At 45.9% G+C, this 144,179-nt stretch overlaps 2 protein-coding genes across 2 annotated transcripts; one reads left to right on the top strand and one right to left on the bottom strand.

Moving 5' to 3' along the window:
- The first annotated feature begins 25,492 nt into the window (after nucleotides 1-25,492).
- Nucleotides 25,493-93,089, top strand: LOC119404881 (cyclin-G-associated kinase). Its single transcript, XM_037671571.2, has 26 exons — nucleotides 25,493-25,912; nucleotides 32,385-32,446; nucleotides 32,665-32,724; nucleotides 34,686-34,800; nucleotides 37,907-38,046; nucleotides 39,264-39,389; nucleotides 42,637-42,726; nucleotides 45,811-45,946; nucleotides 56,564-56,758; nucleotides 59,103-59,301; nucleotides 59,943-59,995; nucleotides 63,401-63,672; nucleotides 65,794-65,927; nucleotides 66,764-66,880; nucleotides 67,594-67,674; nucleotides 70,879-70,981; nucleotides 74,581-74,660; nucleotides 75,376-75,560; nucleotides 76,079-76,200; nucleotides 78,250-78,504; nucleotides 80,540-80,788; nucleotides 84,000-84,267; nucleotides 84,815-85,135; nucleotides 86,052-86,203; nucleotides 86,486-86,659; nucleotides 87,865-93,089. Exons 1-26 carry the CDS (start codon nucleotides 25,762-25,764, stop codon nucleotides 87,958-87,960), a joined length of 3,936 nt encoding a protein of 1,311 aa, XP_037527499.1. The 5' UTR covers nucleotides 25,493-25,761; the 3' UTR covers nucleotides 87,961-93,089.
- Nucleotides 93,090-109,304: 16,215 nt separating this feature from the next.
- On the bottom strand, nucleotides 109,305-137,888 carry LOC119404883 (uncharacterized). Its single transcript, XM_037671573.2, has 3 exons — nucleotides 137,501-137,888; nucleotides 110,688-114,060; nucleotides 109,305-109,544 (listed from the first exon to the last, which is right to left on the bottom strand). Exons 2-3 carry the CDS (start codon nucleotides 111,050-111,052, stop codon nucleotides 109,403-109,405), a joined length of 507 nt encoding a protein of 168 aa, XP_037527501.1. The 5' UTR covers nucleotides 111,053-114,060; nucleotides 137,501-137,888; the 3' UTR covers nucleotides 109,305-109,402.
- Nucleotides 137,889-144,179: the final 6,291 nt, after the last annotated feature.

The raw sequence follows: 144,179 nt of genomic DNA, 5'->3' as shown, positions 1-144,179 counted from the left end.
ATTCTATCACTGAAGAAACTGAAGATGAGAAATACCGGCAATGCCTTTTTGGGCTACATCACAAGGCTTGCGAGTATACGGAAGAACAAGACGGAGCACGTACAATTCATCATCTGTCATCTCACATTATTCTCCCGGGACATGTTATTATAACCACGCAGCACAAGCTAGATAGAAGTTCGGTCCTTACCTTCAGGTAATCCTTTCGCGTTATGCTGCGTGATGAATCGCTAATCAATAATTACTAATAATCCTTGGGGTTTTACGTCCCAAAACCACGATTATTATGAGGGAGGACGTAGTGGAGGGCTCCGGAAATTCTGACCATCTGGTATTCTTTAACGTGCTCCTAAAATGCAAATACACGCAGGCCTCAAGCATTTCGCCTCCATCGAAATAGGGCCGCCACGGCCGGTATTCGATCCCGCGACCTTCCAGTGACCAGTCGAGTACCATAACCACCAGACTACCGTGCCGGGTGTCTGACGAATCGCGTTTTGGGGAACACTTTAACCAGAATACCAGCGTATATACAAGTAGCGCAGTAAATACTTCCAGAGCAGATGCTAAACTCGACATCTTCTGTTACATCGCAGGCTTAAACGCCACAACTGCAACGAATGAAGGAAAGGAGATGACTCTTAAGCGCTCGTTTTTTTTTTTGTTGTTGTTGTTGTTGTTGTTGTTAGACACAGTATTAATGAGAACTAACAGACAATAATGCCAAGGAAAGTACAGGGGGTGTTATCTGTAGTATTTAGAACATAAATGTGAAGAAAGTAAAGTGGATGAAAAGATAACTTGCCGCCGGCAGGGACCGAACCTGCGACCTTCGAATAACGCGTCCGATGCTCTACCACTGAGCTACGGCGGCGATCATCCTCCCGTCCACTGTTATGGGGTATATATGTGATTTAAACCTAGGAGTGTTAGTCAGCGCAAATCGCAGCCATGGCGGCGAGTGTGGAACACTCTTTTTTCTGCCTGTTGGCGTCACTACAGTCCCTAGAATATATTCTAGGGACCGTAGAGTCACGTAGCACGTGATCTTTTTGCGAGCTGGACGCTCGGTCGACGCTCGCGCGATAACCTTCATTTCGCGCCCGACTGTACCGGATGGTTTTAGAGGCGGCGATGGTGGTTGCTTTCGCTATTTCTTGGTTTATGCAATACATTACATTGGTAATCTCCTCGCAACTTTCTTGCTCGGCCTGCTCGCAGCATCACCCCGTTCGTTCACCGCGTCGCCGCATATCGGTAGACTGTCGTAGTTTTACGTGGCCATCTACGTGGCCTTCATTGCCCGGATATGGGCCCTTATGTCCGGGCCGCCCTCGGACAGCCCCCGCAGACTTTTCCAACGCGCAAGCGTGGCTTACCGGCAAAAACAATGCCATGGCATACTTTCGGGTATTTTAGATTTCGAAGGACCGAAAGATCTTTCTCGATATTACGAAATTCCCGATTCAACGAAATTATTCGAGCGCCTTCATCCCTTCGTTAAATCGTTTCAGGTGTGTGTGTGTGTGCGTGTGTGTGTGTGTGTGTGTGTGTGTGTGTGTGTGTGTGTGTGTGTGTGTGTGTGTGTGTGTGTGTGTGTGTGTGTGTGTGTGTGTGTGTGTGTGTGTGTGTGTGTGTGTGTGTGTGTGTGTGTGTGTGTGTGTGTGTGTGTGTGTGTGTGTGAACAAGATCAGGAAAGTAGATGCAAACTGACATGCAGTGATCGTCACTGGCGTAGCCAGGGAGGAGTTGGGGGGTTCAACCCCTTCCCTCCCCTCCGCCAAATTTTTCAAGTTTGCACGTATATATATTTTCATACACGCACACATAAACCCCACAAATACGCATGAACATACATAGAGTGTGGATGAACCCAGCCCCCCGAAAAAGTTTCTGGCTACGCCCCTGATTAACGAATCGCAATTGTAAACACCTGCCAGATATTGCTTGTTGGTCGTTACACGAATTCGGCTGCGCTCCAGGGACAAAGTTTAGGACGCGACAGCCGATACTACCTCAGTTACATTTAATGCTTTCACGCCATATCAGGCACGGAAGAGCCAAATGAGAAAGCAAAAAAAAAAACAAAGCAAGGGCCCCAGTCAGAACGTTGCGTTTCTCCATGACAGATGACCTGTTTTTTTAGCGGAGCGCATGATTCGAGCGAATTGCTTTCTCCTGTCGCTTCGCTATGCGTGCGCACGGCTAACAAGGCAAACGCTCGGCCATCGAGGCCGATAAACAACCGGCACGCAGAAACCAACGCAGACCTTGCTTCCGCGTTCGAGAGCGAGTGAGATAGATACCCGTTAAGTGTGGGATTGCAAAAGAAATAAAACAGCAGGTTGCGTTGCGCCAATGCCGACGAAAGCGAACACAGGCTTACAGCGAATGGCTACTCGCCCCTGGCTATACGACGCGTAAACTGAAGAACAAGCAGACGAATTGCAGAAGACAAAAAGAAGCAGACGACAGGTTGCAGAAGAGACAGAAACAAAAAGTTGCGAACGAGGCTTACCGCGCGCGTGCACTGCGATAGAGGAGGAGCGAGAGAGAATTACAGAAACGACAAAAAATAAAAGCGCATAAGCCATAAGGGCGCCCAAACGCAGGCCTACGATTCATCCTTGCCAATGACCCCAAAACCCAGAAGCAAGCGGCGGCGGCGGGAGTATCGCGGTAACCTCGACACACTCATCGCGTGAAACCTATGCGTAGGACTAGTTACGTGCAGTGTCTGCTGCGCTGGCTTCGGTTTACACCAATAATGTACAAATACGTGTCTACTGCAAATCGTATAAGCCGTAAGAATCACTGAAACCCGAGGACTTCGTTTAACACATCATGGAGCCTAACAACACAACAAGAGTAATTCCCGAGAATGTCGTTCAACACATTATGAAAGTGAAACGCACGATTACGACGCAAGGTTCGATTTTCAATTAACTTCGTAATTTCAAGACACACACTCCGATGGTAGCCGAACCCAGTAACTCCATGACTAGCAGATATATTAGACACGCACATAGGCGTGCGCAGGGTTCCCCATTAGGCGAAGGGGGGGGGGGGGGGCGAAGTCGACCCCCTCCCTTCCCCGTCGACGCGAAACAAGAACTATAGGAGTTCACAGAAGTACGCGCTAGCGAAGGTTGTAGGTTCGGCTCCCGCAAGTAGAATGCGTCTCCTTCAACATTCTTGCGCTTGCCCTTTAACTGTACGAAGGTGATCTGGAAATTCAGCCGCAATTGCTACATATTTCAGTTTTATAAACGTGCGTATTACTTATCCTTGGCTTCATGTTTTAGCCGATTCGTTGACTTCAGTTAAAACTGTCTAACTTTCGTTTAAAATTGTAAAATATAAATGTAAACTTTAAGCTTAAAAGATAAGCAGGAGGAAAACATTAATTGGTTTATTTACAGGATATATTATGGTACTAGAGGGACGTAGCCAGGGGGATTCAACCCCCACCCCCCCGAAAAAAATTTCTGGCCACGCCCCTGGTACTCCATCAGGGTCTCCTCGGACACTGTTTACAGTAGAGTAGAGGCCCTTTGTCCAACACGACATAAAACCGGCGCGCCAGAGTCGAGGCAGCTAAATTGTTGCACGCGGTCGATCGCGAGACCTTCGCGCGCCCGCGCACTCTACAACGCTGCACGCAACTACGGCAATCACGTGTAAACGCGGAAAGAAATTGAGAGTCGAGCCACCGGGCGCGCAACACTGCAAGCAGCGGCAGCAACACGGCCACCGCGCAAAACGTGCCGCGCCACTTTGTGCGCGGCCTCATCCGTGCAATCTCGCTTCCTCCTCGCCACAAGTTCACTTTCACGAGCGAAAACAATTCGCCCGTGTTCCCACTCACTTTCTCCGCAACGGCGACGTGTGCGAGATGGAAAGAAGCAGACGGCGTGCGCAGAGGCGTAGCAGACGATTCTTGCATCGTCTGCCTCGAATCTGACGACCAAAATTGACCGCGGCTTTTTTGGTAGCGCCTCGATTACGTTCGCGTTTCGTGGCAGGTATGTTTCCCACTTGCGCAGGAGGTGTAATAAGTGCTGTAGTTTTAGGTGCCAAAACTACGAACTCTCGCCGCAGCCATGGCGGCAAGTGTGGAACACTCGCAGCCATGGCTACGATCGGCGCTGACTAACGCTCCTAGGTTTAAATGTAGCGTAGCTCAGTGGTAGAGCATCGGACGCATTATTCGAAGGTCGCAGGTTCGGTCCCTGCCGGCGGCAGGTTATCTTTTCGTCCACTTTACTTTCTTTACATTTATATTAAAATTATTACAAATAATATCTCCTATACTTCCCTTGGCATTATTGTATGTTATTTCTCATTATTATTGCATCCAACAAACAAAAACGAGCCCTTAAAAGCCATCTTCTTTCCTTCAAAACCATGATGTGTGATATTGTGAGGCATGCCGCCGAAGGTCAAACACCCCGAATTTTTCAATTTTGCATGGCGTACACATACAAACTCACGCACGGAGACACATAAAGTATGGTTAACCCCCTCCCCCTCCCAAAAAAAAAAAAAATTCTGGCTATGCTACTGCGCTGTAGCAGAGGGCTCCGCAAATTTCGACCACCTGGGGTTATTAAAAACTGTGCACACTGCCCTCTAGCATTTCGCCTCCATAGAAATGCAACCGCCGCAACCATAACCACAAGACCACTGCGTTGGGTTGGGGGAAAGGGGGGTACACCTTATGCCGCTGCACTGGAGGCAATGCTATCCACAGTCGGTAACAGAAATGCATTACATTGGGTAGAATGTCCTACATTTGAAGAATGCAGACCACTGGCCAGTCAAAAATGTCCCTATAGTAACAAAATAAACTAAACATATATAAGCATAACACCGTATTTAACACTGCACCCAGAAAGAATTCTCATGGGAATAAATGAATATGCACACAAAGCATGTCAACAACATGCCAATGTACATGCATTTCCTTTTGTTCAAAAACTAAACAATGGAATTCATTGCCATTATCACCGCATGCTTTGATGTACCTCACTAGAAAATTTTGAAAACGGGCTTAAGGAATCTTTTTTTCTCACGCTGGTCTACATGGTTGGTTTTTATTTTTCTACACACATTATATCTAAAGAATGATGCAATTGATGCCCTTTTGTACCTCTTTAACTACTGTGATGCACTTGTAACAAAAGAAGGCCAAACTGTGTTCCTTATAGACTGCTGTACAAGCAATATCAGTGACGCAAATCCAGAAAAACCACAATGGGACACACACGTTGCAATGGCAGCCATTTTGTTTGTTTTTATATATGTGGGTTTTATTTTTAATTATATAATTAAAATCATGCTTTGCAAAATTAAAGAGACAAAATGGGCATTGGCTCCAGGCCAGGGAAAACAGCATTGAGCAGCCAATGGTATAAGTGTACATAGCATGGCAAAGTTAGCTTTTAAGTGACACTCATACGCAGGCTCTAGCATTACTTCTAGCTAATATGTCATTTGGTTTAAACCATCAAATGAAAATGCTATCAGTATTTTGTCCTATATCGGGTAAAGGTGCAGCTTTTCTTACACTTCAGCTCCATTCCCCATAATGTATACCTGGTAGAAGTAGCAAGCTCCCGCATTTTACTCCTGGAAAGTTCCTTTTAAAGCATTTTTATGTTCACCGGTGATTTTTTTAAAATAACTCAATAATAGTCAAACAATTGCATTCATGCTTCATTGTCAATGGCTTCGAACGAAGTGTCAACATAAATAACGGTAGATGATCAGGAATTCTTTATTTACTTTGCATTTCAAAGCCCGGCATAACAAACATTTAGGGCACGCCAGAAGTAACCTGTAGTATTCCAGAAAGCTCGTGCTCTACGGTGCCTTTTGAAATGAAAAGCAGCTTTCAAAGTTGGAGTTGCAGAGAGTACACTATAACTAACCGTCAAGCAATTCAAATATAGTGTTTGAAAGATGAATCTCAAGGTGGGACACTTGTAAGGGGCGTCCAACCCAGTTTGACCACAAGGGATGATCTGGACCCCCTTGACCCCCCACCTCGTGATTTATGCCACTGAGCAGTATTAATATTCGCAACTCCTACTATAACCCAAACTTGCAACAGCATGACGACCAACGGTATGTGGAAATAAATGCTTAAATGCCGAAGATTTATGCATCGAAGCACACCATAGTGGAAGACTCCAAATAGATTTTGACCACCCGAGATTTCTAAGCCTACACCTAAGCCACAGTCTTCACATTTTCTCACCGTGACCGGGAATCAAACCCGCTAATTCTAGCCAGAGTTGCCAGATGCTGCCGAGCTAACAAGCAAACAATAATTCCAAAAGAAGCAGAAGTTCTTCTCGATCTTGAAAATATTCCTTTATTTTAATTAAAAATGTCGCTCGAATACAAATGGAAGGTAAAAAAAAATCTTTATTATTTTGTACAGCGAAACTACATTGGAAGATGTGTAAAACTAAAACAAAAGTACACATCTACTTTTTAACATGGTCTCCACGGTAGTGTACGTAGTCTGTTCAATGCATGTTTGCCAGTGCATGAATAACATTACTTGTTGACTGCCTCAACGTACATTTGATTTCATTACTTAATTGCTCGGTCATCTATAAACCTGCTATTAGTGAATGTAACTAACACTAAAATAATTGCACGAAAAATGTGAATAAGCCAAAAGATGTGACAAGTGACTGCAAAATTCTGCGTTTTGATGAAAAAAAGAAGCCCAAATACGCTTATAACTGGAACTTGGAACTCTGCATGCTTCTAGCTTAGCCGAGCAACATCTTAGCCACTAAGTTGCCACGGTGAGTTCATCATATCTTGTAGTCGTAACCACCCCAACGACACAAGTATTCGTGCCACAGGCAAATATTTCTGCGAAATTTTCAGTGTGTGCCCGAAGAGAAAAGTATGAAAATGTAGGCCAAAGAATTATTGGAATTAATTAGCGTCAAAATGCACCGACAAATTACAGAACCAAATTTTGTGAAAATATACAGGACGTGCACTCATGCTTAATGCAGTGATGCAACAGTCAAACTGCAAAAAAAGTCCATGTGTAACAGATATTCTTGATTTTGTAGCCGAAAATTTTGGATGATTATAAAAAGAAAAAGAAAGGAAGACAATCTTATCCAAGCTCTGCACATCTTCAGTCAGTTTACAAATTTATTCAAACATAAAAACAGGAGACACGTGCATTAACAAATACCTTTAAAATAATGGTCAAACAATGTTATGTAGCTACGAATCCAATAGGTCTTAAAGAGGGTAACACTAGCAAAAAAAGAGAATGCACAGACGATTGAACTTTGTCCTATATCTAGGCCTCAGTTTTTGGAGTTAATTTTTTTTTTAATTTGGAGGGTGTTTTTTGGAGTTAATTTTTTGGTCTGAAATTCAGCGTTTATCAGCGTTTACTTTTAGTAAATCCCTAATTCTCTAAAAATGCGGAGTTTAATTTTGCACTATTCTCAATACTCCAATGTCTTAGAAACAGTGATATCTGAACACGAAAACATCAGAACCTATATGCGAACACACTTGGTGTGGCCATAATAGCTCTTCTGTTTTGCATCACTTGTGTCTGATAACAGCGTAATTCCTGGGGTCAGTGACCATGACTGTATTGTGGCCCATGTTCAGATCGTTCCCTTCATATATGTGCACATGATTGGCCAAGGAAGATATGATATTTTGATAAAGGAAATTATGCTTCGTTATCTAATGAGCTTGCTGTATTCCTGCAGGAATTCAGTCATTTAGCTCAATCCGCAGGTTGCAACACCCTATGGGATACATTTTGCTTCGCACTAAAGCCATTGGTTGACAAACATGTCCCAAGTAAACACTTATCTGCCAAAAAACCCTGGGTTACTCTGGAAGTCAAGCGAATGATTAACAAGAGACATCGTCTCCTGAATGCTTATTGAAAGCAGCACAACCCTGCCGTAATTGTGGTGCTAAAGTTGCTTGGGAAATATATAAAAATAAAAAGCAAGATTGCCAAGGAAAAATACTTCCTAGCATTATTCCCAAAGTTACAAAATAACCCGAAAGAAATGTGGAAGTGTTTAAAATCAATTAGCAAAGAATCAGTGGGCATCCCGAGCTTAAACAACGGCAGTGTACTTCTAACTGATGACATCAATAAAGCTTCTTCCTTCACTCGCTATTTCCAGTCTTCTGTAACTCACACCCCTGTCACAGTGAATTACCGCGTGTTTCCGACAATGTGTTTGGACCTATGCCGGAGCTGTTCGTAACACATGGTGGTATACTTACATTACTTGACAATATAAATGCTTCTTCTGCAAGTGGCCCTGATGGTATACCCTCTTATGTGTTGAAGGCTTATTCTGCCATAATTGCCCACTACCGTGTTGTAACCTTTCAGAAATTATTGCGTACTTCTTGTTTACCCATGGAATGGAAAGTTGCAAACATGGTTCCGGTCCATAAAAGTGGCCCAAAAAATATCGTCTCCAACCATAGGCCAATTTCTCTAACGAGCATATGTAGTAAAACAATGGAGCACATAGCTTACAGCGCCGTAATGAAACATCTAGAAAATAACTTTTTTTACTGAATTTCAGCACGGCTTTAGGTCTGGCCTTTCTTGTTCCACACAGCTCCTAGAATTCATTCGTGACCGTTTTCATTCATTTGACCTTGGTGTACACGCTGATATTCCTAGACTTTAAAAAAGCATTTGATTCCATCCCCCATGTTATGCTTTTACATAAACTTTCATCGCTCAGTATTACTCCTGCATTGGTTGATTGGATTAAGTGTATATATCTACAGGATCGCATGCCACGTGTAGTAATTAATGGCTCCCAATCTGAATATGTTACTGTTACCTCGGGAGTCCCTCAGGGATCTGTTTTGGGGCCTCTGTTGTTTCTAGCGTACATCAATGATATTGCTCGAGATGTTTCATGCAAAGTGCACCTGTATGCAGATGATTGTGTGATTTACCATTGCATTAGATCTGTCTCTGACCATGAGTACTTGCAACGCAATTTAGATAGTATCATGCACTGGTGTGTTAGGTGGCTGAACCCTAGTAAGTGTCAATGCGTCTCCTTCACTCGTAAACACGATCCATACCTGTTTGATTACACATTAGACATTGTCCAGCTAACGCGAGTAACTGATTATAAATACCTTGGTGTTCATTTTTCATCAAATCTTACTTGGACTAAGCACGCTGAGTATGTTACAGCGAGATCCTGTAGAATGCTAAATATTGATAAACGAAACTCCTGCTTAGCTCCTCCCAAAATCAGAGAATTACTTTATTTTTCGAACGTCAGACCTATATTACAGTATGCCTGTGTGGCTTGGGACCCGCAAAGTAAAACCCTATCTAATATGCTCAAGCTGGTACAAAACCGTGCAGCCCGTTTTGTCAGGTCTAACTATGACTTCACGTTTAGTGTTAGTGCACTAAAGGATAGGTTGGAGTGGGAATTACTAAGTACACGTAGAAAAAACATTACATTAGAAATGCTTTTCAAAATCTTTCACGGCATGGTTAAAATAGATAAAGAATCTTACATTTAACCTCCCCATTTCTTATCTCACAGAAGTGACCACTCTCTAAAATTAAGAAAGTTTTTGCAGAACAAAGGTATACCTACACTCGTCTTTTCCACACACAATCTCTCGGAGGAATCAGCTTGCACAGGAGATTGTTGACTGTCGCACTAAAACATCGCTCAGAGACATACTGTTACACTCATAGCTGCATCTTTTTTTCTGTTTTTGAGTTAATCTTGTTTTCATAGTTATCCTTTTACGTAAGCTTATTTTACCCTGTGTATTCCCCCCTGCAATAATGCCATCAGGCGCTGCAAAGTACTTTAAATAAATAAATAAATAAATAAATAAATAAATAAATAAATAAACACATGAAGCGTATTTCAGTTGTCTGGAAGGTTTGAACGTGCAAACACCTATACACACCTGCACAAATACTTTAATACAAAAGACCTACGTTTGTGCGTATCAGACCTTAAAGCTTGTTGCAATAGATACAAGCATACATTTTACGAGGTCTGTATTTTCGATGTCGTCTGCCGCACCCCAGTGCCACCAGGGGACTGTATATCATGATTTCGTCTCGCGCTCTTGGGGGCACTAAAGCCTCTTTAAATCTGCGATGGGTGCGGTCTACGAGACACTGGTGACGTGTGGTAAAGTTTATATCAGCCAAACTGGCCAATGTATCAATGACCGCTTGAAACATGCCCTTTCGATAAAGTACTGAACAGGGTCACAATGGCCATTGAAATTGGAGTTTATCGGATAAATCCGAATTCTCGAAAATTTTGCCGGCGAGTGTTTATCGGATTTATCTGAAAACACTGAGCCCCACCTATATCCAATGTCTGAGGCACAGGTTTCCCATTTCAGTGATGCTACCGAGGACTTCTGATTTGGAGCAATTTTTGGAGCAGCAAAATTTCCATTTTGGAGCACTTTGGAGCAGCAAAATTTTCATCTTGGAGCACTTTGGAGCAGATAATTTTGCATCTGGGAGCACTTTGGAGCAGCGAATTTTATATCCTGGAGTGCAATACAGAAGCATATTGCATTAACATTCAAGCACCTGAGTATTATTATGGGGCTCTTATGAAGGCTAGAAATATTTCGATTCATTGCAAATCTCATGGAAAAAATCATCTCAGGAGAATAGGCGTGCGCACAGGGGGGGCCGGGGGGCGGCGCCCCCCCTAATCACCTAAGGGGGGGAGGGGGGCGCGAAATCTGCCCCGTACATTGACCCTTGCGATAGCAATTATATGGACACTCTCGGCTGATTTTTGCCGTCACCGTTGCCGTAATTTTCCGTATAAAGTCCAAATTATTAACATCACCACGCTTATTCTAGCCGCGGGTAAAAGCTCGCGAGCGCTGGCGACGAACGCGGCTGCAGCGGAGATTAAACTAGCCGGCCGTCTGTCTCCGGCGCACGGACAGCGCATGAGATAACATCTTCCTGCGTGCGGGCCTGCCGTCGATTGCTCATCAAACAGAGAGGAAACGCCCCGCCCGTCTTTCGTAAGGAGCATGAAGGGAGGCCAGGGGAGCGGAAGGGGGGGGGGCGCATCTTTCGAAGGGCGCAGTCGCTTGCGCGCGCGCTATCTCGAGGCATCAGGAGACGGCTCGTAAACTTGCTGTGCTCTCAACGCTTACTTCGCGTTTAGAGAACTCAGAGCAAGAAAACGCTTCGGTTCCTGGAGGGGCCATATTCCCTTAAACCAGCGTTTTGTTGAGTTACGCGAGATCGGATGCAAAAGAGTTAGCTGCTAGTCTTACTTCGTTTCACAATACAATTTTTGGTATCGCATTCATTGCTTCGCTCTTAAGCGAAACTGAGTTTTTTAACCGTTAGCTATTGGCCCCCGAAAGCGAGGGGCGGACGTGTAACATGGCGTAGCCGCTTCACTGTGGGCCGTCAGCGACGGGCCCGCTACTGACAGCTGCACATTTGCGGCTGCTCCGACCAGGAGATATGATTTTACTAATGAGATGACATTTTTAAAAAAGCAAGCAAAAAATTCGAATTGGAACCCTAGCACGTGAGCTCGAAAGGGCAGGGCCTTTTAGCGGGGTATTTACCGCAGAGTGATTACAAACTCAGACGTGCTGGCTGAAGGAATTACGAAAAAGCTCTTCCGAATGAAGATCCATGGATTAAGTATATCTGAGGAAAAGTGTGAACGCGTTTCCACCGTTCGCGTGCTCTTCCATAGACGCGAAGCAAGGAAAATTCGATATTGTCCCATATATCTACTGCTAGCGATCCCAGATTTCATTCCGCGATGTCCGGAAACAAAAGTGACAGACATTTTAGCAGTACACATGTAGTTATTACTGAACATTGCTTTCCTTACGTGCCGTGCGACGCTTGAAACGAGCTATCAGCAGCGTTTCTAGAACAGACGACGTCCGCCGATGAATCGCCGTCGCACTTCCTCGCTACCGATAGGCCTAGACGCCACGAGCCTCTGCGGAGAGCGCGTTTTGCTATCGAGCCGACTTGCAGAACAGAAGCTGCGTCGGCACCGTGCATGGCATCGTGGCTTACTCGAGACGCACGCGCGAGCGCTATTTATCGGTTGCGACTTTATTGGCAGCCCCAAGATCGAGCTGCACATGTTCTGACGCGCCGGCGGTGCGATTGCCGGTGATAGACGCCCCCAAACCCGAGACTTTGGCGCAGTTTGGCGCAAATTTCGTCGATATTATCAGGATGGCGCAGTAAATACAATTTGGCGCACTTTGGCGCAGTTGGCGCAGGAGTGGAATCACTGCATTTGCTCGAGGGGTGGGAGTTTGGGGTTGGAAATTTAATAAGTTGCACATTCTGAGACAGCAAATAACTGCATAATGGTAGCCAAAATTTGCAAGTCTCTCTACACACAGTACATTCCAGAAATGTAATTACATGTCTCGAACAAAATACAGCACTCATAGTCGGGTCTGCTAAGGTATGTGGCCAAGGGAGGGGTGTTAAGGGGGAACACCTTCGTTCCCCCTTAACTAGGGCTCTGTGTTTTCGGATAAATCCGAAAACCGAAAATCCGCTCACCGGTCAAATTTTTGACAATTCAGATTTATCCGATAAACTCAGATTTTAATGGCTAGTATGACTCTGTTCCATTCTCGAAAGGGAATGTTTAAGCGGTCATCAATACATCAGTCGATTCGGTCGATACAAACTTTACCCCACACACCAATATTTCCACGCACTGTCATGCTGAGATTTCACTGCACCAGGTTGATGGACCTCTTGGCAGCTTCCTTCAAAGGAAATGTCCGACGGCACGCACAATTCCAGGAAGTGATCAACTATATCGGAAATACCTACATGAGGTCAGTGCGAGACATTGCACCAATAAACCCTTCCATGAAAGACCGTCCCATTTCCATCACCATCTACGAGTTGCCGGAACTCTAATGACGTCCGGCAGTGGCGGTGCTTGCAACTTGCTACGACAACAAGCTTGCTAGACATAAGATTCTCATGATAGACTTGCAAGTGGTTCAGCAGTGTAACACAGTAATTGGCATGTTGATACAAACCGCTCTCCAGAAGGTTAGAAAGGCCTTACAGCCGACGTAGCTGTGTCGTGCTCCGATTCAAAGCTGAGAATCATCAATCGAAAGGAGCGAGCTTCCATCAGTAACAGCTATACCAAGTAAAATATCTTAACAGAAGTTGTTGCTTGGCTAGTTGGTACATAACTTCGAGAAAAGCCCGGGCGACTAAGCAGCACGCTCCTTTCATGTGCTTCTTTTTTCTGCTGGTGGCCCATAGGCGTCTAGGTTTTTCTCTAAGCTAGTAAGGTATGCTTGCGTCCATTACAACAAGCTCAAGGTTGTAATACTCACAAACGTAAGTGTTTTATATTCAAGTGTTTGTGCTTGTGTGCATGTATGTTTGTGCGTTTAGACGTCCATACAACTAAAATACGCATCGTCTGTTCTAATGTTTTTGTGTTCAGATATCATTTCATTTTGGAGAATTGAAAATATTGCAAAATTAATGTCCGAATTTCGGATTATCAGGGATTTCCGAGAAATAAACTCCGATAAACGCTGAATTTCTGCCAAAAAAATAAACTCCGAAAAACATCCTCCGAATTTCAAGAAAAATAAACTCCGAAAACACGGAGCCCTACCCTTAACCAATGCCTCCGTACATTAGCGTACACTCCAAGCTCGCAAATGCATTTTTCAAACGAGTCCTTTCTTGTCACCTTCATGGCTTAATAAATTAAAATGTAACTACAGAATCTTTTATAGATTTTTGTATCCTAAGAGATCCCCTTCCTTTACCGTCTTGTAAAGGAGGGGGATCAGAATAACTAGTTTGGGTACTGTTGTGTGCCGACAGCCAGTGCCTCGGCTATTGTTACCACCAAGTGGCCCCAGATGATCCGAGCAACAAACCCACCGAACGAAATTGCCATAATCGGGGTTCATGTGCGTTTCAAAAAACAAAATTTGAGGGTATTGAAGTAATTTCAAGGGCCCATGAAATGTTTTCTTTGAGAACACAGAATTCCAAGTAGGACTGTTTATACTGTAGCATTTGCAAAACACTATGGATAATTTTAATGTACGTACAATGTTTTTTTTTTTTCATTTTTATTCCCTATAGACCCCACTAAAGGGGTATTACACAAGGGACGAGTACATATACTGCTTTTTGCCGTTGGCTATCTTCCACTCGAACAGTTTGTCTAATGACATTGTATTTTGCAATAACATTGACTCTTTTGTAGACCAAATATAGTCTACTGAATTTTCACTGCGAAATTTATGTACCTTCGGCTAGTAATGCATTTATGTACCCACTCCTGCGTGGTCCTGCAGTATAGTAAAATCTAAATAATTACAAGGCACGTTGTAAGGAAGAACCAACTAGCTGGGGTTCTTTAGCATGCACTTAAATCCAAGTGCAAGAGTGTTTTTGCGTTTCCCTGCTATCAAAATGTGGCTGCCGTAGCCGGGAATCAGACCCGCATCCCAGAGCTGAGAAATCCAATAACTTAGCCGCTAACCTATCATGGCGGGTGTCCAAGCCCTCTTAAAGGTCAAAAGAAATCAAGGAATTCCTCTCTGTAACAAATATGTAGCAGCAGTCCAAGCACTGTTAAATGTCAAAACAGCCACAAACAATTAAGCTTTGAGAGCTCGAACTGGGCAGCCTACATTTTATGAACTCGTGAACTCCACATTTTCTTACAATGGTCATGTAATAAGAATTTATTGACCATTTTTGCACATGCATTTCAACATTGACACTTGTACATACACAACCTTGTGATTTAGTGCAGTTGCGATTTGTTTATTCAACGTACCCCTTGAGGCCATGAACATAATGCCATTACATAGGGGAGGAAAGGTCACACAGCACTTTCATAAAACATACACATATACATGTTTGTATAAGATACAGATTCATGCGACAACACATCAGCAGCATTGGACCTTAAAGCCACAATAACCAAGAATTAATAAACACATGGGCATTTACAGTAAAACAGTGCACACATTAGAACATACAGCAGACTCTCGTTAAATGGAACCTGAATGGTCCAGGAAAATGTGTTCCATTTAACAGGAGTTCCATTTACGGCGAGAAGAACAAGGGTGCAGAATCCAAGTACGAAACCAATTATACTAGAGGCACATGTTCCATTTAAGCAGTAGTTCTGTTTGAGACATATTCCTTTGCTGAGAGTTTATTGCAATTGCATTAAACAATAGCCACATTAAATGAAAAGTCAGGTGTGAAGGCACATAAATTCTTGAAGTTTACATAAGCTTCAATGGCGGTGCATGATGGAAGGTCGTCCCAATATTTTATTGTATGGTAAAATTGATTTCATGCACAATGATGCACGACATAAGGCAAGCTTTATTTCATCCGGACGGTCTCGGCACTCTTAACAAAGCTGCGGTTATGAGTAAACAAATCACCACAAAGCAATGAGTCACGATAGAGCTTGTGAAGGAAAACTTATTAAGCCACAACATAAGTTTTTTTTTTTTCGAGGATTCTGTAATTCCCAAAGCATGCGCATTTAACCAGACTCAAAGATCCTCCGTGGCCTTCTGAAAATATAGTGCCATGGACTGACGCTTTCCACGTCATCAAACATACAATGTTCAAACATATTTACCCGGCTTTTCTTTCGTAATGGCGGATGCTCTCTTTCAAAGAGGGCTGCCTCGGGGAGGAACCCGCTGAGCTATTGCCGCAGTGTTTCGGAAACTTTCCTGCACAATTCACGGAGCATCCATGATCATCTAAAAACTTAACATTCATTGTCACTAACTGAACTTCAAAAAAAAAAATCAAAGGCGAACGTGAAGTTCGGCTTTATTACTGCGAAGGTGCATAAAACTTGAATACCGAGATTTCGTCTTATGACTGAAAATACGGGCTGAAGGCAGTCGATCCCAACAGCAGCACAGTACACCATATTTACTTGCGTGCTACTAACACTTGTTAGCATTGACTAGTGTTAGCTAATATTGGTTATCAGTTGTATAACACTATACGTTGTCCTCTTTCAATTTTGATCCAGTTATGAAAACAGCGCAGAACAATTGACAAAATCCCATTATGGGATGATAAAGCTCATTCAAACAATGCCGCGAAGCAGTAAGCATACAGTACGAATCGGGGAGTGACGTCGCTACATTTCATACATAGGGAAGAACCCTCCTGACAAGAAACATGCAAGGCATAAGCAAAAGCAGTTATCAGTATCATTACAAAGAAATAAAATTCTAGTACGGTGCATTTAATTGACTTGCTGCCAATCATTTCATGTAGAGTGTTGCTCACTTGTTCAAGGCTACGTCACATTGGTTCACCAAATCAGGTGATACGAAAGCTTCGCTGGCCAACAACCTTCACAGCGTGGAAGTGCATTTCTTTAGAAAAGTATATATGAAAGCAATATGACTGCTCTTACTGTTAGAGGTGGCCCAGCCAACTAGCAAACACACAGACAAAAAAAAAAGTGGCTCTGCCAGTAAACATTACCACACCAGCTTCGATTGATTGATTGATCTTCGCAGCACCTACACAGCTCTACTGAGGTACAGTTACGCTGCAGAGTGGTTGACAAGAGGACATACTACACAATTATATTCCCAAAAATCAAACAAAGATGGATGATCCATTCTTCATGGCGGGCACAGAGTAAAAGGAATGGGCCAAGCATCCGACAGCCATAGGTCTGTGACCGTAATGTTGTAAGATATTTTAGAGTCACGCCTGCAAGTGTGCTACGTAAAGAGAATGAACATGAGATGCATGCATGACAATTAAACAATCCAAATTTATATTTGGAATGAATAACCGATGCACAGGCAAGGAATATGACAAAAAGAAAACAACAGATCACAGAAAAAAAAAAACATCTAATGTGACACAATGGGACACAACCAATGGAACCAACAGACAATCAGGCCAAGAAAATCATGTGGGACATTTGTTATTTTTAACTGTAGTGTAATGATTATGGCCTATACCGAAAGGAATTTCAAATTGATTGGCTCCATTTGCTGCGTTTAACAAAGAATTGAGCCTCTTGAACATCTCCTCTTCTTTCGTAACAACAGGACATAGTTCATACACGAACAAAGATTTCAGCAGAGGGTTCACAGGTTACACATACAACAGGTTACATGTTCAAAAACTTTTAGTTACCCATCAATAATTTGCCTAAGGTTACTCATCCAATGTGTTACATGTTGAAAGTCTTTTAAAGTTATCCATCAATAATTTGTCTAGTAACTTTATAAAACAAAAGTTCCTACACCTCACAGCTGCCATGTCAGCCATAGCTGGTAAACAGGAATTTAATGGTTCCCCCAGAGATTATGTGGCTAACAAGACCACCATTTCAATCAGATATAAAGTGAGGTTGCCTGGAACCCACAGCAAACTATTTTTGTGAACTCCTCACAGGGCCGTAACTAAGGGAGGGTTGAGGGGCTTCTGACACCTCCCGAATTTTTTTCATGCTTTACCTTTTCGGGTGACACTAAAATACTTGCACGCCTTCACAGCAACCATCAGTTGCCAAAGTTAGCCGTTCTACACACAAACACCCCCCGAAAAAAAATTCTTGGGTATGGCCCTGACGTCTCATATTCTCTCCATGGCACACAACTGCTTTTTGGTTATCACTAGGACTGCTCTGTAGCAATATATATCAGGAGAATAACACCTTAAAACAGAATAAAACAAGAGAGTCAACGTAGCAAGTTTTCAGAAATAACATTTCCTCTGCCAAAAGAAAGCTAAAGTATGTGAGATAGTCAAATCCACATCACACTGACACACTGGGATAGAGTCGGAATTTCACACCAACAGCGTTCATCCAAGAAAAACTTACCACCTGCATCACATTTCACTTGTTACCTGAAAGGGACACCAAAGGAAAACTCTCCGTAAGTGAAAAAAAAGGTTACACATCCAACAAAAGAAAAGACAAGAAAATACCGATATTACTTAGGCAAGTGTTGGCACGCCGGGCAGTCCTGGCTACACTCCTGAACTCTCAGAGAAAATAAAATTTTGATTCAAGGCACTACATCTTGTGTTTCCACATGGACCACCACACTATAGAGCTTGCAGGTGCACTATGCCTCCCCCCCTTTTTTTCTAACTTGCGCAATTTTTGGGAACTTCTCCTCCTAAGTCGGAGATGCCTGCAAAAAATGGATCTGTTAAATGCAAAACTTTTTAATCAAGAACAATTTTTAAAAGTAAGCTCTCTCAAAAATGTCACTATACATGTAAACCAACACACAAACAAATTAACATGAGCCACAATTTCAGCAAATGACACTTTAGCTGTCACTCAAAAAAGCGACAGCAATGCAAGAAAAAAAAAAATTGGGCGAAGCTTGCACTAGCCGCGCAAGGCTTGAAACTGCAAAACTGGACGATTCTGAACACTAATTTGTTGAGTAAGTAGGACCATAGGCCGGCAAAAAAGTGTGAAGCTCACTCAAGAAATATATGTTGTCTTTAGGGCTCACTCGGACTCGCCAGAAATCTTCTAAATCTGACTCACTCGGACTAAAACTCACCCAGACTCGGACTCACGGCTCGATCGGAGTCTGAGTGAGCCTGATTGAGTCTACTCATGAGCAATTTGCCAACTATGATAGTGGAATTTACCTAATTTCTGTGGCACATACCCGTTTTGATGACGATAGTTTTCTTCTTCACTTTTAGTGGACCAGTGGTGAGTTGTGGGATTTACCCAATTTCTGTGGCACATGCGCCTTTATGACGATGATAGTTTTTTGGTACGAGATGAGCAAAAATTTCTTTTCGCGAAAAACAATTTTCGTTCAGTGAAGACAAAATGGCGGCCAGTAACCAAACATTTGTTTCAAGGCAACAGCCCTTTGCAGAGCTGTGGTGTTAAGGGGGAAGGCTAATATGCCCCCAGTAAATTTCAACCCCCCCCCCACCCCCACCCCAGCTCCACCTATTGCCCCCTTGAGTGGCTGGTTCCCTAAGGAACGACCCTGACGCCCATTGCCTCCCCCCCCCCCATTCCCTTTTAATGTTGACTGCTGCTATGGCCGCCATCCCCCTCCCCCCAATCGCCGCCTAAACCAGGAGCAAAATCCTGGCGACGCCCGGCTTTGCGATATACTACTCATTCGTAAGCACCGCAAGCAATTCTAACATCTTTTAACCTGTAATTCTCGTCATGCCATTTCATCTGGCTTCAAGTTCAGCCTTGGACGTGGCTCCTTTATTACGTAGGCCTAACAGGTTTTTCCGCCATTTTTGCCAGCACGCGAAAACGCCAGCGCGTTCACGCGCACGCACACACACACATACACACAGAAAACACCGTGCCCCGACCTACCAGTTACACAGTGTACGAATGATGCCATGAATGCAAATGAATACCTGCCACAACGAGGCTTTTTTACAGTTTTAAACTGAAAAAGGAAAGCGCCACTCTCACTTCGCGACAGTCATTTCGCACGAAAATATTTACGCTGACGGCCCGTGGAGAGCAATTCACTGCCATTTCTGGTAATATCGTTCGCTGCCGCGTTATCCTGCAGCGTTTTCATAATGCCTGACGCCGAAATAACGATAAATACGACTTACCCACTCGGACGCACAACAGCTTTGCTTGAATTCGGCGCGGCTTCTGAATGAAAAAGGCGGGCTTTTACAGCGGCACAACTTCTGCCATCTCACGGCACAGTAACAAACTCTAATATAAAGTAGAGCATGAAATAACCGGCACCCTTGTAAAAAAATACACTTTTGCTCACACGCACGAAATATTTCATTTGTTGTGCGTGCTCGTAAACTGTAAAGTAGGAGTAGGTTTGTCAGCAAAGAGGGCGCTGACGTTGATAGCGATACGCTTGGGGTTTGCATCGCCGTCATCTGTTCAGTGCGACGTACAGTGTACTAGAATGGGGCAGTGGGCTCACTGCCGTATCCCTGCGCCGCGCCGCCGTGGCCCTCTCCGCGTCGACAGCCTGGGCGCCCGCCAGGGGCGCTGCCGCCAGTATCTCCTGAAAACTTCTCTTGCGGGGTGCGAAGCGCGTCCCCTGGTCGGGGTTACGCTGGTTACGATGTAGTTCCAGGGGGATCAGCAAACGCGGAGTTGAAGGCGGTAAGAGGGCCACCACAATGACACTTAAAAGAGACCACAAAAAAAAAAAAATGGAGGGAGGAGGGGGTCGAGCATTTTATTCTTCTTTTAAGCTGATTCCCCTGCAGCGCATGTTCACGCCATTCATTCGTTTGAAAGACCTTTGTCGATCGGCACCACTGCGTGCTTTTTTTCTGCTGCTTGCTGCTTGTTTTTCTGAAGGATCGGCATTTGTGTCTGTCCGCAAACTGCAACTGTCTCAAAGACGGTCCGCCGCGGCATCTGGACGGGAGGGACGCGCTGAAATTGCTGGGGCAGCGTTTGACAACAAAAACAGCTGGACCCAACGAAGCTAGGAGTGACCGATTAGTCAAGTGCGGTAACAATAAAAGCAAAAAAAAAAAAAACAGGAGGGTATGTCACAGCAAAACCATACTCGTGTACAGAAAAAGGAGATGTAGAGGGAAGACTGAAGTAGCTGTCAATAGGAAGCGGCGACCGTAGGGATCGGGCTTCTTTTGGGACGCCCCAGTGCCTGTTAGATCAACGTCGTCGTCGGCTGTTTATTGGTCGTGACCATTTCTGCATTGTTAATCATATGGCAAGCATTTGCGCATACATAGGCAGCGGTTTGTGTAAATAAAATCAGATCAGACGTCTATCAGGTCAGGAGGAGGAGCCAACCTGCTCATTCAGTGCCGGGTGTGCGGCTGTCCTCCTGATCTGAAAGATACGCAAAGTATTGGTAAGGGAACCATGCAATTAATACGAACGTGAACTGATTGAAGCGCAAATCTGGATACATATGGTTCTAACAAATGCATTAGTGTATCTGTCACTATCAAAGAAAGAGATTGCTTATTTTAAAAAATGTGGTTACTGATGTCATTCTCTCTTATTGTGAATCACACGTGTTTTATGTACGACGCATGCGCGCTTGGCTTTTCAGGGAACGTTATGTGGTTTCAATAAACCTGTTGCTATAGTTCCAGCGAGTGTCTTCTCTTCTTGTGTAAGCGTCCGTAAGCTGGTTTTTTCGTTTCTTCAAGTATGTATACCAACAGGCCCAGCAACAGATTCTCCTATTACGCAGACCAGCTCATATATGCGAATAAAAAAAAAAGAAAATAAAAGTGAGGCGTTGTTGTGGGGCTCGAAAGGGGAGAGTGAAGTCGCTATGATCGTTGCAGTGGCTAAAGGGCATTGAAAATCGTATCGATCAGCAGGACAAAAAAAAAAAAAAAAACTTCAACCCCCCAATTACACGCCCTATCTAGCTGTTACTGCAGCGGCTATATGTGGAGGAGCATTCATCTATGCAATAGCCGCTTAAAACATCGCCCACCCTTCGTAAATCAGTCACAACGACAGTAATTTATTTCACAACTCACAGAAATGTTGCATCAAAAGAAGCTCCGTGTGTTGCGCACCGTAGCTTTGACTTTTCTTGCGCGCAAAACAGCAACGCGCGCTAGCCGCGCCCAGCAATCCGCCGGAAAGTTTCAGGTGACGCTGCGAGCCGCGCCGCCTGTCGGCGGCGACATGAAGTGCGTCACGCTCCGCCGCTCAGTGAGCGCACTACAAACTTCTAGAACACTGTAGTGCGACGGGTGCGACGATCGCTTCTTATTTAGCGAATTTTACTTACTATGCGGAGTATATGTAACAAGTGACCGTTAGTGACTAAAACGTGCGGCATATCAGAAGAATCGTCAAGACTCTTCCGCCTAGCTGTGGCGGAATAATTTGTAGCTACGTACGGTATCGGTTATTCTCATCGAAATGTCGATTAAACAATCAGCTCGGTGCTGTCTTTCAACAGCGGCGTCTCACCGCGCATGCACGACCACAGGCACACATGTTTTCCTTACGATGTTATTAAGGCGATCGAAAGCCTTATATGCCTCACCAAACGCGAAAATTGACCGGCGTCCCGCGTCGGCGTCTCCCGTCGACGAAAAAATAAATATCACATGATGACATGGCCATATAGGCCGTATATGACGTACGTCCTCACACTCTAAGAAAGAATCGAGTATTTGGGGAGTATTTCTGCCACACAACGATAATCGTCATCTAACACGCGTACTTTTTTCCTCGCGTTATCACCGTGGTCCCGGCACTTCCCGGTCACGAACTGCGCGCGTTATCAGCGTGACATAGCATTGTTGATAGGAAAGTGACGAGAGCCGGGTTTTCAAGAAAGGAAACGCGAGCAAGCCGGACGACGATTATTGTTGTGTGGCAGAAATACTCCCCAAATACTCGATTTTTTCTTAGAGTGCATGACGTCACAGATCGCCAAAATTTGTGACGTCACATGATGAAGTCATCACATGCATCTTAACTTGGTCAACGGTGGGTCCATCACGTCTATAACGCCTTGTGGGCTTGCGTGTCATATAATTCGCAGGCGTATATATAAATTGAAAAACATACACATGGACATACATATATATTGGTTCAAATGAAATTCATTTCGCGATCGATGGGCAGTTTCTGTGTTTGTCAGTGCCATGCTCAGCGAGTAATAAAATACCGGAAACATGAAGAAGTACCATATTACGTCCCAGTCCGATAGTTTCATCTGTCTCAAAGCGGGTCACTGAAACAGCCGTGTGTTGGAGCACAAACATATGGGGGACGCGACGTTTGCGATGTCACGTTATTGTTATAAAAATATCACATGCAGATTTTTTTCATTATTCACGCACGAAGGCGTTCCTGCCACGTCGTTATCCCATTAAAGCCGGCCGCAACTTTTCATGAAAGCCGCCATTGTTGAGGGCCAGTGCGTTCAGAATTAGCTGCGTCCATAACTTCACTTGCAAGGTATCTATAGGTCTATGAAGCGTGGAAACTTGGGCAAGTTGGTAGCGCTGTGTGTTGTTACCTTCCGCTGTCCTTGTTTGTTGCGCTGTTCGTATATTCAATTATCTATAGGTCGTGTTGCAAGTTCGACGGTTCGATTCCGCGGCAACGGCGGCCGCAGCTTTTCGATGGTGGTGCAACGGAAGGACAACACTCGTGTATTTAGATTTAGGCGCACATCAAGGAGCCTCCAGACGGTCACAATTACTCCGCAGTTCCCCCGCGTGCCTCATAATCATGTGGTTTTGGAACGCAAAACCGCCAAAACTAATATTTTTCCCTGGTGCGATCCTGATCACGCGGTGGTCGCATGCCGACGTAGGCGAAATGCAAGGACGTATACTGCGCGATTTCAGCCAGCTGCATGCACATCAAAGAACCCCATGGGTGGTCGAAGTTATCCGGGGACTAGCTGTCTCTCGAGTTACTAGTTGGTTGGTTGTTCATGAGGTTTAATGGCCCAAGGCTGAACAACCAACCAACTGAACTCGAAACCCTAAGTGTGTATTTTGGCCTTTCCCCTTGCTGTGACCGTGACAGAGCCTGCGAAAAACCCGAGGTCGCAAAAGATGCCCAGCGCAGTCGGTTCCTCGGGGCTCCGTCTCATGGAAAGAGGGGCCCACCTGCCTGTTTTTTTTAAAGGGCCCGGCCCTAAACCACCAAGAGGTGTAAATTCAGCTGTGGTGTCGCGTCTGTGCATGAGTCTACAACGAACACGTGACCGCGAGAATTTTTTCTTTTTTGAAACGGCGCTATGCGGCCTTCGCACGTTTCGCTCTTTCCTTCGCACGTCAACGCTGGGGATACCGAAAAGCCCGGTGAGGAGCAAGTGATCGTTTTTATTTATTTTGTGGCGCTCTTCCGCGTTTGACACTGTTGATCGTGACGGCACTCGGTCTCAATGCGCCCGTTTACTTGAAATGTAAAAAAAAAAAGATATTCGTAGGTGGGCCATCCGGCAAGCCGAAGATGCCGCCCGGGTCCAAGGACTTCGATCCGTCACCTGAGGCACCGCCATATCATCCTCTACGGAGGGTGGGACGGAACAGGCGTTAATCCCCCCCCCCCCCCCACCCTCCGCCTGAAGGAAACTGCCGGACTAACTTTAAATAAAGTTTATTCATTCATTCGGAGGTGGTTTAGGGACCCTTATTTAAAATTTGAATGAAGCTTCTTTCTGACCTGGGGGACGATATAAGAAACCTTTCTGTGCAGATCTTGCGCAAAAAAGCGGACGCACGCGCTCTGCGCACTGCTTGTACAAAGTCTAACCCCCGGGCCTTCTTGCGTTGTGTTACAAAAGTGTAACACATATCTTATGGTTTATGTAGGAAATTTCGCATGGTTCGCGCTTTGTGCTACGGATATCTGGCGCCATGTCGCACATCTATACATTAGTTATATATCTAATCTCGTTATAACGAACACTGAACTAAATACAAATTTTAGTTAGTCATGCTTGATTTCAGTGGCATAAAGTAGTATTTTTTGCGCGAGCCAGACTTCCGAATCGTTAAGCTGATTTTTATATATATATATGTGTGTCGGCCGTTACAACGAATATCCGATATAAGGAACTATTAATGGTCCCTATGCTGCTTCTTTATAAAGCGATTCGACTGTATTATTATTATTATTATTATTATTATTATTATTATTATTATTATTAGTATTATTATTATTATTATTATTATTATTATTATATTGCTACCTTTGTGAAAAGGGCTTCATTCACGCCCTTCACCGCCGCTGATAATCAGCCCGGAATTGCACTATCTCCGTGATTGGCCTGCTTTTTTTCAGTGAGGATGCCGAACGACGCTTAAAAATCCCGACCAAGTAGAGGCTACCTATCTTTACAGTGTTCTAGCATTCTAGTACACTGTACTATCTTGAACATGATCTTGAACTTCTAGAACACTGTACTTGAACTTTGAAACGCTCGTCAACCGGCAGTTAGTATATACATGGCTTGAAATATTCGATGATTTGCCCTGCACGATTCTATGATGTGTAAAAGGAATTTCCTCGCAAAATCTGGAATTTATAACAGCGCTATGTAACTAGAAATTAAACCGCAAAACTTATCGATCCAAAGTGCCACGGAAAAGCTCAGCGCCCCGTTCGGACATCGCTTCTGATGACAGCGCCGCCACACTAAAGTGCGTCTGAAACGTAGCCTCTGCGATTGCCGATTAGTAAAACGTCTCGGAGGCCAAGCCTAAACTTCGCCACACTTTTGTCAATTTTTGCATTTAGACATTTAACGTTCAGGGCGAACTAGTTGCCACAAAAACGTTACTATCCTTAGGACTAAAAGGCGTGGTTTGTAAATACGTTTCATTTGGATGAAATAAGCTCCCGATGCAACGCAGCGGCGGACTGCAGCCACTGCGGTGTCTTTCCCATGACGTCATTGGGCAAACATGGCGCCCAACGGTGAATGGAGCGTCCTCCCTGTTGAGGCACGGGCCGCGGTCGATAGGCGATTTTCCGTCGTCTAAACGCCGTTTTATTTTCAACCGAACCCTCCTCGAGCGGAAAGCACGGACGCGAAGACGTCATGCTTTGAGGGTTCGCACTTGCGGTGTGTGCTTCGTCGCCGCCAAAGAGTCGAGTGAGAGGTCGCATCGTGCGACGCCCCCGTCTCTGCTGCCGCAGCTTGCTGCCCGAGTCGTGAAACAGCATGACAGACCTGTTCAAGTCGGCGTTGGGTTACCTCGCCGGCGGTTCGTCTTCTTCGGCGAACGGTCGAGGCGCTGAAGACCACGAATTCGTAGGCCAAGTGGTCGAGCTCGGGAACCAGAGGTTGCGCGTCAAACGGGTTCTAGCCGAAGGTCAGTTTTTTTGTCTCTTTTCTCCCTTGTCTACAACATCACCGCATGTTCGAAACGCTCCCAAACAGCCCTCGATCTGATTTCGTACTATATCGCCGACCCCACCGCGTTTTGTTGTCACTACAGACTCGCCAACGCTGCGCATTGGGCTCCTTTCAATTGATAGACGGCAGGCTTTGTTTTTGTTTCTTAGTCGCAGAGCTGGCTGCGTTTTTGCTCGCTGCTACTGCGAAAGCCGCGGAGCCTTTGCGCCAAGGCGCGGCTAGCGTTTGACGGTGTGTCCCTTGGAGGTTCTTTAATGCACGTCACATCTCCGCCCCGCTGTATAGTATCATACTACAGCCGCGACTTGGGAGCGAGCGACGTTGGGGGGCTGGCAGCTGTTTTTTCGGGGCCACTGGTGGGGGGAGTAGTTAGTTGTCAAGCGCTGCTCCGCCGTGATTTTTATGATTTCTAGCCGTGATCGTGTCCCGTATGGCCGGCCGAGCCCGCAACACACTCCACTTTATCGTTAATCCGGTTTATCCCTCCCCCATTCGTTTATTTAAGCTCGTATATATCGACTTCCCTGATTACTCGTCCTCGTCTAATACAGACGAGCGCGCGGCCTGCTTTCGGCTTACTCCATTCATTTAGTGCTCCTTGGAGGGCTGCTCCATGCGATCCACGAACGGAGCGTTCAAAAAAACCAAACAAGAAACGCACGCCCGACGGTCTGGGCTCGCAAGAAACAGGAGCTCTAAAGGGGTAGTGGTGGGCACGGAGCAGTTTCGATTTACGCTCCGAGAAAAAAATAATAAAATAAAAGCGAGCTACTGTAGAGGCGTGAGCGGCGGCCCTTTGCGTCCGCGTACCTTTTGTTTTATTTGTTAACGCGTTCGCGCGTTTCGTGCCAGGCGCGTCGGACGCTTTCAAAACGAAGGGGGGAGGGTTTTCCTTTCGTGTTGCTCTTTGCTTGAAAATCCCGCCCCATGGAAATGCACGCCGTATTGAAAAAGAGACCGCTTTCGCTCCGTATGTTTTCGAAACGTCTTGCTTTGGAACGAGCACATCTGCGCACGCTGCTCACTGACCCGCCAAGTTGAGGGATTCGCGTAATTCCGCGTTCCATTCGCTTCCAGAAATAATTGTGCGTTGCGATTACAGCAGTTCTCAGGAAGCACCCCCTGTCTGTCACCCTGTCCGTGTCTGACCTTGCATGTGCTTCTTTTTTTTTCACCTGTGCTTGGAAGCGCCTGTTGTTCTCTCGTTCTATTCACCTTTATTTATTTATTTATTTATTTATTTATTTATTTATTTATTTATTTATTTATTTTAACACTTGAAAGGATCCTTTTGCACGTTTTCCACCGTGTAACAACACTAGCACCAACATGACACCTTTGAAAATGTCTGTGGGTGTACTGGTACCTCCGAAGCCATTCTGTTCTGTCTGTGCTTCGACAGTTGTGTGACATTCAAACGGCGCCTTAGTATGTGCTATTCTGTGCATTATTGTTTGTGGGTTTTCATTTGAAACTCGCTGTGAAGTCGATAAGGGTAGAGATGTGTGCTTGTTGGTATGTCATTTTCACTTCATGATAGCACCACAAAAACAGGAACGTTCAGGGAAACGAGACACAGTGGTGTGTCGTCAGTTTGTCGCTTCTTTCTAAAACATTACGTTTGACAGAGAGAGAGATAAGAAGGATCAAAGAATGCTGAAAACCACACGGCGTCAGTTTTACTGCAACGTCTTACCCTCCATGCTTACTAATAACCTTAGTAAATTTTGGAGCGTAATTAACTCCCATTCATGTCCTGAATCATCCTTAACAAATTCTAGTGGTGGTCAACTCGATGATGACCATTCTGCTGAACTTTTTAACTATGCCTTCTCGTCTGTTTTTACACTAGAAGTCTTTCCCACTTCTCTGGTTCTCAGTCCAGCTAATAATTATTGTTTGCCTCCACTTGTCATTTGTGAAGATGGTATTCCATCGTGATTAACTGACCTAAAGGACTCTATATCTATGGATTTCCTTGGCTTTAATAACAAAATTCTCAAAAATTTATCTTGTAGTATTTGTCCAATCATTTGTGCACTTTTTTCGCAGTCATTATCATGTGGTTCCATCCCTCACGACTGGCGCATAGCCAAAGTTATACCAATCTTCAAATCGCGCATTCGCTTCGATTGTCTTAACTGTAGACCCATTCCATTGACATGCACCTTCTCAAAGCTCCTGGAACATGTTATTCACTCAGAGATAATTATCTCGAAGATCACAACATCGTTTTTAAACAGCAGCACGGTTTTCGCAAGGGATTCTCTTGTGACTGTCAGCTTGCAGGATTTACTAATGACGTATTTGCCTTCATGGACGTCGGGTTTCAGGTTGACGCCTTGTTTCTCGACTTCTCGAAGGCATTTGATCGTGTCGCTCACCACAGACTACTACTTAAGGTAACGCATCTCAACATTGACTCCCAGGTTGTAGCATGGATCAAAGACTTCCTCTCCTCTCGCATTCAGTTCACCTCCGTTAACGGCTAACTTCAGTGGTGCAGGCCTCATCCGGTGTAGCACAAGGGGGCGTGCTAGGCCCTCTGCTCTTTCTAATATTTATTAATGATTTACCTAATGGCATTTCTCCCCAAATGAGCTTGTTCTCTGGCGCCTGCATTGTGTGTCGTGCCATCAAGTGACCAGGACCACCGATCCCTGCAATTTCACCTCGAATCCATCAATTCATGATGTTCATGATGGCTAATGAAGCTAAATCACTCCAAGACTAAACTCGTCTCCTTTACACAAAATTCTAGCCGCCTCCCGACCACATAGATACTTAAATCACATGCCCGTCGAGTCAGCCACGTCATACAAATATCTAGGACTTCACCTCCAATCCGACCTATCCTGGAACTGTCATCGATCACATTCTTGCAGCTGCTAACTGCTCCCTTGGTATGTTAAAACATAATCTGCGCCATGCTCCTGCTCATGTCCGAAAACCTGCGTATATTACCCTAATCCGTCCTAAAATTGAGTACGCTTCAGCCATATGGGACCCAGAACAAGCATATATCATTGATAACATAGCTCTTTCAGCCCTGAATTTTTTTTAACGGGTAGATAATTTTTTTTCTTGTTGATATTGCTTTTTTATCACCTCAAGAGAACAAAAATAATTTTTTCTGAGCATCCCATCAGTCTATGCGAAAAATAGCGCCATGTCCTATATATAGGACACCAGGGCTTAGTGGTTGTGAAGGGAAATATGGTGAATTTCGATATTGCTATTTATTTCACCATGTTTACATGTGAAATTGTTGTGAAGCTAGCATGGGAGCAACCATATATTAGTTACTGCGTCTCAAAGGTCCAAAAGCAAGTTTTTGCACTCGGGACACAGTGCTCTTCAATGCACTTGAATGGCCATTATCAAATTTTGGACGCCTTGTAAGCTTTAACATCATAATAAGTTGCCGAATCCTCCTTTGGTGCGCCGCAATTATTGTCGCCCGTGCCTGCATGGGTAAGCTGCTGGAACTGCACTTCATCCTCATTACCTTCAAGCCCTCTCATGCACCATTCATAAGCGGAGTAAACGTATTCAGATCAACTATGTACAATCTCGCTGTTTGGACCCCCTTGCAAATAAGCAAGAAATGCAGTCTGATTTCCGACGAGAATAACAAGAAATTGGAAACAGACACAAACGCTACGGCTCCGGGTCGTCATGCAATGCATTCAAAGATCTCACAACCACTAAGCCCCGGTGTCCTATATTTAGGACATGAAGATTTTTCATTGCAGCGGCATAAGCTGAAATGTTAGGGAAGGCCCCCTTTGTAAATAAGCCGTCAAGCACTTTAGAAACAACAGAGAAAATTACGATAGCTACAGAGAAAATAGTTATTGAGTAAAATGTCATCAAATATTTGATTGCGGCGTTTGTAGTCTTTTTCACCTTCCGCCATCTTGTTTTCAACATTGCAGACTTCCGAGGAAGATGATGATGGAAAAACTACTACCTATGTTTGCACAGGTGTATTGAGGATACCACAGACACATTCTATAATTTTTAGTAATTTATGTCACAATTTATAGCAATCTTCCTTCGTGTCCTATTTATAGGACGCCAGGGCCGAAAGGGATAGAATCCCTGCAGAACCGTGCTGCTCGCTTAATTTTGTCTGACTACCTCATTTCACTAGCGTCACTGCCTTAAAAGCTCGTGCTGGCCTTGATAACCTTTCCCATCGTCGTAAACTGGCCCGTTTATCTCTTTTTTATAGAATTTATCGTCTGTTGCTTTATGACAATCTTTTCAGTCACCCTTAGCCATCTTTCTACGCCGTGATCACCCTCTCAAGATCAAACGTATCACACGCCATACTTCATCTTTTTCTAATTCGTTCGTTCCAAAAACCATCATTGAATGGAACCAGCTTCCTCGAAATATTGCAATAGAAAGCAACATTTCGAAATTTAATGAACTTTTAAAATACGATAACCAAGTTTAGTGTTCTGCTTTGTTCTCAATAACCCTTTTTTCGTGTTCTATTATGCTGTTCTGTTATTTTGCATTGCATTTTTAAATATCTCTTTCAATATTTTCAGTATGTGTTGTGTTATTGCGTTGCCTTTTTCATTATACTTAAACAAGTCTTTTTTTTTGTTTGCAATTTTTCATGCTTGCTATGTTTCTATTGCAGTATATCTTTTTTTCCCTATGCAATACCCTCCAAGTGAGGGCCTGTAGGGGGTTGCTTGAAATAAATAAATAAATAAATAATAAACAGACCGAATACTGACCCCAGAATCTGACAAAACTTGCCGGAACAGTCAAGTTTTTGGCCCAAAACCAACAACACAAATGTACATGTGTATGTCAGAATCAGCCACCTTAAGCATGCAAAACATTCTCAATGTCATGAAAAAGAGCGAACTTTATTGGATGCATCATGTATGCAAATTTCTCTGGTTGGGAGGAGTGATGGTTGTGGGTGCAGCTTGTACTTATTTGGTTGTGAACCAACCATAGATAGTGCGGTACACCGAAGTCCAGCATTTTCTTCGCGATTCCAGAGTTTAGGGAACAAGCTACGAAACAACAAATTGTCACTATAACAAACTACGCATCCATTCCTTAAAGGTGAAAGAATGCACCTATGGAAAGGCTGTTTGTTCTCAATCGCGCAGATTATCATATACCTCTGTGGATGCAGGTTCAATTTTTGTTCAGTTATTATCATTTTGCTCAATTACAGTCGCGATGCTTCATCACAACTCTGACATTTTCACCCAGAAACAGAGAAATGCAGTTGATGGTGGTCAGTATTGCTTTTGCTCCGCTGTAAGACGTGCTGTGCTGTCAGTTTCAGGAGACCCCATAGATCTGCTGTTGAGTGACATTTACTGTAGTGTTTGGTCAGAGTGTCATGTCTGTAGTTATATGTTTGCCGGCAAAAAGCAGTACTCTTCTGTCAAGAGCTGCTCCCTCCCTTTTTTTTTTTTTTGCTGCATTTGATCAGTCCTAATCTGTTAAATGTTGCAGCATCAAAAGGTTGTCTTCAATCATTTTTTTCTAATGGAAGCCATTTAGACAGGGAACACTGCTTTCGAATGTTCTTTCTCCGGTCGCATTTTACTTGGAATACCTGTGCCTTTTGAGATGCGCACTCCCTGTTGTATGTTTGCATCGTTGTCATTCAATTCCTGTAGGCTGTTCACTGTTTTAGCAGAAAGATTGCCTTCATTTAGTCTCATTCCAGTGGTGCGCTTTGATATATACAAACAATGTGGGTTGCTTCTACGCCAAATATTTTGTTTTTGGGCTTTCCAAGTCTACTGTTATAAGGTTTTTTTTTACTTCTTTAGCTTACTGGGGGCGTGCGAACACGGAACAGACGAAGGAAGAACCACAGAACACGAGCGCTCACTAACAACTGGTTTATTCACACATTAGAAGAACACATTTATACACAAAGGTGCGCGTGTCAAAAAAAGAAAAAGAGTACAGCACGGGCAGCGCGCGAGGCACTTTATCAAGGCACTTGTCTAAGAACTATCAATGTAGTTAAATTCAGTCATGTAGTGATAATGAAGGATGGCTTATACACTGGTCTGCATTCCTGGAAATGTGATACGCTTCAGAGATTTCGCGTGTAGTTTGGAGGGGATGCCAGAACAGAATAATTATTTTTTGTTCTGTGGTTCTGTGGTTCTTCCTTCGTCTGTTGTGTGTTCCCGCACTCCCAGTAAGCTGAAGAAGTATGAATTACCAACTAGCCCACCTTTCGATACTTTTGCAAGGTATCTTTTGACATTTTTTTAACATTTTTTTTTACTAACACAGTGCAACTTTTCTTCCAGTGCTCCTTTAAGGAGCATTTCTCAGTGCTATACAAGAAAGGAGTAACTTCAGTTGTTCGATTGCAGGAATATGGCTCTGATGTTCGGTTTTGCGTTGTTGTGTCTTTGCAGGGGGTTTCGGCTTTGTATTTGCGGCGCAAGATTTGTCTTCAAACAGGGAATACGCACTCAAGGTAACGACCCAGCTTTCTTGAGTTCTCGTGGGGCTTGCCAATTTGGCACATCCTGTAGACTATCCCTGCCTGTTTTTCTTTTCTTTCTGGCGGCGTCAATATATGGCGTTGAAATCGAAAGGAAGTGCTTGATTACGCATGCTGTGCAGCTGTTTCCTGTTGATCATGACCCTGAATTTTTTTTTTTCTGTTCATTTGCTTCTCTCGGACCTGCACAGCGAATGTTTGCTGGAGATGAGGAGGCGAGCAGATCCATTCTCCAGGAAGTCAACGTCCTTGTATCCTTGGCTTGATGTCGACTTGTCGGCTTGGATGGCTTTGTTTCTGGCGCTCTGTAACCAGTAATAATTTTACCACATGTATGAATAGCACGCATGATTGGGGTCGGTACTAGACTGGTATTAAGACAGAGTCTTGGAGTGGCAAGAAACTGTCGAACAAGGATCGCTGCTGAAGCATGCACCTTAGTGGGGGGCACTTATCACTGGTGCAGCAACTGCCGGGACGTATACAAGTCCCCTGTCAAAGCATCAGGTACAGAAACGTTACTCGTTTGACAATTTCTCAACGTATCAGCGGTGCTTAGCATAATTGAGTTAAATATACTTTTGAAGACAGCGGAAACATAACAGAGGGGGCACGATGCAATTTCAAAGAACATAAAATTTTCTACATACTTTCATCGGTTTTTGACTGCCTACTTCTCATTATTCCAGCAGTCTGCTTATTGACAGGCCAGAAGATCACTGGTAGCAGCCACATTCATGGCTAGATGGTTTGCTACATTTTGCAGTGTGTTTCAGGCTTCCTTCCGAGTGCATGGTGCATCTGTTTAATGAAACAAATTTAAAATGGGTATAGGCCTTAGATAAAACGTTTTATTTATAGTGACTATGGGCAAACATAAATTTGGATGTCGGTGGCATTTCCTCCTCAGAGGCGGATCCACACCAGCCTGCACCAATGAGTGACATCTATATCTCATTTATACATCAGATGCTACACTATGGAAGCTACCGAGACTCCTTGTAGTAGATGCCTTCGCACGAAGAAACAGTTCAATGATTTTGCCACCAATAATGTGTGCGTGTGTGTGTTTTTTTTTTCATTTGTAGACTGAGTAATGAATGAAGCTGCTTTGTGCCTTAGAAATAAATTAACCCTGTTTTTTATATGGTTGTCTATATGTTGTTTTAGATCGCTTAGTGTCTCTTTGTTTTCGTATTGTAACTTCCGCAGTTAGTTCTGGTTTCGCGCAGCTGGAGCCAGCTGCAGAGGCCACGTTTACGACGACGAAATCCAAGCACGAGAGGCGCGGACTTTCACATTTTTGCTGACCAAACTTCTTGCATAGCTCCCACAGCATTGCACCTGATGCATGAAGCTGAGTATAGCCCCTTCAGGCACAAATTATGATGCACTGTCTGCAAATGCGTCCAATTTGGGTCACATAGTTGCAAGGCACTTACTATTACATTCCAAGAAAGAAAGTTAAGGAATGTGTTGTTTTGTGTGTGTTAGTAATTAATGTTAATTAGCATATAATTGAGTATCTAATTATTCTGCAATCAGTCAGCTCCAGTTCTTGCTAAAAAGAATCAAATATTGGGCCCAAAATACATGTCCAGTTTGATTTTTGGTTTTATTCGTTTCGAGCAAAGAAAAAGAATATACTCTTGACTTTGGTCCTGGAACGGGGCACATCGAATGATTGCCAAACATGGTAGTGTCTCCAGTAAAGTGATTGTCTGCAGCAATACGCAGCACAATGAAGTTAAATGACCGCTAGTTGTCCACTCGGGAAACCTGTGCAAATGTGCACACTGCGTTTCAAGCCATTTGAAGAAACGCTTTGTGTGACACGCCTCCACAGTTGATGTGTACAATTGTGCACACCGCCGTTGAAGGGGATAGATTGATCTCATAAGCTGGGTGGTTGATGACCCCGCCATCAAAACATCGCCGAGTACATAAGCGGAACTATTTCTTCACTCACCGAGACGGTCAGCTGTTGTGCTTTGGCCATCTTGGTGAGGCCTCTCCTGCCTTCTTGAGTTGTATCCGACTAGACCCTGCCGCATTTGCTGCTAAACAGTTCTGTCCACTTTGCAAGGGGCTAGAGACGTACAGCATACGTGGTGCTTTGCTAAGTCACGCGCAATCTTCTGTATAGTGCTTTCTTTGGTCACTGCTGTCTCCTTGCTAGTCGTTTGTTGGCAGACCTTGACGGTTGTCGCAGAAAAAGCTTTCGGGCCACCCAAACGTGATAGACTTCATCGCAGCTGCGGCCATTGAGAAAGGCCAGTCGGGTCATGGCAAGTCGGAATACCTTCTCCTCACAGAACTCTGCCCAGGTGAGAAGATTGTCATGCATTGCATGTTTTGTTTGCTCTGGCTTTCAGAGTACTGCAGCTTTGGAAGAAACATAGAACCTATAATTTGAGGACCGTTTTAAAATGAGCACTGAGTGATGTTAAGCTGGCCATGGCTATCAAACTATTTCGTACAGTAGACTCAATTACAATATAGTTGAACCCGCATACATCGAACCCACATACTATAGCGAATTACAGTAGAACCCCGCTGTTACGTTCCTCACTGCTGCGTTTTCCCGGCTGTTACGTCGTTTTCCGCCGGTCCCGGCATAGCTCCCATAGGATACAATGTATTGGGAACCCCGCTGTTACGTCGTAACTGTTGGACCGTTCCCGTATGATACGTCGCGAAGTGTGCTCGGAGCCGACCGAGTGACTATCAAAGAGAGCCGCCATGGTGCATTTCACGCAGCCTGGCCTCGTTTGACCGTAATATTAGCCGCATGAGAGGCGCAAGCAACAGAATCTTTCAATTGATGCAAACAAAAGCATGGCCTTCGAGATTCAAATTGCAAAGATGGCGTCTATGACGTAACTGCTCGCGAAAGCAAGGCCTTCGAGATTGGCATTTACTATTGACAAAAGCATAGCCTTTGAGATTTGTATTGCACAAACATGGCGTGTATGACGTAATTGCTTGCGAAAGCAAGGCCTTCGAGATTGGCGCTCACTTCTGCCATCGCGTTGGCGTAGACTCATCATCATCGTTATTTGTCGGAGAGCGGGAGGAGTTTGAGCTGGTTGGAGCTCGCATGGTCGTGCGTGCGGTTCGTGGTCGGACTCGCCGCGCCGGTCGTGATTGCGTGTGCTTAGTTCTTTCATGCCTACAGCTGTTGGTTTAAAAAAAAACCACATACGTTGATTACATTTCTGTGGATGAGGCCGTCGTAAGCTCCGCGTTTCTATCCATCGACTAGATCGCGGCTGAGCGCGTCAATTTTCGTGCTGCTCGTAAGAATTGAAATAAAATTCTGTACCACTAAATATTTTGCCGTTTTTCCTGTTTTTCGGCTCTTACGTTTCCCGTCTCTTACGTTTATTTCTTACGGTCCCTTCAAAAACGTATCAGCGGGGTTCTACTGTATTATGATTATCGAACACTTGTAATATCCCCTTGAATGTATTTTCTATATGTAAAATATCTTATATATCAAATTACCTATATATAAAATTATCTTGTGATCTCTTTCAGATTCGGTATAGTATCAGGGTTTGTCTGTAGAATGTTGCTGGAAGCATTGTTGGCTCCAGCGGCAATCTTTGTTTGACTTTGCATAGCATTAAGCTAGTTCAAAACATCTGGAATGGCAAGCTAACAACTTGTTGATGGACAGCTCTATCAGAAATGAGGTTTTAGACAGTAATCTTAGAAGGGCAACAGCTGCATTAAAGCTTGTATTTTGTTTCATCTACAGGGCAATGAGAAATTTTCAGGCTATGAGACAGAGCTTCATTGATTGCATTGATAACTTTTTAATAATGGATTGCTTTGAAAATAGCTAATAGTGTTGGGGAAGACAAAATATGGTTCTTCTATATTCATCTAAGTATAGAGAGTTTTACATGAGACAAGTGGGCACCGCGCTGTCACCTTGGGCTGTTAAAGGGACCGACAACTGATTTTTCTCGACACAGTTTTTTATGGCGCGACAGGAAGCTCACCCTTCGTAGCGTTTGTAGCTGCAGTGGTTTATCCGAAAAGCACGTAGTTATTTTATAAGCAGTATTTTTCGATCTGAAAGGCTCCAAACACGCATGGAGGCTTGCTTCAGCAACGCTGAGAATTGATAGCGATGCCGCTAGCCCTTGTGAAAGCTGTCGTTGTTCTGCTTTCGCAGGAGTTACTGTAACTATGCTTAACCAACTTTATTTTTAGCTTTCCAACCATTTTTGCAAATAGCAAGCTGTTACAGTGAGATGTGTGGCTTTATACACCTTCCCGGTATTTGTACAGCGTTGTGTGCGCCTGCGCCCAAGGTTGCCTGCGCCTGTGTCATGGATGGCTTGTCCCGGCGTCGTTACTCTCTCGATGCACGAGCCAAGCCAAGTCATCGAAAACGTCACTATGCATATGCGCGGCCGCGCCGAGTAGCAGCGCGCTTCATTTTTGAGATGAAGTGTAGGTAGCAAAACTATGTCGGGGCTCTAAAATCTTAGCGACCTGGAAACTGCGTGCACGGTTGCATGAGCACGCTGAAAAGTTGCTCAAGACGCGCTGACGAGCATGGGATCATTACGTCACGCGAAGGCAGCGCCACTTTAATGCATACTACTAACGCAGGCCTATATGTACATTATTATGGAGTAATACCTTTTAATATAAAGAAACGAACAATATTTCATTACTAACAAAAACATCGTCGACCGCGTACAGCAATCAACGGTCACGTGGCCGTCTTCATCGGATCATTCATGTTTTTGCCGCCAGAGGCGCCACAGGTCATTTTTCGCGACTTTCAATTAAGAAATAAAAATATAAATCCATCTCTCACGAAAAAAAACGGTTGGTTTGAGTCAGTGCGACGGTCAATCTTTACATCAGTGGAGTCAACTCATTTCATATTCTGGGTAGTTGTCGGTCCCTTTAAACGGATGTTTTCTTATTTTTATATACTATGGTGTGAATTAATGAGGTCATGAAACGTTGAATGCACCAACCCAACAGTCTTGATGCATATTCGTCTACTGCGGCACTGTTTGTTTAGTTGTTAAAGGTACAAAAATGGCAAGGCTACAGCACAATATGGAGGTGCCGAAACCCATCTGTAAAATAGTCTATACGATTGCTGCGTGCTTTTATTCGTGCATCTACTTTCTTGCGTGTGGAATGGATGGTCATTTTCGTGTTCGTGCAGCACTGCGGGGTCATCTTGTGTGCTTTGCAGCTTTGAAAAGTCGTCCAAAGAGACCTCTGTACCTTGTAAAACATAAAACTACGCCTACATACAGGACACACAAAAAAAGAAGTGGACGGGACCACTTCTTTCTTCTTGTGTCCTCTATGTAGGCGTAGTTTTATGTTTTCCATGTCTTACCAACTAGCCCCCCACTGTACGCTTCTCTGTACCTTGCATTGATGGTGCAGGTGGTCCCCTGGTGGATGTCCTTCAACAGCGGACGACAAACCTCAGCCTCGCTCAGGTGCTGCAGATCTTCTACCAGACGTGCAGCGCTGTCCGTCATATGCACTCGCAGAGCCCGCCTATCATACACCGCGACCTCAAGGTCAGTTGCTGGGCAATAAGCGGCGTCTCAAATGTGTTTCATCATCATCAGCCTGACTGCGCAAATGCCTCTCCCATGTTTTGCCAATCAACCCGGTCCTGTCATTGCTGCGGTCACATTATTCCCACTAACTTCTTAATCTCATCTGCCCACATAACTTTCTGCCCCCCTTTTGTGCTTGCCTTCTCTTGGAATTCAGTCTGTTATTCTTAATGACCAGCGGTCATCTTGCTTACGCGCAAATGCGTTTACGAGAACTGAAAGCCAGGCCAGTTGCTTGCAGTTCACATTAACCATTTCAAACACGACCTAGGAAGAACTGTCTGTAAATGCATCACATATACACAGCATTATTTCAAGGCTCTCAATAAGTTGGCTAGAAATCATTCCTTCTCTTGACAAATGATGCCATAAACCCAAATGACTGTGCCATAAACCCAAAGTCCATGGCCATTGGCTCAATTGAGCATTAAGACCTGCTTAGTTACAGCGGCCGCCGCTAGATGCCGCCACGTGCCCATGCGTGCGGTCACGATCACACTGAAAGTAAGCCGCGCGCTCGAGGAAAAAAAGAAAGAAAGTGCTCAAGGCCATGACGCACGTTGACAAACAGACACATCTTCTTGCCTCCGTGTCATACCCCTCTGTGCAGCTTTCAGCGTGCTCGCTGGTACGAAAGGAGAGGAAAGCGCTTAATGCGTGAGACAAATCTCGTACTTCTACTTGACGAATTCTAGAAATCTTTTAGGCAGTCAATTCGTGAGGCAATGAGCTCGTTTAATGAAGCCATTTGATGATTGCTTGGGAAAGTGTTGCAGGGCCCCTTTAAGTTGTAGAAACCTGTTGAACAGTCATTTGGTGGTATTCTGCTTGTGATCTTATGACCATTGCGAGACTTTATATAGTTGTAATATGTATTCATTTTGTGGTAAAAGCAGCACTAAACAACCTCAACACAAGAAGAATGACACAGGTCAGGCGCTGTTCAGCACCCGTCCTGTGTCCCCCTTCTTCTTCTTCTTCTTCTTCTTCTTCTTCTTCTGCTTCTTCTTATGTGTTGGTGTCTTTTTTCTCATGTGTTTTTGCACTGCTTTTGCCATGAAGATCGACCAACTAGCCCAGTTTTGCATGCTATTGCAGTTTGTATTTGTTTGAAAAGCCAAATGTGACTGAGGTTTTCACTTCTGTTGTTGCCACTGTGCCTGCTGTTGTTGCAGATTGAGAACCTCCTGCTGAGTTCCAAAGGCACCATCAAGCTGTGTGACTTTGGCAGCTCGACGACTAAGTCCTACAAGCCCGACAGCTACTGGACGGCCATCCAGCGGAGCCTAGTCGAAGATGAGGTGAGTGCACTACACTCTGTTATGCTCGAAGACTGTTTTTTTGCAGCAACAGTTTTAGAGATTCTTCCAACTGCACTTACAGCGTCTCTGTCAGGGATGTGCGGATAGTATTAAAAAATTTTTAGTAACTGATCCTGAGCTTTATGAAATTGTCCATTGTTTTTTTAGTGTTTATTGTACACATCTTTCTAGTTTGCTTTTGTGTGCACAAAATGAAATTCTTGTCATTACTTAGTTGTTCACTTAATAAATTCGCCCATAGAAATATGGATGGGTTACATTTTTTTTTTTCAGCAGCTGTTTAAGGTAGGTCACCACCTCTGAGAAAAAATTCTACAGTTTTAGTGCAAAAGTTGTAATTATTGTTTTGGCTTGTAGGGCTTAGATAGCTTGAAACTTTAAAATGACAAAATTGCTAAAAATAAAAAAAAAAATAAAATTTATAAAAATCAAAATGTGCCAAAATATGGATGTTGCGGCAATAGTCATAACTAAAAACGGTAGGTGCGATTCAAATGCAACTTGGCAGGTACGTAATGGGAACAATAACCTGTGCATCTGACCACCACGATCGTCACATCTCTAAGCTAAGATGTGCTATCCTAAAAAGACTGGTAAAGTTGATGTCTGGCAGGTTTGTTTTTCGCACACTTGGCCATAGCATAAAAAGTTGCTGCTCATTTTCAGTCATTCTGCTTGAATGCACAGTTCCATATATAAAGAAATCACTCTCGAAGTTTTATGCGAAAATATTTATTACAAGGAAAGTTATCACTGTTTGCATAACTGTAAGATGCAAAAAATTATGTTTTTGAGAAAAATGGCTTTAAAGATTTGAAGCGAATGTCCATCTGATAAAGAAGCATTCACTATGTCTGAAATTTAGCAGGCTCATAGCTTGGACCCTCTTTTGAAGCAAGCTGAAATACGCACTTTTTCCTTTCTCGTTCTGCGTCTCCAGCTGACTCACAGCCACGTGCTCCACAGCGTGTTCATGCTTGGTATATTGATTCCCTAACTTGCATTGACTCTTCCTTTTCGTCTTATACTTTGCCACATTTCATGGAGTACTATAACTTTCTCATTGAAAGGCCAGAACTAAATCAGAGAGCTTGAAATGGGTACTAAAAGCACAGACAAACAAATGCAAATGTGTGTAGTGTAAACAACAGAGTGGGGCAGTGCCCCCGCAGCCCTGTAGTGGAAAGGTGGCAGGTGCTTTGAAATCGGAAACCTTCAGTTTCAGTTTTGGATCCATCTTGGAGGGGTTGGAAAAATAGTCATAACTCTTGAACGGCTTAGGGTAACGACATAATTCTTTTTGCTAAATACTCTTGAATAGACAGGGTGCATGAAAATGCTAAATCCAAAAAAATAATTTTTTCCGAAAAATGCAAAAAATGTGTCGCCTAAACCACTCAGACTTCAAAGACGAGATAGTGATTTCTTTTTCACCTTCGCTACCCTTCATACAGACGCTGTCTCCTCTTCACTTCTTTGCTCTTCATAAAACATATGGACAATGTCAGCACTGAGCTTTGAGCCTATCAGGATTTCATGCCTTCCGATTATACATGCTGTTATCCCTGCTTGCGCAACCAAAACGCACAAAACGAAGTGAACTCGGTTAATCGCGCACGATAGCCTCATGAGACGAGGCAAAATGGGCCTGCGATTTCATGGCAAAGCATGACGGGAGACAATTCACAACTGGTATCCCTCGTATATGGACCAGTTGAGAGCTTACTTCCTCATGTCGTCACGCGAACAGACTGCTGGCGTCGCAAATTGTGTCGAAAAGACTGGAAACGCCAGGAGAGAATAACGTGCTTGTTCTATGTATTTTCAGAGGTTTTTTTAGGGGCCCTTTAAAGGTTGTTTCTGTGCACCTCATTGTTCAGACATGGCATGTCCTGCTTGCCACGTAACAGTGCGCACGGACCTTGTCAAGCCTTCATTGAAATTTTTCTGCGTTTGCCCAAGTGTATCCAATACCGAAATAGCAAAGAAGTTCTGCGGAAACCCGCAAGACGGAGGAACGTTTGTGAAAGGGAAAACCTGTCACCCGTCCTGGATGTCACCAAACATGGACCGCGACAAATTTTCCCTCGGCTCGATGCTTTTTTTCTGACAAACCTGCACGGGTTTCCTGGTAGCTTTCTGCTACAAATGGTTGAACCACAACTGTACATGATACTGAAATAAACTTGAAATTTGAACATGTCCTATTCAAGTCTTCCAATTTCGTAGCCTGCATCCTTCAGTACAAATATTTTTTTGGGTAGTTGATATCTTGTAGTTTGGGCCATCAAACATTAACCCTTTCGCAACCGATGACGACTATACTCGTCATTAACAAAAATTGGTCCCACACGAAACCATGGAAGACTACTATACCGTCATACTTGTGTTTCTTGACGGCGAGATGGCCACACTTGTCCATGTTAGGGAATTTGTGTCTTGGCTTTCATTTTATTGCCATTTTTCATTGTATGTCCGTGCGGTGAAGCCACCTTCGAGTTGTCTTCTTCTACGCGATTAGTGAAATAATGGAACCCCACTGAATTGAAAGAATGGTACCGTTTTATTCAAAAAAAGAAAGCTCTACAAATTGAGCAAGAAAAAGTTTTTCGGTAATTTTGGCACGTTTTTCTTCTTTTCTTCCGGTCACGAAAGGGTTAAAGTGAGATAAATTTCATCCTTCAGCCTTATTAGATGACCTTTAACATATAATGGCAGAACTTGCGTGGAGAATTCTGTATGTCGCTTGTGGAGGCAGTCTTTCCCTCTCTTTTTTCATTTCTTTGCAATTATTTGCAATCCTTGAAGTATGCTAACGTGAATGAACTGCCCACTTGATTAAAAAAAATCTTTTTGTGCTTTTAACGAACGCTTCATGATGCTCAAGATTACAGTAGACTCTCAGTAAATGGAAATGTCTTAAACGGAACTGCTGCTTAAATGGGACGTCTGCCTCTGATATGATTGGTTTCATACTTGTATTCTGCACCTCTGTTATCTCTTAGTAAATGGAACTCCTGTTAGGTGAAACACATTTTCCTGGTCCCTTCAGGTTCTGTTTAACGAGAGCCTACTGTGGATCAGAAAATTGCCAGAAGTGTGTACGTGTAGCATACTAAACATGGGTCTCTTATTGTACTTTTAACTTTATGCATTTCATGTTCGACGAAGGCTGCTTCATATTAGATATCATTTTTTTTCTTTTACTCGATTCTGCTTGTGACAGATGTGTAAAAACACGACTCCGATGTACCGGCCGCCGGAAGTGTTGGACACGTATAACAATTACCCCATCAACGAAGCCATGGACATTTGGGTGAGGGTCTTCTTATCTTCACCTTTGACCTTTGCTCCCTTTTTCCTGTCTCTGTAGTTCTGTAAAAGCAAAAATCCACTATTAAATTACCTTCATTCAGTCCTGTGTACAGCATATGTGTCGGACCAGGATTAATGTGAAGCAGCTGTTACTGTGTAATAGTATTGTCACACGAGCATCTGTAATCACGATCAAGACTGCTCCAGATTAAATTGATCTGGATCAGCTGCACTTATGCGGTCACATTTAATCGTGATCAGGCCCTATTGGGAACATGATGACCGCGATTTGTGCATCGCGATCTGGCTCCCAGATTGTGACTTAGCTGACGTCTGCATCAAATTCGATACCGATTAGTTGGACAGTGTAGCAGTGGCCATTGTTGATTGCGATCGAGAAATCTGGTCTGAATCTACCCTGGTCGCGATCAGAAGTTCCCGTGTGACGCTGGTATTACATTTCCTTGCCACTGTGCCATCAAGAATTGTCATGTTCTGTTCCTAAAACTATGCTATGCAAGAATGCTCATATGCACAATATGTCGTTTTGCTTGCATGTTCATTCTTCTGCATCCTGTTGTAGCACTGTTTGTGCACCTAATAATCAAGATCCCTGCTATAGCATGTGTCGTAGCTCATGCCACCACTGCAACGTAACCATATTGTCGTTAATAAAGTGCACACTTATCCCACAAAAAGTGTGCTTAAGACAAGCTTTTTAAAAAGTGCATGGCTTTATAAATTGGCATGTTGGCAGGTGGGGTGTAGGTATTATAGACATTGTGATCCATTCTTCAAGGAACACCTAGTCATTAGCGAGATTTAATGCTGTGCTTTGCGTACTGAGCCTGAGCAGAAGTTCCATGCACGTGCTGTATGCAAAACATGGAGCTCTTATGTATGCAACACAACACTGTTACGAATGCTACGTACTCAGTACTAAGAATTGCTGTTAAAGGCCAACTTCGGCGATTTTTTTACCATGTCAAAGTGATGGTGCTTATGCGTTCCCGAGACGCTCCTGTCACGGGCAGTAGAAATACTCTGCAAATTGGACAATAATTTTAAATAAGCAAAAAACACAACACCAAAACCGAAACCCAACTGAGCAGTAATTTCTTCGCATGACGTAAAAGCTGGTAAAAGCCAGATATCGTGCAAGGGATGCTGGTCTCGCCAACATGGAGCATGAAAGCTGCAAAAGCGGCAAAGAGCAGACGCTCAGCAGAAAGGTAACCACGCTGCAGCAGCCGTACCTTGTCTGTGATAGACCGTGACACGGGCACAAGCTCCTCGGAACTGTTGGACAATAACTGCTGCGATTCGGACACATTTGGAGGCCAACTGGAATTGCCATTCCTCTTCGATGAAGTAGAACACGCCTATTTAGTTATATGTGCTCTCCTGGTTTCGCATTCTGCTGCTAGATGGCACCACCTTTCCAGGTGGCTGAAGTTTGTGGCTGCTGCGATTGGGTAAAATGCAAAGTAAGTTTATGGACAAACTGATGCTGTTCAATATTGCTATGGGAAGAATGCACAAGTTTGTGAATAGCGGCATTGGTAGGGTCGATGAAATTTAATATAAGCCAAGTACAAGCCACTTTTCGCACGGCACGCAGCTTACCGTATACGGATAGGCCTGGTCACGGTGGAAGGAAAGTGTTTCCATGCGGCGATGTTCAAGCATGTGCACTCTTCAGCCGGTACGGTATTACCGTACTTCACGTGCGGTAAACCGGCACTGCTAGCTAAAACACTCCGTTATGGAGACGAAGACTAATTGTGAGCTGCGAGTATTTCGTGACTGTTACGGGTAATCATGTGCATCCCACAGCACAACACCGCTTACCACCCATCACATGCATGCCCACAAGGAACTGAAATTCGCACACCCAACCAACAAAGCGCTGGCCGAACACACACAATCTTTGCCTAGTGGACAGCAGACGCTTTAGTGGTACTTTGGTTCCGTTGCTTTGCTCTGAATGGCATCACACGCACAATGTTGCCCATAATTATGGGAAGCTAGGTCGGAGAGTCAGGGCAATCAATAAAATTAATTTGTAAAGAATCTGCGCATCTCTCCAGCCTGTAATTTGGCACAAATGACAGAAACGTGCAACGGAACATACCCAGTGAAATTTGTTAGACAGTTAAAGTTTAGCGGGTTTAGCGGAATAGCGGGCTTAGTGGAATAGCGGGATCGAAGTGTGCATGCACAGTACGCTAAACGACCTGTAGCATTTACTGTACGCATGCTATTTTTCAGATTTAGTGTTAGCGTGTTTGCGTGGTTAACGTAGTGTATGTAAAACATGGCGGCGGTTTTGGACGCCCACTTCTTTCGTAGCAAACGACTGTGCGAAATGGCTTCGCTTGCCTTCAGGTAACTTCAACGACAGAGTGTTACGGATAACTTAGCGGTGTAAATAAGTCTGCAACATGAAAATTTTTGCTTTTGATGCGTAGTTCACATTTATTTACTTTTATTGTCACTAAAAAAAGCAGTAATATTGCAGCGTGCGGGGATACAAGCGAGCATTCTCGGTTTTGTTCTTTTCACTTTTTTTAACGCATTCACCCTTCGCTAGGTGGCGCCACCGTCCCACCTTGGGCACGTAAACGCTATCCCGCTAAACTAAAACACGCTTTCCGCAACCAACGTTTGCGGCAAGGTAACACTGTTCCCTTAACTCCCGCTATCACACTAACACTAAGCTATAACTGTCTATATTGAGATCCATTGACCTAAAAAAATTGCCGGAGTTTGCCTTTAATGAAAGTCACGGTAATTTAAATATTTACTTACCTTTATTGAAAAGAACTGGCTGATATTGATTAACTGCATGTAAAGTCGTCCAAAACAAAGATTAGTTTTGCTGCATTAGTGTGATGTCTTAATGATAATTGGTGGGACAGTACAGCGCGTTTCCTCTAACCATAGACAATACTGTATAGTGCCAAGGAGCTGTTGTCAAACAGTCCAGTCCTGTTTTTCTTGAGTAATACTGCACCTGTTGCCGAAGAAAGGTGCCTGCTCTCGTTGACGCGCTCTCGTTGCACGCATGCCCTCGTCGATACAGGCCCTGGGCTGCGTCCTGTTCCTCCTGTGCTTCCGCGAGCACCCGTTCCCGGACTCGTCCAAGCTCCGCATCCTCAACGCCAACTACAGCATTCCCCCTGGGAACACCAACTTTGACATCCTCCACGATCTCATACGTGAGTGCACGCAGATCCCCTGCTCTGTCTTCTTCAACTCTTTTTCTTTTTTATGCGTCACTAACGCGGCATTGACGTCATTGTGACGCACTTCCAACCTTGAATTCAGACACCTTTTGGTGGTGGCAGCTAGGCAGCGACATCTAGCTGTCATCCGCTGTGTGCCATCAGCTGTAAGTGTGAACTTCCATAGCTGTCGCCGTTGTCTTTCTTCCTTTCAAAATTCTCTTGCAGTCATGTGACATGTCACGGGATCTCGTGGATGGGGTCTTTGTTTTGCTGCTGTTGCTGTGTTTTTTTCCCGTTCTCTTGCTCGTCAGCTGCAGTTTGTAGCACTGTCGCTAACTGCGGGCCAGCTCAGAAGGCGTGGTTTTGCTTCTGTGTAGTTTTTTTTTTTACCCCTTGTCACCACTTAGTGTCCCCGTGTTCTTTCTTTTTTCTTTTTAAGCGTCATTAGCCTGTCTGTCACGTGCCGAGTGCCATCCGGGCTGCTCTTAAGCAGTTCTGTGCAGCATTGCCAAGGCTGAAGCTGCTTCTTGTTGAAGGGTGCGGGATGGCACTGCAACGTTTCGTGACCTCTTATATAAACTTTTCTGAATCGTTTTCATCCCAGTTTCTGTCCTTCGAAGGCTGGCCACTTTCTGAACTTTGCGTACCGGTTCACACAAGCATGCATGTGCATGTCACGAAATACCTGTATGGGACTGAATACCTGAAATATTGCGCTAGTTTATTTCCATGGCCGCTGCTTGCAGTAGTGCACGGAAAAAGTGGAAACGAAGCGTTAGGGCCGCCGTGTAGGGCGCCTCTGTCGCATTTCCGGCCCTTCTCGGCTTTTACCGTTGCCATCTTTTGGCAGCAAGTGGTCTTTGCTGTTCTCTACTGGCAAGCAGTTGTGCGGGAGACGTGTGCTGTGCCGTGTGGTGTGTCCTTGGCTTCCCTTCTTCTGCGGTGCTCGGGCTTCTAAAAATCTTGCCTACGCCTCGTCATGATCGATAGGATTCTTGAAGAAATTGCGAGCATGCTGTCGTGGTGCTCATGCTGTGCCGGTTGGAGCCTCGCCGAAGGCTTTCCTGTAATGGCCTGTAAGGTTATTTCAGGTGGGACGTTGCATTTCTTTCTTTAAGATGGTGACATGTGGCTAATAGTCATCAGGAACTGTGCTTCTTTCCTGCGGTTGTTAGTACCCTTAAGTTACTGACGACTTCTGGTTTCATTCGAGGTGTACGAACGTCAGTGAATTTTCAGAATCCATCAAGTACGAGTGTAGTTACAGGGATTTGTCGCACGGTTTAAGCGCCTTCTCTCTCCTTATGTACCAGCGAGCTGAAAGCTATGCATGGGAGGATGACAATGGGGGCAAGAAGCTACGTCTGTATGTCTGTGCGCATATGACCTTGAGCGTCTTCTCTTTCTTTTTTTCTTTGAATGCACGCCTCACTTTCAGTATGATTGCGAACATGCTAGTGTAATTCTATACTGTGTGTAATTCTAGCACTAATGAGTGCAGTGCGGGCACGTCGGGGCATCCCTCGGCGGCTGCGGTAACTGCAGCTCACGATGCTCGAATCGGCCAATGGCCAGGATCTTTGTGTTTATGGAACGGTCATTTTGGTTTATGGCATCTTTTTGTCGAGAGAAGTGAGCGATTTCTAGCTGAATTTGAAATTGAATTGTCAAGTCTGTGCTACGTGTTGTGCTATGTTTGGCTCGCATGTTTGCAGAAGCCTCGACAACCGATCGGCAGCATTTTCTGACCATGTGTTGCAGGGCTCGTTTAAGCTCTTCTAGCAATTTCGCTTTCACCTGAAGCGTACAACTTGTGCGCAGACAGTCTTATTTTGTCTTTACAAAAAAAAAGGTAATCTGAGTATCATTAATTTTTGCTCCATTGAACCGGTAGCTTGCACGACATAGCCAAAGTAAAAATGTTTTAGTTTCATTACTAAAGACCGGATTTTAGGCAAATGCCTACTTTGTTCCTTGCACTTCTATCACGCCACTTTGATATGTGAGCATGAATTAGAGGCTAAGAAGGGCTTTTATAGTGTCCTTATAGGGCCTATAAATGCCTATTTTTGGCACTTGTGCCTAAATGCCTATAAGTGCCTATAAATGCCTATTTTCAAAATCGGCACCTGTATGAACACTATTTAGCCTCAAATTTCGCTTTTGAGTTCAGTTTGAGACTGTTATTCATGTTACCGGGCAACATTGACTGTTCGGAACTGTGCGAGGTTCAACCTGGTCCTCTAGTTTAGCGAACTTCCGAAAAACAATCGCTTGCAGCAGTGAAATGGGACGTGCCGGCGAGCATACGCTGCTGCGCTGACATGGCGCGAGCGGTTGGCGAATGCGAAACCGCAGGGAACCGTGAGGGTAGACTGAAGAGCAAAAGAGAAGGAAATGTGTTGTGCACGCGAATTTTGTTTAGGTTGTAACTTACTTTTTAAGGGGAGATATTGGCTCTACGCGTGTCGACCCCGCCACTAGGACGAATCGCTCCCTTCTGGTCTATTAGCTCCTGCTCTGCCCTTCTCAGTCATGCCGAAAAGAAAGACAGAGAAATGTGTTGATTCTACAGTGGACACTTGACTCACCATGCCCCAGAATAAGCGGAAAGACCGTATTCTGCAAGCCGCGCGGAACGAAGGACAATTGCACGGCAACGTTCAACCGTTGGTACCTGTGTACCACCTTAAACAAGAACATTTTTACAGCAGAGCCGTTATGTTCAAGGTTTGCCGTGTGTCGTAGATAGAAAATTATCAACATCGTGAACTGGAAAGCTCTCAATTGCGTCGCCATGATCCGAAGGCGAGCATCATAACCCACTCAGCACTTCAGGCACGCTAGGAGAGCATAGCATAGCCTTGTATAGTGTAGTAGAGCAAGGGAGTGGGAAGTGGAAGTGAGGGTGAGGAGGAGGGAAAGGAGAAGGCATGAACGACTACAGAGAGAGAGAAAGAAAAAAGAAAAATAGAAACGAAGAGAAGAGATAAAGAGATAGAAGGCGAGAGAACGACTACAGAGAGAGAGGGGGGAGAGAAAAAAAGACATAGAAAGAGAAGAGTAGAGAGAAAAAAGGATGGAAAGAGAGAAAAAGATAGACAGAGAAAGAATAGACAGAGAGAAAGTGGTAAAACGAAGCAGACACAAAACAAGATACAAAAAAAAAGAGTAAGCGTAGCCATGTATAGTGTAGTGTAGCAAGTGGTGGGAAAGAGACAGGTGAGAGGGTAAAAGCTTAGCCAAGCCAGGACCAGCGTGGTGCCCACCAGCTCTGTTTTGACCTAGCCTTGCGTGATTTAGTGGAAGCTGCGCAAATTTTTATTTCCTGTCGTAGATAGAGGTCACGCACGTCTTCCTTTGAAATTATTTGCATTTATGTAAAAAACTTATTGCACCTATATTTACAATATTGGAGGCCTAAAACGTTGTTTCGCGTGCCTATCTTTGGCACCTAAAACACGATTTTTTAATGCCTAAAAATCCGGCCTCTATTTATTACGTCTACTTCGGAAGAACATTCCGGATTGATATCTCTTATGATCAGTTTTTTTTCTTTGTTCGGCAGTGCATTTGAGAACTTCAGCATGATGCCTATACAGAGAAGCATTGGAAACGGCAGTCTTGCAGCACCTAAGTTACTGTAGAGTGACCTTACTGTTGGATGCTTGCTATGAAATCATAAATTCCCTGCTGCATGTAGAACAATAATATTTGACTCGCGTGTTCAGGGAAGCCTTGTCTGCAGATCGGCAATATTTTCTGTGTTCAGAAAGTGTTAAAGAGGCCATTTAACTCTTTCCATACCGCAGCTATAATGCATTGATAGTTTCAATTGATGCTTTTGACACATTCCGCACCGTTCACGGATATGCCGCGCCATCTGTCGTGAAGGAGAACTACAGTCTTTTTTTTTTTTATGTAGTTTGCTTTTTTCCCTGTGTGGCCTCCTGTAGTCGCCATAGCAACTGCCACAGTTTCTTACACCGTGGCTGTGATGCAGGTTCTTCTTATTGTTGGTAATAGCTCTCTGTGGCTGAGCCTCCGAGAGTTTTAATAAGGACAAGGCCGTTTGTTTGACAGAAACCACACAATACATTTAATAAACAAATAAAGCGAAACAACTATCTATCTACATAAAATTAAACATTTTACAAAAAGAGTCAATGCACACAATAAAACACTCCTAACGACAAGTTAAATGAAAGTTCAGAGACTCAAACTAAGCTTTACAGTTCATCGCGGACAAGCGGCGGAGCGGCGGAATAACTGGTGGTCAGTCTCACCATGTCGTTTATGCTGGCTGACGTTTGAGGAACCGGAACGCTGTGGCTCCCGCTTGTGGAGTAGACGCGGGCTGGCTGGCTGCGACGTGGAAAAGGTGGCTACTGGGCGACCCCTTGAGATGCCCGGAGGAGCAGGGCTAGGCGCCTGAACGAACAGCTCGGGCCCGTAGCCCAACTGCTGCTGCTTGCCTGTCGGAACCGAAATCCGCAGGCCTTGAGGTAGTGTTCGATTGAGGCCTCCTCGCACAGGAGCAAGGCGGCAGGAGGCTCCGGCTGGTTGAAGCCCTGGAGGCTCGGGTCCGCAACCCGACTGCCTGTCTTCAGCGCCCGGTCCGGAGACAACCTTCTGCTCGCCACGTATCCTCGAACTCCCCCCGGAACCCTCTCAGGCCAGGCTTCTTCTGCCCTCGGGTACACTTGTCCACTCCTCATTGGAGACTACTGGATCTCGGTGTTGGCAAGTGATTGGCCCCTGAGATTATCCGTGTTGTTTTCTTATTGGGCCACTTGTCCGCTGAACCCTTGTGCCTCGCGCCCTCGTGAAGGTATTCGTCGTCGTTGTCTTCCATTCAGCACTGTTGTCTCCACGCGCGCACTCCTTGTCGTTTTTCTTTTTATGACGCGCACTTTTCAAAGGTGCACAATTCGAACGCGCACTTTACTCATCACAAAGGCCCCTTTTTCGAAAAGTTTTTCTCTTCGAAAAACTGCCGCTCAGTGCGCGGAACATATAAGTGATAGGGAGCACAGACCATGCCTGTAGTGTACTAACCCGTCTTCAATACAGTCAATGAGCACACAATAATAGCATTCACAACACAAAAACTGTGCAGTCATAGTTAGTAACAGATTAATGATCTGGTACTGTAACGATCTAACCTTATACTGGTAATGCCAACAGAGACTAAACAATAAAACTCTTCAAACACTCACACAATATCAGTCCGTTCAGTACAGCAGATCGGTCATTACACAGTTCCGCTATTCAGGCCAAACAAACACCCCTAATGCACTATGACCATTCCCAACAATACGCCCGTTTAATCCAAGCCAGCTTTGCCTATACACTCAAAGAGCTGCCACATAACCTATTGACCTTACCTCACATCCGACATCACTATCTGTACATCACCTTCCATTCAAATTCAAGAGAAAGTTCACAACAAACTCGGATATTTACAAAACATAGAAATCCGTTATCCAAAGTCAGGAACCCAAAACAGCGACCGGTCATTGAACTCGACGCTCAAGTTATAGCGTCCCACACCAGACGTGTGGCATTATTCAAACGCTTAAGGAACAACCGTGGCAAAGATGCTTTGAAGCGCGTTTGTTGAAACGCGTGTCTGTAGCCCCGCATGAGGACACACGGACGCTCAGCGGAGTTACTAGCCTCAGAGTAATCAGGAATCAATCGAAACTGAAGGCGTTGCTTCCAGGCACAACGAGACACGAGCGTCCGATTGATTCCTTCCCGCACGCGAACGCCTTTCTTTGCCTCGCACTCTTTTAACGAACCTGAAGCCTTAGAGTAAATGCTCTCCGCATTCCAATACGCCACGGGAAACACACCCGGCTCCTTGCTGCTGAAGCAAGGATGCCCTTGCCATCTGCCATCTCCTCCGAGTTCACCTTCAACCCTCTCATCGCTGTGTTCAACACCATTCACCTTACCATATTGGTAATCTGGCTCGGCCACATCGATAGATACTGGGGAAAGCACCTCCGACGCTAAACTGTCCGCTTGGACAAGTGCTTCTGCACTCTCCCCATGCTCTCTCGTAGAGACTGCATCTGCAGAAACCCGATAAGGCAGACTCTCTCTCTTTAGGACCGAGTTATTCACATGGTCTTCAACCATGTACGTGACGCCTGTTACCATCGCCTGTGGTACACAAGGATCGGCTGCCACCACCTCAAACCTTACTTCACGGCACTCGCCGTCATCACCCAGGTTATCTTTTTGTGCTCCCTCAGTGGAGCTGTTGAGAGGCAATCCTACCTCCTCCTGATACCTGCTTGGCCTCTCAGAGGTACCAAAGCACGACTGACTCTCAATGGAACTGCCTTGTTCCATGCTCTCGAAGCTGTCCTTCGCTTCATCAAACTCTGCAAGATTTCCGCTTTCTTGGCTGCCCACCTCTCTGCCATCCTCTATCTGAGCTCCTGGCTCTAACGAAAGGCTATGGCGAGGTTCAAGGCTAACCTTACAGAAATTCAATTCACTCCCGCAAAAACTGCTATCGGAGCAAACATCGACTGCTTGTTTCCGTCTCTGTATTTCTAGTTGCGTCCCTTTAGCCATCGCGAGTTCGAGTCGCCGCTCAAGTTCTCGCCTCTCCACTTCGAGCTGTTCCTTTCTAGCTCTTCGTTCCGCAGCCCGTTGCTCTCGCTCTCGCGCCATCCGCTCTTCATACCACGCTCTGAACTCCGCTCCCTCGAGACCCATACGTTCCGCCAGTTCCAATATTTCCCACGTGCTCGTCATGGCTTTAACTATTGAAAAATCAAGTTGAAAAACAAACGGCTTTGTCCTGTCGCTGCGGACGCCAATTTGTGATGCAGGTTCTTCTTATTGTTGGTAATGGCTATCTGTGGCTGAGCCTCCGAGAGTTTTAATAAGGACAAGGCCGTTTGTTTGACAGAAACCACACTATACATTTAATAAACAAATAAAGCGAAACAACTATCTATCTACATAAAATTAAACATTTTACAAAAAAGAGTCAATGCACACAATAAAACACTCCTAACGACAAGTTAAATGAAAGTTCAGAGACTCAAACTAAGCTTTACAGTTCATCGCGGACGAGCGGCGGAGCGGCGGAATAACTGGTGGTCAGTCTCACCATGTCGTTTATGCTGGCTGACGTTTGAGGAACCGGAACGCTGTGGCTCCCGCTTGTGGAGTAGACGCGGGCTGGCTGGCTGCGACGTGGAAAAGGTGGCTACTGGGCGACCCCTTGAGATGCCCGGAGGAGCAGGGCTAGGCGCCTGAACGAACAGCTCGGGCCCGTAGCCCAACTGCTGCTGCTTGCCTGTCGGAACTGAAATCCGCAGGCCTTGAGGTAGTGTTCGATTGAGGCCTCCTCGCACAGGAGCAAGGCGGCAGGAGGCTCCGGCTGGTTGAAGCCCTGGAGGCTCGGGTCCGCAACCCGACTGCCTGTCTTCAGCGCCCGGTCCGGAGACAACCTTCTGCTCGCCACGTATCCTCGAACTCCCCCCGGAACCCTCTCAGGCCAGGCTTCTTCTGCCCTCGGGTACACTTGTCCACTCCTCATTGGAGACTACTGGATCTCGGTGTTGGCAAGTGATTGGCCCCTGAGATTATCCGTGTTGTTTTCTTATTGGGCCACTTGTCCGCTGAACCCTTGCGCCTCGCGCCCTCGTGAAGGTATTCGTCGTCGTTGTCTTCCATTCAGCACTGTTGTCTCCGCGCGCGCACTCCTTGTCGTTTTTCTTTTTATGACGCGCACTTTTCAAAGGTGCACAATTCGAACGCGCACTTCACTCATCACAGTGGCTCAGGGACAGCAATTCCAACACATTCAGGGTGGCAAGATTTGCGTGCATTCCAGATCCGCCCGTTGCCGTCTCTTGGCTGCTGCTTCTTCGGCCAAGCACGCTGGATCCAATTGCTGTCGGCGTTGTGATTCCCGTGCTGCAGCACGACGAGCTGAGGATCAACCAGCCTCGCTGTGCCAAGCTTTGCGCAACCTAGTGCAAACGTCCCGCATTGTTTTTAATTGAGAACCTGGGTGTAGGAACTCTTGGATGTTGAGAGAACAGCTTTCTTATTTGCGAGAACATGTCTCAGTGAACCCCCCCATTTTACGAACAGCAAATTGCTGGCTGTAGTTTCACGGCCTGTCCGCCACGGTGCTGCAGTGGTTACGGTGCTTGGTTGCTGACCCGAAGGTTGCGGATTTGATCCCGGCCGCGGCGTTTGGATTTCGATAAAGGTGAAATGCTATACTCGCGGACAACTTTTCTTGGCAATGAAGGATAAGCTACAGTGGTGGAGCTTCTTCACATGCACTCCTGCGTGAAGTGGTTCGGTTTGATGCACGTCTCATACCGCTGTGGAAAGTGATGGCTGCACGCAATCAGCAGTGCATACCGACGCAGACGCCACTGAGTGTTCAAGGTACACGTAAAAGGTGGGGCTTTCTTACGGGTGCAAAAACGCAAAGTGACAAAGTATAAAGTGAAATAAATACAAATATCTCAATGGTGTGTGTGTTGCATCCTGTCTTAAAGAGCTAAATGTCGAAAATAAAGGAGTAGTTTTTGTATCTCGTAGAAAATACAGACGCATTTGTGGGACTACATTCATTGGCAGTAGGATACGCTTGATTTGGCTCTGTAGCCTTCGCTTCATTTCCGAGAAAAGTTGTCCGTTAGTATAGATGCTCGTGTAGTCTGTGATGTCGGGGCACGTTAAAGACCGCCGTATGGTCTAAATTTTTGGAGTTCCACTATGGCGTGCCTCGTAATTATATTGTGGTTTTAGGGCTTAAGGGGAGATACGGGTCGAAAAACGCAAGTTTTTAGAAAAGTTACAGATTTTTTGTTTTCACCTGTTTTGTTAAGATTAGTATCTCTACTGTTCCGAAAATAAAAGTCGAAGTCGAGACTCAACTGGAAATGCGTTAAAATTGCGTCTAAAGAGCACAAGGTGGCTGTTAATCTGGACTGAAAGTGTGGCGTCTTCTAGCGCCTTGCAGCCGATAACGCGCGGCCGCTCGCCATTGGGGATCGCATGAGGAGATCTTCAAATAACCACGGTTTCCCATGCTGCAGAAGCGCAAGAAATAATAAAGAAAGCATGCTTTTGCCGCGCTTTTCGAGGGCTGCGACTGGATTTTAAATCACAAGGTACCGATCGGGGACCGCCATTGGCCGCTGCACTCCTTGCGTGTTGTGAAGCCTGCTTGCAGGGTCTGTGTTTCATCGAGCTGCACAGCTGAACGTTTCTCTCGCGTATTTATTTTCATCATAGACGAAGAGAACCATAGCAAGTGCAGTCACCGGCCAGTGAAGTATCGCTTGGTGAACAAATTTCGACGACGCCGGCACAAATCGAAGCCAAACACTCGCCGAAAGGCAAGTGCGTCTGCTGCCATGAGGCCTAGCGACGGCGACGGTGATGCTTCCAACGAGTTTGCCACGGCGTTCGAGTATGTCAGGGCGTCTCAAAGAGAACATCGGACTCTTCGACGACGAAGAGAGATCACGGTAGAAAGAGTCTTCCTTGATCGCTGACATAACGGCATTGAACATCCTCGTGATCGGTGCAGTGTGTCCAACGTGTCATCGTTCGGGAATACGCGTCCGGGAACCAGCTTACAAACGCAAAGGCGTCGTTTCTGGAACTGTAGTGCGAGAACAGTGAGTGCCCCAAAAGTATTCTTTCGGTGACGTATACGTTGTGGCAAGTTGCTTCGAGCGAGGAGGCCAGCATAGGGGCGGCGAGTGACGGACCGATCGCAAGCAGAACCTACGGCAACGGGAGCTCGCGCAATAGCTACTCTGCTCGAAAGAGCTGTGAAGGAGAAACTTACGGCACTGGCTCATTTTAGTGGCAGTGACTACTAGAAGAACAATTTACCTCTCTTGTGTGCAATTTTGATCGGATTTCGTTACCTGTTTCATAAATAACATCCAATTTTAACTTTAAACTTCATTTTTCTCAAAACACACTTTTAGGCAACTGTTTCAACGTGCCCCTCTTGTTTTTAGTGCTTGTGGTGCTCAGATCTGCATCAAATTTTGCCCAAATTTTCTCTAATGTGTGGGGAGTGCAGTTATCTCCTCGAAATCTCAATATTATGTTATGCATATTAGAAAATTTGCAAGTAAACATTTACTGGGGTCTGGGTAATATGGACCTCCCATGTTTGAATTTTTCACGTGTAGTAAATATTTTATATGCACTTTCTGGATAGTGGTCGGCACTCTACAGTTCAATTGGAGCAATATGAGCCATCAATTGTCAAAATTTATAGAAGTTTAAGGATCGAAATAGGGGGGGCTGCAAGGCCTATGTTTTACACATTTCTCATGGTGCAGAACAAAAAGTATGCAACTTACAAGAAAACTAATTATATATTTGAAATTAGCATAAAAATCTCTACAAACACCACATATTTCATTGCTCTAGGATAAATATAAAAAAAAGTGTCTTCGAGCCGACTCTCCCCTTAAAACCTTGGAAATCAATCAGGTAAATAATTAATCAGTTAATTAGCTCTGTGACTTATCATATCTACGCACATACAACTCTGTTGTGTGAACCTTGTTTGTTTTGCTGGGCTCGCAGGAGGCATGCTCCAGGTGAACCCCACATCGCGGCCCACGATCATCGACGTGGCTGAGCGACTGCAGGAGATGGGCGAGGCCAAGAACGTGCAGCTGGAGAGCTCGCCGGGGCTGCGCGGATCGAGCCCAGTGACGAGCGGCGCATCCCAGGGCGACACCAGTGCAGCCCCGCACAGCGTGGCCAACTCCACTTCCAGTGAGTGACACGCCTTTTTGCCTAGCGCTGGCTAAGTATGGCTAAATGGCTGCTAATGTTGGCGAGGGCTGGCCCATGTAGGGCTATCCATTGTTGTAACAGTAGTATTGCCTTCATTATGTCCCAGTCCAACGACGCTCTTATATGTACACAGCCCCATCAGGTGCGAATTTTGATCCACTGTCTACAAATGTGTCAAATTACACAACATAGTTCTTAGGCACTCAATATTACATTCCAAGAAAATAAAGTAATATAGTATGTTGCTTTGTGCGAATTTTAGTAATTCATCCTAATTAGCATGCAATGAAATATTTTATTATTCTGCAGTCGGTCATGTTTCATTTTTACATAAGACAAATTGCATCAGAGGCTCAAAGTGCATGCACGACTTATTTTTGGTTGTACTCATTTAGAGAAAAGAAAAATAATACTTTTGACATTGGTCTTGGAACGCGGCACATCGACCGAGCCGTCCAGCATTGTAGTGCCGTTGCCAAGGTGGTCAGCTGCAGTCATACGCAGCACATTAGGTCAAGTAAAGACACAGTGATTGTGCAGAAGGTTCAGTTCATCCTGTGTGCATGCATCTTGCTCTTTCCTTTCCACTAGTCCAAAGAACTGACAAAAACAAGTTACGTCCACATATGTGGAGCCTCAAGCGGATAGACAACAACCTGAATTTGTTTGGTGTGATCTTCGTTTTGCCATGTGTCAATTTGGGTGCTGGAGCCTTACTGCGCCATCTTTCTCTGCCTTTGTTACTTTTACCGAGTCTACCCTGTGCCGCCGCTGTCGTCGTCGTCGTAGCAGCAGCAGCAGCAGCAGCAGCAGTAGTAGTAGGCGTCACGCAGGTCTGTGGCCAGAGGGGGGAGTGAATAAATAAAGCAAAACGACAAAGCCTAAAATGATGATGATGATGTTCGAAATGTGCAAGCGCGCATATTTCAAATCTAGCGGCAGATTTATGCATAGGTCGGCGAACTCACTCATGAGTCGACTCACTCAGACTCACTCAGACTCATAACGAGACGTGAGTCTGAGTCTGAGTGAGTTCGGGTGAGTAAAGTTTTTGTGAGTCTGAGTCCGAGTGAGTTTGGTTGGGAAACATTTTGCTGAGTCTGAGTCCGAGTGAGTCCAGTTGAGGAAAAGTTTGGTGAGTGTGAGTCCGAGTGAGCCCTAAGGGCAAAATATATTGCATGAGTGAGTCTGAGTGAGCTCCACATTTTTTGCCGACCTATGGTCTTATCTACTCAAGTTCAGCATCACTATCAGCCTTATGTCGGCTCACGTTTATACTCACGTATACTCCCACATAATTCAACGCGCTACCGTTCATACGTCAGCTCAATATTTATTGATCAGACGCATGAGGTGAGGAGGGAGAAGGGGAGGAGGTGCCTTGACCTACCCCCGCAAACTTCTTCACGGCAAGTTACTGATCAAAATATCACGTGTGGGTCATCTCTTTCAACGAAAATATCCTTATTGAACTGCAAACTCAGATAACTCGTCTTTGAAGGTACGAGATCAAAATGCGCTAAGTAGCGCACCGATTATGCGAGATATTGGCGTTAAAGAGCATTGACATTATAGTCGAAAAAGGCTAATTATAGGCTAGCGGACTCATGAGTCGACTCAGTCAGACTCACTCAGGCTCAGATCGAGCCGTGAGTTTGAGTCTGAGTGAGTCCGGGTGAAATATATTTTGGTGAGTCTGAGTTTGAGTGAGTCCGGTTGAGAAAAATTGTAGTGAGTCTGAGTCCGAGTGAGTCCGGATGAGGAAAAGTTTGGCGAGCTTGAGTGCGAGTGAGCCCTAAGGGTAAGATATGTTTCGTGAGTGAGTCTGAGTGAGCTCCACATTTTTTGCCGACCTATGGATTTATGACACAACGTGATCTTGCTAGCCAATCGCATACACTCGTGCGCTTGCCAGCTTCGCTTTCCGATGGGTTTCACAGTGTGGAAATGGCTGAAATTTTTGTCACTGTCTCCCACAGTTCTACGCAGTTGAAAAATTCGTGAATGCGGGGTGTCGCTGGAGCCGATGTTTCGACAAGCGGACTTGTCTTCTTCAGGGCTGCAACTGCTTTCCTTCCCACGCACTAAGGAAAGCCGTTGCAGCCGTGAAGAAGACAAGTCCACTTGTCGAAACGCCGGCTTCAGCGAAACCCCGTGTTCACAAATTTTTCATCTTTTCAAGCTTCCATGTTCCCCTGAACTTCTACCTTTTTGACAGTTCTACACAGCAACACTTGGAACTGCCATGGCCACTTGCCTGCCCTCACCGTTTATCTAGGGTTGGTGACTTGCCACATCCCACCTTTCGTTTTGTCATTCGCAGCACCGCCCAGCCGGCCACCTCCGCCGAGCCTCAACGTCCATGGGGGCACAGCGCCTTCCGCGGCTGCTCCTCCTCCTCCATTGGCAGCGGAAGGAGGCTGGGGCAGCGCAGGCCTCTTGACGTCGCTGCGTGGCGGCGCTGGTAGCCTGCTCAAGCGTCTAGGTGACACCTCCACCAAGGTCATGCACATGGCCCAACAGTGAGTGACACACACTGCCTTGGTTCCAATTTCTTGCTTGCCCCCTCCCCCTTTGACGCTCATTGGCCACCTCTGGAAAGACAAGCCAAAGGAGCAACTTAAGCTTGTTATTTTTGAGCGGCAGGGATCACACTGAAAGCGAGCTGTGCATTCAAAGAAAGAAAGAGAAGGAAGTGCTCGAGGTCATGATGTGTGCTGATGTATGGATGCAGCTCCTTGCCCTCTTGTCATTCCTTCCTCTGTGTAGCTTTCAGTGCGGTCGCTGGGACGAAAGGAGAGAGAAAGCACTTAAAGCGTGAGACAAATCTTTGCAACTCCCCTCATACTTGACAGATTCTAAAAATTATTGTGGCAGTCGATTCGCGAGGCAGGGGCGGCTGCTCCCCAGGTCACCTAAGAGGTGGGGGGGGGGGGGCAAAATCTGCCCCATACATTGACTTAGTAGGGGGGGGTGGACGCTGTGATGAACCTTCCCCCCCCCCTGATGGGGAACCCTGTGCATGCCTATGCCAATAGTGAGGTCATTCGATGATTACTTGGAAAAGTGTTTCAGGGCCCCTTTAAGACTTGACATAGTCGTTCCCTTCTTATTCTTTCACCCCATTTCGTTCTTTTCTAATATTTGTTTCACTCTCTTTCAGGACGATGGGCAAGGCTGACTTGGACTTCAACTACATCACAAGCAGAATTGCGGGTGAGCACTTGATTGCTTGTGGGGCCTTTTACTGTATGATGTTCACGTTATCATTGGCGTTTCCCCTTCCCTGGCAAACGCTTTTCTCGCATCTTATCTGTCGATTGCATGACCTGTCTCACTGCAACTTTATTCAATAGATAAACGAGTCTTTAAGCATTTAATTTTTCTGCTATTCCTTCACTTAGTTGAGAAATCAATCGAGCTGTCATTCAGCCAGTTGATTTTTATGTTCTCTCGGCTTTATTCGCCATTATGATTTGGATTCTCCTTCCTTGACAACCATTTTCCTATTGATTACCTTATTAATGAACTGCATGACCTGCCTTTAATTCTTTCCTTTCAGTTTATGGACCCTTGGGTGGAAATGTCGTTTGCGTGTGGTTTCTTCACTGAATTGAGAAGTCACTTGAGCTGTCTGTCAGTCAACAGTTTTTAAGCGAAGCTTCTAAGACATATACAGTCGAGCCCGCTTATAACGAACCTGAGCGTGACGCGGCGTCCGTTCGTTGTATCCTGAAGTTCGTAATAAATGAAAAAACAGCTTTTAAAAAGTTACAAGTGAAAACCCAAAATTTATTTTTTCGCAAAAAAGTCCGTGATGCACGTCTGCTTCGAGAGTGCCGATGCGATAAGGGTGGTCTCCAGTTTATTTAAAGCAGCAGCATGCTCCTCGCCGAGGCCCTTGGCATAGAGAAGTTGCCTGAGGCTATCTATGTAGCCAATTGCTACAGGCACGCTTGTGGGCGCTGGCTCCAACGTTTCATCGTCGTCGTCATCTGATTCCTCCGAGTCGCTCTTGCCGCGCACTTCATTGACAATGCCCTCATCCGTGCACGGTTCCGCGGTGTTGGCATCATCATTGGCCATAACGAAATCATCCCAGCAGATGTCCCGCCCTCCCATGTCGGAGTCGACAACACGCTGCCACAAATCGCCGCCGGAGTGGTCCTCTTCGGAAGCTTCAGGGTCGACATCGGCTCCGACGTCGGCGAAGCCGGCCTTGCGGAAACAGTTTTGCACACATGTAGCCGTTACCTCCGCCCACGAAGCCTTTACCATCTCCAGTGCTGAGTACAGCGACACCCGAAGCGGCAGGCTGGCTGCCGGCCGGTCAACAGCTATGAGCATGCGCTCCACAACGTGGCGCCCATAATAAGCCTTAAACGTGCGGATTATGCCCAAGTCAAGCGGTTGCACTTTCGACGTTGCGTTGGGCGGCAGGAAAAGCAGGGTCACTGCCGTGAGAGAGGCTTGTACGTGGTGCGCGGAGCAATTGTCGACCACAAGCAGCACACACCTGCCTTGCTTGTGCATGTCGCGGTCTAACTCGCTCAGCCACTCTGCGAATAAATCGCGCATCATCCACGCTTTAGCACTATGCCTGTAACGCACAGGCACATAGCCCCGAAAGCAGCGCAGCTTCTTTGACTTGCCGATTACAAAGGGCACGCGCCGGTCGCTGCCATCCATGTTGGTGTACAAAAGCGCTGTGACGCGCACTTTACTGTGCTTGCCGCCAGCACATGTGTCGCCTTTCATGGCGTGTGTTTTTTCTGGAAGCATCTGGTAGAATAACGCAGTTTCGTCTGCATTATAGACGTCTCGCTCCGCATAGCTTAAAATAGTGTCTCGATTTGCTTCAAGCCACGAGGCAACGTCTTGGTCGCTGGCCGAGGCCGCCTCACCGACAATCGATTTAAAAACAATGCCATGACGCACCTTGAACCGATGTAGCCAGCCATTTCCTGGGCAGAAGTCGGGAAGTCTTTCGCTTTGGCCAGCATCATAGGACCACTTATCGTAATGTTCCGAGCCTGCGCGTCGATGAACCATTTCAGAAGCGCTTCCTCCACGTCCGCGTAGGTGGCCCTCCGCAGGCGCTTTATGTCCGTCGAGTTGGCATCGGCACTGATTATCTTGTCCTTGTTCTTTAGAATCGTTGATATCGTTGACTTGGACACGCGGTACTTCTTAACCAGCTCGCAGTTTTTAGCGCCTTGAGCTAGCTCGTTTAGAATGGCTCGCTTGGTAGAAATGTCCAGCGCTTTTCGCTTCGTGCCATCTGTTTGCGCGGAGGGCTTCCCGTCCACCATCCTGACACACACGCACACCAACAACGAGCAAGACGTGCACGTGCGACACACAAGCAAGTAAGCGTAGAACGGCTCTGCGCCCTGTCTGAGCTCGTTTCTACCCAGAAAAAGAAACTTCGGAATTCGAGCCGGCGTGGACAGGCGGAGGAGTTGCGATAAAGGGGGAAGAGAGGAGAACGGCCTTGGGATAGAGTCACTGTACTTGGGAGAGTGGCCTATGCACGCAGCGGTCAGAGAATCTCATTGGGGCGCCGGTTCGCGGAAGGGTGAAAACGGCTGTCACACGGGACGGATCGTGAAAAGTTGAACTTGCGCGGCCCCACCGACTTCGATAATTCGCACTTCGTTCCGCGTAAGCCATTTTTACCCTTCCGCACGCGTGCAGGGCATGCTGAACGGAGTGCAAAATGAGCGTGAACACGGAACGAATCGCGAAATATCGAAGTCGGTGAGCACCCCGCACCCACTGGCGATGCGCGGTGCTCGGAGCAGCAGGGGGACAAAGGACGGAGGGGTGCGTAACAAAAATCTGTCGGGGAGAACGACAATGAGAAGCCTGCGGAGGCAGGATCGGCGTTTGGCTCGCCGATGGCTTATAGGTGGTCGAAAGGGGTGTCTCCGCAGTCGCCGGCCGACTCCGTTCGCTGTAACCGATCGGCAGGGTTCCAAGGCGTTCGTTGTAAGTGTGATTTTGTGCCATTGAAATAATGTATATTTCCACGGTCACGTGGGTACCGTTCGTTTTAAGATGAAGTTCGTTTTAAGTGGGGCGGTTATATGTGGGCTCGACTGTATTTCTGTAGTAACGGTGGCACAGTTCGCGAAAAATCAGGCGCCAGCGAGTCTACAGAAATGCGGGTGTACACAAATAGGCCCGCGGAGGTGTGCTGATCAGATGCGTATTTGTACGCACTGTTTTCCATTCACTAATGCTCTCTGGATTGTGGGCTCGTCGGCGATCAGCAGTTTATGATATGGAAAACTGATCTTTTATCTAGGTCTCTTGTCATTACACGTTGCCACATTTCGTTGTTACCTTTCATTGTTGCACTTTGTTGTTTCTTGCATGACATGTCGTAGTTGCCTGTAGCAACTGAAATGTTGCACTGCGAAGCCGTGGGTGAAGGTCCAATTTCTGGCATGGAGGTAGGAAAAATTTAAGAGGGATCATTATGCAATGCGATAAAAAGAAAGAAAAGTAGAATGCCAGGCTCATGCACATGCCAAGCTTTGCTTGCCTCGATTTTCCTGGTAGGGGAAGGGCTCCTCATTTTTTTGTTGTCCTACTCTTTCTCGTGATGGCCGGCAGTTATGTCATACCCCGCGGAAGGGCTGGAGTCCGCGTACCGCAACCACGTGGAGGATGTGCGGACGTTGCTGGATGCCCGACACCGCGGCCACTACGCTATCTACAACGTGTCGGGCCGTGCCTACTCATCGGCCAAGTTTGACTGCAAGGTCACCGAGCGGGGCTGGCTGGCACGCAAGGCCCCGCCCCTGCACACCCTATTCAACTTGTGCCGCTCCATGCTGGCCTACCTGAACCAGGATGCCCGTAACGTGTGCGTCGTCCACTGCCTGGTGAGTCGCACTTATTTTTTCTAGTGAAGCTTGTTATGAATTGCAGATTTCGGAGGGGGTGGCGGCGGATTTGTACACGAAAAACTCAGTGCCGGGTCAAATTCTGTGACACCGCGATGCCACAGACTTTGACTGTATTCGCTAGGGCCTGCATAATTCTTCATAGGTAAGAATGAATTACATTGTGTTCTAAGGGACCCAGACACATAATGGGGGGAACAAAGGTCTTGGGAGTCCATCAGGTAAAGAAAATAGATTCTGGGGCAACATTTCGGCATCTGCAATGCCCAATCTACAATGTATCAAAATGATTTTGCAATGCACTGTAAGTGACCAAAAAAAGAAATCATCAGCACAGACAAGGAGAAAGAAGCTCAAAACTTTACAATAATGACGGGAGTTGTGAAGCCATTGCTCATCTTTCCCGCCACTGACTGCCACCATCTTGGTGCGGTTCGAGAGGTCCGAGTGCTGCTTTTCCTTTCGTGCCGTCCTCTCCGACAATGGCCCTACAGGAAAAGCAGAAATGTAAGAAAAGTCAGTTTCACCGCAAGGGTGAAGCAATAAATGCATTAGCAACAAATTGGAATGTTATACGAAGTAAGACTAACAGCTAACTCTTTTGGATCCGATCTCGTTTAACTCTACATAACGCTACTTTAAAGCGAATGCGGCCGCTCTAGGGAGCACAGCACATATACGAGCAGTCTACTAATGTCTGTAGAGATAGCGCCAGTGCTCGCGACTTTGCCCTTATGATAAAAGTTCACAGTTACTGCTCAAGCAACGCAGCCTCCCCCTCCCCTACCCTGCCTACTGGCGCGCCTTCATGCTCCTTCACCCGACGAAAGATGGGCGGGCCGTTTCCTCTCTGTTTGAGGAGCCATCAACGTGGGGGTGATGTTATGGCATGTGCCCTTTGTGCGATGGAGATGGCCAGCTCGTTTCATCTATGCTTCAGCCACGTTCGTCCCTAGCGCTCGCGTGCTTTTCTAGCACGTAGAACATATGATGCCCGGGTTGATGTTAGTGATTTGGACTTTATACGGAACATGACTGCTACGGCGATGGCAAAAACCTGCCAAGAGTGTCCATATTGTTGCTGCCGTAATAAAAGTAGGAGCCGGTCTGACAAATGGTGTGAAGAGCACAGTCCTCCTATTGGCTCTGCACATCAGCACACTGAGTGACGCCTTTCTGTTGGCTATTGCTACGCTACCTGAAAGGGGCCCTGCAACATTTTTTCAGCATGGTCAGAAAACGCTGCCGATCGGTATAGTCGAGGCTCCTGAGAATACTCGAGCCGAACATTATAGCGCAGCATGCGGCCTGGAATTTACAATTAATTCTCAGTCGGCTAGAAATCGTTCCCTCTTCTCTCGACAAATGAAGCCATAAACCCAAATGACCGCTCCTTAAACCCAAAACCCAAAGTCCATGGGCATTGGCTGATTTAAGCATTGTAAACTGCATAGTTACCGTGGCCACCGCAAAACGCCACATGTGCCCGCGTGCGTGCGATCACGCTGAAAGTAAGTTGCACGTTCGAAGAAAAAAAAGAAAAGAAAGTGCTCAAGGTCATGACACGTGCTGACGAAGGGACGTATCTTCTTGCCCCCTTGTCACCCCTCTCCCTGCGTAGCTTTCAGCACGCTTGCTAGTACGAGAGGAAAGAGAAAGCGCTTGAAGCGTGCGACAAATCCCTGTAATTCTGCTCGTACTTGACGGATTCTAAAAATTTCTGCGGCAGTTGATTCGTGAGGCAATAAACTGTTTTAATAAAGCCATTGAATGATTAGTTGGAAAAGTGTTCCAGGGCCCCTTTAACTGTTGCACCGCTGTTGCCGGTAGAGTGCCACTCTACTGAACCTTTTTTGTTAGAACCACTTTTCAGGTGCTTCTCAGCCAACTTGTAGTGAAGTGCACAAACAGTTGGCTTATTTTCCTGCGAAACCTTCCTCGCGTGTTACGGGACAGGTCTGTGGAAGGTACGAATGTTCTTGTGAAAGAACTTCGGGTGGCCTGAAGTAATCCAGAACTCCCGAGTGCATCTGGTGTTCTTTCGTAAACCGCGTTCTTTCGTAAACCGCGAGCCCTGTCAATGTGGACCATTTACTGCAGGACGGCAAGTGTTCGTCGGCAGTGTTGGTGTCGGCCTTTCTGGTGTTCTGCCACCTGTTCGACAGCCCCGAAGAGGCCCTGCAGATGTTTGCCGTTCGCCGGTGTCCCGTCACCCTCTGCCCTTCCCAGACAAGGTCGGGCACCATTCTGTGCATTGAAGTTAACAAAAGCTGCATGGTTACCGATGAATTTCTCGTTTGCCCTACATCTGTAGTATACAGCAATTAGCACATGACTAATTGCACCTCATTTACACCACACACATGAAATTTGCAAACGTGTAACGAAAAGTGCTCCGTCGCCATTTGTGATGGTGATGACACCGTACCTGACCCCTCTTATGGGAGGATGCCGCCAATGCGGTTTCGGTTTTGTACTCAATTATAGTGCGCAGGCTATTTTCGGATTAGTTCTATCGGAAAGGATGTGTGCCTTAGGTTAGATTTTTTGAAACTTGAGAATAAAGATATCATCACACTTCCTCCAATTAAATGCTTGGCTGTCACTTTGGAGCAGTGCAGGCTCATGGCGTGGGATTATTGAGGTGGTCTGTGCCCATTTGCTGGTCAAGACCGAATTGGATTATACGACTGTTTTGCATGGTCCCCTCAAAGTAATGGAATCGAGGTTCCACTGTAGTTAGAAAACTAAGGCAGTGGTGTAGTGACGTGCTTATGAGGGGCAGTGTGATTTGCACGTTGCTGCAGAATTGCACTGGGCCAATCACATTGAATTTGAGGGCCCAGTGCACTACTCCTCATATGGATTGTGACAATACCTGGCAAGCTGCAGTTCTGCAAGTACTCGTGCAGTTTTGATGACAAATGCAAACTTGGGAAGCCGTACGTGCTTTGTTTAACAGTACATGGCCTGCGATTCACTCGACATTTGCTGATGGGACTCCCACCTTTCATAGACCTCAATTCATGCCCCAATTGAGCTTAGTTTGACATGTTCGCCCTTCTTGCAGGTATATCCAGTACATGTCGCAGATGGTCTCCCAGAACCACCAAGTGTTGCCGCACCGGTTCCCGCTGCAGATTGTGGCGCTCACACTGAAGCCCGTGCCTCTGTTCACAAAGCTCAGGTGAGCTTGGTCTTCTTTTATGAACCGTTATGCCAGATACGGAGTTGGTGATCATTCTGGGGCCTGCATTCAAAAAAGAGAGGGCATATTTGGGGCATCTGCTACATCAATCATAACCTATCTTATGTTGTGTGCCACTCATTGCATCATTGCTGTGCGCATGGTACTTCGAGGTCAAGAATGTAACACACGCTATCTGTGTGACATAGCATTCGTGGTAGGGAAGTGGTGAATGCCGAGTTTTTTGAGAAAGGCATTGAAAGCAAGCCAGATGATTATTGTTGTTGTAGAACAAAGACTCCACAATGGGTGTAGTCTGTATTTAGAGCTAGGCTACCCTAGAGTGTAGGGTATGCCTTCAAAACTTTGGTCTTGCTGATGAAGTTTCAGAGCACAAATGCCTTACCTTTGCCGTATTTCTCACCGTGGTGGATCATGGCTACGGTGTTCCGCAGCTGAGGTCACAGGTTTGCTTTACAACCCACAGTGGCTGCATTTCGACGAAAACAAAAATTTAACTCTGCTTGTGTTCCTTGGTGCATGATAAAGAAATTGGTGTTCAGAATTGAATTGAAGTGCCTCTTCATTTAAGGTGTAATCAATCAATCAATCAATCAATCAATCAATCAATCAATCAATCAATCAATCAATCAACCAATCAATCAATCAATCACTGAAACAATCTGTAATCTTTGTTGTTTGCTTTCTCCTAGGGATGGATGCCGGCCTTTTGTTGAGGTCTACGTTGGCGAGGAGAGGATACACAGCACATGTCAGGAGTACGAACGGATTGCGTGAGTGAAATTCGTGCTAATCGGTAATTTTGGTGCTGCGCTTGTGAAACTTGCTGTCAATGGTCGCAACCTTCAGGAAACATTGTGTCACACATTGTGGCAGTGTTAATTTCCCTTTTCCTCTCAAAGGGACATTAAAGTGATGCGCTGAACTAGTTTATGCTGATAAGTTATTCTGCGAGAACTTTGCCATTGTTAATTTCACCATCATAGGTTTCTTATTGGAAGAAAACACGGTTTACAGTTTCATTTTCAAATTTTACTCCGAACCGTCAGCACTTCAATGTAGAGCTGTGTGAATAGCAAAATTTTCGGTGCGAAGCGAATTCGAATATTGAAGTGTGAGTGCGAATTGAATCGAATATTTTTCGAATATTTGTCGAATATTTCTAGAATACTTTTCGAATAGGGGTGTGCGAATATTCGAAATTTTGAATATTTTTCGAATAGTGTTTGCTATTCGATTCGCACTGAAATTTTACTATTCGAACTGTTCGAACTTCCCAAAGACAAATGCAGTCAACGTACAGTTGAAAGTGACCCCTTCAGATTTTCAATATGCTTCACCTCATCACACCCCGTATTGCGGCAAAGCTGCCTTTCAAGCTCCATTACGGTCGAACTTAGGCAAGAGACGTCAACGTCCGATTGGAAGTGGTCCCTAGATTTTCAATATGCTTCACCTCATCACAACCCCGTATTGCGGCAAAGCTGCTTTTCAAGCTCCGCTACGGTCACAAATGTATTAACTCAAGAAAACGCTGGTTCCAACATGGAGATGAAAGATGTGGCAGAGTTGGGGGCTCAATTAATGCTGTTTTGGACCTGAAATTTGGGCAGGAAGTCCGAAAAATCGGACGCCGAAGCTTTTTAGTATCCAAAATTTCAGATGTTCTTATATATCGATGTCTACGAGGCAGATTTGGAACTCTGGACTTGAAGGGAGCACACCGTTGTCTGCCGCATCAGTTGGCCTTCCACAGAAGTTGAAAGAGGAGGAGAGGCTGAGGAAATGGCATCTTTGCCTATCACGTGTAAAGTGTTGTCGGTGGTTGTACCAAGTTATGTACATAAATACCATTCGGCCAACTGATGTGGCGGACAAGGGTGTGCTCCCTTCAAATCCGAAGTTCCAAATCTGCCTCGTAGACATCGATATATAATAACATCTGAAATTTTGGACGCTAAAAAGCTTCGGCTTTTGATTTTTCGGACTTCCTGCCCAAATTTAAGGTCAAAAACAGCATTAATTGAGCCCCCACCTCTGCCACATCTTTCATCTCCATGTTGGAACCAGCGTTTTCTTGAGTTAATACACTTGCGGACGTAGTGGAGCTTGAAAGGCAGCTTTGCCGCAATGCGAGAGCGTAATGAGGTGACGCATACTAAAAATCTGAAGGGGTCACTTTCAATCGGACGTTGACTGTATTTGTCTTAGGGAAGTTCGAATAGTAAAATTCCAGTGCGAATCAAATTGAATAGCAAACACTATTCGAAAAATATTCGAAATTTCGAATATTCGCACACCCCTACAATGTGATGTAGATTTCAAGATCTTTTTTTTTTTTTTTCATTTTGGCAATATTGGCTCGATAGAGTTTACTGAAGCTGGCTTTGTTATGTGTCTGGCTCTATTAGAAAACTGTGCAAGTCTTTTTTACCACCAAAGAATTAGGTAAGCCTAAGCAGACGCCATCGAGATCTGTGATGTTGCAGCGAGTTGATGCAGGAAACTTGAGGTAGCATTACTAGCGGTATTCTTTTTTTTTTTTTTTTTGCATATCTTCTGGCTTGCCAAGCGTCTTGTGGCCGGAGTGATGCTTTTGCTATTTTGAAAAAAAGTAATTTACTAATACGAGAGAAAACGTTTATTCTAGGGGCATGTGAATACTCGAAACTTCGAATATTCAATTTGAATAGTGTGGTATTTGATTAGATTCACAACGTTTACTGTTCGAATTGAACAGTAAACTCAAAACTTCATGGCAAGAATTGAAATCTGCACAAGAATTACATACCTGCACTAAATTTTGCAAAATTTTATGCACAAGTAGACAAATTAGCTTCAATTACCAGATCCCCCCCCTGTTGCGCTTTTGTAAATGTTGTGCCAGTATTCAGGTGTAGTGGCCAGAGCATGGTATTGTGTATGATGCTGAGCACGTTGTTACAATAGAGTGCCAAAATTCTACTGAACAAACCCACCGAAATAGCAGGGGAGCCATTGCAAAATTACAAAGAAATGTCTAAAAGTTAGGAAACTCAGCATTATATTTTGGGTTATCCGACGATTAAGAACCTGCAATGAACATTGTGCCGATCAACCATCATTACACCTCCCACTTGAGAAAGCATGCTGAGAGAATTAAACTATGAAGATAAGATTAACATGTCAGCACTAGTGTGTCTAATAAGTGGCTGAAAAAAAAAATAGTGACATGCACAATGGTGTTGCTTGCCGAACACAACTAGCAGCTATCCATCCTTCACGACAACATTAAATGCTAACAGCGTATGTGGTAGCAGCATATGTGGTAATGTTTACAATGCATAAATTTTTGTATATTATTTCGTGTACAACAAACTTACCTTTTCACGTTCGATTGGTGAAAAAAAGTTGGTAGTTGTACTATTCATATTAGAAAATATTCTGAAAATATTTGATTCAATTTGCACTTGGTTTTCATTATTTGAATTTGCTTCGAAGTTGAAAACTTGATATTCGGAGCCCCCTATTTTTTTTTTCTCTCTTTAGTGTCCCTTTAGTGGGCTTTATCCTCTTCTAGCTGCATCTGGGCTTTTCCTGCAGCCTTAGTTTGATTTGTTTACTTTTTGTTTTTTTACGCATCTTCCTTTCCTTTGCTCATGATGTCTCTGCCTATATTCATAAACTATTATCACTACCGCTGCTATTGCTGCTACTTTTTAGCGAGCCATGCTTATTGTAACTGCGCAAAAAAACGGACGGAAGCTCGGAGAGCGAGAAAAGGACAAACAAGCGCAGACTATCAACTGAAGTTTTATTGCGCAGTTACAATAAGCATGGATCATTACCAACTAGCCCAACTTACCACTCTTCTGAACTTCATTTTTAGCGAGGCTGCTTGATAAGCAGTGTTGAAAATCGTACATGGTGAGTATATTCGTTTCAATGACTGACTGCATTCTGTGTCTTTCCTCCTGCTTCACTGGAACGCCGTGCAGTCATCACAACTATGCAGAGAAGCAGCTGACGATTCCGCTGAACGTTGCAGCTGCAGGAGACGTGACTGTTGCAGTCTACCATGCTCGGTCATCGTTTGGAAAGGTCAGTGCAGTAAAAATCGCAACCTGGGTCTGAGTCCTTTGAAAATCGGCCCATCCGTTTCGTGAAGATGGTCGGACAGTGAAGTTGTCTTAGTTATACGGAGTGTTACACAGTGTGTTGCACCTGCAAGTCTAACTTCACAAGCAGTCTATTAAATCGCCGATATTCGTCAGGCAGCTTGCTCCTCAGCGGTGCAGATGACACGAGGTCTACCCGTCTTGAGTCAGGCGAAGTCTATAAGATTGGCTAGTGGAGACCACGTGTGGTTAGGAAAAGCGCGCACGTCTATGCGATCAGCTAGTGAGATCGTGTGATGTCGTGAATCCGCCATTAGATCTGAAATGTGCATGCTTACACCTTATTCGTCAAAGCGAGATCATGTGAACTGCCAGCTCAGCCAATGGCATTTCAGCGGACTCTTACTACTACTACTGTGGCACATGTTAGGTAAAGACAGTTTTGCTGTAAAATATGGCGAGCGAGACCTACAACCATGCACGGCATACACTCAGACCTCATTATAACAAAGTAGCATCTGCCATGAAAACAACTTCGTTATATCCGAAAATTCGTTATAAACGTTTATTTGTAACACTGTAGCTATGATAAGACTATTCTTCATTTACTTCGTTATAACCGATGATTCGTTATATCCGTGTTCGTTATAACGAGGTTTGAGTGTACAGTCGAGCCCGACTATATCGAACCCGTTTATATCAAATTATCCCGTATATCGAACAATTTCTAAACACGGTAAATTTACATTGAGAAAAGTATACTATAGCAAAAGTTACTGTTACATCGAATGAAAATAGCAACGACAACCGATATATCGAACTCCATGTGCCTCAAAAGTGCCCCAGCAAGTTGGCTTTCCCTCGCGGTGGTGGGGAAAACTGCCGGTGCCACCCTAGAAAAAGTGGTTTAGACCCGGTTGTGCACGGGCGAACACCCCCCTGCAAGAAATGATCCTAGCCCGCTCGCAGCGCTTACAGCCAATCAGAGGCCGTCGTGCTTTCTCCGAGGCGCGGAGGCGGTAGAAGTGAGCGCCATTTTTTCTTTCTTTATGCTTGTGTGCCTGCTGCTGCCTGTTTTCCTCGAGTCCTCATTCAGCGTGGTCCGTGCTGGTGGTGTTGCCTGTTGGTGCTCTGTGAACTTTATTGGCGCGCTGTCATCATAGCTTGTGCAAAGAGGCAGAATTTGCCGTTCGCCGCGAAACTGGAAATCATAAATCGGATCGAGCGCGGTGAAAAGAAGTCCGACGTCGCCGCCGCATACAAAATTCCAAGGAGCACCTTGAGTACTATCCTGAAGAACAAGGCAGACATCAGGGCCAAGTCGGACAAAAGGCCAGGCGCCCGACGTGTGCGCACTGCTGTGTACGAAGATGTTGAAGCAGCTGTTTACAAATGGTTTGTGGACGTTCGGTCGTGAAACATCCCGGTGTCCGGCCCTATGATCGAGCAGAAAGCCAAGGACCTTGCTTTCGTGCTTGGCAGGAACGATTTCCAAGGTGGTTCAGGCTGGCTCCAACGGTTCAAAGAACGGCACGGCATCGTTGGCAAAGCTGTTACAGGTGAAAGCAGAGCGGCGGACCTGGACAGCGTAGACAAATGGCTCGAGGAAAACTGGCGAGATATCGCAGCAAGATATCAAGCCCAAGATATCTTCAATGCGGATGAAACCGCTCTATTTTGGCAAATGTTGCCAAACAAGACACTTGCGTGTCGTGGCGACAAGTCTTGCGGCGGCAAGGCAAACAAAGCTCGTGTGTCCGTGCTGTTGGCAGCTAATTTAGACGGATCGAAAAAGCTTCGACCTCTGGTTATCGGGAAAAGCACGGCACCGCGGTGTTTTCGAAATGCGCTGTCGCTTCCAGTTACCTACCGAGCAAACTCAGAAGCGTGGATGACCGGGGAGCTTTTCGGCAGGTGGCTATCGTCGTGGAATGATGATTTGGTAGGCGAAAATCGCAAGGTGTGCCTGCTCGTGGACAATTGTTCATCGCACCACTGCAGTACGACCTTCAGCAACATCGAGCTGCGTTTTTTGCCCCCAAACACTACGTCTGTACTGCAACCACTGGATCAAGGCGTTATACGCGCACTGAAAGCCAGCTATCGAAAGCGCCTGGTGGAGAGGCTGCTGCAGAACCTTCGTGTCGGCAGGGAGCTTAAGATCGACTTGCTCGGAGCTCTTTCTATGTTGTGTAGATCGTGGGCAGATGTCACGAAGGAGACGATCCAGAACTGCTTTAGGCATGCCGGCTTCCGCATGCCTGGTGATGACACCCCAAATTCCGATGACAGCATTGAAGACACCGCAGGTGTTTCCGCCGAAGTTTGGAGCGAGCTGGCAGAGTTCCCGGGAGCTATCGACGGATCGACATTCGACGAGTTCGTCAGTGCGGACGATGATGTCGCCATCATGGGTGAGCTACAAGATGAGGACTACGTTGCAGACGTCGTGCCGACCACGAGCCAAAGCGACAGCAATAAGGAAATTGACGATGGCCCATTGCCTACATCCTCCGAAGTGATTAGTGCACTTGCATTGGTCCGGCGCTATTGCGTGAATGTGGAAGGTTGCGGCCTCAGCTGCTCCGACTCGTTGGACAACGTGGAGGCATGCGTGCTGTCGCAGGCAGCGAAGTCGTTGACACAGAAGAAAATCCAGGACTATTTTGTTCCAAAGTAGGGCACGCAAGTAAGCCACCATATTAATAAAGTACTTTTCTTATTGTTATGTGCCTTTGTGTCAAAATCCTATAGCGGGCCTATATCGAATTATGCCATATATCGAACTAATAAACGTTTTTTGGCGAGTTCGATATACCCGGGTTCGACTGTAGTATCATTCTTTCTCGGCCATCTGCTGAGCATAGCCTAACTTCAGCTCGCACTATTCAGGTACTTGTGGCTAAGGCGTTGTGCTGGCAAGTGTTAGAGAGTAGGCTCAATGCTCGGCCATGGGAGCCGCATTTCAGTGGGGACAAAATGCAACATAACCCATGTGCTTAGACTTGAGTGCAGATAAAAAGCGCTCCAATTGGTCAAGATTAAATGTCCACTATGACATGCCTCATAATCCCTTCTTGATTTTGGCAAGTAAAACTCCGGAATTGAATTTTCAGTTTTCTGATATTGTCAAGCACGAAAGTGCTTGTCATAAGCGGACCGTCAGAGCGATTAGAATGAAATCTTTTGAACTCGAATTGAAAATTTTGGGAGGACGTTTGGGCACGTTGCTACTCCATTAGCACGTTTAAAAAATGCGAACCAGACACAGACAAAAAGGCACATAACACATGCACATACAGGACTTGGGGTTTTGGTTTTTGATGATGTCGTTGTCGTCACCATTGCTGCTGCTAAAAATTCTGATCTGAAAACCCTTAAGTTTCCTTTTTTTTTTGCAATACTCTGCCTGGCTTTAAAGGGCCCACGTGTGCCACTTGATGTTGTTGTCGTGTTGTCACATCATGTTGTTTCTAACCTTGAAGCTCGCAAAATGCTTTTGTAGCTGACGTCAATTACAACCCAAGGAGGGAAATGATGGCTTTCGTGCTTGCCTGAAGACCAGCACCTTTCGTCTTACAGGTGTCACCCATAAAGATCTGCCAGGTTCAACTGTACTCTGGATTCGTGGCGCCCGGCACGTCACAGTTATCGTTTTGCAGGTACGCAGAGATATGGTTTTTTGGCTCACCTAAAATGCTTTTCAGTGGCAGCTGCCCTAACTTTAAAAGAAATGAGCTTTTCGCATTACTTGTATGAAAAAAAGAAAGTTCATATCATCGACCTCTGCCTGCTTCTTGTCTGCATTCCGGAACGCGTGTGCCTTGCATTAGGTTTAAGCTTTCTGTAGTGAAGCAGTGACTGAAATTTCGCTTGATCAAACAGCTTGGAAGCAAGCGCATGCGATACACAAGAGCTTTCAGGCAAAAGGTTTCATTTCAGTTCATTTCAATTTACGTCACTATTACACTCAAACCTCATTATAACAAAGTCACATCTGCCACGAAAATAACTTCGTTATATCCAAAAATTCGTTATAAACGATTATTTGTAACACTGTGTCTATGACAACACTATTCTTCATTTACTTCGTTATAACTGATAATTCGTTATATCAGTGTTCGTTATATCGAGGTTTGAGTGTAGTACAATACAGTTCAACACAACAACTAACATCCTTTATGCTTTCCCTGGCCTAATTTTCTGCTTGATTCATTTGATTATTGCTTTCATTAGCAATTAGGACAAAAGGAAGAGCAAGATGAAGTGCAGCATTTGTTGCCTGCTTCGTTCCCCCGAGTTCGTCTTCCATATTTCAACTTCGAAAGTTGGCCGAGTAGTACACAGATGTTATCCATGTGAATGAATGTGGTGCAGGCATGAGCTTGACGGCATTGAGGAGTTGGACCGGTACCCGGAGGGCTTCCAGCTAACGCTCGAAGTCCAAGTCGGTGGCAGTCCCAGTCCACGGCTAACCAACGGTCTGTGGGCCGACCTCGAGCACCTGGAGACGAGCGCCGCCATCCTGTTCAGCACCGACGAAGAGCTCGAGGCCTGCATTGGTGAGCATGGTTGTTTGACACCTTGCAGGAAATATCCTGTAGCCACTGTCCACCCAAGAATACAGTGCCAAGTACGCTCTGTCATAAAGAGAATTCATATAGCTGTGCTGAGCTCGTTTGCCGAGCTTTGTTTGACTAAATTTTTACGTACATTCAACGTGGCCGTACCAATTGGGATATACTCCCTTTCGTTGCATTTGCCCCTTCTCAATGCACAACTGGGTACAGCCTTCTTTTTTTTTTCTTGTCCATGGTCAGAATCCTACATCCGCTTTTGGCGTTACTCTCTTTTTGGCTGCTGCGTGGAATGTTATTGCTTGGATCCATCTCCCCACTTTTGGGTTGCCACAGGAGGTGCAGACCTTACACTAGTCTACATGGCACCATATAGATCAAACATATCTGTGTCGGTACTTTTTAAGTTTTGAGACTGAGTCTTCCGTATTTCATAGGGAATCTTGTGTGCTATTCGGTAGTCTAGAAACGCAGTGAGCTAATTCAGCCAATCATCGTTGCAGGCCACTTCTCTAGGAACGCTCCTGCTAGGCCACCTCCGCCTGCGACGCCCAGCTTACCAAGCAGGGACACTTCGCCGCAGCACTCTGAAAGCGACATTCCAAGTGCCACCACATCTGCAGAGGCAAGTATTCGTCCATGCTTCGAGGAGTTTTTTTTTTTTCTCACTTTACACTCTTTATAGTCGGTGACTGATTGTTTGGCCGCCAATATTTCGGACGTCTTCGCAGCAGCTCTGCTTACCTTATAGACTAAAAGGGGCACATAAGGGAATTTTGACATCACTCGTATTAATGAGGTACCCTTCCATGATGTCAGAGTCATCAGTTGACGCGAGAAGATGCAAGGTAAGCCAGAAGATGCATAAACAGAAAGTTTAGATGACGTCACCTTGAGTCCGCCGTGGTGGTGTAGCGGTTACAGTGCTCGGCCACTGACCCGATCCCGTCCACGGCAGTCGCATTTCGATGGAGGCGAAATGCTAGAGGCCCGTGTACTGTGCGATGTCAGTGCAAGTTGAAGAACACGAGATGGTCAAAATTTCTGGAGCCCTCCACTATGGTATCCCTCATAATCATATCATGGTTTGGGGTGTAAAAAACCCAGAAATTATTATTATTAACGTCACCTTGAAGTTACCATGCCAACTCCCCGCAACATCATCGAGTTTGATGGCGAAAGTGTTTGTGATTGGGCACAGTTGATGCTTTTGCCCCAAATCCTCATTTGAATTAGTAGCTTCAGTTGAACCTTCTTGCTGAAAGACTTGTTTTTAAGCAGGTAGCAGTCTTGATAACCCTTCCCTTGTGTTAGTAGAAGGATTCTACTGACATTGAAGAACATTGTGGACCAAGAAATACCGTATTTACGTCGTTGTAAGTCAACTCAAGTATAGGTCAACCTAACAAAAAAACAACGAAATAAAGTAAGGAACAAATGCGCGAGCACATTTCATAATGGAAATTGATTTAACGTAGTCACTAGACTGACTACACATGCTCACCTGTCATCGTCAAGCCAGCCCTCTTCCTGAACATTGATGCCCAGGCCTTGCTAGCCTTGCTGTTTCTTGATGCTCTTCTCGGTATTCCTGTTTCTCAATCGAACACACAGGCACCTTGTGCAAAAATTTCACTTGTAACTAGCAGAGACTGATCGCATAGTTCATTTATGTGTGCCCTGGCACCTGGCATAACATGTGAAAATTTGGTCACACTACAGGCACTACCCGTTCAGAAACTCCAAACTTGCATCCTGCTGCGCAGTTGGTTTCTTCCACATGGAGAATGACATTGGCAGCCCTCTTGAATGCTGCTGTGAATGAGTGCCAAAAGTTTTTTTGCCGGCAGCACTCGTGACTATGAAGCATGATGATCAAGCTCAACAGTGGCACTTGGTCCAGGCTCCTGTGAATCTATGCATAGCTGCTTGACCAACGCTTGCTTCTGCACGGTAGATAACAGAAGTTTGGCCGGCGGCTCCTTGAAGCGCCGGCCCCCTGAAGCGTATGCAGCGTGTTTGGGGACATTTGAAGGCTAGAAAGTGGAGGGCGTTGCGAGAAGGGGAGGGAGGGCCGGGGGCAGATAGTAATTGCCGCCCCCTTGCTGAATGCGTCTAGAACATCCATTTTTGTTGTACTGCACAAAGTTCTAATTCCAGGTTATTACGATATGCCGATTTACTTTGCAACTCACAGTCTAGGAAAAATCTTGCTCCCCAAAAGGCAGATAAAATAGTTTGTATTTTGAAAACTACACATTATACTAGAAAAAGAATTGCACGTGACATCGGCGCACAAATATACATAAACTCAGCAAGTTTAATTAATATTGACCAAGAAATAAAAAAAAAATTAAGAGCAATGTTCTCCCTTAACTTAAAAAGCTGCATGCACTAACGGAGCAGAAATTTGCACATACAGTGGAATGAACATCCCGTAAAGGGGTATTCACACGGAGGAGAAATCCTTGGTGGTAAAGCGGGGATTGCAGATCTTGTGATCATGACGTCATGGATTAGCGAGTGGGCGCAGCCCCTCCATACCCACCCGCTAATCCACAACAGTTGCAAAGTGCACCTTCGGTCAGGGCACAAAACAGTTTGGAGAACTTGGGTTTGTGGTCAAATGCAAAGATGTGTCTTCAAATTTCACTACCCCCCCCCCCCCCTCCAGACCCTGCTGGGCCCGATGCGCAAGCTTTCAGCATCGGACAGTGGGAACGCAGCGGCGGCGAACAGCAGTTCGCCGGCGCCTCCGCCACGGTCCAAGGCCAAGGAGGTGGACCTGCTCAACCTGGGGAGCTTCTCTGTCGACGAAGGTAGCGGCAGAGAGGCTCAGGCGTCCTCGGACCGCATGGTGGATGACCTCCTGGGCACTTCTTTGTCCAGCCAGCAGACGTCCAACTTTGACCTCCTTGTCAATCACAGGGTCAGTGCTGGATTATTTTGATGAAGGTGGTACGTGAGGTTTGCAGGGCATTTTGCCTGTGTGCAGGGTGGTCTTCATTTACAGCAACTGATGGTTACAGCTGAACTTGTTTATTTTATTATTATTTTTAATATACTGCAGGCCTTTTACAGCCCATGCAGGAGTAAGTACATGAATACATGAAATACCGTAATTACTCGAATCTAGGCCGACCCTGATTCTAAGCCGACCCCCTAAAGTCCGAAGCCCGAAAAAAAAAAAAACTTACCTCGAATGTAGGCCGGGTAAAATTCACAAAGAGAAAACATTTATTGAAAATATGAAGATGAAACGCAGCAGTTGGTTCATCATCAAGATGCCGCGCTCATTCCGAGTCGTCGTCGCTGATCCTCTTTGTCGCTGTCCTCAAACAGTGCGCAATCCTCGGTGCCATCAAGTGCATTTGATATGCCGCACTTCTTGAAAGAGAGCACGATCAAAGTTCCTGGGATGTCGTCCCACGCTGCAGCCACCCAGCCATCCTCGTTGCGGCGCATGCGAAGAGCTTCTCCCGTTGGCCCCTCCAGCGACGAACATTCTTTTCGTCCACTCCAAAGTCCCGCCCGGCTTGAACGTTGGAGGACGACTCCGCGGCTAGCACAACTTTCCTTTTATACGCTGCACTATAATGACTACGCTCGTTTGGCGCCATTGAGCTACGCCACACACATCCCACTCGAAGCGAGACTCGAACTGACGAACGGCTCGCCTTAACACTCGCCACAAAGATAAAAATGGCGGCCTCGCGTGTGTACTTAAGCCAGGTGTTGGCTCGGCTACTAACGGCTACAATACTGTCTAGGTGGCGCTAGTTTGCGACACCTTTTCTCGATGAAAAATGGCGCGTTTTTCAAAATCCTCGAATCTAAGCCGAGCCCCCACTTTGGCACATCGTTTTTTCGAAAAAACCATCGGCTTAGATTCGAATAAATACGGTACATACATTGCCGAAAATTCATGGTGAAAATTCGATACACTAATTGAGGTTCATGAACGAGTCAGTCATATTTTAACACACAATATCGTTGGATAAGTTATTCCAGTGAGAGATAGCTGACGGAAAAAGGGAGTGTTTATGAGTGTTAACATGACTTAAAGGTTGACGGATTGCTTTAGAATGAGTTAGTCTCAATGAGTGCTTAGGCGGGTCTTGCAGGTAATGAGAATGTGATATGTGGAAGTGATCATGATATAATTGGTAAAGGAATTTTAATTTTGAGATTATTCTACGCTGGCTAAAGGGGTTTTAGGTTTGCCCTTACGAGCAAGCCTGTAGTACTAGTGTAATATACGCAAAAGTACATTTGTTGCATTGAACGTCTTTTACAACCATACATGCTCATGTCTGCAAAAAAAAAAAAAACCTAAATTTTGCGTTTCGTTTGTGCTGTATGCATTACTGCACTATATATCTGTTTGTGTTATTGACGTTTGCCCTTATTATAATTTGTCTTTCTCGTTATGTTTGTTATATACATTTAGTTTTTTTAAAAACCCTTTGCGGTGCGTTGTTGGGCACCTCCCAACTACGCAACACGGACGCAGCGGTTTGCTGTCAGGCACCACACGCTGCCCAAATATCGCTGGAAGACTTAGGCACAATGTCAACTGTAAATAAACATTTGAGAAGTTTTTCTTGCATAGCTATTTTTTTTTTTTGCGGTGCTCAAAACTGGCGAAATATTTTTGGACCAGACAAGCGGAAAGTAAGTAAAAGTTTCGGACCGCAACGGTTTAAGTAACATAAGTTCTTTACATATTTGGAAGCTTATGTTTGTGTTTTTGCATAGGCTCGGCAGATGGGAGTTGGCGGACTACTTAGCTACTTTGACCGGTACAATCTGGGACAGTTAATAAAATGCATCTATGTTTGAGACTAAGCATTACTGTCGTCATTGTTACTGAATACATGGTATCTTGATATTGGTCATCATCGCTGACACTGCGTCATAATTAACTTGGTCACGGATCGGGTCTTTTTGCTCTTGCCTGACAGTCAGCGCAACCACCGTTGATCGGCGACCTCTCGTCGCCTGGCACCCCGGCCTTCGACCCGTTTGCCACCAGTGCCACAGCGGGGGCAGCACCTGCATCGGGTGTGCCCACAGTCAACCTGTTGGATGCCAAATCTCCGACAGCCACCAAAGGCGGGGCCGACCTCTTCGACCCGTTTGGCACGGCCACCCCGGCTTCTGCTGCTCCCGGCTGGGCCAGCACCAGCGTCAGTGCAGGGAACACACCACAGGTGGGACGCTGTCACAGAGCCGCTAAAGTCACTAGGAAAAGTCGACCCATTACAGTCGAGTAATGCACTACAGTCGAATCCCGCTATAATGAACTCCGCTACAGCGAAATTTCCGCCACAAGGAATAATTTTTGATTCTCCGTCAGTCGACCACAGAAAAAAACGCAAAAAATGTCTTGTCACAGCGAATATTTTTTCTGGGTGCTTCTGCTTCAACAAAGTTTTCGCGAGTGCTACCACATAAGGAAAAGGAGCTTGCCTAGGATTGCCGCGAAATTCCACTAGCAACTCAATGATTTCTCGTTGGCTCGTGACTTCCAGAGCCGCGTGGTCGCATCGCAAAACCCATGTCTTCATCGGAGACACGCTTTCTACCACCACACGCACATTCCGGTAAATTTTTCGCCATAGAGATGCTCGGCGACGGATCATCATCCACCATGATGCTGCGGGCGGGTTTGATGCGTGTGCGGGTCGCGGTAGAATCATTTTTCAAGAACTCCCGCCATGTTTTTGATGTAGTGCTCAAAACAAAACTATGCTCGTCGTCACCAGCCCTGCGATTGTAAATAACAACCACGGCATTATGAGGGCACACGCGCGGCCAGTGCACACCTAGTCCAAGTGTAACTACATCCTGCCACAACTGCTGCAAACACAAATGTGGTCGTGTTGATGCGATCGTGGGCGACCATGAAAGTACGCGCGCATCCAATGCGCACGGTCACAGATAGCAACCACGCAGTTCTGAAGGCACGCGTGTGGCCAGCGCGCACAGATTCAAAACGGCACTATCGTTTGCACGAAGCGTTACGGCTTTCCTGTCGTTCGCTTATGACTGTGGTAGCGCGGAGCTTTGGCATTTCAGTAGGCCTCTAGCGAAGCTTTTGCACGCTCGTTCGCCACGCTGCGAGCTCAGCACGCTCCGAGGGTAGTCTGAATATCGTATTTTCTCGTGTATAACCTGCCCCTGCATGTAATCGGCAACTCCTACTACAAACTGCGAGAGAAAGGAAAAAAAATGCCCACGTATAGACGCGAGGCCACCTTCCTTGCATTACCGTGAAGGCGTGCCGTGAAGCTGACTTGCGCACCGAAATTCGCATGAAACTCCTACCCCGAGTTTAGCTCCAAGTTTTCTGTATATTTTGTGCGTGTTATTCGTGAGGAATTACATTCACTCGGTGTGCAGCCAAGTACGTCTGAGTTAGCGAGAGTCCAATGCAAAAGATAATGCATGCCCTTGCTGGGACCAAAGGACCAGTCATAATCATAAGATCTTCCCAACTTTTGTGGTATACGTATGAAACTTCGCTGTAAAGAAATTCCGTGACAACAAACTTTTTCGCGCTTCCCGTCAATTTTGTTGTAATGGGATTTGACTGTACATATATTAAGCAAACTTTTTTAAGTTTCAGCATCATATGCAAAAAACACGGCGCCCACAAGCGCAAGGGAGTGCGGCTGTCGCATGTGAACCAGTCGCATGCGTATTTGTATGCACTATTTTTCCATGCAGTCGAACTGCTTTATAAGAGACGCACTCCAGGGAGCAGTTCTTGTCCCTTATATGTGGTGTCTCTTACACTGAAACATCAGTATAAAAGTTGCATTTGACACGAAATAACTTCGCTATATCCGAAAATTCGTTATAAGCATACATTCAAACCACTCTAGCCATTACCAAGGCTTTTCTTCATTTGCTTCGTTATAACCAATAATTCGTTATATCCAGGTCTGAGTGCTTAAGCAGCAGGTACCAGCTTCTCAGTCTCTAATTAACCCCTGTTTCGATGTAGGCACACTGGTGTCTCTTATACCCAGTTGTCGGTTACATCAGTGCCTTCTGTAATTGATGCCCTCTCTATTGTGGGCTTGTCAGAGATCAGCCGTTTCTGATGCGGCAGTCTGATCTTTTATCAAGGTCACTTGTCAGTTCCATTGGCCACATTTCATTGTTGCCTGGATATAAACAGATGACCGTCGTCATTGCCTGTAGCAACTGAAGTGTTGCACTAAAAGCACGGGGACGACAGTCCAATTCCTGGCATGAAGGAAGGAAACAGTTAGGAAGGAGCGTTGCACAATGCGATAGAAAGAAAAGTAGTGCGTCAGGCATGTGCACACCGAGCTTCACTTGCCCCCGTATTTTCCCAATAAGGCAAGGAAGGGCTCCTGAATTTTCTTATACTTGCGCAAACTGCATAGACATGCAGTTGGAAACCTTGTATTCTGAAGCCCCATCAGCAACACAGATACACTCAAACCTCGATATAACGAATTATCGGTTATAATGAAGTGAATGAAGAATAGTCTTGTCATAGATACAGTGTTATGAATGCATGTTTATAACGAATTTTTGGATAAAACGAAGTTATTTTCGTGTCAGATGTGACTTTGTTAAATTTCAGCAAAGATTCCAACATCGCTGCCTGGGGAGACGTAATATTTTATGTAGGGACAACAAACTTAAAATGAATAATATGCGTAGTATTCACATTAGCAACGAAAACCTGCTTCGGGTATAAAGGAAACAACCCGGCACCGCTCTCATGCACAGATGAATGGCAGGTGCACCGCAGTTCTAAGAGCAGAGCTTGTACTTAATCTTAGGTTGTAAACGACTACAGACACCATTTGGATTCTAGTACCTGCTTATTAACATTAGAGCTGTTCTAGGACTGGGCCCGACGACAGATGAGTGTTCGCATGTCATGCTATGGTTCCCAGATATGCCCATAGATGGCATAACAGCCTCGGTCACAGACAAAGTGGTAGCTGCACGGTGATCACAAAAATTGGGTGGCCTTTCAGCTTCATCTTTAAGAGTTGAACGCAATAGCGATATCCGCACGCACACACGTGCACACACTATCGCCTTCCCAATCGCTAGCCTGCCTTCGCTTCTCGGTGGAGACCTAAACTGTGCCGCAAGAAAAGCCAAAGTGCAAATGCCCTCCATCTCCTACAATTATTTGGATCTGCCTCGAATTTTCGCTCGCAGCCAATGTTGCTTTTTTGCTCACATCCAAAGACGCCTCTGCCAACGGCACCGACACCGGAACTTCTGCGAAACAAGCTCTTCAACATGATAGCTTAAAGAAACTCACTAGGGAAACACAGGAAAACCACAGCTCCGCTGTTTCTGCAGATTTCCCATTGGGTGGAACTGGGCTAATTTTCTTTTTCTCTGGCCCTCCCCTGTATACAGCACAAGCAGGGTGGCATCCCAAACAGCGTGTCAGCCTTCAACATGGCTGCCGCTTCGACAGCGACAACTCAGAGTGGCGGAGGAGCCGCCAAACTCGACACCATGCCGGGGACGTGGGACACCCTGTTCCCAGGCAGCACGTGGGTGCCGCTCGTCCCCTCGACGGGCGGCAGCGGAGTGGGGATGCCAGCATCTGGGCTGACGCGGAACGCTTCCACGCCAAATCTCGAGGCGCTCGGGCGCAAGGCCGACCCGTTTGCAGACCTAGGTTCGTTTTATGCACCTCATTTATTTTGATTCATGCCCTCAAGGCGCGAGGGCAGTTCAAAAAAGGAGTAGTAACGATTAATATGTGCGAAATTGCTCGTATACAGTATGACTAATGAGTCTTAGAGATGTGAGATGTCTTTAATAAAAGCAGTTGATCTGGTGAGGTGCTCTTATTCTTCAGATGTCGGTTGTATAGAAGAATAGGACGAAGCTTCAGTATTGCATAGCTTGATGCCAATGTTAATACGAGGGTCAAGACGTATAACCAATTTACCATGGAAATATCTAGTCAGAGGTTACAATTATATCCCGACCAACTGCATTTCTTTTGGTATTAAAAAGTTTAGTTTTTAGCACTTACTCTCAGTTACGACTAATTACCTTCAGTTATCTTGATAGCCAACGCTAACCAAAACTGTGCTGGTAATTACGCAACTATAAATACGGTATGCAACACACAGCCAGTCGGCTTCACGTAACGTCAGTTTTTTTTTTTTTCATTTCGCACCACCTAGTGCTAAAGTATGGTCATTTGTTGCCTACAGGAAACCTGACCGGTGGCTCCACCGGTGCCGGTGCAGCTTCCAAGACGGGAACAGCAACTGCGACAGGCTTCCCGGCTTGGTCACAACCAAAGCCGGCCACAGCCACGAGCAGCCCGCAGCCGACTGGAAGCGGCACGCAGGTCGGTGGTGCTGGCACCAATGGTGCAAAGTGGAGACCCGGCAGCGCCGTTCCCCCGGCTGCTCCGACAGCCGCAGCGGCAGGGGCTGCGAAGCCAAACTACAGCGCCGCAGCCGCACCGGGTGGCGCAAGCGTGTTCGTGGAAAAGACTGCGGCTTCGGCTGGGGCACCTTACAGCAACGGTTAGAGTTTTGTGAATCGAGAATCCTGGCTGTGCTTCGAATGCCTTCGCACGCCGATGACGATAAGCGTAGCTGATTATGCTCACGCACAGCGTACAATGTTATTGAGACTGGTGCCACAGCATTGTACATGCCTTAAAGAAAAAGTGTGTGAGACATCAGTTTCTGAGCATTCACGGTGGCGCGTGTGCAGTTAGTTTGTCTTAGGCAATTTGTTAAATAGACCAGGCACGTAGCCAGGATTTTTTTCTGGGGGGGGGGGGGGGGCAAGGCCTAATTGTTCGAAAGACAGTCTTTCCATGGCAAAAACAAAAAAAAAATGTTGCCTGGGAATATAGAACGCTGGAAAAATTTGGGGGGGGGGGTTGGGCCCTTGCCTACGTGCCTGAAATAGACCATTCTAAATTGAAATACCATCCGTCCTGATGCAGTACCTAAACGACCGTTTTGCTCTGCTGAACTTAAGCGCGGGGGCATGGCGCTTAAAAAAGTTTTTTTTATTTCTTCATCGAATTTGATGAAACTGGCTCAGATTATGTTATTTGTGTGCCGATTTTAAATATGAAATTATTTTTCTAGTACGGATGTGTAGCTTTTAAAATACAAAATATTTTATGAGCCCTTTGGGAAGCAAGATTTTTTCCTAAACTGAGAAAGTTACAATGTGAATTAGCATATCACAATAATCTGGAATCAGAACCGTGTGCACTGCAAGAAAAATGGATGTTCTGAACCCATTAGAACAAAATTTATGGTATGTTGAACATTCACGAGTGAAATCTCGGCTTGAAATTTACTCACTCGAAATTCGTCGACAATCATTGTCAACATTTCTTGCACGAACTTTTTCGTTGTAGAAGTGTGTTAATTTTTATTGTTATCTTTTTCTTTTTTTCTGCATTGTCCACGTACACAGGCCAGAAGGCGAAGCTAACGGAGGACACCTTTGAGGACCTCCTGGGCACGCAGGGCTTCTCGGGTTTTGGCAAGAAGGACACTGGTCCCAAGACGATTGCCGAGCTTCGCCGGGCAGAGATGGCCAAGGAGATGGACCCAATCAAGCTCATGGTAAGGGGGCCAGGCCTCCGCTCACACATACAGTAGGCTCTTTGTAAACTGCAGGATTTCGTTTGAATTGTCGGATGTTTTCATAAACGTGACTCTGGGCAACACACCATCTTGTGTTGTAAGGAAACATTTACATACACAGCTGCCAACCAGAAGAGCAGAGTGGGTCAGGGAACAGACGCTGGTTAAAAACAGCTTAGTAGAAGTCGAGAACGACGACGTAACGTCCACCCATAAGGGACACGTAACAGTTGATCATCCATCTCTGTCTCGATGTCGCAGATAATGGACTGGACAACGAAGAAAGAGCGCAACATTCGGGCGCTGTTGTGCTCACTGCACACGGTCATCTGGGAGGGCTGCCGCTGGACCGAGGTGGGCATGCACCAGCTCGTGTCGCCGGCCGACGTCAAACGTTTCTACCGCAAGGCCTGCCTTGCCGTACATCCCGACAAGGTGTGTGTGGCAGAGAGTGATGGTGCATGCCATAGGTCAGCAAAAAATTTGGAGCTCGCTCAGACTTGCTCAAGAAACATATTTTGTGCTTAGGGCTCCCTCGGACGCAGACTCACCAAAGTTTTCCTCAACCGGAATCACTTAGACTCAGACTCACTAAAATTTGTCTCAACCGAACTCACTCGGACTCGCACTCACGGCTCCTGTCTGAGTCTGTGTGAGTCTGAGTCAGTTGACTCGTGAGCGAGTTTGTTGACCTATGGTGCACGCTAACGTTTTTTGGACATGACCCCTTCCCCTGCTGGAATAGCTTTTCGTGTGCGAGAGCATATCCTGATGTAACCCCTACCCAGCAACTCTTGAACAATAAATGGTGGTATCCTGGCCTGCCATATTAAGTTGACTACTACTACTACTACTACTACTACTACTACTACTACTACTACTACTACTACTACTACTACTACTGACTAATGTTAGCTGGTGATAGCTAAATGATGGCCAGTGTTGGCTAGTGCTAGCTACTGCTGGATAATTGTCTACATGTGGTTATATATGTTTTGCTAACGTTGGATAGTCTGATTATTTCTGGCAAATACCAGTTACTGGAGCGATATGTTGACTAAACAACTAGCATTTGCTAATGTAAGTTATGTACACTTAAGATGGCGGCATTTTCTTTGAATCTAGATTAATTTATATTCTTGCATATACATCGACAGTAGCATGAGATGGGTATGCCTGATTTCAGCATCCTGTATTTATTTATCTATTTATTATATCTGGAAAGTTAACTAGAAGGAAAGATTTGAACGCTGGCTGCATTTATGAATGCAGGCCAACATGCATAGTTACTACCTGTCATCAGCTATGTCACATGCGTTTTTCTTTGTGCATTCTCAAGCACTTCTCATAGGTTTCCCAAAAGCGTTTCCATACCTGCTGGGATAGCTTAGTGCAAAGGTGCCACGCTGCCAAGCTCAAGGATGTTGATTTGATTCTCGCACATGGCGGGCTCACTTAGATGAGAGCAATATGCCAGAATACTTGTGTAATTAGATTTATGTGCACCTTAAAGAACTCCAGTTGGTCCAAATTAACATGGAATCACCTTGTTCTGCTTGCCACTTCAACGTCTCATGGTTTTCACATCGTAAAGGCCCATCATTTAATTTTAATGTTTGATTTTCTTTCTTCCTGACCAGCTTGTGGGCACCGAGCACGAAGAATTGGCCAAGCTCATCTTCATGGAGCTCAACGATGCCTGGAGTGAATTCGAAAAGCAGCAGGGACTTGCCTAGTCAGGAGAAAGGGCTGGACTTTTCACCTCTCACCTCTGCTCCCCTCGCACAACCTCGGTGCTGCGTTGTTGTAGCGAAAAGGAGTGTGCGGAGACGGAAGACGACGAAAAGGCACGCAGGGTGCACGGCAGGGCCCGCACGACACGAATGCCAAAACGCGATCATCGGCAACGAGAGCAGTGGCGTCCACGTGCCGGTGCCGCCAGGCGCACGTGTTTCCGATGCTATCGCGGACATTTATTTTACGTCCCTTTTTTTTTTGTCTCGGTGCTTGTCATTGTTTTTACAACCATTGCCGAAGAAACAGTTCTTGTCACAAGTCGACATACACCAAATTGTTACGTATTGTTGACATTTACACGTACACGTGTTGAGTTTGTTCTCAAAGAGGATTTTGGAAGCCCTGTCCAAGCAGATACGGTGTAATCGTCAGACGTCTATGGTCGGTCGGAATCGGTCCGTTGCCTCCGTGTGCTAGTCGTCAGGCTCGTCTCGACTTGGCTTTCGGCAGCAGGAAACTTGCAAAGGCTCGGTTTTGGGCCACGTTTGGAGTGTAACACTCCCATTTTTTTTTTCTCCTTTTATTTAAAACTGAAATTGGTGAGGCACGGCGCGTCCTTTGTGGCACATTTGCGGGACAGATGCTGTCGCTGCTTCTTTGGAGTCGAATCATCGGAACCTGCTGTGTGTTGCCCACATATTCAGAGAGCGGTGGTGTATAAGAACTGAGCAGTATTTAAATAACTTGGAAGTCACTTTAGTTTTTAGCACGATCAAATGTCTACACCGCTGAGAAGCATCGGCAAATGCTCCATGGTCAGAAACAGTTCTCGCCGTTGGAAATGGTGAAACATGAAGCTTTGTGCAAACGGTGACTTGTTGCGAGACAGTGAGCACTCAATCCAGTTATGCTTAACTATTTTTTTTTAATTTTCTGTTCATTTTGTACAGTCTCTGCCTTCCAGCTTTGGCGAATCTCTGATAAGAATACTTTTAACAAGAGTGAAGTATTAGTGCAAAAGAGCTCACAATACAACAGTGTTTCTTTTTGTTTCAACATACCGACTTGACAGAGTGGGCTTGCATGGATTGCAGTACTGTTCCTGTGCTAGGCACAGTGTTCTAGACGTGTGCTCAACTGTTATTACTTTTTTTTTTCAACCCTTTTGTACATAATGTTATTTTTGCTGCCGCCTTTCTGTACTGCGGTGTCCTTTGGTGTTCCAATTTTGAGTCAGTCATTGCAGACTCCTGCTGTAAACTAAGTTGTCTTTATTATTATTATTATTTCTACATCCTTGGGGGTGCATATTTGTTGCTGTAGCTAGCTTTCAACTCGACAGTCTACCACGGTAGGAGGTTTGAGTTTGGCATTACGCACTGAAAGCCACGTCGCTGCGTTATCATTCCAGCACTTTATATTTGCATATCATTGTCATAGCAAGATTTGTTTTGGTTTTATAGGGATCAAAGAAGACTTGTACATTCTTTTATAGCTTCGTTTGGCACGCTTTCAAAGAGGCCTCGTTAAAACGTGGCACTTGCAAACGACAATTGAAGCGAGTGTCGCAGTTGTATTCCCTCCATGGGGCTGTGTTCTTTTGGTTCCAAACTTTTCGGGATGTTCTTATTCATAGGTGCTCTATATGCTGCCCTTCTTTTATGTTGGCTCGTTTATTTGGTTGGCTAGTTAACCATCTCCTTGCTGTTTACTAACTAGTACCTCTGTAGCAGACAGGCGTGGCACTAGCAACTTTTCTCCAAGCCCGACGACACACTCTGTGAAAGCTGCACAGTGGATTTTTAGGTTTTCGCTTTAAAGCTAACCACTACACGTGTTTTCTGTTAGGTGAAGCTTTTATGGTTACACACGTTAATCAAAGTACTTCTGTTGTTTTGTGAAAAGTCGTTTCCTGCGCTTCTATCTTCATTGGAGAGAATTCATCGGCGGGGATTTTGTTTGTGGTGTACGAAATGCTGTCTACGTCATGTGCCATGTTTAGCGTAGTCTGGTCACTCCAGTACTTCTTATGGGTGGTATGCACATTTCTGTGAGCACACCAGTACACTTTAACGCGTTTTGTGCCCGGAGGATCAAAAACTTGTGCTGTCAACGTGAAACGCAGATCTGGCTTTGTTGTTGTGACGGGCAAATGCGCCATGCCTGAGATGTATTTTGCAGGTTGTGGGTAATGCAGCAACCTTGATACAGTCAAACCTCATAAAAACAAAATTACATCTGAGACAAAAAATAGTTTCGTTATGATTGAAAATTTGTTATGAACGTACATTTGCAACACTGGCCTGATCGCATGACTGTTCTTCACTTACTTTGTTATACAATTCGTTATAACAGATGATTCTCTGTTTCCGCATTTGTTAAAATGGAAGTTTGGCTGTACTTGGAATCAAAAGTTCAAAACTTTTTTAAGGAGGCTTTGTACACTTTGGTTCTGCTGTTGAAAGCAAGAGCAGCGCGTTTACCATGACACCATTTTGTCATTTTAGTTGTGATTTTATTGTTTCTTCTGTCTTTCTGTCTATTTTCTTTTACTGCACTGTATTCTACTACCACTGCTCTTCAAGTGTTGCGTAGTGATCCACTTGTTACAGGTGGGTAACATCTTTCACACCATGTACGTGCATGCCATTCACGTTGAAGCCGGGAAAAACAAGGGATGCCCCGGGGTTGTGCGAGGGGGACGCGGGATTGCTTCACCAGTGCTGCTTTGTCGGCACGAGTGCATGCTGCTCTTGGCAAGCAGGTTGCCACTCAAGCGCTGCTTAGCAGGAAATGTCACACGACACAGGCACATTTAGGCTACAAGACTGGATCTAGAATACACTGTGTCCCTCGTCCCTTTAGAGGCGGCGTGCAGGCATCTCTCTAGGGGCTGGCGTGTGTACGAGGTTCGTCTACTTGGAAGGGGTGCAGGCGAGGCACGTTTATAAAAGGACACACAAATGCTGCAACAGTCGTAAATGTGGTCGTGCGCGGACGTTGGTCCGTGTGGCAGTTTTTAAGTTTTTTCGGAGCAGTCGATGCTTGATCCGAAGCTGTTGCCAAGGCTTATAGTGAAGGTCCTCTGAAATTCATGATGTTAGGATGACATCACAGTATCGGTTCATCCTCCCATCATTCAGGCTGGTGTATTGTTAGGGAAAGCTGCCCATTAGTGTTTGGTGCAACGTAACTTTAGAGAAAGTTTCTGATTTATCATGTAAAAGAAGTAACATTGGATTCTAGTGTAGCTGTCGTCACTGAAGAATTGTCTTGCAGACCTTAGGGCCAGTTTTGGGTCGCTGTAAGCAGTTGGTTGGTGAAGAGGAGCTGTTATTGCAGGTGGGCCCCTCAGTGTGGTCTGGCAGCTGGTTTGGTCACAGAAATTGGTCTGGCAGCTTTCCTTAAACCTGGTTATGTTAGTTCAGTACAGTGATGTTAGTTGCAAGGCAGGCTGGTAGATTACACTGCATTGTCGAGGCCTTTGTTGAAGAGGTGGAAGTGGTGTTACTTGAAAATCAAATTTGTGCTTTGTCATTTGCGCCATGATTGTCTCTGTTGGTGTGTCGGACGCAAAAGCAAGTGCGTATCTGGTATACCGTATAGCCGCACTTTGAACGGTCATTTTTCCGAAGGACATGGGGTAGCCATCTACACTTTTTGCTTGTCGGTCTCTAGAGGGACGCCTTCTCGAAGCATTTCCCTCGGTGATGTACAGTGCCGCACCTCTCGTCTCTCCCGTCGTAACCTGGTTAGTTCCCAGAGCCTTTTAAGGAAGAAAAAAATATTTCTTTGATGAGTTCGTGAGTAATAAGTGACCGTTGCCACGTCTGAGGCGGGGCGTGGTGAGTGTAATATATGGTGGCAGAGTCGGTGACAAAACTTCTTGTTTTTTTGTCTGTGATAGATTTGATGAGGGCTTGTCTGTTGCAACGTCATCAAGCTTCCTACAAGTGCGCCTGTACGCGTCGATGCTGTGCCTACAAATGATACTGAGGGCTTTCTTTGTCTTGACTTTGTGTCCTCATGACCAACCTCCCCCGATTCGACGTGATTGGCCCAATTCAAAGTTTTCCTAAAAAGGATTTTCTATTTGGTCCTTGGATAACATTTGCAGTTAGGAGTAAATTGCGTAAAAGATACTGAGACAATTCTGATAGTTTAACCTTCTTTTTTTTTTTGCCAAGAGGCTCATAACTGCAATTCTTTTATCGATTAGCCTAGTGTTCAGATATGCGTGACTGCTTTTCGGCATAGACTGGTAGAAAAACTATTTTGCGAGTGGGAGCGAGTTAAAAAATGTAAATACTAGTTGTTTTCCTGTAAACTTAATATTTCGGAAGCACTGGGCTTGGTATTTTTGTGAGTGAGCTAGATGTATGTACTAAGTGTACTACCTTGCATATCAAATGCGACATGCCTGTGACATTTCATTATATTTTTGATTCAGTGTAATAGATTGACAAGTTAAGCAAAAGTTTTCATTACAGGTCAAACTTTGGGTGTGTCTAATTGGCGTAAGAGTACGGGTGACAGATAAGATAACGAGGGCATGAAAATTTGACATCCGTAAATACCAAGGATGTAAAACTGAAATATTTCTGAAGTTCCGTCAAAACGGCGCAAGATGGGAGGGAACTTTTACTATCACGCCAATTTGATACTCTCGCGAAGTGCTGCAGTGAAATATCATAAGCGGTTGCCTTGTTTTACTTGAAGAGTAGATCTTTATGAAAAGTGAAAAACTAGTTTTATAAATTTATCACGGAGGTGGCTACTCGGAGGACGCAAAGCAAAGTTGGGCGTAGTACTTGTCCACCTGCTGTGCGCATCTCTTCTTTTTTTCTTTTTCATTCCTGTCAGTACTTGTTGGAAGCTCGATGGCCCCTAGGATTTCATTCCACAAGATGCTGTCAGACGTGGGAGAGTTGCTGTAATCAGCCCTTACGCACTTCTAGCTCTCTGTGTTTGCTTTATTCTTGCCAGGTTATTTTTCGATGTCCAGTTTCCATGTTATGCCTGCAGAACTGTGTTTTCCGACCGAAGGTGTGTCTGTTTGTTGATGTACATATTATAAATATATACATAAATTCATGCTGTTGAGAAATCAATGAAACAATGCAAAATATCTTGTTGCGCAAGTTTTTATTTCCACCTCGCAGGGCTACTGGAAGTGTCAGTCTTCAGACAGCTCTGCCAGTGGGCTGATTCACAGCCAGTGTCAAGTTTAGAGACCACGAGACATAAGAAAAAGCTGAATATTCCTGCTGCTTGGGCAGGTAGATTTAAATTTAGGTTGCGGGCCTGTTCTCAAACGTGCCAACAACATGTACTGCGCAGTTCGACCGAATACAGTCACACATTGCTGCGGAAATCAGACCTTGCGGTATCTGAACTTTTGACACTGACTGTGCATTCACTTTTGAGGGAGATCTACTGACAGTGCAATACTAGACGGGAACACTGAACCCAGCTTGAAACTGTTTCGACTACCAGAATTCTTTGCTGAGACCTGTTACATTGCGACCGCTATGCTCATTGCACAGCCAAGCAAGATGGAAGTTCAGAGGAAGATGCAGGCTTGGACGAGAAATTGCTGATCAAGACATGCTGCTGAAGCCAACGTATCAACGAGTGGCCTAGTCTTGGTCGGTTGCTGCCATGATGAAGTCAAGTTCATTTGTCGAAACATGCGCTCCAGCGACATTTCTTCTTCTACACTTTCTCATATCAGAGTAAAGCCAAGCCATTCCTTTATAGTGCCCTTGTTAGCCTGACGTCATCACGTAAGTGGTGATGAGTACCGGGTGACACAACAGCATACTCCTTAGAGGAAGCAAAGCTCTCAAAAAGCTGTCACCATATAGGCGTGTGCAGGGTTCTCCATTATGGGGAGCTAGGTATCGCCGCATCGCCAGTTCAAAGGAACACAAGCCCCGCAATAGATGCAAAAATTAAAATGAAGCGATGACATGTGGCTCACAATGCCCTGCCTTTGGTCCCCGGCTTTCCGGGCGTAACAGTGGGAAGTAGACAGTTCTTGTAATGCATCAGGGGTTCTCGGCTGCCATTATCGTCGCAAACCTGCATGGCCATGACCAGGGCCGTACCCAGGAATCTTTTTCGGTGGGTGTTTTTGTGTAGAACGGCCAACTTTGGCAACTCGTGGTCGCTGTGAAGGCATGCAAATATTTGATTATCACCCGAAAAGTTGAAGAATGAAAAAATTTCGGGGGGCGTCGGAACCCCCTCAACCCCCGCTTAGTTACGGCCCTGGCCATGACCCTGCACATTAAACGATGACGGGACAGGTCCAGCTGAGCAAAGGTGTGGGGCAGACGCCGCCCTCCGTAGATTATTAAATGGGGGAGGGGCGCCTGCTCACCCCCCCCCCCCCTTCCCACCCGTGCGCGAACGTTATGTATCAAACCGGACGCGACAAGTATGCTATGCCTATGTTTAGAAGTACTGCTCTGCCGGGCGCCACCCCAAAACTTTGACGGGGCCCTGCAATACTTTTCCAAGTAGCTATGGAATGGCTTCATTAATGGAGTTTATTGCCTCGCGAATTGACTGCCGCAAAAGATTTTTAGAATCCGTCAAGTACGAGCGGAGACGAAGGGGTTTGTGGCACGCTTTAAATTAAGCGCTTTCTCTCCTTCGTACCAGCGAGCGCGCTGAAAGCTACGCGGGGGTGGGGCACGGAGGGGGGAGGGAGATGACAAGGTGGCAAGTAGCTACGTCCTTTCGTAAGCGCACGTCATGACCTTGAGCACTTTTTTTTTTTTTCTTTGAGCGCGCGGCTTACTTTCACTGTGAGCGCGCAGGCACGTGGCGGCAGTGGCGTAGCCAGGAAGGGGGGGGGGGGGGTGCACACCGGGCCGGTGCCTCCCCCCCACGAAATTTTTTCTGCCAGAGCACAAAATTATACAGAGCACAAAATGACACTCGACCACACTTACCTGCTCGGACCACACGTCGGATAAAGGGTGTGACCCCCCCCCCCCCATCCCGAAAAAGAGTTTCTGCCTACTCCACTGTCCTGCGGCGACCGCGGTAACTATGCAGCTCACGAGCTTCAAATCACCCAATGTCCGTGGACTTTGGGTTTATGGCACCATTTGGCGAGCGAAGAGGGAGCGATTTCTAGCTGACTTTGGGAATGAATTGTAAATTCCAGGCCGCGTGCTGCTCTATAATGTTTGGCCTACATGTTCTCAGAAGCCTCGGCTACCGATCGGCAGCGTTTGCTGACCGTGCTGATGAAGTGTTGCAGGGCCCCTTTAAAGGGACACTAAAGGCAAATATTAAGTCGATGTTGATTGTTGAAATAGTGTCCGGAAACCTCGTGGTGCTACTTTTATGCCAAGGAAGTAGCCACCACGCTCTGGAAACACTATGTTTGACATTTTCTGCTTTTGTTCTAATAAAAATGATACATGTTTTTTCATAATATCATTCTGCAGTCCTTTGAGAACATTTTGGGGGACTTTGAACAGAATTGATATTGGGTTTTTTTTTTTTATAGATTTTTGAATCGAGGGAGCACTTTTGTCTTTTTGGTGTTTCGAGCATGAAAATGTATTACTTTGAAAATTATTAGAGAAATACAAATGCAGAGGTTCATTATTCACATAAAGGCCTATTCATACTGCAAATATGAACAAGCTAAGATGTTCACAGAAGTAGCCATAGCGTCCCAAACTTGACTGATTTTCAAAAACGCAGCGTTTTTCGTGAATTTTTAAAAATACATAATTTGCTCAGAATTCCATGAAATGTCAAGAGCTATTTCCTCTTTACTTCTACTTCCGCTAGAAAGAAAGATATTTGTAATATTGGCCGCGAGGAGTTACGGAGTCGCCCTCTATCGGACGAGCCTCGATTGCGTGCTAGGTAGGATACCGCCGGCGCGCTCCCCATAGGTTTTGCTGTCGGCGCTCTACAAAAACACCTCGCGGTAGCCCGCTAGGGCATTTCTGTAAGTACTTTCGAAAGGAACTGTGTTCTTTACTGTCAAAATAATCATTTTCGACGAACTGAAAGCACAAGGTAGTCTACAGTCGCTGTCTCATTGCAGAAAACCGAGCACCCGCTTCACGCGGTCACCGCGTTGGAGACCCCTGAAGCCGCTTCTTGCGTAAAAGGTATAGTCAGTCGCTGAGTGCAAAATATGTGAAATATCTCGTTAGAGTAGACTGCCTGTATGACCAAACGGTGCATAACAGAAAGAAGCCTCAAGCCAGCGATCGCACGGGTTCTCGACGACTGACGGTGCCTCTCCATGTATCAGCGTCTGCATGTATGTTCGTGCTGATGGTTTCGCTTTTGCTACGAGCGCGTTTTGGCACCGCGCTGTGAACTTTAGGCCGCAAAATATGAGAATTTGTGCGTACACAAACTACTGTTGCGCGGACGCTATCAGAGCAGTTCAAAAACAACTTCGTTACAACTACGGCTTCGGTGCGCATGGCAACTTTGTGATGTGCCGTCTCGACGATTCAGTGTTTTTTTTTTTTTTTTCGTTCTAAATTCGTGTACGTTTCAATGTCATTTGACAAGTTGTCTCGCACTGCGTATTGATCGGCCTTCTCAGCGGGCAAGTGCTGCTGCTTCTGTTTCTTTATTCAGTGCATTCGTTTCGTTTGGTGCTCACACGAAACGTGAGCAAATGCGACGCTTTTTTTAATGCTCCTTAATTATAGATCCCTTTGCATTCCAGTGAACTTGCCGCTCTCTGTCATCAATAAATTCATAGACCAAAGCTTCACCACTTCGATATTGCTGGTGGAAGGAGAAGCAGTCTACGAGACCGAGCATGTAGTAGCATGCAACGCCAAGGAAAGAAAATACAGTAACGTTTGCAGGACTTGCTCTGCAAACGTCGGCTGTGAACTAGGACCCACGCGAACTTGAAATAGCGGTGAATAAAATAGAAGTTATTGCAGCAACCAGCAGCCGCAAAAAAGGATAGTAATTATTTGGCGAGTACCCCAGCAATTTTGGCAGCAGTGTCGTGTCTAACGCCAACAGGGTGGCATCTTTCCCACGTAAATAAATGACGCTCCGAGAAAATACATGGGGTTGGAGAGGCCCAACGTGAGTTTGAGAGTGGCACAAATAGATTTGGCCTTTTTATCACATAGTATTTGCATCAGGGGAACGCAAGCTAGACTGAAAAAAGGTTAGTTCCAACAGAAATGCAGCACACAGCCGCAGCATTTGACTCTCGCTAGTCCACCAGCAAACGTCGCGTAGCTTATGAAGGCGAAAGCCTTAGATGCCTCTTCAACGGGAAGACTGACCGTCGGCGGCGTCAAGACGAGTGACGCAAAAAATAGTCATCACGTGATGACGTCACCATATGACGTCGCAGATCTAAATTTGTAACTTCGTTATGACATCACCATGGCGTGGCGTAACGTGATGTCACATGATGACGTATTTACACGACATGGTCCCTTTGCATTGCCTCCGTGGTTGGTAGGCCGATCACGGAGGCAATGCAAAACTTATGTGGCTTATGAAGGCGAAAGCCCTAGAAGCCTTATCAAATGGGAAGATTGCCCGTCGGCGTCCCGCGTGGGCGGTGTCAACACGAGTGATGCAAAAAATAATCGCCACGTGATGGTATCACCATATGACGTCATCATGACGTCACAGATCACCAAAATATGTAGCCTCATTATGACGTCGCATAACGTGACGTCACATGATGACGTATTCACACGTCATGGTCGCTTTGCATTGTCTCCGTGATCGGTCACGGAGGCCGTGCAAAATCTCGTTAGGTGCAGAACGCTTTTGGAGGGGGGCGCGGGAGAATCAGTACAACTACTGACAAGAAGAAGATGGTTTTCGCCTTCTAGTAGTCTTTAGCGAATGCATAAGGGACACTTGCGTTTTTTAATTCAACGTATCTAAACAATGACTTGCGTATCTGCACCCCATTTTGTGGACGACGATCAAGAGGTCACACGGGAGGGTTCTGAGATGGCATCGCACGTGGTAAAAGGTAGCGCCTTTGCCATCATGTGGCAGATAAGCATCATTTGCCGGCGGGAAGCGCGCGCGAGAAATCGTCTCAGTGCGCGCTGTCTGCTACTCACCGAACGTCGCAGGCCCGACGCAGTAACGAAAGTCTTCGTCGCGGAAATGCTTGTTGCATACAAGACTCGTAGCCGATGGCTACTTGCCGGTTCTTAGCTTTACAACCCATGCTTCGCGCAGTTTCTTGTCCCGCGGTTACCGGTGCAGGCTGACACTGGGCTCCGTTGCGTAAGCGCGGCACTGCGGCACCGAGCGGTAGAGGCCCATGTTTGTCGCCTTCGGAGGCAGCCGCTCTATTACAAGGGTTTCAATTGAGTAGAAAATGAAAGAAAACTTCCGAATTTGAACAGACCGCAGCGCATGTGGGACCTGAAGCTCGTTTTCAAAGCACGCGGCAGTGCTCCACAAGCAGCCGACGCGGCCGCTGAGATCACGTGATCCTGCCAAGCACGTCACGCCGACGGTGGCGCCGGCGTTTCCAGTGGTGGGCCTCGAGGCCAATATAGCTTCAGTAGCTGCCAGCATGGTTGCGAATTTACGAAAACGCACTCTTCGTAAAATGGTCGTCGTCAACCGGCGACACTTGTCGAATTTTCCTGTGTTGAAATTTTTTTTTATTTGAAAACGAACTGCGATTTCGTGCTGTGCAGTCATATGTGCACAACATACAAAATTATCAGGAAAATCGGAAACATCAAGTATACACCGTTTTTTGATCTTTCGTGGAATCGACCGGCTATCGAAGCCATCGAAGCTTGCCGCAATCGCCGCAATGGATGTGGACGGAGAACTTGACAACGAGATTTCGAGCGTTAGGGTTCATTCCGCGGCACCTAGTGAAAATACACATCGGTTTCCTTGGTGCAGCACTGGCGTTGTGCACCATTCGGGCATCCGGCAACATCACATGCATGCGGCATTTTGTCGAACTTTCTGTCAGAGCGACTTTCACGAGCGCGCAAAACACACGCGGCAGTACGCGATACCGAAACTACCACTGAGACGCGACCGCGTGAGCGAAGCGGGGCACCGGGCGAAGCGCAGTTCGGCGAAAACGGAACCTTTGAACCACGCGCGCCGCTCCCCATGGCAACGCCACAGAGGTTCTTTTTTCCATGAATCGAACGGAAACGAACAAACAGCATTTTATTACGTCTTTTGATGCACGGAAGGTTCTTTTTTTATTGCTGCTAGTTTGATTACTAGTGATTTATTATAGGCAGACTCTCATGCGTCATCGGGATCACTTCGAAAATGTCCCACTTGTGGCGCTCATCGTGTGATACATTTAGCTTAATTTCTCGGTAAGTAGGACACTGCTGTTGATAATATTGCCGTTTTAGAAGTTGTCACACATTGAGCTTTCACTCTGACATAAATTGTTATTTGCCTTTAGTGTCCCTTTAAGCATTTTACGTGTAGACTCCTCTAAGACTGTAAATAGCTCCGGTGCTTTGGGTAACAGGGCCGCACGTTGAAGGTGCATGTCGTACGTACCCTCAAGTAGCAACCAGTGGCGTAGCTAGGGGGTGGCACACCGGGCCCGTGCACCCCCCCCCCCCCGAAAATTTTTTCTCCCATGGAATACAGAGCACACGACCAAACTTACCTGCCCGGACCCCACGTTGGATCAAGGGCGTCCCCCCCCCCCCCTCCAGAAAAAATGTTCTGTCTACGCCTCTGGCAGCAACGGCTGAACAGTGCTAGAACCACCTGCCAGTAGGTCATTGTCGAGAAGAATGCGATAAATTCGGTTGCATGGTATATTTACATGCTTAAAAATGCGACGCAAATACCCGTTGTAGTATGGCTTAGCAGCAGGGCTTAAAGTCAGCCCCCCCCCCCCCCCCTCGCCACTTTGATGGTGGTACTGCGGCACCCATTTGACAAGTGTTAGGAGTTGAATTTTTTCGCAGTAGTGCTTTGTGCGGGGAAATTATACTCTGTAATTTTCCGAATAATGATTTAATCGCGAATGTTTGGTTGACGGGGTGTCAGCAAAACAGAAGAAGACATGTATCGTCGTACTGCTGAATGCAATTCACCGAGACAATGAACACCACGGGCAACGCCGCCTGAAACCACGGGTCACCACCCTGTTCGACAGAGCGTCTTGACACAGCATACTGCTTCACGTGGCACCTGAGTGTGAAGCTATACGTGCTCGTGAATCAGTAATGGTTCACCTTGGTCTGTTTAGTTTGCCGCTCGATTTTCATTCTTTCAGTTGTGCATAACAAGTCTGCTCTAATTGCAAAGATGCATGTATTTTGCCTACTTTCGTCCCGACACCAGTGGTGAAAAGAAAAAATACGACAAGGTATCGGTTTTGCCTTATGTCCATAAACTTTCCCACGGCCTGAGCAATGTTGGCAAGAGATATGGTATTAAAACGGTGTTTTCTGCTCCAAAAAAGCTATATAGGATCTGCCCTCTTGTTAAGAAAAAAATGGAGGGTAGTGAAGAGAAAACTGACGGCTGTAAAGTTAAACATGTGTCCACGTATGTACCTTGTAAACGCGGGGTGGTATACCAAATTCCGCTTACTTGCGACAAATCATACGTGGGACAAAGCGGCAGGTGTATCAAGGTTCGTTTAAAGGAACATAATCAGTCTTTGAAAAAGCCCAACACATCCCATCAAGCATCGCATTGTAATACTTGTGGCTGCTCTCCGGTCTTCGTAGATGCGAAAGTGCTTTCTAGGCACAGCAGCAAAGTAACCCGCGAAGTTATCGAGGCGCCTTTCAGATTAAAAGAATGGGAGACGCATGCGTGAGCTAGCCGTCAATTTCCTTGACGGACAAGGAGTTTGCTTATCTGCTTGGCTCGTGCAATATCAAGTGACATGTTTGAATCTGTTCTAAAGAAGGTGCACGTGTTATTGTTCATTAATTTGTTTTACTGTCTTATGCGCATGTCTGCTATGCCCTTCTTGGTTTTCTCGGTTGTTTTTCGAAATAAATATTTCAGTTGCGAGACATCGCCCGTCCTGTGCACTCTGTGTTCCTTTTCGTCTCCGTCTTTAGCGCTGCATCAATCATGCATGCATTCCAACTAGCCCAACTTTCCATTCTACTGCAGTTTGCAAACTGAGCCTGGTCTAGCAACGTTGGGCTCCCGCGTTTAATTTCTGGAAAACTGCGTTTGCCACTTTGGTTACAGTGTACTTTCGTACTGGAATGCTGTGACTTGCAAGTGCCGGGCGCGCCGAGATAACGCGAGATGTGACATCCATGCCGGTTATCGTGGCGTAAGCGACATACCCCCCCCCCCTTTTTTTTTTCTTTCGAGTGGAATTTGCGCGTGAAAGCTGTTTGCTTACACCTATTCCGAACGGCGCTCGTACCGGCACAATCCTTTCTTTAGTTTTCTTTCTATTTTTGCGTCCCTCTGTAGCTTCATGCTATGCATACGCTGCATGTTGCCTAGCTGTTGCTGTTTTTTTTTACTGCGCACTCTTTTCTTGTGGCTGTGCGACGTCTGTGCGCGAGGATTTTTCCAGGATGGGCAATGAAGACGCGCGTCCGTGCCACCGAGGATTACCAGTAGAGTTACTGCATATCCATGGCTCCACATACAGTAACTCTAGCTACCAGATATGATGGCAGCCGCCTACCGTCATGGCTGAAAAGTGAGTACGCGCGCCTCCGGCATTATAAAAAGCTCTTTAACATATGTCTCGAGTGGCTATAGTTGGCTGCATTGTAGTTAAAAGAGTATACTGACACGAATTGGAGGCATCGCAAAAGGGGCGTTTTTTCTTTCCTTGCAATTCACTGTTAACGTTCTCCACACCGGAGCCAGGAAGGACGCGTAAAATATCCTAGTTAAAATTTAATGAGGCAGAAATTAAGGGGACGATGGAAGCTCGAAGCGATGAAAAATCTTTGGAACACGGGATGTCGCCGGAGCCGTTTCGGCAAGCGGTCTTTTCTTCTTCACGGCATTTGAACACAGGACAGGAAGTTGGTATACCTTGGCATAGCAGAAAAGCTCACAGGGTTACTGCATTCAACTAAAAGATGACTTGAAGGCGAAAGCCACCTTCTTCTTCTTCTTCTCAGTCGATGTGATCTTCCCCCGCAACCCTCGGAGATATTTCTGCATCCCTTCCCCCTGTACAGGGTAGCATACCGGTTATGCCAAACTGGTTAACATCCCTGTCTTTCCTCACTCCCGTTTTCCTTCCTTCCTTCTTCACCTAATGTGGTTTCACACTGCCTCCAGAATCGGGGGCATTACAAGCTTTCTGTACTTCACCTGGTTTCGCACTGCCTCCGTGATTAGCCCATCTTTGACCCGTAGAGCTTCCCACAATTACCTAGAGGGAACTCTGGCGCTGCGATCGTTCAACCCATAGGCGGAGAGTTTTCATTTTACCGGAGGGGGCGGGGGCCCGACTTGCTCTTCCACATTTCTCTCTCTCTCTCCACATATATATATATATATATATATATATATATATATATATATATATATATATATATATATATATATATATATATATATATATATATATATATATATATTGAGAGAGAGAGGAGTCCAACTTCCAAATTAAAGAATTTAATGCAACTTTAGTCACTTAGGTGCCCGCGATATCATAATGAATATCTGTAAGTGGAAGACCCCAGATTTATTTTTCAATTTACATAAAGACGTCGATCCACCTCGTAACTCTTGGCTCGAAGCGAAATTTTCGTTGGCCGCGTCGCGTAAAATCGATTCACGCAATGCGGGGGGGTGGCGTTACTTTGTTAAAACATGCGCCACACAGGAGACAGTAGGCTAACGCTATCACGGGAAGCTTTAATTATATGCCAGTGAGTTCAATTCAATATGGCCGAAAGTAATTCTGAGATGGTAGCAAATACCATTTGCTACCACTACACCTTGTGCGAAGCTGCGGTTATGAATCTGGACGAGTAATGGAGTTGCTCATTGGTGGCTGAACTTTTAGTAAAACCCTTTACTGATAAATCAAAACTGCGCACAATCTTTTCTCGGCACTTTTATAAGCAGGCATGTCGAAGGGTACCAATACGTAGGCAACCAAGAAATTCCCCGTTTTTTTATTGGCGAGTAAGTTTGTGCGAAAGCGTTCACTGACTGACTGCGTCGGGATTGCTTTGTATTCTCAGTAGCATTTTTGTGTTCTCAAAACCATTCACTACGGGGTTCAGGACAATTAGAGCGCAGCGCTTAGACGTCCGTTCCTGCATTGAGAGGACGAAAGAGAGCGAACGCGGAGTCTGTCGATATCATGATACTGGCCTCGAACCTCGCTTTCTTCCACTGTCGCGCGCGCTGGCCCCTCGGTCGGAACTCGTGCGCATGCAGGGATGGCACGTGCACTGCGGCTGGCTTCGCTTGTCGTAACAGGGCTGTGGGCGTTTCACTTGGTTCGCGACAGCTGCAATGCACAGAGTATATAGTGTGCGTAGCACTTGAGCGCTGGCAGTTTCTGTGGCAATATGTAACGAATGTTACATTGGTACAACTGCGGATAGTCAAAACTTCAAACACAGCTGGCGTTGCCCGAACACGAGGCTGCGCTCAGCGAATTAGGCAGTATCGTAATCGCCGGTGAATTTTTTGTCATAGCTTAAGTCGTCGCTTCAGTTGTTCATCAGCACATATTCTGCACGTAAAAATCCGTTTGAGGGGCATTTTTCCATTGAATGTTTGACTTGTCACTGGCCCATGTGCCGAACTTTAAATGGCTGAAATGAAAAAGAAACGGACATAAACAGCCTCCTGTGAAATACCTGCCAGACAGGACGACCCGGGGACTTAAGCCAAGCTCTTAAAAAATACCCATGGGCCGGCGCCAGGGGGGGCTCTGCCCCCCCCATGAGGCAGTCCGGGGGGGGGGGGGGGGGCGAAGCCCCCCAGCTCCCCCGTACTCTCCGCCTATGGAACTTCAACCACCATGGGAATGATGGGTAGTACACGGATTTGCCTGATCTTCGTGCTTACGGCTTCGAACGCACATTGTTTATTGCTGTGTTCTGGCGTTCGCTTCGGATAAAAGAAAAGACCGTTGTGAACTTCGTGACTAGATTTGAATTGGTGAGCCTGAAAAGGTTAACGTAGTGAAGTGAAACTGCTGACTTGCTGAACTTCTGTCTTGCGGCAAAGCGGATGCAGGTGACGCGGAGCCAAACGGAGCCGAAAGAACGAAGCTTAGACAAATTCGTGTACTACCCATCATTCTCATGCTGGCTGAAGCAACGTTTATAGAACTATTTCTAAAAACGTTGGGCTGAAGCGCCATGCGTTGCAGCTCCCATAGACACTAGCGCCAGAGTTCGCTCTAGTAAATATTGTAGGATACTCTATATGCTTTGACCAAACATCGATGTCATATGATGACGTCGCAAATTTTTGCGATATGTGACTTCATGATGACGTCATAAGGTAATCATGTGATTTTTTTTCATTACTCGTGTTGACGCCGACGCCGCCGACGGTCAATTTTCACGCTTGATGAGGCATCTAAGGCTTTCGCCTTCAAACATCCGTCATTGAGATGCTCAGAATCTGGAAGTGTTGTGTCACCGTAATGTCACCGCTACCCCAGAGTGCACTCACGGACACTTTTGCACCGTGTATGCATCAAGAGAACTCACGAAAAAGGAAACGCATTAAACACACCGGATAACAGTTTCAACTCTGTTTATTTCTCTGTCCGCAGATACGCGTTAGATGCGGATATCTATTTACAAATATCCAGAGCCTTCATGTGTACATAATGCTCTTTGTAGGGCTCTGACAAAAATATGCCGACCTATCGCGGACGTGCTCGCTGAAAACGTCAGAGGTGGCTCACGAGATCAGGACTTCAGAGACGTGAGAAAGAAACTGTCTGAAAGAATTCATGCAACAGTAAATGCGACGACCACACAGAAACCGCATTTGCTTCGATTGTTCGGCGACGTCAGCTTGCGATTCGTCCAGCAAAGTCGTGTCAGCACAGTTTATGTAAACGGTTTTGTTTTTTATCCAAACCCGCCACGGTGGTCTGGTCGTTATGGCGCTCGACTGCTGACCCGAAGGTCGCGGGATCGAATCCCAGCCGCGGCGGCTGCATTTTCGGTGGAGGCGAAAATGTTTGAGGCCCGTGTACCTAGATTTAGGAGCACGTTAAAGAACCCCAGGTGGGCGAAATTTTCTGCGCACTCCACTACGGCGTCCCTTATAATCATATTGTGGTTTTGGGATGTTAAACCCCTGATATTATAAGTTTTTTTATCTATGGGCCCCGCCATTGTGGGCACGAATGACCTCTCAGTTTTGTACTTTGGGACGTAAATTAACAAGGTCATGAAACGCCGAATCTGTAAAGTCGTTTTCATCCTTAATCAGTCTACCGTTGTACATTTTACTTAGTTATTCGTATCGATACGAAACGGCAACGTTGACAGCCCAGGATGGCGGCACTTAAACTTATCTGTTAGATATATAGTTTATAGACATACTGAAACGCAATGGGTTCTATAGACCTCTTCACAGGGAGAGAAAAAACGCCGCCATGCTGGGCTGCGCACGGGAGTACAAAGGCAGACGTCACAGCCTCGGCAGTGTATTTTTTGGGGGGCCTGCTTAGCGCAGCCCAGAGAGGATTATGGCGGCGCCCAGGGAGCCGTCTGTGAGAAGGTCTATAGACGGTGTATAAACCTCACATAAATGCAATACGAGGTGAGAAGCGGCCGCGCTGATGGCGACGGTAATGTTGTCGCCATCTTAATTGTAGGCTGTGATTGGCCCAGAGGGCATCTATGAACTCTCTGACTGCCTGATGCCGTGCGGCGCAAAACTTTTCCCGAAGGACAGAACGACAACGCTAAGGTATATGTGAAGATACAGAATTGTAGTTAAGCTCCGCGACAGAACATGTTACCGACGCTGTTGCTGCGGTCTCTGACATCAACCAATCAGCGGCGTCCAGCCAACGTTTATCCTTCAACAGCGGTCGTCGTTATGACAGCTTTTGTGACATTTTTTTAAAAGCTTTTCGACACTTGCCACGCCTATCTGACCCATCTAGGTAGAATATACTTAGGTGGCTGAACAAGACTACGTGGAAAATATGGCTAACTTCTGCAAGACCATTCTTGCGATCGATATGATCTGCCCTTTGGACACTGCGTGTATATAATATTTTTCTGCGCTCTCACTGTGGTCATCTTGGTCACTCGATGCAAGGCCTTGCGTGCACTAGCCGCTCTTTTTATCCGGTTCTGCATTTGCATTTCATCAAAGACGCATGCTGTGGATATGTTTGTTCACTGACGTCATAAACACACGTGTATAGGCGATGTGACTGCACTCGGCGCCCGAAACACGCGTACACAAAAGGAACGGTCTGTTCCATCACATTCCGGTTTGCCGCACGAACTGCTGAGTGAAGATGCGCTGCTTCACTGAAAGGATCCACTAATTCACAGTCGTCTCAGCCATAGGTGTGCGCGAGGGGTTCCCCATTAAGGGAGGGCGCAATGTTTCATCGTAGCCCCCACTCCCCCTCCCCTCTGAAACGATTACGTGCTTCCCTCAATGGTCTGACTTTGGTTCCTAGCTTTCCAGGAAGTAAACGGTTCTTGCGATGCAACATCAAGGGCCTTCGGCCACCATTATCTTAATAAACCTGAGTGGTCATACCCCTACTCTAAACGACGACGGGACAGGTCCTACTGAGTAAGCGTATGGGGCAGACTTTGCGCCCCCCCCCCCCAGCAGAAGGGAGCGACCCCGCCCCCTCCTGCCCCCCCCCTCCCCATGCGCACGCCTATATGGTCTCGGCACCTGACTATCCGATGCGCGACTACACATATTTTTTTAAACCCGCAAGATAATAAGGCGGCTAACAGCGTACCCGTGATGTATATTTGAAACTTAGGACAGAAAGTTGATCTGTAGTTGACAGGGACTCAAAATTGGTAGAATTTTGAAATCTTGACGGGTGGAGGTGGCGGCTGCTTCAGGCGCGAGGCCAGAGGCGTAGCCAGATTTTTCTTTTTTTTTTGGGGGGGGGGGGGGCTGCAACTACTCGTTATGTATGTTCGTGCGTATATATATATATATAAACACATGAAAATTGAAAATTTTCGGGGGGAGGGGTGGTGGTTCAACCCCCCCCCCCCTCGTGGTCACGCCAGTGATCCTCGCCATGCACTGTCGCTTTTGAGCGAGAAAAGAATTAGATGATACTTCTTGATTGTTTTCTTCCGCAGCTTACTTGTGAGCAGTAGTACTTACTTAGTGGTACTCAATATTACTGTTACTTGTTATATATTACTCTAGGCGGCTGCGCCTCCTGCGGTTGGCACTTGTATCCAAGACTGCTTGCTGTTTCTGCCGAGGCTGTTGTCACGTGTGTTATCATCACGAAAGCGATGATCTAACTTCCTTGAACTGCATTTAAATGATGCTGCAATAGAGTAAAATTAATTTTCAAAATGCTGTTTGAAGAAGAATATGACCTTCTATAGAGAGCCTTAACATCAGCCCAGACGAATACAAACCCGATTGCTCAGAATGTGGGCAGAGAGCCTCAATGGAACGCGTCTTTTTGGACTGTCCTGCAGACCCCCCACCGTAACCAGACGCTTGTTAATCTCCCATAAGTGGGAGACCCTCCCCTCTGCGCACGCCTATGCACTTGTGCTTTCCGGTCGACATAAACGGGTCATCACTGTCATCCGAACGCAAGTTGCTCAAGTAACATCTAAATCGTCGAAAGGAGATGGATAAGGAAGACATGTATATATGTATAGGTGCAATCACAACGCTACGTATTCAACAAGCCGAGAAAATGCAAAAATTATGCACAGGGCGCTGTCTATTCCACAGAGCGGTACAGATGCTGGGTCCCTTCAACGTCCCCTCGAATACAGGCCTCACGATTAGGTGGAGCGTGGCGTTATTCAAAATATAGTGACGTCACTCATATGTTATCGCTGCCTTTCCTAACCGACGAACGGGAGATGCAAAACACTCAGTGGGGATTTAGAGGTAAATGCGAAAGAAATTATGCGCTAACATTACCCTTAATTACCTGTAAATACCTTCAATTACGTTGAAGTCTAACATGGGCCATGTAGCCAGCGCAATTCAAGGGCTAGCCAACTCGGCGCTAGTATCGTGCGAGGTGTGGTTGACACAGAGGGCTTTAGGCAAAACTCATACACTTCTTCTTTCCCCGTTTCGTGCCTCATAATGCTAATGCTTTAAAGAAAACCATTGGTCACAGGTTCGGCTCCAGGAGATGCGATTCAGACCCTTCACAGATTTTATAACCCGTCTGATCGGAGTTAATACCAGCCTGGCCAGTTTATAACCAGTCTGATCAGAGTTATAACCAGCCTGATCAGTTCATAACCAGTTTGATCTGTGACATAACACGTATACCCGCCCGCACAATCGGCTTCCTTGAGGTCAGGTCCGCCGGCTTATGGGCCGAGTGGGCAAACACCGAGTAGCGGACAAGCAGAAATCCCACGCAGCAAACTGTCCGGAGAGTTTCCGCGGTGCGCACGTTCACAATCGTCTAGCGGTCACCACACTGTGTCCGATTAAACCACGTGCACGTACTTCTCGACAGACAAGAGCATGTGGTCACACTGTATACATTGACCCGCGTACACTGTCCCTAAAACACTTTACAAACTCCTCTCTTCAACCCGTGACTGTGTTTGGGAGACGTGGGTTCAGTAGAAGGTCGCCTTCTGTGTACTGGTTGTTGTGTTCCCAAACCAGAGTCCTTGACGTCGCACTGCGCGTCTCGAAGGATGGCTAAAATTATCGTCCTATCGAAGTTGCCGTATTCATGTGGAGCGTGGCCCGTTCTTTAGTAGACTTCACACAGGCTTCACGTAGTTATGCTTCGTTCTTTGGGAGACTTGAAGAACTCAACTTGTCCTGGCGCAACACGTTATCGCATTATCGGGGAGCGCGCTGAAGCACAGGGAACATGCTCAGGATGTTCCGGGGACCATTCTCATGCATTAAAAGGGTCAGACAGGATAGCTGATAAAAAAAAAACCGCCAAGGCCTTCTTCTACCTTTTAAACTTGCTTGATCATGGGTGCTGGGACGTGCAATGGCTTGCCGGCTGGTTGAGGGGGCAACTCCGTCTGTTTGTCTATCAACAACGCACTTCATGCAACGTCGCATTCTTCATAGTCCAGCAGTCCAGCAGATGATTAAGTCGTCTGTTTGTATATCAACACGCTTCTGCAAAATCGTCTGTTTCGTAGTCCAGCAGAGGAGCGAGTGGTCTCCTATGTTTTTCCAGAAGACGACGTCGTGGTGCCGCAGGCGAAAAGCAGAGGCCGACGTCCTGTCCGTGCACCGGGACGTCTAGAAGAAGGCCTTGGCCGGTCGTCATACGAAGGTCACCTTGGAGCCGACGTGGGTTGTCTGCGGTATGGCGTTGACGGTGTTCAGCGCCTGCAGCGCCAGTCTGTTGGCCAGCCTTGCTCGGTTCGTTGCGTTCAGGTACTGCTCGTGGGCAGCGTTGATGTATCTGCGGGCAGATGAGCACAAGAAAAGCGAGCCCTGATTAGTCAGGTGGCCCTGGCAAAGAGAAAATTCAGACAGAACCGACTCAGGTTGTCGTCCATGTATGCGAGGGCACCGTTTAACGAAGATAACGTAATTAAAAGGCTGCCATATAACAGCGGATAGCCTACACTAGCATCATCATCATCACATCATCATAGTAAAAAGTATTGAGGGACTATGCCATCATCAACAGCCTGACTACGCCAACTGCAGGGCAAAGGCCTCTCCCATCAACCAGGTCCTGTGCTTGCTGCGCTCACGTTATCCCCGCAAACTTCTTAATCGCATCTGCCCACCTAGCTTCCTGCCTTCCCTTGCGCGCTTGCCTCCTTTTGGAATCCAACCCGTTAATCTTAATGACCATTGGTTATCTTGCCTTCGCGCTACATACCTTGTCCATTCCCATTTCTTCTTGATTTCGACTAAGATGTCCTTAACACCCATTTGTTCCCTGATCCACTCTGCTCTCCTCTTGTCTCTTAAAATTACACCCATCGTTTTTCTTTCCATGGGCTCGCTGCCTAATGCTACACTAGCAGCATTAGCCAATGCTATGGCCATTACTTAGCCACAGTAGACAATATTTACCGATAGTAAGCCAATACTCGACAAGATTAGCAAGCTACGATTAGTCAACATTAACAGCCATTTAGCCAGCATTCGCCGAAATTAGCCAGCGCTAACCAGTGGTGGTGGTGTGCGAATTAGTAAATACTTAGTCCATGGCGCTTATACCTGTACTATCTCTGTTGACGCCGCCTTCGCGTACAGCCACAGTGTACAGTCAGCGTCCAAAGTTTATGAACCACGAGACAAAAAAAGAAAAGGCTGAATATTCCTGCTGCTTCGGCAGGTAGTTCAATAGAACTTCTGTTGGGCATAGTTGTTACATAGCATTTAAGGTGAAAACTTCAGCGCAAACTAGGACGGACCACAAAGAATAGGTAGCCTTGAATTTAGATTTCCGTCCTCTTCCAAAACGCGCTAAGAGCATGTACTGTGCATTTCAACCGAATACTGTCGCAAATACTGGGAAAGTCAGTTTTCTAAGACTTATAGTGGTCTCTAAACTTTTGACGTCGACTGTACATTCGCACGCACTGACCTTCGGTACATCTTGCACTCCTCCTGTTCCTTGGCCTCCTGTCGCATGTAGCGTATCATCATGAAACCGATGCCGAACGAGTAGAAGAACAGCACCACGACGATGTAGAGCAGCGCCTGGCGCTGACTCGCCTCCGATTCCCGGTCGTCGATGGCGGGAGAGCCCGTGCCGGACGTCGAGGATCCGTTGGCCGACCACAGGTCGTCCTCTGGACCCCGGGACACGTTCGCCGAGGGCGACGACGAGGAGGAGGACAGGTTGGCCGTCAGGGACAGCAGGAGCCTGGTCATGTTGTGGCAGTGCACGTCTATGGGCGACGTCGAATGCGGGGCGCGCTGGACGTGACGCGTCTGAACGGGAGCCATTCGACGGAACGTTTCTCTCCTGCGCTGCCTTCTTTGTCGACCACGACACCTCCCGGTACCTTTGTTCTCACGTCTGAAACATTCGGTATTTCAGTGGTGTAGCGTTCGTCTCATACAGACTCCTGGACCCACTCAATCACCATTTGAGCTTACTTCGCAGTCTTAACGGCAAGCGTTCGATTGTTCGGTATAGGGGTTGTCTTTTCCCGAGAGCTCCTTGATGACTGGTTGCAGTTGTGCTTCGTCTGACACCTGATCTATCACCACATCGTTTCCGACTTCTTTTTCTTTTTCTTCAAGTTATGATTCCCGGAGTATCCCTGACGGGTGTCTGTTAACGTGGTGGACCACAGTCAGGTGAGGTTTCTGAAGTTTCGTCACAGTCTTGATGTGTTCTGACGTGTTCAGCAGGTGTGGTTCCTGAAGCTTTCTCAGTCTTGGTGTGTTCTGAAGTGTTCAGTGAGGTGTGGTTTCTGAAGTTTCCTCACACTCTTGATCGTGCGTTCCCTCGTCTGATGTAGATGACGTATCCTCCACGGACTCGCTGCGGCGATTGGTCCTCGTGATTTCAGAGGTGGTCTTCGCAGCACCTTTTTTTTTTCACGCAGCTATTGTCCTAGAGCTTCGTCTCGAGAAAAGACTGACGGGCGATGGGCAAATGTACCTGGCCACCCTGACGATTTTCCATCGACTCTGTCGAACGAAAGATGTCATTCCTCCAGGTCATAACGCCATATCGTCGAGCGTGGCGTGGGGCTTTACCGTTCTGTTTTGTTGCTTGGCTCCGGGTTTTTTAAAACTGTTGGTGTTGCTCCCCGAGTTCAGAAAAACGGCGCGACTGATTATCTGCCCGGCGAGATTCCAGAACTTTCTTTTCACGCTGACTCTTCAGCCGTGTTTGTATCCTCAAGTGTCAGCAAAACCTTCTGTTGTTTCACGGGCTTATTATTTTAATCGAAGATCAGCTACTTAAACTGCGGCTGAAAATCTAGCCATGTGTCCAGTTATTCGCTTGCGAGCGTTCTGGATTACCACCCTGCGTATGGCTTCTAAGAATTTCTGCGCACTCACGGACTCGCGCTTTCCTGACGGAATACAACACTAGGAGTTTTTCCCGCCCCTCCTTTTCAAGTACAAACTAAATCTGGTGCGATTGCATCGATTAAAAAGTTAACGAACCTCCCTACCTTGAAGTTTTCGCTACATCATGCTGCATGTTTATCTCACTTAGAGTCGTTTCGGTTGATCCGGTTTTGGCCAGTCGACACTGCTCTCCTTGCGGCCAGTCGTCCGTCTGCCTTTACCACGTCACTTAGGCTCTAGTTTGTAGAATTATGGTCTACATCTGCGGTCTGGCTATGTCCTACGATGATCCACGAAAGTTGGGCTAGACTTCGATAACAACTTTACAGACCCTGTAAATTCTGGCTGAACTGTCAGCGCGCGTCTTCTACATCGACTTCATAACTTCGCTAAGCTTAAGGTGCAACCTTTACACGCAAGCATGAAGCGGAGCTTCGGATGTGTTGGGTATCACAAAATACGCGCCGCAACCTACTCTGGGGAGCTATAAAACACTGCCCTATAAGCATCGGCTGTTGCTAGTCGGTATGTTATGTAAAGTTTTCGACGAAAATTGGTGTAGTCATTTTCCTACACTCTGTTCGCGAACATCACGGTTCGTTAAAAAGAGTCGTGATTATCAATGAATACTTGAGATATGTAACTTTGCTTGAGCTGAACGAGATTCTGGCTGCGATATGAAAAATCGTACCGCGTTAGTCAACGACGCGAGGAACTCGGTTAGTGGTCCCGAATGGAGGTATTTTAGTATGACGCGATAGTATGAGCGCTTTTATAATTTCCTGAGTGAAATAAAACAAACAAACGCAGTGCTCTGTTAGTACGTTTAATTTGGTTTTAGTGTGGGCAGTTATTGCTTTTTGTTCGACCAAAGCTTTGTGTCTACATGTCCTCGTAAAGAAGGCGGGAGTGCTGAATTTGGGCTTATGCTTACAGCGAGGTCTGTAGTATAATACGAAGTGGATTAGAGTTAATGTGTGATTGTTGATGTCATTAAAATCTATTACTGTTTCTGTTTTGTTTCGTCTCTAAATGGTTTCAAGTGAGCGCGTTGATAGAGTTTGAAGATAATTAGTCAGGTAGCTAGGCCCTCTTTTAGCGCAGTTAACTGGCCCAACGGTTCTGTGGGCAAGCCTTCGCTGCACACGTCTCGACTTTCTACGATTATCTGATTCTACGGGAATAATTAAAAACAAAGTCGAGTTGCTCTCTGCCAACGTGCCACTACTGAAGGTTAAAGCCAAACCGTCAGGTCACTAGAATTCCCGTTGCTGCGGCACCGAGAACACAAGGTTTCGCTGGTTAAGCCTTCTGCGGCTATTTGGTCCCTCAAAGATAACAAAGTCCTTCTACGGATTAACTGAGTAGCACTAGGCAAGTGTTGTTCGTTCGCGCATCGCTCGGGACTCAACGTTTAAGTCGTCGGGAAACTGGATTTCCTCTTGGTGTGGTTAGACCTAAAGCCGAACGAAGTTCTGTGGTCAAATATTCAGCGCACGATTAATCGCCCCTTTAAACGTTCTGCTGTTATCTTATCTCTTTGTACTGATCCAATGGCCCAGTGTACAGGCCACGGTGCTGTCGAAGTCTTGCTTGATTGTTTACAATCCTCTGGCGAGATTCCTATCTCAAAGCTTGACGGCAGTCGTTCCACTGAGCTACCCCGTATGGTCCACTGATTGCGGAATGAGCGGTCTGATGCCTTTGTTCCGCAGTCTTCGATTGTCAACACAGAAAGAAATCGTAGACCCTCGATGGTTGCTTCGGCTGTACCGATGTCCAGAGTTGCAGGATAAGAAAAAAAGATACAACGCCGATTGCTGGGCCGATGTTGAAGCGAATGTGGTGACCAGATGGCCAGCAAACGGAGAGAGCCCTTGGCTTCGCTTGCGGCTTCGGACGGATCCTTACGGCTGAGATGACTCCTGCGAACATTAAAAAAAAAAAAAACAAGAACGAAGAAAGTTACAACGAAAGTTTGCGGCGCACCGCACAAGTTACCACCACATCCATGCCTGGCTGCTCAATCACACTGCTTCGTTACGTTCCTTCTACAGGTATTATTTTTTTTTAGAAATGTAGCAGACGATGTGCTCATCGGCTCAACCTCTCCGCAGAAACCAACAGAATCTAAAAACGTTGGCAGAAACCGTGTGTCGCAACAAGACGAAACAGTTGGTTGGTTCTAAAAATATTCCAACCATGTATCACGCCTGCTGTGATGGTGGTGGTGAGCGCTGATACCGACGAAAAAAAGAAGCGCAGCTTGCACTAGTGACGCAAGGCTGGAACCATCAGCGGAGCTAGTGTTCCACCTAGCTTTTTCGAAGTTATTGCTGCTAGTAATAAGTATGGTTAGGCTTGGCTATCCATCTCCGGTTTCGGTCGGTTCCCCAAACTACGCACGTGTTACGTGGGTTTGGCGGGGAGATGTCACGTGACTAGCAGTTAAGTGATGTTGTGATTTTTAGACACATGACTAGCTGTTACGTGGTAGTTGGTGGGAACACTCCCGTCATCAGCTGTTACGTGATTTCACGTGATTTTTAGTCAGTCACGTGACTAGTTGCTACGCGATGTTACGTGCTTTTGCGTTATGTTACGTTGTGTTACGTGATTAGTCATGTGAGCAGCTGTTACAGTGACATGACTTGATCTTACGTAATGATACGTGACTTTTAGTGACGTGACTAGTTGTTACGTGGTGTTACGAAATTTTTGTCACGTGACTAGTTGTTACGGGATTTCACATGATATTTAGTCACGTAGCACATTCGCCCATCATAGTTATTGCATTCCACGGCAGCACGAATAGGCGCACGCGTTGTGGGAGCAAAGCAGAATGAACAAGAGAACGAAGAGAGAGCGTGCCGGTTCATTTCTGTTCGCACCACCCGGCTCAACGAAAAGCTTTATCAGCTCCGATGTAAAAAAAAAAAAAAAAAAAAAAAAAAAAAAAAAAAAGACACGTTAATCTCAGTACTAACAAGCGCTGATCTAGCTTTAATTTTATCAGGTCATAGCGCTGACGAAACCGCGGAATTCCCAACTCGGTTCTCGGAGGGGAAGCGTCCCAACGAACTCGTTTAACGAGCAGTATATAAACGTAATCGCAGAAAAGAAAAGACACACGGTCCCTTATGCATTTGCCTAAGACGGCTCGAAGGCCCCAGAAGACCTGCACTAAGTTTTGTGCGACCGCAGACGATACGCATCAGAGAGTCCCGTTGAGGTCCCTTTCAAGGTGTAATCAGAGAGTCCCGTTAGAGAGGAATGTCCCGTTGAAGGTGTAATGCCGCCTTCAGAGTCTCTGAACGCGTCAATACACCTTCAACGGGACTCGAGCTTAGCAGTGCGACATATTCTCGGCCCATGGCGGAGCGCCACCCGTGCGTTACGCGCCACGAAAGCGCTGTTAACGTTCTTGCGGGTCACGAGACTTGACGAAACTTTGTAAACAGTGTAATCTATGTGTTGTGTGGCTGTATGTGCTGCTATGTGTTTATCAGTGTATGTAGCGTAATCATCACTCAGCACCTGAAGTAGCATGTCAGCCGAATAGGCTAACATCTCCAGCATTTCATTACAGCATTTCTCTCTCTCTCTCTCGAAGGCGAAAGCTATCTTCTTGTTAATATCGGTCAATTGTATTGATTCCCCCTCCCGCCGACCCCCGAAAGCATTTTGCACAAGACGTGGTTTTGCTCTGCCTCCGGGATCGGAAGCATTGGAAGCTTTCGGCACCTCACCTGGTTTTGCACTGCCTCCGGGATCGGCCCATCTTTGACCAAGCAACCATGCCATGTGATGGCGTCATCATGTGACGTCAGGTTATGCGACGTCGTAGTCACGCCATGATGATCTGACAAATTCTACCCATCTGTGACGTCACATGGCGACGTCATCACATATTATTTTTTTGCATCACTCGTGTTGACGCCGACCGCCAGTTTTCGCGTGTGATGAGGCATCTGAGGCTTTCGCCTTAATAGCAGAACCATTGTGAAATGAAAGAGAGAACGCCATCGTACTGCCGGGGATGGAAGTCCCTTCGGAGCTATATAGCTGTATGCCACTGTCAGTGCAAGGCGTCGGACGAGCGAAACCAGGTCACGTTCGGATTCCGGGTCGCATCGACCGCCAGGTAGCGTGCCTACGCGTGGTCTGCCGCGATACTACAGACTTCGCCTCGCTGTCAGCTGCGCACGCCAAAACAATGCACGAGAAAAGAAGACACTTGTATCGCATCGACACGCCAGAAAATCGTTTCGCCTGCCCGACGCGTCGTGAGATTGCTTTTGTGTTCTCAGTAAACTGCTCGCTTTTTTTTTCAACTTGCATTTCATTTTTTTGCCCGTCTCAGAAAGCTTCGCGCGTAGATTAAGAGAGATACATCAGGGCGCGCCTGCGTGCGTGGCCGGTATGGGTTTGGAAAACTAGGGCACTTTTTCGTTCAATATGGTAAGCAGCGTGGACGGTATTGTAGACTAGCACTACACACTGTCGGACTAGTTGTTGGGGCATGTTCAATAATGACGATGAGCCTAGCGGTAAATACACTACCGCGGAAAGTACGACCTCTCTGTATGTCCTTTTTGGATTCGTGCTTTTGGCGCCCTGTTCATTATTATTATTGAGATTATAGACGTTGGGTTTCCCGCAAACATGAGAACTGTGCCACTGCGATTGTCTAGGTTCTTTTGGAATGAAAGTGCAGTTTATAAAAAGTTCAGCCCAGTTACACCCAATGAGAAATCTGCGGAAACAGCGGAGCTTCGGTTCTCCTGTGGTTCCCTAGAGATTTTCTGTGATGTTTTGTGATTTTGCGTGGGTGTCTCGGATTACGTTATTTGTAGAGGATAGATGCACGGCAAATGACGTGTGGTATCCCCTACCACACCTGCCCCTGCTGCAATGACTTTACGCCATATTCACGCTCAAGCTGCCCTTCCCCGTTTCAATGTATGGCCACCGCTTCGACAGCGACCGAGGCAGTTACGCCATCTATGGGTGTATCTGGGAACCGGAGCGTGACGTGCGGCGCGGACGCTCATCTGTCGTCATGCCCAGCCCTCGAACCGCTCCACCGTGAATAACCGAGGAGAGCCCGAGCGGATGCCATCAAAATCAGGGTCCTCGCAACGAGCTCCGTTGTAGGGCAGCTTGAAGGCCCTTCTTGGGTTATGGCTTAATTTACGGGTTTATCTCAAGCATGTTTTCGCAGTAACAGCCTTTCTTTTTTCCTTTTTCATATTGTAGAAGTGCGACCGACCAATGCAAGTTACTTTCTTAATGAAAATTTCCCCCCTTATCTCTGTCTTTATAATGCCACTAAATCCTAGATGTCGTTCACGCTGCTTAATACAGCTAGAATAAAAAAGTAAAGCAAAGCAGGTATATCTACATAGGGGTACGCAGGGTTCTTCATTAGGGGAGGCGGGGACGAAGTTTCACCACTGCCCCCTCCCCCCTCTCGTGCATGCATACGGGTATCTATATAATATGGCTTGACTGACTTACATGAACACTCCCTGGGTGCTTTTTTGTGCACTATTTTTCATTGCTGGGATTTTCACGAATTCTATTATCTGTAAAGATGTGTAGCGGGCGCTATATAAAAGCGCTAACATCTCCTAAGCAACATATTATGCATAAGCGAAGCAGACGGTTTTGCTAACGAAACGTGCATCATCCGCCGTGGTGCATCACCTGCCGCATTTCGATGGAGGCAAAATGCTAGAGGCCCGTGTACATAGATTTAGGTGCGCGTTAAAGAACACCAGGGGGTCGAAATTGCCGGAGCAATTTCGACCACCTGGTGTCCCTCATAATGATACCGCGGTGTCCCTCATAACGATGTCGTGGTTTTGGGACATAAAACCTCAACAATTATTATTACTGAAACGCGCATCGACACAGACTAAAAATAGAAAAAGCAAAATCGTGGGTTTGCAACGGAAAACTGCGTTTTCAAAAGTTCCAGGCAAAAGCGTCAGTCAGTAGAAACACACGAACGGCTATGCTTAGGCGATTATATTTTTTTTTCTTGTTTTCTCGGTTGCTCAAACATATGCAGAACATCGAGCGATGCCGGGGCGTGGCGTAACGGGCATTACGCTCAGCCGACGCCGCGCGCGCCCTGCGGCGACTGCTTGTTGCAACAACAACTCACCGACGCTGCGCCGAGTAAATAAATGCACGATGTATTTCTTTGATATGCAAATGTACGCGCATGGCCACATCATGCAAATAAAGGTCAAAGGTATACATAGAGAGATATGCAAAACAAGGGGTAAACTTGAAGGGAGCAGGTTGGCAACTGTGGATGAGAGGGGCAGTTGCCTTTCCTTCTTTCTTTAACTCCAGTTGTCTCCGTGCAGTTGAGGTGGCCTCAGGGGCGAGAGACAGCTACCACAATGTGCGTTGTCCTTCTTTCATTACTTTCTCAAAGTTTTGCAAGTGTCTTCTCCTCCCGAAAGTGTAGGCAGGCATCCAAAAGATGTGAGTGAGGAAGACAGCAGGGGCGTCCCCAGAATTTTTTTACTGTGGTTCCTACGTGTTACTGGGGTTCCTACGAGTACTGGGGCTCCTACGGGCAAGAGGCGGGTGGGGGAGCGGGCTGGGAGGTGGGGGAATTTATGTGTTGTGTTTGGACAATGTTTGCTCTTCGAAAGGGCGGGTTTGGGGGGGAGGGGTGAGAGAAAGACACACGACCATAGAAAGGAAAGCGTCAACTTCACACGCGATGTTCGCGTAAGACTCCGCTAGAGGTGCAGGCAAAGCTAGAACGGCGAGGCTGAAGAAGATATTTTCGGCCAATACGGTCTCGTTCAGAGGTCACGTGTTGAGTCGATACCGCGTGGGTTTTTGTCGTTGTTGTTGCACATACTTACTTAAACACTTTATCTTGCACTCGAAGGGCTGCCGTGAATGATTTTTGGGGAGTTAGGGAACGTGGGATCCAAAAGGAAAGATATGCAGTTTTGGAAGATATCGAAGAGATTGGAATGACTGCACGAAGAGTTTCGCTCGCTAAGCGCTGGTTGCGTGACAAAATTCTCTTTCATATATCATTTTTTTCCCCTCCATACACACGGCCGTCTACTCGGGCATAGCAGTCTGAAAATGCGCGAGCGTTAGTTCATGCTCGGAAAATTGCTCGATCACGTTAAGCGATGGTTTTTACTAAGAGGGACAGGAGCGACAACTTTCAAATCATTTCTCTCTCTCTCTCTCTCTATCTCCTAAAGTGCTTCGGGGAGGTTCGAACGAGCTTCAGGAAAATTGCGCATCGATCCCCCCCCCCCCCCTGCGCATTGCTTCTTGCGAAATGGGTCGGTGTAAGGAGACGGCAAATTTTATTTTTAGAAAAGAAACTTCTTTTCGAACGGTTTCTCGTGAATTCAGCGATTCCATAAATGTTCGATGAGACAAAAAAAAAAAAAAAAGATTGTTCTGACTCTTTTGCCCGCATCGCGAATGTTAGGATGGAAAACGCTGCACCAGGAACATGAAAAAAAATTACTTGCGGCCAATTTCTCTAAAGGGCAGGTCATACGCATACCTAAATATAAGTGCACGCTAAAGGAACACCTGTAGTCAAAACTAACCCGGAGTCCGCCCGCTTCGGCGTACCTTGTAATCACATCGTGGTCTTGGCACGTAAAGCCCCACAACTGATGTAAACTGATTTTTACATTTAATAAACGACGCCATGCTCGTAAAAGATGTGTCTACTTGCGACGTGTTGGTTTGTGTGTGTGTAGTGCTTGTTAGTACTTTCTGCCAGCTCTACCTTTTTGTTTCAGTGTTGCTTGAGTAACGTGCTTGAAAGTTTTGGTTAGCTGAATCTAATGTTGCCAACAGTGGTGTGGAAAGTGGGAAAAAAAGGCTGCGATTTAAGTCCCCCCTCTATTCTAGTAAAATAATATAGAAAAGCGTCAGCATGCAAGAATCTATGCATTTACCGAAACACATGCAAAATTATGCAACCGCGGTCGTACAGTGGTTACGCCGCTCGGCTGCCGACCCGAAGGTCGCGAGTTCGATGAACGCGAGAATGCTAGAGACCCGTTTACTTAGATATAGGCGCGCGTTGAAGAATCCAGGTGGTCGGAATTTCCGAAGCCATCCACTATGGTATGCCTCACAATCTTATCGTGGTTTCTGCACGTAAAATTCAAGCGCTTCTTATTAAACACGTATAAAAAAGTGGCAAATAAAGAATACAGTGTGATGCAAAAGCAGTACGGAAATTAAAAGGGCAACTAGAAAGTAATAAATTTGGCAGCGCAAAAATCTTACACTTGAGTTTGGCAAAGGTGCGACTGAAAGTATCTATTCTGTTTTTAAATTCCTTAATAGATGCATTTGAAATACGTTTTTCCGATTCATTTATTTGTAAACTGCACTCCCTTGGTGCGATCTCTACTTTTCGAATAAGTGTTTGCGTCTTATCTTACACACCTATCCTTCTGTGCAGCTTATTTAAAAAAAAAATCTTTCTTACGACCGAGTGTGTCCAACATGCAATTTTCCAGGGAAGGCATAGGGGCCATTAATCCTTGTCTTAAACTGTAGTGTAGTAATAACGACGTTGATTGAAATGAATTGAACATCCTTTCCGTCGGTGGGATCCGAACCCACAACCTTCGAATTACGCGTCCGATGCTCTACCTGTTGAGATACGTGGAAGGCACTTCCCTGTCCGCTTTGGGTATTTATGGGGTAAAGCCGCTGGTGAGGATCAGGTAACATCAGACCTGTTGAAAGACGGTGGAGAGATTATGTTAGAAAAACTGGCCACCCTGTATACGAAGTGTCTCTCGACGGGGAGGATACCAGAATCTTGGAAGAATGCCAACATCATCTTTATCCATAAGAAAGGGGACGTCAAGGACCTGAAAAATTACAGGCCCATCAGCTTACTGTCCGTTGTCTGCAAGCTATTTAAAAAAGTAATTGCTAACAGAATTAATACGACATTAGAGTTCAATCAACCAAAGGACCAGGCAGGATTTCGTACAGGCTTCTCAACAATAGACCATATTTATACTATCAATCAGGTGATAGAGAAATGTGCGAAATACAACCAACCTCTATGCATAGCTTTCATAGATTACGAGAAGGCATTTGATTCGGGGGAGACATCAGCAGTCATGCAGGCACTGCGGAATAAGGGCATCGACGAAGCCTATGTAAACATAATGGAAGAAATCTACAGCGGATCCACAGCGACTATAGTCCTCCATAAAGAAAGCGACAGAATCCCAATAAAGAAGGGCGTACGGCAGGGAGACACGATCTCTCCAATGCTACTCACCGCGTGTTTACAGGATGTTTTCAGGGCCCTAGATTGGGAAGAATTAGGGACAAGAGTTAATGGAGAGTATCTCAGTAACCTGAGATTTGCTGATGACATTGCATTGATGAGTAACGCGGGAGACGAATTACAGCTCATGATTACTCAACTGGATAGGGAAAGTAGAGGAGTAGGTCTGAAAATTAATATGCATAAAACTAAAGTAATGTGGAACAATCTTGCCAGAGAACAGCACTTTGCGATAGGTGGCGAGACACTGGAAGTTGTAAAGGAGTACGTCTACTTAGGACAGGGAGTAACCGCGGAGCCGAACCATGAGAGTGAAATAACTAGAGGAATAAGGATGGGATGGGGCTCATTCGGCAAGCATTATCACATCATGAATGGTAGTCTACCACTATCGCTCAAGAGGAAGGTATATAACAGCTGCATCTTACCGGTACTTACCTACGGAGCAGAAACCTGGAGACTTACAAAGAGGGTTCAACTTAAATTGAGGACGACGCAGCGAGCGATGGAAAGGAAAATGATAGGTGTAACATTAAGAGACAGGAAGAGAGCAGAGTGGGTCAGGGAACAAACGAGGGTTAAGGACATCTAATTGAAATCAAGAAGAAGAAATGGATATGGGCCGGGCACGTAGCACGTCGGAAGGATAACCGGTGGTTATTAAGGGTAACTGACTGGATTCCAAGAGATGGCAAACGCGTGTGGGGGAGACAGTAAATTAGGTGGGTAGATGAGATTAAGAAGTTTGTAGGTATAACGTGGCAGCAGAAAGCACAGGACCGGGTTGATTGGTGGAACATGGGAGAGGCCTTTGCCCTGCAGTGGGCGTAGACAGGCTGATGATGATGATGATGATGATGATTGTGTTATTCCTGGGCGTGTTAGCCGGCACCGCTCGTAGCCAAGGCTGTGGGTTCGAAGGTTGTGGGTTCGGATCCCACCGACATTTCAGATTACGTCATCATCATTACATTACAGTTAAATACAACAATTAATGACCCCTATGCTTTCCCTGGCCTAATTATTTGTTGGGCTCGTTTGGTTGTGTGTGAAAAAGAAACGAACCCTTAGAAAAGATTTCCCTCCTTTCTTCCTTACGGTTACTAAGCCTTCTTCGATTGCGAAATTGGAACTTCGCATTAGTGATTAACGGATAAAGTTCTTCGATCCAGCTGAAATAGGAGTGCCGACAGCCTGTGTAAGGCAATCGAGAAAGAAAGTGATTGGCGCAAAAAGTGATCACAAGAAGAAAATTTGATAATGAAAAAAGAATCAAGGTAGCAGCTACTTTCTGCGGACGAGCGAACGCACTTTCCCACTTAGAGCTTTTGAAAAGGTCTTAAAGCAAGAAGAAAAAGCGGACAGACCTTGCAAAATAAAATCAGAATATACTTGAATTACGGATGGGGAAGCTAGTTAAGCGTAAGAGTGGAATTACCAAAAAAAAAAAAAAAAATTGCACTCTCGATCATGCGAGTCGGCCCGAGTAACGGCTAAAAACACAAAACGCAAAATCCAAAGCTGAAGTGGTAGAACTGGGCTTCTCCTTTTAGTTGGTCGTACTGAGGTGAAACCTGCTTTCAGGTAGGCAATGGAGCTTCGCAGTTCTTTTTAGAAAAAAATTGGTTGTACTTTTAGTTTTTGCAGTATTTTCGGCAGACGGTCCCTTGCGTGTTTTTCTTTCTGTTTTTTTATTGCGCCAGTGCGTTACGGAGACCTGCGGTGTCTCTTGTCTAAGTGTATTTTTGTTCTATCTTCTTTTATTTCGTTCGCAACGAAAAGAGAAGCATGTGCGTAAGGATGTACTTCTATGCCGCCTCGTTTCAAAGGCGAGTCGATGGACAAATCTTGTTGCCGGTGAGGCGCGACCGGTGTCAAGGTAGAGTTTCTATCTATCTATCTATCTATCTATCTATCTATCTATCTATCTATCTATCTATCTATCTATCTATCTATCTATCTATCTATCTATCTATCTATCTATCTATCTATCTATCTATCTATCTATCTATCTATCTATCTATCTATCTATCTATCTATCTATCTATCTATCTATCTATCTATCTATCTATCTATCTATCTATCTATCTATCTATCTATCTATCTATCTATCTATCTATCTATCTATCTATCTATCTATCTGTCTGTCCGTCTGTCTGTCTGTCTGTCTGTCTGTCTGTCTGTCTGTCTGTCTGTCTGTCTGTCTGTCTCTATCTATCTATCTATCTATCTATCTATCTATCTATCTATCTATCTATCTATCTATCTATCTATCTATCCTATCTATCTATCTATCTTATCTATCTATCTGTCTGTCTGTCTGTCTGTCTGTCGTGTCTGTCTGTCCTGTCTGTCTGTCTGTCTGTCTGTCTGTCTGTCTGTCTGTCTGTCTGTCTGTCTGTCTGTCTGTCTGTCTGTCTGTCTGTCTGTCTGTCTGTCTCTTTTTTCCTCTTTTCTCTCGCGGTTTCGATCTATGCCACCCACACCAGTTAACGTTTGCTCAAAAAATTATACTTGACAGACGGATGCAAACACCGCCGAGAATTTTTCCGCTCACTACGACATCGCGTACATAACAAAACCACAGTGTTTCGTCATCTTGATACATTCGTTGTCTGGACAGGACTGGACAATGGCGGTTTTTCGATCTCGTGCGGGGGGCAATTAGTCCGGACTGACTCAAAGAAAAAGAAAAAAAAAAGAAACCACGCGCTCCGATAAACCCGCAATTTCGCGAACGCCCAATCTTACAAACAAAATGGCGGAACAAAACAAACTGGCGCGGGTCCATCTCCTGTTGTTTCCATCAAACACCCGTTTCCCGAGAGAAAAGAAATCCCCGAATTAGCGACCGTCTCCGAGATTATTGTAGGAAACAATGAGAGACCAAACTCGGAAACAAAGACCAGAAGAGTAGGCGGTGTTCCGATATCTCCGACGGTCTGGAAAACAACAACATCAGCAAACACTTCCCGAAATCATTCGGCGGACGTTGCCTATCTCAAACAAAGACGCCAAGCGTTGGATGCCTTGTTTTGAAACACAAAGCCCCCCCCCCCTCCCCCCTTAACCAATAGATGGCCAGGAAAAGATTGCGCTTTTTTGTTTTGTTCCGCAGCCGCACCCCTTCTCAACCGATAAATTCGCAGCAATCCGCATCTCCCGATTCGGCCATACTGTTTGTCTGTTTTCTGTTTTTTTCTCGCCGTCTGCCTCGCTATTACTTCTGCTTTTATTGTCGTCTGCTATGTCTCCTTTTCGGAGCAGACGGGCCGCCCATCAACGATATGGCGGCAATTTCGGTGCCTCCGGAAAATTGGAGAGGAAACCGCTTTGCGCTTTTCCATATCGACAATTCCGACTATCCGCTTTGCTTTGGGTTTTCCTTTAACGGTGCGAATGTTTTTTTTTGTTTTCTTTTTCTATCGCCAAGCCGACGCCATGTCTTTTTTTTTTGTCCGCCACTCGTGAATGACGCTAGGACTCTGCGTCACGAGAACACACCTAAATAAATTAAACATCGAAACATAATAGCAACATCGGATAGTGTTGGCTGAATGCTAGCTAATGTTGGCTAGTGTCGGTAAATATTTCCTCTCAGCTGTTTTAACAGAACCGTTGTATTCATACCTTCTCAATCCAAAAAATTTAGTTGGGTGCCAAATGCTTTGTCAAAGTTTTCTGCGCTCGCTGAAGTTAGCTGAAACGGATGCTTGGACGAGTTGGTTGATACTTAAGAAGTCAATTTATTCTTTCTTTGCTTATGTTCTGGAGTTCACCTCTGCAACGACGAACGTTCGCTCCAAGTTCTGACAGCGTTGCACAGTTTTAAGGGCCGACAGTAGGTCACCGTCTGACCTCTTCTGGCGGCCTCCGAATAAGCACCGTTTGTAAGGGAAACGACATTCGTCCCAAGGCACCGATAAAGCGTAGCGTGAGCAAAAAACATCGTTGTTTACTATCTACTGCCGTTATTACGCCCTCTTCCCCTCATTTCTTGTAGCACTGCCTCGATTGGAGAGACTCGGGATATAGAGAAACGCGTCTGTCGGTCTTCTTATTTCTTTCTCTTCTTTTTAGATCCCCGCTCAATGACTCCATGATTCTCCTGTTTACGAATGTCGTGGCTATGCGTGGCCTCACACAAATGTACAGACGCGAGGGATAAATGAATACGTACACAAGATTTTTGCGATGCATTTAACAAAAAATAAAAAAAGGAAGAAGAACATCGAGGCGTTTAAACGATCTTCTGGCTCTGAAGTGATTGATTGCGAGGACCCAGCAGATTATCAATGGACAGTGTCGTTGTTGTGGCCTCAAACCCACGCATCACAAGCTCTACTCATGCCAACAAATAGAAAAAAAGGATTCACTGGGTTTATTGAGCGGTGCACTGAGGAAAAGAGAAAAGACTAGCTATTAAAAAAAAGTAGCATTACTTAACATAAGGACGACGACATTTCTGGCAACAAAAAAAAAATTTAATGCACATCCATTTTCTTGAATGACAGAACGTTGATCTACAGTTGGTATAGGGATTCACCATGAAAGAAGGTAAGCTGTGCAGACACGGACACAAGAGAAGAAAACCGCACAAGACGTGCGAATACATTGTCTTGAGCTCAATTTATCAGAGAATCACACAACGTCGTCTTCGACCGCGACAATTATTTGCTAGCCGCAGTGATGTACGCCCCTCATGGCCATGCCATGCGGACGTGTGGGTTCAGTTCCAACGGTATGTTTAAACGGTGCGCCTAAACTGAAGGGGCAGGCGGCTCGCACGTAAAAGAATATGTGCGTAAAAGTACGTTCTACTTTAAGATACGCAACTCACAAAGAGCTACAAGTCAGTTGGACGCGGATGCGAAAAAACAACTCACACAACTGTACGCGTAGTAACAGAATGACTACAGGGAATTCCACCACGTTCTGGAAGCGAGAAAAGAAAACATAGGGCGCGCACGACTCGTCTGCTCCATAATAGATAACGTGCCGGCGAGGCGTTGGCCCTACATGTAGCACACGACACTGGCGACGCCAGCGTAGAACAGCGTTCGCTAAGCCTGTCTCATCTGTGGCTAATGGCGCGAGCGACAGCGTCGCGTTCTAGCATGGTCGCGACTTTCGTAACGACATCGCGCGCGCAGCACTGTAATTGGTGGGGCAAAACAAAACGTAAAGAAGCATCGCTTCTGCTTGGCTTTGGCGCGGCTGGCGAAGCCGACCTCGCCAACGCGTTGTGGTGCAGTTCGCAGAAAGACAATTTTCCTTTTCTTTACCTCCGTTTGCTCCGCCCGACTGCGCCTGCGCATTACAGTGCTAACTCGGAGTTTACTTGAAGTGTGTGCAGAGGCGGTAGCCACGCAGAAAAAAAAAAAAGAGTGCATTGTTTCTTGTTTCGCGCATCCTTACATCATTAGTAAGGCTACATTTTGAGCAATTAAGGGAAGCAGAGCTCCACTCTTGATGCTTAGGAAAGATGCAGTTGTCGCTGCTTTGGGCCATTTTTAGCTCGATAGCGAGCGCGCTGCTTTTTCGCCAAGGGCAACGCCGTTTTATGAATACAGAGACGGATTAACGCTTAATTGGGGATGACGTTGCGCATTTCGTAAGTCTCGAGATTAATATGAAGGTATCAGTTGGGAAGTCGTTTAGCGTTGCTAGCAAAGCTACGGATAATGCATGCTGTCTCATGCGATCAGACGGTATTAAGCATGATAAACTGCCTCACAGACGCGCTTTGCGTTAAAGCGGCTATACTTTATGTCGTTTTAACGCGGGAATATCAACTGATATGGCAACGTGATATTATATCGAGGTGACTTGTCATATCGCGTTGCCACATTTTCTTGGGGGGGGGGGGGGGAGGTTACGCTTACGTTATGAGGGACGTCGTAGTGGAGGGCTCCGGAAATTTCGACCACCTAGAGTTCTTTAACGAGCACCTAAATCTAAGCACACGGGCCTCTAGCATTTCACCTCCATCAACATTTCATGGTTGCCTGGATATGAACGCATGACTGTCGTTGTTGCCTGCAGCAAATGAAGTTTTGCGCTGCTAAGCACGTGGATGAAGGTCCAATTGCCGGCATGGAGGAAGGAAACCAGTTGGGAGGTAGCATCGTGCAGTGCAATAGAAAGAAAGAAAGAAAGAAGGAAAGAAAGAAAGGAAGAAAGAAAGAAAGAAAGAAGGAAAGAAAGAAAGAAGAAAGAAAGAAGAAGAAGAAAGACAGAAAGAAAGAAAGAAGAAGGAAAAGAAAGAAAGAAGGAAAGAAGGAAGAAAGAAGAGAAAGAACGAAAGACGGAAAGAAAGGAAAGAAAGAAAGAAGGAAAGAAAGAAAGAAAGAGGAAAGAAAGAAAGGAAGAAAGAAAGAAAGAAGGAAAGAAAGAAAGGAAAGAAGAAAGAAAAGGAAAGAAGAAAGAAAGAAAGAAAGAAGAAAGAAAGAAAAGAAAAAGAAGAAGGAAAGAAAGAAAGAAAGAAAGAAAGAAGAAGAAAGAAAGAAAAAGAAAGAAAAAGGAAAGAAGAAAGAAAGAAAAAGAAAGAAAAAAGAAGGAAAGAAGAAAGAAAGAAAAGAAGAAGAAGAGAGAAAGAAAGAAAGAAAGAAAGAAGGAAAGAAAGAAAAAGAAAGAAAGAAAGAAAGAAGAAGAAAGAAGAAAAAGAAAGAAAGAAAGAAAGAGAAAGAAAAGAAAGAAAGAAAGAAGGAAAGAAAAAGGAAAGAAAGAAGAAAGGAAAGAAGAAAGAAAGAAAAGGAAGAAAGAAAGAAAGAAAGAAAGAAAGAAAGGAAGAAAGAAAGAAAGAAGAAAGAAGGAAAAGAAAGAAAGAAGAAAGAAAGAAAGAAGAAAAAGAAAGAAGGAAAGAAAGAAGGAAAGAAAGAAGAAAGAAGAAAGGAAAAGGAAGGAAAGAAAGAAAGAAAGAAAGAAGGAAAGAAGAAGGAAAGAAAGAAAGAAAGAAGAAAGAAAGGAAAGAAAAAGAAAGAAAGAAAGAAGAAAGAAAGAAAGAAAGAAAAAGAAAGAAAGAAAGAAAGAAAGAAAGAAAGAAAGAAAGCCCCTGGAGTGTTATTGCAGTAGGTTTGCTTCTCCTTTGTAACGCTATTCATGTGGCGGTGCACGCTTTACAGGCGCTAAACACCCCTACCGATCGCACTCGCCGGTCTTCCTCGAGTACTGCTTTCTGAAATCGCGCTGCTAAACACTTCGGTGAAGGTCCAATTCCTGGCATGGTGGAAAAAAACAGTTAGGATGGGGCATTGCCCGATGCGATAGAAAAGAAAGAAAGAAAGAAAGAAAGAAAGAAAGAAAGAAAGAAAGAAAGAAAGAAAGAAAGAAAGAAAGAAAGAAAGAAAGAAAGAAAAATAGCAGTAGGTCAGACAAGCACACGCCAAACTTCGCTTCCCCCATTTTCCCGATAGAGGAAGGGCTCCTGAATTTTTGTCATCCCGTGTACATATGCGGTTCGCTGACGTCACCTGCGCGCACGCACGTTCGTATTTGCGCGCGACGTCACTCCGGAAAATGGATCGTCCTCCCACTGGCAGCCGTCGTACCAGTCAAGAGGAATGATATTTGCCTAGCGTATGGAAAGGGTGGAAGGTCAACTTGCAAGAAGAGGATCTGTTCTGTTACCTTTCGCTGTGGCAAGGGGATAAACATTAACGCGTCTAGGAGTTAACGACCGGTAAAATTCCTTACTTCCCGACCTACATTGCAAGTGTTACGAAGAGCTACCGTTACGGCAAATCGCTCCTATGTAAACAAGTATATTGAGGGTCCTGAGTACTTCACTACAAAGGTGTTTGACTGTATTCCATGCCGTAGGGCTTGGAGGACATCCACGTTCATTTAGTGTGATAAAAGAGAATGAGCAATCGAAAATATCACCCTTGCACTCCTTGTAAAGGAGAAAAAGAAAAAAAGGAATGAAGGGAAGATCGGTCAATAAAACTTCACCATTGAATATAGTCGGGTACACCCCAAGAACAAATGTCAGTTCTGCTCCCAGCTATCGCTGTCACTCCGACAGAGAATTGGCACAGATGCTCCATCCAGTAGTGCTAACTCGCTTTTGTGACGTCAAACTCTTCTCGCGTGTTTCAGATCGTCGAGTTTCCCATACAGACACACGTTTTGTCGCTGGTTTTATGTCGGAAACGTGAGTGTCCCGTTAAATTTCCTCAGATATTCTGACATCGCTTCTCAGTGTAAACGCAATGTTTTAGGTAGTAACGACGAGCCTTTAACTATTAATATATGCAGTGTCTACATTAGCCGAGAAAAACTACTTGCGGTTCGAGCGGAAACCAGCTAGCACGACTGTCTTTCAGAGGCGAAGGGCAGGCGCGTCGCCGTTCGATGGGCGGAGCTTACAGTTTTTTCTTCGCTTGTAACCGATTATAGTTGGTATGACATTCTAATGTTGTTTTTATTTCGCTGTACTTCAGTCATGGAAGAACGCACAACCATGAACAAATGGCGCACATGGTATTCTCGGTGCACTCCGTCCGTGCTTTCGTGACTTAAGGGTAGCCAGCCGGTCTAAGAACTGGCTAACCTCCCTGTCTTTCCGCTTGTTTCTTCCTTCCTTCCTTCCTTCCTTCCTTCCTTCCTTCCTTCCTAAGTGCAGCGCAAACGAAAACGCGAGGGAGGACGATTGAGGAACGAAATGCTGGTGGCAGCGAGCGAAGAGAAACACTCAGGCTCTCGGCATCGCGTTGGCGACCTCGTCGATGAAGCGGAAAACGCGAGCCTCCGCTGTGGCGGAAAAACAAAGGCCGCGGGCGGCCAATCTAGATTGTTGGCTCGATCGAAGTAGCATAGCACGCCGTCGTGGCGGCAGCCATCGTGGCATGTCTCTCTCGAGGGGCGATTTTCGCCGGCAGTTTCCCGTTGTTTCGTGATTTATTTTTTTGTTTTGTTTTTTAATCATCGCACGCTCGCTGCTCTGCTGCGGAGCCGTTTGACTCGCACTAAGCTGAAGGCTTTCGTATTGGGCGCTGCAAACAAGGCACTATAGGGCCTACTTGCACGCAAAAAAAAAAAAAAGACCAACTGGATTAGCTGCTAGCATTTCGCCATCCATCCTACGCTTATTTTTGTGAGCCGCCGCGTCCACCGGTCATTCTCTCTTTCTCTTACTGGGCACGCAGTCGTTTCCATGCTTGTTCTCACGGTGTTTAGTTCTGTCAGGAGGCCCTTGTTTACGTGAACTTTAGGTTATCTGTATAGCTTCTGCGCCAGCTTCTTATTAGCTACGGATTTCCGCGCTTCTTGGTTTGAATCTGTTGCCGATAAATTGACCTTCGTTATCGCTCGTGTTTTGCTGTCCGGGTTTATCAAGTCAGACCATTATCATCTTTTTATAAATGATGACTGATTATTTTTCTATGTAGCGGGATAATCTATCTATCTATCTATCTATCTATCTATCTATCTATCTATCTATCTATCTATCTATCTATCTATCTATCTATCTATCTATCTATCTATCTATCTATCTATCTATCTATCTATCTATCTATCTATCTATCTATCTATCTATCTATCTATCTATCTATCTATCTATCTATCTATCTATCTATCTATCTATCTATCTATCTATCTATCTATCTATCTATCTATCTATCTATCTATCTATCTATCTATCTATCTATCTATCTATCTATCTATCTATCTATCTATCTATCTTTTCTTTCCTACTCCGATAGCCTGATATTATGGGCAAGCTGCATCTGCTGCCAGGCAACACTTGAACGGGTCACTCTTAGACAGCGCCAAACGTACGCTTTCTTTTCTTTCATCCTTCACTAACCCTTTCGCAATGTCGCCGGTACGGGGATCAACAGTGCTACGCAATAGTTAGGTTCAGCTCAGAGATCTGAGATAACTAACGCGGCAGTTCTCGTCAGCGGAAGTCCGGTCTAGCTTCACTAATAGGTAAAGATAGTTTCTGATTAGCCCGAAGCCTCTGTCAGAGTCTATGAATTGTTTGATGGTTAAGAAGTGGCTCATTGTCAGTGACATTTGGCTGCTAAGCACAAGGTTTCTGGTCGGTACGGAGCTAGCGCATTCATTGTTCTGGGGCAGCTTTTCGAGTCAGCGTTACGAATTTCTCTGAAACAACAACAACAACAACATCATCAACAACAACAGCAGCAACAACAGCAACAACAACAAAATGCGGGAAGCTTGCACTAAGTTGCGCAAAGCTTGGCAAGGCAAGGCTGGTTGATCCTCAGCTCGTCGTGCTGCAGCACGAGAATCACAACGGGGATTGGATCCAGCGTGCTTGGCCGAAGAAGCGGCGGCCAGGAGACGGCGACGGGCGGATTAGGAATACGCGCAAAGCTTGCCAATCTGAATGTGTTGAAATCGCTGTCCCTGAGCCATGGTGCAAGAAACTGTGGCGGTTGCTAGGCGACGGCTCGGCGGCGGTTGCTCCTTGGCGCGGCTGCTTGGCAATTTTTAGCAACGACGCAGCAGGGGTGTTTTGTTAACGGACGTTTTACTGCCAGCTTTAACAGCTTGGCTGTTAAAAAAACAACGTCGCAAGATTCACAGGTTTCAGGCGCCTGTAGAACTTTCTTTAGTGTGCCATCTGTCGTGAATGCGATCGCCGCTGCCGTAATCGAAGCCGCTAATTTAATTTATATCTGTACAACCTCATGGCCATCTAGCTTCCCATCTTTAGCCATCTTTAACCTCCACGCCTGGCGGTGTCCCTAGAACACAGCAGGCAAACACAAGAAAGCTTTGTGTGCGAATCACCTCTGCAAATCACCTGACTTCAAATGCAGTGTTTACTTGCATACTGCCAGGCATAGAGTTGTTGACAGTAATACAACCAGGGTTGCTTTTCTGGACACTGCCGAATTACGCCATGTTGTCAACTCTGATTGGCCGAGAGGGCTGCAGCGCCCTCTCTGATTGGCTTAAAACGCCACCATTACGGAGTCTGGGTAATGTGGAAGAATTTGACAGTGTCCATAGTAGCACTCAGGGACTCATTAGCAGTGGCAAACGGTGGCCAAGTTATGGCTAACGTTGGCTGGTGCTCGTTGATGTTGGCTTAACGATGGCTAAACGACGGCTAATGCTAACTAAAGATGGCTAAATTATTGCTAGTCTTGGATCTCTTATAGCATCAACGTTGTCTTCATTAAATATGAACGCAGCGATCGAGTCGTATGTCAATTTTCCCCGCTCTTTTTTTCCTTAGCTGGACGAATTATGCCTGGAACACCATGCATAAACGTTTCAAGTGTATGCGGCATAACGCGAGGACTTCAAAACAAGAAACCAAAGCCACCACTTTGTCCCCATCAGCCGCATGCCCACGTGCGCTATTATGCTAATGAGATGCAGCATGCCCGAGCCTCTAGCTCTCCCGGGACGTGCTTGACGTCTCGGTCGAAGTTGCGCCATCAGCGCACGTTCAAGGTGCTCGGCCACGCTTGGCGGCGAACGCAAAGCTGTTGCGACACAGTTGCATCGCTTGTGACACTCTTCGGGTGCCCTCCCCGACTACCGAGACGCTATCGATCGACACGATGATTTGTTATTAATGCGTTGCTTTCCCTGGCTGGTTTCCACAGGCGTGCGCAGGGTTGCCCATTAAGGGGGACGAAGTCTCAACGCAGCCCCTCTCACCCCCTTTGACGTGCTTCTCACAAGGGCCTGCCTTTGGCCCCCGGCTTTAGGGAAGAATGGGAAGTGAACAGCTCTTGGAAAGCAACATCAGTGGTGCTGGGCCACCATTATCGTCAAGAACTTGCATGGCCATAACCTTGTACTCTAAACACTGAGGGGACAAGCACGACTGAGTAACGGTATAGGGCAGACTTGGTGCTCCTCCTCAGATGAACAAGGAGGGTGGTCGCCTCCCATCCCCCCCCTACCCCCTGCCGACCTCATTCGCACGCCTATGCTGGTATCCAGGGAACCTATGCTGTGAAGTCGGTCCGGCTGAAATTTTCGTATAAAAGCTTTCGCGTTCCGCATAACGAAAACTACCACAGAGCCATCTGCACCATTCCATAATTACAAATCCTAAAGCAAGGTCTGAGATTGGGCTAGTTGGTAATCCATCTTCAACAATGTAAAACCGTCTGGACCACAGCACTAGGGGTGTGCTGTTTAAAGACTCTCTTTTCTACGAAATTACACTGTGAAACAGACAACAGTATCTGGATATCCTCAGTGCAAGATATACAGGTGATGCAGGTTCCTTTACCGAGGCAAACCTCTGTATGCCCCCCGCTTCCCAAGTATGTGGTTTAGCGCGCCTGCTTCTTTGGTCTGTCGCCGGTAGGCTCGCCCATCGGGTTCGTTCAAAACGCCTAGCTCTTCTTGGGCTGAACTCACGAAACCTCTATTTCGTGAGTGCGTTTTCCCATTGGTCAGCCAGCTTCGCAATGATACGCCCCGCGTCGTAATTGGCTCAAACGTTCTCTCGGGAAATTGTTTAGCGTAAGACGTTTTTGTCAATACGGGCTCTGTTCTTTGATCCCTTATACTCTCCCCTGTGGCGTTAAGCCATGCTCCGTTATGGACTGCAGAAAAGTGCCAGCTTTAGCCGATTGCAATCGCCGTTAGGTTCCGCATAAAGTCCTAGGGCAGTAACATCGCCTCACGCGTCGTATGCTCCATGCAAGCGCAGCCTGCGATCGCAGCTCGATCGAAAAGGAGACGCACCGGCCGTCTCTGTCGCTGTGTCTGTGTGTGAAGGGGGGGGAGGGGGGGGGGTGTTCCCGGCTGCGTTCACTGATCCGGTTGCTCACGCCTTATGTTCAGCAGGCGGCTCATAAATTTGTACGTGCTGTCTACTCACCGCACTGCGCGTTGAAGCGATAGACAGCACGAAGGTCGCGTCGCTCTCCGCAACGGACGCGTTTCCTTACGCCAGCTCGGATGCTAAATGAATTAGCTGCTAGCCTTAATTCGTATGACATTCCAATTTGTTGCTATTGCATTCAGTGCTCCGGCCTTGCGGCGAAACTTTGACTTTTCCCAAACAATTACCACTTCCTCCCCTCTCCCACCAGTATAATGTATTTCATATCCAGTGTTAGGTAGACTACGTTAGAGACGCCTATGCAATATATATATATATATATATATATATATATATATATATATATATATATATATATATATATATATATATATATATATATATATATATATATATATCGACTATCTATCTATCTATCTATCTATCTATTGCATAGGCGTCTCTAACGTAGTCTACCTAACACTATATATATATATATATATATATATATATATATATATATTATATAATATATATATATATATATATATATATATATATATATATATATAGATAGATAGATAGATAGATAGATAGATAGATAGATAGATAGATAGATAGATAGATAGATAGATAGATAGATGGATGGATGGATGGATGGATGAATAGATAGGCATGCACACGAATGGCGCCCCCATTTTCTCTATAGAGCAAGGGCTCCTGAATTTTTCTAGATCGCCCGACACGCTAACTTGTTTGTCTCTCGCCTTACGAAAGACAAAATGAAAGCCCGCGAGTCCTTGTTTCAAAATCGACATTCGCTGTGTTCCCCTTTTGTTCGTTTCGTAATCCATCTTCTAGCCAGCGGCAGTTGAAAGCACGCCGCCGGGATATCGAATAATGTGAATTCTTGCTTATTGCTTCGTCTCTCGGAGCATGGAATTCCCCGAAGAGCTGCATTTAGGAATGGACGACAACACATTGTGACTGTGTAACGGGTAAAAGCGCGTGGCCAAGATTAGCCGTTAAGCGTGTCTTCCTAGATTACGTAAGCGTGTTTTTACACAGACGCGCTTATTGCAAGCGCGCGAGTGTCTCTAGCATCTATATGTTGAGGTTTTGTTTCCTCATTTTTCCCGTCAAAACGGAGAGGTTATGCAACGTTCGGAGCTAATATGCCAGCTGGTTGTCAAGTATGCATGTGTCTGACCTGTCTCACATTCTTGTTACGTAAATGTCTATTCACTCCGATCGGCGCTTGCAAACACGCCGGAATGATGCCATTATTTCCGCTTGATCTACTCTATATATCTATCTATCTATCTATCTATCTATCTATCTATCTATCTATCTATCTATCTATCTATCTATCATCTATCTATCTATCTATCTATCTATCTATCTATCTATCTATCTATCTATCTATCTATCTATCTATCTATCTATCTATCTATCTATCTATCTATCTATCTATCTATCTATCTATCTATCTATCTATCTATCTATCTATCTATCTATCTATCTATCTATCTATCTCTTTGCGTAATGCTCCCTCCTAACTGTTTCCTTCCTCCATGCCGGGAATGGGACCTTCATCCCCGTGCTTAGCAGCGCAACACTTCAGTTGCTACAAGCAACAACGACCGTCGTGCGTTCATATCCGGGCAGCAATGAAATGTGGCAGCTTGAATTCACAAGTGACCTCGATAACAGATCAGTCTGATATATCAGTAACGACTGATCATCGACAAGCCCACGATCGAGGGAGCATCAGTTGTTGGGAAACGGCGCATACAAACACGCACGGGAACGGCGTGCCTTCGAGGGCCGCATTTCCGTACGCTCGCCGGCGCCGAGTTTTTCGTGTGCGACGCCGTCACCGAGTTCTCTGAGTTATAAAAGCTTCGCTTAAAAAGAAGAAACGAAACTTTAAGAGGCGGGAAAAATCGTCCGGTCACGTGACCTTCGTACACGCGGGCGATTCGACAAGATGACTATCGATTTCGGCGCGGGTATTCGGGAGATCCGAAATCAGAGAGCACGCTGTGCTTCGAGCGTCAACGCGAACGAATAATTGGAATGGGTTTATTAAATTGTTTTGCGTGACTCAACGTTGTCGAAGTCCAAACTTTGACTCCGCCGACATTGCCTGTTCAACGGTTTATTCATCAATGCCCCAAACGAACACAGGTTTATCGGAGAATCCGCTATTCAAAATATTTTCGAAAACATGAGATTTGGGCACCTAACTTTGCAAACACATGAGAGAGAGAGGAAGAGAGAGAAATGCAATGCGGAAAGGCAGGGAGGTTAACTGGAAAATAAATATCCGGTCTGTTACCCTGCACTGGGTAAGGGGTAAGAGCAGACAGCACTGTAAGGAAGAGAAGAATGAGTGAGAGGGGGGGGGGGAGATAAGTAGAAGCACGCAAACGCACGAGCATTTTTACGGTTCGTTCCCTAACGAAATGCCGCCAATGTCACCACGATTCGAACCTACGACCTGTAGTGCTAAGACGGGAAAACGTGTGTCGCCTGTTTATCACTGGTGCGACAATATAGGAATGCTAATTACTGAGATACCATGAACCACGATGATAGTTGTTAAAGCGCAACCTAACGCTATTGGCTGTCTGAATTCTTTTCGCTTTGTGTTGCCTCGTAGCCATTATGATTGAACGCGAACCGACTAGCTCAACAACATGTTTTGACAGCACGAATCATGTATGGTGGCGGTAGCGCTGACCATCCATCAAGATCGTGTTTATTCTTGTTCAGTAACTTAGTTACATTATGCAAATGTACGTTTAATACGAAGATTCGCATTAAACGGGCTCAGCAAAGCGTACGTAAGATAGAAGAGATGTCTGATCAGGGGCTGAATAGCGCATTCGCGAAAGGCAGGGGGGAGAGGGGTACCGGTAACCTTGTGCGCCGTCGTGGCACTTGACAGATCGCCATTTTCCCGCGTTCCCGCGTACAAAGTTACGCCCGTTGGCACGTGATCAGTTTCGGAGAGTGATCCATCATTGTCACCACGTCGTTGCACGCGACGTGACGCCCACATCGAAAGTGATCGTCATGTCTTCCTCGCACAAGGCGTCGAACAACAAGAATAACAACACAAGTAGTAAAACGCACGAGTCTCTCAAATGCGAGCCCGCGTTTGCAGCGAAACACCGCAAATGGCTGCCTCCTCCTGAACGGGTTGCGAGGCGACAATGTCGAAAGCGTTCTAGCTGCAACGGCTGGTACGACTTACCCCTAGCGTCAAGCAGAACGTTGTTGCAAAGCTGCCGTGGAAGGTTGCCAGGCTGCCGACGCCGGTGTCCACAAAGTCTTCGATTTGCGAGCACCACTCTCGCCTTTCGTCCGGGAGTGGCTTTGAAGGTGGTTTCGTGGCGTACGACTTCAGACCCTTGGGTTTCAACGTAGGTCCGAAACACCAGTATGCACTGGAAATCTCTCGCGAGTTGAAACAGCCGGTCGAAGCAACACCGCGTCTCAAAAACCCGTCCCCTCCTTTCCGCGGATGACGAACGGAAAAAGAGAAATAAAATAAACTAAGCGAACGAAACCTTCCGGGCTAAAACGAAAACGAAGCCGTCTACTGGCGCAGTGTACGATCGTCTGCGCTTGTCATAGCCCATCTCTTCGCCGCCGAGAAGCCGTGGTGCGGAGAGCTTAGAGAAGGAGAGAGAGAGAGAGAGAGAGAGAAATAATGCTAGCACGCGCGAGCTTGGCTAAAGCGCGAAAATAAAGCAAAACGAGGCATACAGCGGAGAAGAAGGATGCTTGCTTCCTCCACCCGTTCACCTGGTCGCCATAGCGACGCCGCGCGGGGCGAGCCAATCGCGGCGCGAAATCAAAACCGTGACGTCACGTCGTTGCGCGGTCGGCGCCGTCTGGCGATGAGACTGCCCGACCATTCGTGTCGTCTGCTTCCCGTCGCGCTCGCGCGCCATTTTGTGTTCTTGTTTCTTAACTTTGTCCCCCTTCTCTCTGGCTTCGATTTTTAGTTGCCGCAAGGTTGGAGATTGCAGTTTCATTGCGCGCTATTTTGGGCGGGTAGTGCAGGCGCCGTTCGCATTACGGCGTGCGTGATGTTTTGACACCTATGTTTTTGTGTGTGATGGCAAAAAGAAAGAAAAGGGGGGAAGCAGTAACGAAAGTGACACTCTTGGGAATGTCTGGCTATAGAGCTCCCATCTGCTGGATTGGGGCCACGGCTACATCTTTGGCTTTCAGCGGAAACCGAACATAAAAGAGGGAAGGCCGAAATGGGACCCGAGGGTTTTAAAAAGTACGAGTGCCGTCGTCGTCAACAGGCGTCTCGTGTCTGTTGTTTCTTTGTTTACGGTCTTTGACTCGACGAGCTTTTCAGTGACAAGACGCGTACTTCAGGACTCACCGCATCCTCTCATTCTAATTCTGAAAAGAAATTAAGCGAAAGAAAGAAAGAAAACTATAGCTTTCTTCCACTAAGTCTCTCCTTTCTAAATACGGGTACCGTTTACAGGAGGCCGTTTTCAATGCGTCTGGCGCGTTTCACTGGCGCCGAAAAAAATGTCTGTAGTATTCCGTCTCTTTGATTATTTTGTCTCTCTCACGTCGTCGACAGCGTTGCAAAGGAATACATGCGCAATTAAAAGAGGACAGAGGAAGACCGGACACAACACGAGCGCTGAGTCTCAAAGATTATTTTCGGTCTTGCTCGGGCACTTATGCGAAGACTTACTCGGTTTTGAGTGTGTAACAGCGTTGCTCTTGTTGATCTATTCACCACGCATACCTCGTAATGAACCGTACGCCCAGTCAAGGTATTTTACAGCGAAATCTTTTATGAGTTCACAACAACATCCGGTTTTAGCTGAGCAGAGAGAGCTGAGAGGATGAAAGCCAAGCCAAGCCGAGACCAGCTAGGGGCCCACCAGCTCTCTGCTGTGAGTCAGCCTTGCGCGATTTAGTGCAAGCTGCGCCAATTGTATCCACAAGGATCCTTATAACTTTGGAAATAAATTCGTGTTGTGTTGTACTGTTTTGTATTGTATTGTACGTATTATATTGTATTGCATTGCATTGTAGTGTATTGTATCGTATTATATTGTATTGCATTGTATTGTAATATATTGTATTGCATTGTATTGTATTGTATTGTATTGTATTGTATTGTATTGTATTGTATTGTATAAGTAGCGGAGCTTGGGAGTAAAATTAAAGTTAACAAGATTGAACATTTACGAGAGCACTTAGTTACACTTGAACAAACACAGCATAGCATTCGCTTGATTAAATTAGATTTGCGTAAACTTGCGTTCCACTGGCGCTATTCCGCGCTATGATTTTCTCAATCAGTCTTACATCTGCATAACGATTGCGCAAAATGTCGTAGAAAGATTCGCTTAACTCTCCGATTCCCGAGTACGTGTGTGGCACACCAAATTATTATTCGTTCCTTAAATAAATCCAGACGCTGTTCTCTGCGGCGGCTTTTATTTAGACAGCTGCGACACTCTGCAAAAAATAAGTTCTTTATTATTTAATCTTGTTAACCTCATTTTTTGTCTCACCAGCCGTGGTGGCCTAGTGGTTAATGTGCTCGACTGCTGACTCGAAGTTCGCGCGATCGAATCCCGGCCGCGGCGGCCGCATTTTCGATGGAGGCGAAATGCCAGATGCCCGTGTACTTGAATTTAGGTGCACTTTAAAATACACCAGTTAGTGAAAATTTTCGGAGCCCTCTACTACGGCGTCCCTCATAATTATACCGTGGTTTTAGAATGTAAAACCACAGCAATTATTATTATTTTTGTCTCGGACTCCGCTACTTATTCGACACAATAGAACACACAATGCAACTCAATACAGTATGATACGATACAATAAAATGCGATAGAATGCAGTGCAATACAGTACGGATTTAAAGCATGCCGTCGGCTGTAGCTAATTTACGCACTAGAGCCTTTTGGTATACATTCTGTCCTTATTTACAGTTTCCGCAGTAATAAAAAAACGTCTCTTTATTGCAGATTCAAGTTAATCAACGCGCGGTCTGTGCAAGTTGATTGGAAATTCGACATAAGCTGGCTCTGAACGTCGTCGTTAGAGATACCTCTTTGTGCTTGAATATGCGTACGTCGCTTGGCTGGGCTCGATCGACAAAACGCCGTATTCCACTAGGGGCTTCAGCGCATTTGCCAGTGCCTTCAGTGAACGACTACCGAGAATTCGTCGCGAATCTACCGCAAGCTGTTGCAAAAATTACCTCGCTCGGCTGACGCCACCGAGGTCTTCCGTTCATGTTGTAATATTGTTATTTTTATCTATCTATCTATCTATCTATCTATCTATCTATCTATCTATCTATCTATCTATCTATCTATCTATCTATCTATCTATCTATCTATCTATCTATCTATCTATCTATCTATCTATCTATCTATCTATCTATCTATCTATCTATCTATCTATCTATCTGCTAAGCATGCATGTACGTATGTATGTATGTGTAGTGCGAATGAAACAAACATTACATAGGTGCACACGTACGTACATGCATACATACATACATACATGCATACATACATACATACATACATACATACATACATACATACATACATACATACATACATACATACATGCATGCATGCATGCATGCATGCATGCATGCATACATAGATAGATAGATAGATAGATAGATAGATAGATAGATAGATAGATAGATAGATAGATAGATAGATAGATAGATAGATAGATAGATAGATAGATAAAAATAACAATATTACAACATGAACGGAAAGCCTCTTCATCCACGTGCGTAGTTAGCAGAGCAACGCTGCAGTTGCTATCAGTGTTGCGGAGTTGTCACTCCGGAATTGGAATGACTCCGGAATAATTCCACATTTTTGCGGCCCCGGAATGGAATGGGAATGGAATGGGGACAACGCTTGGAGGAATGAAATGGGAATGGAATTAAGCGTCTTTTGCATGTAATGCAATGGGAATAGAATTAGGTACGTCTTTTTCCGAAAATATAGCATGTTTTCGCCTACGCGGTCCTTTTCAAACTTCAAACATTAGTAAGTCAGAGCCTCGAATTTAACAATAAAGAAGTATTTTTAAAACGGCTTGGCTGATTACAAGCACGGTACATTTATAAGCAACGTGCCTAATACAAACCGAGGCATAAGTTAGTGTACAAACAAATGCATTATCCCAGCAGATACCGAAGGGAGAAACAAATTATCCCTGCGCGTTGGTTCCCATTGATACCCCCACAGGAAAGTGGCGAATACTCTATGCACAGCCTGATCTTTATCTCACGAGCAGTTTAGTACCTGACGCACGTAAATAACCTTTGCGACAAGTAAGACATTGCATACCTGCGCACAGGGTGGTTGTACTGCACGAGAAATCAAATGTCACCAAGCTACCATCCCCCGACCTTGGTAACGTGTTTTGCGTACTTTTTTGCAGTTCCTAATGCATCTGATGGCGTCGGCTTTATGGGGCATTCATTCTTAACTCGATAAAACTATCAAGATGCGTTTCCGACGTTGAGGAATTACAGGAATGGAATTGAACTGCCCGGCCATTCCCGTAGTAGGAATGGGCTCAATTTTTTTCATTCCGAGGAATTGAAAGGAATGGAATTGCGGCAAGTTCTAATTCCCCGGAATGGAATTGGAATGGAATGGAGGCGCCCGTTCCGCAACACTGGTTGCTACACAGGCAACAACGACGGTCGTGCGTTCACATCCAGGCAACAATGAAATGTGGCTGCTTAACATGACGAGTGACCTTAGTCCATATCAGAAACGGCTGATAGCCGACATGCCCACTACCGAGAGAGCATCGGTTATTGGGAAACACACAAATACGCATGTCACCGGCGCGCCTTCGGAGGCCGCATTGTGTAAACACGCCGGCGCCGGGTTTATCGCGAATTACGCCGCCGCTGCCACCGATATCTGTGACTCGTAGGGTCCGCTTCAGAGCACCTGGTACTGTACAATGGGACATCAGTAAGCTGTTACTTGTCAACGCATGACGCCGTATGCGACGGTATTAATCACACGTAAATGCTGTGAAAGTGCAATGGAGGAATACACCTCTGTTCACGCGCAGATGGAGAGATATTCATCCGTAACCCTACTTGAACATCAACAGAACTCCGTTGTGGCTCACCGTGCTCACGAGATACCTGTTCATTATCTTGTCAAATTATAATTCATTGGTTTGCATAATGTCATAGTAATCAAAGTTAACTACACAAAACGTATGCCTTTTAACATAAAAAAGAAAACAGTGTGCAAGAATGGCCCAAGGTAACGGCATAAAACAAACAACCAAACGAGCCTAAGATCGCTTTTGACACAAGGAGCGCCGTATACACTTGCCACTGACACTCGTGTAATGATTTTTACAGAGAATGATCGTTAACGTAATAATTATACCGATAGAACGCTCAGGGCGGTATTGGCGCCCCCCCCCCCCCCCCTAATCCTCTGAGGGACGCCAAGTCTGCCTCATACCTGAGCTCAGTCGGATCTGTGCCGTCATTTTGTGAAGCGCACGATGAAAGCCGTGCAAGTTTTTGACGGCAATGGCGGCCGAGCACCACTGAAGTTGCCAGGGGCGTAGCCAGAAATTTTTTTCGGGGGGGGGGGGGGGTTCAACCATACTTTATGTATGCTCGTGCGTGCGTATATATGTGTGCGTGTATATATACGCAAGCAGAACTGAAAAATTTCGGGGGGGGGGGGTTGAACCCCCCCCCCCCCCCCTGGCTACGCCCCTGGAAGTTGCATTCCGTCACTGTTTACGCTTCCCCCCTCAACCGCCCGAATGCGAGGGACCAAAGGCAGGCCAATATGAGAAGCCTGTCGCCGCTTGATTTTCGTTGTTCAAAACCATTGCCAAGCTTGTTCTGTTTCGGACTCGCCCTGCGGAGGAGGACGAGGGGGGTGGGGGTGTTGCAGCAGTTGAACATGCAGCAGTTGAAGCCCCCCCCCCCCCCCCCCTTCCTAAGTTGGTCGAGTACTAAAGAAAACGAGCTTCGCAGCGGATGCAAAAATGAAAACGAAGCGATCACGTGTTTCTCACGACGGCCTGACGTTTGTCCCCGGCTTTCCGGGGTAAAAATGGAAAGCAAAACTTTCTTTGAATGGATTATCAGGCGCGCCATGATCTAGCATGTTTTGTGACGATAATGGCACTAAAAAATGAGACCTTGCGCAGTAAAAAAATTACGGGAACAGTCTGACTGAGTAAAGGTAGGGGCAGAATGGGCGCGACCCTTTAGATGCCTAGAAGGAGGGGGGGGGGGTCTCCGTGCTACCCAATGCACACTCCTATGTGTGTCGTTGTTCTCACACTAGCCGAGCCACCGCGACTGCAGCAACCGTGGCGAACCAGTGGTACCCGCAGTAATTTTCGCGTAGAAGAGACTGTGCTATCGACCACACTCACCTTCTCCTCTCCCTTTTACATCTCTCACTCTCTCCACTTCATTTCCCGTTCCAGTCGAATTGGACGAGACCTCGGCGGGACTTCTGCAGCGACGCAAAACGCAGCCGGCACCGCAGCAGCGCGAATCAATGACCGAGTTCCGACGCACCTTACACAGGCAGGCGCCTGGAAACGCGTCGCCTAATATATTGACTCTCACTGCCAGTGCGCGTATCCCGGCGAGTCAGGCCGATACAAAGCGCGCGCTCTCGACCCACACATTGATTATTGCCAGCTTTTGTTCTCTTCATAAATATCGTCGTCCTCTTCTGTAACGGGGGCATCTGTCGCGTAATGGAACGCGATGAGGGCGCTGCCCTTAATATTTCTGTTTTATTAAATAAGCATGGGGAGAGTGTCAGGGTAGCTGTTCCGATGTTCCTAGCAGCATACTCAGACGCTTCAAGGACCCTTCCGTTTTTCTTTTT

This window comes from Rhipicephalus sanguineus, chromosome 9, assembly GCF_013339695.2.
Source record: "Rhipicephalus sanguineus isolate Rsan-2018 chromosome 9, BIME_Rsan_1.4, whole genome shotgun sequence".
Classification (NCBI taxonomy): Eukaryota; Metazoa; Arthropoda; class Arachnida; order Ixodida; family Ixodidae; genus Rhipicephalus; species Rhipicephalus sanguineus.
The sequence above is the reverse complement of the archived record's forward strand: the minus strand, read 5'-3'. Positions and strand labels throughout refer to the sequence as shown.

Bases quoted from the DNA above. Each gene is read 5' to 3' on its own strand.
- LOC119404881 (XM_037671571.2), top strand. From the start codon at position 25,762: ATGACAGACCTGTTCAAGTCGGCGTTGGGTTACCTCGCCGGCGGTTCG. The intron at 56,759-59,102 runs GTGAGTGACACG...TGTCATTCGCAG, and splicing joins CGTGGCCAACTCCACTTCCA to CACCGCCCAGCCGGCCACCT. The intron at 84,268-84,814 runs GTTCGTTTTATG...TGTTGCCTACAG, and splicing joins CGACCCGTTTGCAGACCTAG to GAAACCTGACCGGTGGCTCC.
- LOC119404883 (XM_037671573.2), bottom strand. From the start codon at position 111,052: ATGGCTCCCGTTCAGACGCGTCACGTCCAGCGCGCCCCGCATTCGACG. The intron at 109,545-110,687 runs GTCAGTGCGTGC...ATCTGCCCGCAG, and splicing joins GAGTGCAAGATGTACCGAAG to ATACATCAACGCTGCCCACG.